This window comes from Mustela putorius, unplaced genomic scaffold (genome assembly GCF_011764305.1).
Source record: "Mustela putorius furo isolate JIRA1106 unplaced genomic scaffold, ASM1176430v1.1 tig00000508_pilon_pilon_pilon, whole genome shotgun sequence".
NCBI classification, from domain to species: domain Eukaryota; kingdom Metazoa; phylum Chordata; class Mammalia; order Carnivora; family Mustelidae; genus Mustela; species Mustela putorius.
In genome coordinates, this window is record NW_025421402.1 from 3,545,950 (window position 1) to 3,685,719 (window position 139,770).

The 139,770-nt window shown below is 51.0% G+C and overlaps 4 protein-coding genes and 1 pseudogene across 6 annotated transcripts; 1 reads left to right on the forward strand and 4 right to left on the reverse strand.

The window, feature by feature from the left end:
* Positions 1–13,801: 13,801 nt before the first annotated feature.
* Positions 13,802–27,440, reverse strand: LOC101674607 (annotated as a pseudogene).
* Positions 27,441–30,697: 3,257 nt separating this feature from the next.
* On the forward strand, positions 30,698–61,808 carry ADORA1 (adenosine A1 receptor). Of its 2 annotated transcripts, none has more exons than XM_004756338.2 (3): positions 30,698–30,933; positions 31,803–32,200; positions 59,897–61,808. In XM_004756338.2, the coding sequence occupies exons 2-3, from the start codon at positions 31,860–31,862 to the stop codon at positions 60,534–60,536; spliced, it is 981 nt and encodes a 326-aa protein (XP_004756395.1). In that variant the 5' UTR covers positions 30,698–30,933; positions 31,803–31,859; the 3' UTR covers positions 60,537–61,808. The 2 variants fall into 2 exon arrangements, with proteins under 2 accessions (XP_004756395.1, XP_004756394.1); XM_004756337.3 differs by lacking the exon at positions 30,698–30,933 and adding an exon at positions 31,136–31,453.
* A 411-nt stretch (positions 61,809–62,219) lies between these two features.
* Positions 62,220–70,665, reverse strand: MYBPH (myosin binding protein H). 2 transcript variants are annotated; one of them, XM_013058158.2, is made up of 11 exons: positions 70,342–70,665; positions 70,099–70,233; positions 69,177–69,344; positions 66,655–66,743; positions 66,111–66,306; positions 65,789–65,928; positions 65,056–65,215; positions 63,642–63,778; positions 63,308–63,500; positions 62,942–62,988; positions 62,220–62,505 (listed from the first exon to the last, which is right to left on the reverse strand). In XM_013058158.2, the coding sequence occupies exons 1-10, from the start codon at positions 70,580–70,582 to the stop codon at positions 62,972–62,974; spliced, it is 1,476 nt and encodes a 491-aa protein (XP_012913612.1). In that variant the 5' UTR covers positions 70,583–70,665; the 3' UTR covers positions 62,220–62,505; positions 62,942–62,971. The 2 variants fall into 2 exon arrangements, with proteins under 2 accessions (XP_012913612.1, XP_044936963.1); XM_045081028.1 differs by lacking the exons at positions 62,220–62,505; positions 62,942–62,988; positions 63,308–63,500; positions 63,642–63,778 and adding an exon at positions 63,785–64,886.
* A 3,239-nt stretch (positions 70,666–73,904) lies between these two features.
* Positions 73,905–81,061, reverse strand: CHI3L1 (chitinase 3 like 1). Its single transcript, XM_004756347.3, has 10 exons — positions 80,927–81,061; positions 80,718–80,747; positions 79,610–79,811; positions 79,028–79,084; positions 78,126–78,276; positions 77,173–77,297; positions 76,138–76,261; positions 75,496–75,678; positions 74,786–74,902; positions 73,905–74,547 (listed from the first exon to the last, which is right to left on the reverse strand). Exons 1-10 carry the CDS (start codon positions 80,949–80,951, stop codon positions 74,407–74,409), a joined length of 1,155 nt encoding a protein of 384 aa, XP_004756404.1. The 5' UTR covers positions 80,952–81,061; the 3' UTR covers positions 73,905–74,406.
* A 27,967-nt stretch (positions 81,062–109,028) lies between these two features.
* On the reverse strand, positions 109,029–121,859 carry CHIT1 (chitinase 1). Its single transcript, XM_004756348.3, has 11 exons — positions 121,725–121,859; positions 120,638–120,667; positions 117,906–118,107; positions 117,276–117,332; positions 115,515–115,680; positions 115,158–115,282; positions 114,331–114,454; positions 111,966–112,151; positions 111,542–111,655; positions 109,987–110,113; positions 109,029–109,459 (listed from the first exon to the last, which is right to left on the reverse strand). The coding sequence occupies exons 1-11, from the start codon at positions 121,747–121,749 to the stop codon at positions 109,215–109,217; spliced, it is 1,401 nt and encodes a 466-aa protein (XP_004756405.1). The 5' UTR covers positions 121,750–121,859; the 3' UTR covers positions 109,029–109,214.
* Positions 121,860–139,770: the final 17,911 nt, after the last annotated feature.

The following is a 139,770-nucleotide window of genomic DNA, read 5'->3' on the forward strand; positions in this document are numbered from 1 at the left end:
GTCCTCAGGAAGGGGCCAACCAGGAGTTGTCCCAAGACCTTCTGTCCACGTCCACCACTGAGGTCATCAACCCTCGGCACAACCTTATTCCTCTCTCTCCATCAGAAGACGGGAGGTGTGAATGGCATGTGGTAAAGAACGGCCTGAGATGACACTGAATCCGGCTTTGCTGCTTGCTAGTTGTGCGACCTTTTATTCATTTAATATCTTGGAAACTGTTTTAATCACAGACGAAATGCTCTTTAGAAAACCTGTTTCTTCCGGCCCATCATATACTCAATAAATGTTTTTTGAATGAATGAATGAGTATTTGTTCCTTTCTTTGGGGGCAAGGCTTGGGGAGTGGTGTAACCAGCTATGCTTCTGGTAAGCTGAATTCTAACATCTGTGGGCTGAACAGGTCATTGAGATGACATTTAGCTCACTCCCAGCCTTTAATCCATGCAAGGCACACACTTAAATGAGCTCCCAAAATGGAACCCTTGGTAATGCATTCCCATGCTTCGGCCATGAGAAAATCCCTTCTAACATCACTTCACCCTCCCCCCTTCGGGGCACATCGTAAGCATGTCTTGTCTTTGACTCTTTTCTGTAGCTGAGATAGGAATATGGTGTTTCACTGGGTTGAGAGTCAGGACATCTGTATTTGATTCCTAGCTCTGCAGCTAACTCCTCCATGGCCTTGAGAAATGGAAGCTGATATTTGCTGTGTCTCTACCTTGTTCTGGCCACAGTGCTAACTGGTCCTAGTACATTACCTCACTCATTCCTCACAAGTATGTGGAGTGAAGACAGAGTCCCCGTTTTACAAGGGGAAACCTGAGACTCAGAGAAATTAAGGAAGCTGAATCAAATCACGCAGCTTATAAATGATGAGTTCCCATCTCTGACTCCAGAGTTTCTTTCCACTGTCCTATGCTGACTTCTCTAGCGACCTCAGTTTCCTGATCTTTCAAACAGGGGATTGGATTCAGTGTTCTGGAAGGTTCCTTCCAGCTTTGGCATTTTTGTCACCCCCTGCTCGAGCCCTCTAGAAGGATCTCAAGAAATCGGTGCTTGGCTTCCTGGCTGGGCTGCCTTGCTCTTCTCTGACCTTCTCTTCTGTTTGTCTATCCCCAGGCCCATCCTCACAATCCTCTTCAGTGAGTTGGTGTGAGACAAGAAGCCAAATGTTTCCCTGGAGTTGGGGCAGATACATCTGCTGCGTTCCCCGAATAGCGGGCTGTGGGAACACTGCGTTCTGCCCTCCGGCCCTGGAGTGTTCTTCCTGAGCCATACTGCCTGTCTGCATTCCCTTCTCTGTGGGGGCTTGGGCCAGCCCAAGGCAGGACCCATTTGCTTTTCTGTGTCTGAAAGCAGATGGCCTCCTGGTGGTAGGGGTGGGGTTGGGTGGGCTTGCTTCCCAGGCCCAGGGACTTCTCCTCTGTAGGCTGTTTTCATTCCTAAAGTGCCAAGCGTTGCACCCTCAGACCACTGATGGAGTTCACTAACTCACACGTGCCATGCCCTTCTTGGCTCCCCCACAGTGGTCACGGAGCCCTGACTTCAGGTCTCTAGCCATGGCTCCCCTCAGCCTATGCCTTGCTTTTCTGCATTTATAGCTGGGGAAGTGGAGGCCCTGGGAAGTGGGTCAGGGGCTCGGACTGGGACAGGAACTCATGCACCTGCCCTCCCCCAACTGGCCTGCATTCCCCACCCCTGTCTTTCAATAGGGCTGCTTTCCCAACATTGTGTCTGGCTTCCCAAGTCCCCAGTTGCCTCTTTCTCATCTTTCTTGGCTGTAACCAGATTTTTGAAAGAGACTGTTTCCTTTGTTGGCTAGTGAGCGCCCACACTTCTTGGCCCAGGGGTGAGGAGCAATGTTTTCTTAAATTCCCCAGCTGCCTTCTCCATCTCGTGTCGCCTGGTGGGCATGGGCTGGTCAGGGAAAGTACCCCGGGCCAGAGCAGGACTGACTCAGGGGGACAATGTGACTTCATTGCTAGGTCATCATCAACAAGTACCTCACCATTTAGGACTTTCCTGTTTACCAGGCACGGTGATAAACGCTTTATACACACGAACTATTTGTCCCTACGATAATTCTCTGAAGTAAGTATTATTACCTCAATTTTCAGACCGGGAGTCATGGTTAAGATATTTGTTAACAGTACTGATAGAAGGTGGAGGCAGGATTAGAACCCAGCCTGGCTGACTCCAGATTTGGTGGACGGTCTCCTCCATGAATGTCTACTACCTCAGACTCCAGCCTTCGGTGATCGTGGTGAGCAACTCTCCTTTACAGTGGGTATACAGTAGGCATTCGGCAAGTGCACGTGTAGACGTTCACTACATACTTACTGATTAGCTGAGCTAAACAATGGAGCCCCCGTCATCAAAGCAAGTCCCTTCTTCAGCACAGACTGAGAGTTTGGGCCATTTTTCCTTCTCTGGGCTGACCTGAATGTCAGAGACTTCACGCTCTGTGACCTGGGGTGGGTTCCTGGCTCTTTGGGTGCCGGTGGGAAAAGTGGGAAAAGTGAAGATGTTGTGCAGAGGGGCAGAGAATTGTAAACAGGTTGAGACAGCAGGTCGGGCGCGTTGACCTTCAAAAGGGCTGCTGCAGAAATGGTGAGCTGCTTCGAGCTGCCTGGGGATTTGCTTATTCTGAGACAGACAGCCTCGCTCCCAGAGTCATGAATTTAGGAATACGCCATCCACCCATTGGCGGGCACACCTGGCACCAGTGCCTGCATCCCTGGGAGTGGGTGTTGGCATGATCGGCGATGCTCATGGTGCCTCGTTCCCTGCCACATGGAGCTGATGGAGACAAGCTTTCTGACTTTTCTTCCTTTTGCTTTGCTCTTGCTGGCTGTCCTCGGGCAGGGTTGGTTCTTGGCCATGGAGGTTGGTAGCCAGAAGCTTGACTTCTCACCTCTGACCACCCTAACCCTCCCCCTCCCCCACACTTGCTAACTCCAGTGAAACCATAGCTGCATAGATGTTCAGAGCTGGGAAGAATCTCAGACCAACTGTCTCATTTTAAAGAGGAAAAACTGAGAAGTAGAGAGGAGGAAGTGACTTGCCTAAGGGGACAGATGGCAGGGTGGGGTAAGCCATATTGGACTTCAGCAGCCTGCCTGCCTTGTCTTCCAGAACCCGGAAACTTTCACTTAGTATACATGTAAAGTCTTCTATGTCGAATCACGTTGTCTCCAGTTGAGTGATCACCTGGGTGTACCTACACACCATGCACGCATGCGTGTACACACACGTGTACACACACATCGTTCAGAGCCCCCCATCGGTACCTCCCCCAGCTCTGGCAGCTCACTGTCCCCTTCCACCCTCACCAAAGCTCCTGGTCCAGATTTCAATCCCTTGTGGTCTTGCCTTTTCAGGTGGCTAAGGGCTGATGTGACTGTGGAAGGTATCCAGACCCTTGACCTTTCTTCTCTCCTGCACAAGCCAGGATGCCAGACAGAGAGCTTCATCGCTTAGAGCTGCGAAGCCTTAGGTCTGTTACTTACCGTCACCGAGCCTCAGCTTTCTCATTTGGAAAATGGGCATAATAACACACTTAGCTTGGTGCCTGGCACCCAGTCGGCTGATAATGCGTTAGTTACCGTTTATTATTGTTAGTGGGACCATCATTATTCTGTGCTTTTCTGGGGGATTTTCCACCTAGCTGGGAGAAGGGGCTGGGGTTCCATAAACTTCTTGATGGTACCCCTTTCTCCCTGTCACACACACACACACACACACACACACACACGACTAGCATTCTAGGAGTCCTTGGGGAGGTTTCAGTCCCTACCCTGGCCCCAACCATTGTCAAACAAGCCGGTGGCATTTCACGGATCTCAGCTCTGCCTGTTGCGAGTTATAAATAACCCCCAGCCATCTGTTCTCTGAAACCCCAATACTGAGCCCAAAAGCAGAAGCTTCCTAGATCCCTGTCTCCATCCTTACCCATCTTCTTCTGTTTCTGGCAGGATTTTTATTTTTTCTGCTTTAGAATTTGAAACTCTTCCCAAGCCTGCGTGTGGACTCTCCATCATTGCAGATGTCGAGGAACTCTCTGGGGAATGGTTCTTTTGGAAGGAAATGCCCATTTAAAGAAATTGCACAGAAGCACTGTGCTCCCTCTCTTAACCCACGGCCCGTCAGGGTCAGCAGCTACACGGTGGATGGAATGTGCACAGAAAACCTGCCAGCCTGTGGGGTACGTGCCCCCACCACCCCACAGCAGAGGGGCTCGGGAGCACTAGCTCTCAGAGTCCTCAGAGCTAAGCAAACCCTTAACCTTGTTGGGGTGATAAGGTGAGAGTCCCCAGGCCCTTTCTTTGTTCTCTTTCCTGCTCCTAAAACACATAGGAGTCCTGTGTGCCTCGGCCCCTCTCAGCCTGCAATGATTAGGTATCATATATATGACCCAAATAGAACAACTGGCTGATCTGGTGGCTATATATTATGGACTGAATGTTCGTACGTCCCCCCAAATTCAGAGGTTGAAGCCCTCACACCCAGTGCAATGGTATTTGGAGATGGAGTCTTTGGGAAATAATTAGGGTTGGATGAGGTCATGAGGGTGGAGCCCTCATAATGGGATTAGTGCCCTTTTAAGAAGACACAGCAGAGAGCTGACAGCAGAGAGCTTGCCCTCTCTCCGTTTGTACCCACTAAGGAAAGGCCGTGGGAGCAGAGCGCGAAGGCGGCTGTTTGCCAGCCAGGAAGGAGGCCCACACCAGACCCTGATCATGGCGGCATGACTTGGATTCCCAGCCTCCACAACAGTGAGACAATAAATTTCTCTTGCATAAGCCCTCCTGTCTGTGGTATTTTATTATGGCAGCCCGAGCTGACTGAGGTACTCCATAAGCACTCCCTCTTCTCAGGAAGAGCATTTCAGCAGGCCTTCCTGTTTAGGAGATGACGTCAGCGACTATGGTCTGCTTCTTAGCTGAACCCTGGGTTGGGGGCAGCCATGTTTCTCCCACCATAAGCCAGTTGCTCAGAAATCCATAAGGAGGGCGCCTGGGTGGCTCAGTGGGTTAGGCTGCTGCCTTCAGCTCAGGTCATGATCTCGGGGTCCTGGGATCGAGTCCCGCATCAGGCTCTCTGCTCAGCGGGAGCCTGCTTCCTCCTCTCTCTCTCTCTGCCTGCCTCTCTGTCTACTCATGATCTCTCTCTGTCAAATAAATAAATAAAATCTTTAAAAAAAAAAAAGAAATCCATAAGGATGTGAGATATGTAAAGTGTTAAATGTATCAAATTTTACCAAATAGAAAGTAATATTTATAAGTTCTGATGTTTAACAATAAAAACTCAACAAACACTCACAGTCCTGCAGTCTATTTGAAGGAACAGGATGTGACAGCATTGCCTCTGAATGGCTCCCTCAACTTATCCGTCCCCTTCCCGCGGAGCTGAAGGAACCCTCATCATTAATTCTGTGCTTATGATTTCCTTGCTTTTCCTCACCGTTTTATCACATTTCTACCCCCAAATGAGATATGACTTGATTTCATATGTTTGTGAATATTTTATTACAGGAATCAAAGGACACATCTTCTCTGGAGACCGGCTTCCTTCATCTGTGGCGCGTTGCATGGCCCTTCACTTTTCCTTTCATTATAGTGCAGGATTCCATTGCGTGAATATACCACAACTTCTCAATTCTATGGCTGATGGAAAGGGATCCCTCCTCCCAGTTTGGGAGTACTGGATAGTATACTGCCACAGGTGTTCTGCGTGGAAGGGCAGCTCTAGGGTACACACAGAGCAGTGACATTATTGCCTCACAGAGTAAAGACATCCTAACTCCGTTAGCTATGTAAAATCTGTTTCCTAAGGTGACTGCACCCATTTACACTTCCACTAACAGTGATACTGTCAAACTTAAAATTTGTTTATTGGGAGGGACTAAAATGGTATCTCTTGGGGCGTCTGGGTGGCTCAGTCAGTTCAGTGTCTGCCTTGGGCTCAGGTCATGATCGTAGAGTCCCGGGATTGGCTCCGCTCAGTGGGCAGTCTGCTTACCCCTTCTCCCGCTGCCCTTCCACTCACCCCCCACCCCGTTTGTACTGTCTCTCTCTCTCTCTCTCAAATAAATAAATAAAATCTTTTAAAAAAAATAAAATGGCATCTCTTGTGGTTAACATTTGCATATCCCTGATGACGAATAAGGTTGAATATTTTTTCAGATATTTACTGGTCATTTATATTTCTTCATCTGTGAAATTCCTGTTCAAGTATTTGCCCATTTTTCTATGAGATTGTTTATCATTTTCTTATTGATTGTAGGAGTTCCTCATATTCTTTTTTTTTTTTTTTTTTTTTTTTTTTTTTAGTCAAGCTCCATGCCCATCACAGAGCCCAACGTGGGGCTTGAATTCACAATCCCCAAGATTGAGACCTGAGTGGAGTACAAGAGTCAGACACTGAACCAAAGGAACCACCTAGGTATCCCTCATATTCTTGATGGTAGTCATTTGTCAGAGAGAAGTATGACAGATAACGTCTCCCACTCCGGTTTCCTTTTCAGTCTTAAGATGTCCTTCTGCTTCTTTTCCTTTAAAGTTAAGCATTTTTGTTCCTGCCTAGGAAATCTGTGCCTAGGAGAAGGTCAAGAAGATACCTTTTTCTGTTTTCTTCCAGAAGTGGTTTTTTTTTTTTTTTTTTTTTACCTTTCACATCTGGGTCTCTATGTCTGAACTGAGTTTTGTATACAGTGTGAGGCTGTTGGTGTCCCCAGTGACAAAAGCTGCTGGTGTCCCCACAGAGCAGGCCACCGGGGACCTTGATGGCACTACCATGTGACTGATACAGATAGTCCCTATGCTGCTTCTTTATTCCTGGCCATCTTCAGACATTCAGGTAAGGCAGTGTCCCTAGCAGTCTTTCTTTGTGGGTATTTTCTGTTTTTGCTCTGTGGTTTGCTGCAGGTTCTTAAATGGACGACTGAGCCCTCCGGGGATCATTTTTGTTAGTGGGTAACTGTCTGTTGTTTTTTGTGGGGGAACAAAGCCTGATGTCCCCTACTCTGCCATCTTGCTGATGTCACTCCAAAGTTGTGTTTGCAGTTGATAAATTCTAAATCTGCAATTATTTCTTTTTAGCACTTTAAAGGTTTACTCCATTGTCTCCTGGCTGTCATTGTTTCTGTTGAGGAGTTTGCTAACTGTATGAGGTCTTTTGCAACAATGTGTCTTTATTTTGCCTATTTTTAAGACTTTCTCTTTGTTTTTGTTTCCTCCAATTTTACTATGATGTATTTTTTTTTTCTTTTTCTTCAGGGGAGGGGTATGGATATTCTTAGTCTATGGATCTATTGTTGTTGTTTTCTTCATTTCTCTTTCTCCCCTCTGTGTGTGTGTGTGTCTGTGTGTGTTTTATTCAAGTATAGTTAACGTACAGTGTTATATTAGTTTCAGGTGGACAATATAGTGATTCGACAATTCTATATATTACACTGTTCTCCTCACGGCAAGTGTGCTCTTAATCCCCTTCACCTATTTCACTCATCCCCCCACCCACTTCCTCTACCATTTTGGAATGTTCTAGGATTTGACATACTTATATTTATTTATTTATTTTTAAGATGCTAAAAAATTTATTTGGCTGGGGGAGGGGAGAGAGACAGAGAGAAAGAGCATAAGCTGGGGGGAGGAGCAGAGGGAGAAGGACAAGCAGACCGCTGAGCAGGGAGCCTGATTTGGGGCTCGATCTCAAGACCTCAAGATTATGACCTGAGCCGAAGGCAGATGCTTAATTGATTGAGCCACCCAGGCACCCCAGATTGCTTATATTTAAAGTATCTCTTCAAATACTGCATCTATCCTATCTTTCTTTTCTTCTGGCGCACCAATTACACATATGTCAGGATTTTAACTATATACTATATGTCTTACACATTTTTCTGCCTTTTTGGGAGAGTGATTTTAATTTTCATCTGATTTTTTTCCCATTGATTCATCTTCCAGTTTACCAATCCTTTCTTTTGCTTTGTTTAATTTGCTATTAGACCCATCAAATGAATTATTTGTTGTTCATTATGTTATTCTATTTTTCAGTCCTAGGATCTCTTCAAGAGAAGAGAATCATTCAAGATTCTATTCCTCTGTTGAAATATACTATCTTTTAATGTATTTCCTTGAATACATTAATCATAGTTATTTTAAAGCCTGTAGCTGATAAATAACAAATCTGAATCGCCTATGGGTCTGGGTTTTCTTCTTGGGGATAAGGGTCTTTTTTTTTTACCTCTTGGCTTTCAATTTCTTGTGTTGCCAATTTTTGATTGATTGCTAGATATTGGTTTTGATAAACTGTACAAGATCTAGATGATGCTAACTTCCTCCAGATAAGGATTTAATTTTCTTCTGGCAGGCATATAGATGATGATCAAATTAACTTGATTCAATTGAGACTTGTCTGTTTCCATGTTACCCTTACTTCGAGGATCTAGTTCTTCCAGTGGCTAAATTGAAAGCCTGGGGCCCTGAACTCTAATTTGTCTCTCCTGAACCATAGCATTGCCAACATTTCTACTTGGTTTCTTGAAGCATTGCCTTACATATGCACAATTTAGGCAAATTATTTGATGGAAAATTGTCTTTAGAATGTTGTGATCAGTTGAGTACATTACCCTTTTCTTTGGATCTTGGCCCTTCATCCAAGATGGCTGCCATGGCTTCATGCCTTTAAGCGTTTTTATCTAGCTTTTAAAGTTCTCAGTGTGAGGGACAATCTGATGCCCGTTATGTTTTTATTTTTTTTAATTTTTATTATTTTTTAAAAAGATTTTATTTATTTGACAGAGCACAAGTAGGCAGAAAGGCAGGCAGAGGGGCGGGGTGGGGCGGGGAGCAGGTTCCCTGGTGAGCAGAGAGCCTGATGCAGGGCTCTGATCCCAGCACCCTGGGATCATGACCTGAGCTGAAGGCAGAGGTTTTAACCCACTGAGCCACCCAGGTGCCCCAGTTATGTTTTTATAAATAAAAGCAAAATTCTTCCCCCACCCAGACTAAAAACTCAATGAGAGCAGGGACCGACCATGTCTCTATTTAATTTACTAAGAAAGAAAACATAATAGATTAAGAGCATGGATTCTATGGCTAAACTGCCTGGGTTCAAATCCCAGCTCTGTTTATCATTCAATAGATTTCTTGTGATAGTTTTTAGTTTCCTTATCTGTAAATGCAATGATTATAATAATAATGTCTTTCTCGTAGGGATGGTTATGAGGAATTAGTAGTTAATAATTGTAAAGCATTAGAAGTGCTTGATATATGTACTGGGTTTTGTGCAACTGTTGTATGAAATAATAATTCCTCTTTTATGTTTTCCAATGAAGTTTTAAATATTTCTTTATAGAAAACTTGCAATCTTCTGTTAGATATATTCCCAGTTACTTTATATTCTGATGTTATTTTGAATGACCATAGTTATAAAATTTGTATTCTCTATCCATTTTTGCTGGGTCATGGAAATAAAATTAAGTGAAATTGATTTTTGTATATTGATTTTTTGGTCAGTAATCTTGCAAAATCCTTCAATTTGTTCTAATTACTTATCTGTGCATTCTTTAGGATTTGTCATACAGATAATCTTAATCATCCGTGGAAAACAACAATTTTGATTATCCCTTATCAATTCTTATAGCTTTCCCCCTCCCTTCCTTTTCTCCTTTCCCACCTTCTGTGTCTTGCTTAGAATTTACAGATCAATGGGTTGATAATGTATATTCTCTTCTTGTTCCTGATATTGTAGGAAATAGTTCCAGGATTTACCATCATGTATAGTGTTCACTGTGAGTTTTTCAAGGCTATCTTTTATCAATTTCCTTCTGTTTCTAGTGTGTTAAGAGTTTTCATCATAAACTCTTAAATCAAATGTTTTTTCAAGTAGCAAGTGAGATGATTTATCTTCTTTAATATGTTAATGTGGTGAATTACATTAATTGGTTTATTTTGAAGAAACTGATAGAACAACTTTTATTCCTAGAATAAAACGTTGGTCAAGATGTAGTATATTTATATATGTTGCTGTATCTGGTTTGCTAATATTTTGTTTAGATTTTGCATGCATATTCATGAGAAAAATGGCTTATAAAATTTTGTTTTCAGGGGCACCTGGATGGCTCAGTGGGTTAAGCCTCTGCCTTCGACTCAGGTCATGATCTCAGGGTCCTGGGATTGAGCCCCACATCGGGCTCTCTGCTCAGCGGGAAGCCTGCTTCTCTCTCTCTCTCTGCCTGCCTCTCTGCCTACTTGTGATCTCTCTCTGTCAAATAAATAAATAAAATCTTTAAAAAAAAAAAAGAAAGAAAATTTTGTTTTCATACTTTTTAAAATCTGGATTTGGTATCAAGGTTATGCTAGGTTTATAAAATAAGTTGGGAATTTTTCCTTTTTTTGTATTTCTAGAAAAGTTTTTTTTTGAAATAGGAATTATTTATTTCTTGAATTTTGGAGAAAACTACTGACTCAATTTCCTTATTGATAAGACTATTCAGATTTTTTCCCTTGGGTTAGTTTTGGTAAGTTATATTTTCCTAGAAATTTTTCCATTTTGCCTCGAGTTCCAAAATCTTGCACATAAAATTTATCTTAATATCATCTATCTTTTAAAAATCCCTGTAGCTTATGTAATTTTGTCCTCCTTTTTATTCTTCATTTTTTTCTGTCTTCTCTTTTTCACATGATCATTTTTGCCAGAATTTTATCAATTTTATTAGGCTTTTGAAAAGCTCACTTTTGACTCTCTCTATTTTCTATTTCATTAGTCCTGGTTCTTATTTTTAATTGTTTTCTTCCTTCTACGTTCTTTGAGTTTAATCTGTTGCCCTTTATTACATTTCTGAAGTTGAATGGTTAACATGTTAATTTTTAATCTTTTTCTTTAAAGGTTTATTTATTTATTTTAGAGAGAGAGAGAATGAGAGAACGGGGGAGAGGCAGATGGGGAGAGAAACTTCAGCAGAGTCTGCACTGAGCATGGAACCTAATGCGGGGCTCCATCTCATGAACCCGAGATCACCACCTGAGCTGAAATCGAGCTGGATGCTTAACTGACTGAGCCACCCTGGTGCCCCGAATTTTTAATCTTTTTATTTTCGAATATAAGCATTTGAGATTATGGTTTACTTCTAAAGTACCAGTTTAATTGCATTTAACAAATTTGACATGTAGTGTTTTTGTTTTTAAGCTTTTGTGAATATTTTAATGTCCATTATAATTTACTCTTTAACCTATGAATTATTACATGTTTTTATAGCTCTTTCATGGATGATATTTTCACTAAGAGTAATAATTCTAGGGTGAGAGGTTTTTTTTAGTATATTAATGATAGAACTCTACTGTCTTCTGGCTTTCACTATAGATGAAAAAAGCAGTCAGTATAATTGTCCTTTACTTGAAGGTTATATATCTTTTCTCTCCAACTGCTTTTACTATCTTTTCATTCTTTTGAATTAAAAAAAATTGAGGCATTCTGAAAATGTCACTGTGATGTGGTCTAGATGTGGATTACCTTTTATTTATACTGCTTGTGACTAGCTGGGCTTCCCAATTTAGTGGACGGTTATCAGTTATCTATTCTTCAGTCCTAAGAAAATGTCAGCTATTTAATTTCAAATACTAAGTCACTCCTTCTTTCTCTCATGCCTTCCAGGATTCCAACTTAATTTTTCTGTCGAACTTTCCATCTCTTGTGAATCTGACCTGCATTCTGGATAATTTCTTCAGATCTGTCTTACAGTACAATAATTCTCACTTCAGCTTTGTCTAATTTGCTGTTAAACCTGCCACTTCATTTTTAAAACTTTTTTTTTAATTGGGAAAATGCAACACAATTCAGAAAAGTGTGAAAAATATAAACACACATCTTAGCCATTAATTCTGATATAAATTCCAAATAATTGCCCTAGAAATAGAACATGACCAAGAGTCCAGAAGCCCCTTGTGTGTCCTTTCATGATTTCTAACTCCTACCTCCACAAGAGGTAACCACCACTCTGACTTCAATGTAATTAATGTCTTTGCTTCTCTTTATAGTTTTAGCAGCTCTGTCCATTTTTGTCTGTTCTCTTTAATAATTTGTATATATTTGGAGTCTTGCTTCTTTAATTCCACATGCTCTTTGAAAGTTAATCCATGTTTGTAGCAATGGTTCATTTACTTTCACTGCTGTGAGGTAGTCTATTATATGACTATATTATGCATTTTCATTCTATTTTGTTGAGTTAGTTCTTCCCCCTTGTTGAGGAGGAACCCCTTTCAACAATGCTGCTATGAACATTGGTATATGTATTTGTATGTATGTACACCACTGTATATGTATGTTGGAGTGCATGTGCAGTTTCCCTAGGCTATATACTAGGAATGAACTTGTTGGGTCACAGATTACGTCTATCTTCAATTTTGCTAGATAATTCAAACCCGGTTGTGCCACTAATTTTTAAATTTCAGTTGTTTTACTTCATTCATTTTGAGATTTTTTTTTTTTTGGTTCTTCTCCAAATCTGCTTGACAATATACTCCCTTGCTTTTTAATCATATGTTAAATTTCTTCGAGTCTGCACCTTTACTTATTGAATGTACTATTTTTTTTTAAAGATTTTATTCATTCATTTGACAGAGAGAGACCACAAGTAGGCAGAGAGGCAGGTAGAGAGAGAGAGAGAGGGAAGCAGGCTCCCTGTTGAGCAGAGAGCCTGATGTGGGGCTCGATCCCAGGATCCTGGGATCATGACCTGAGCCAAAGGCAGAGACTTTAACCCATTGAGCCACCCAGGCACCCCTGAATGTACTATTTTTGATCATTCCAAAATAAAAACTTTGCAGGTTTGATTCTGCTGTCTCAGGGCTTCTTGACCTTGTATTATGAGCTAGGCAAGTCTTTATTGTGGGAAGCTGTCCTGGGCATTGCAGGATGTTTAACAGCATCCCTGGTCTCTACACGCTAGATCGTGTAACTCACATTTCTTCCTTTCCAGTTGTGACAACCAAAAATACCCCCTGCAGGGCAAAATTACCCAGGACTGTGAACCACTATGCTTTCTATTTTTTTTTTTTTTCCTTCTGGGACCTCACTCATGGGGTTTTGTTTCCTTGTGTTTTATGATTTGTTTTTTTACCATAAGCTCATGTTGCTTAGGACTATGGCTGTGGAAATTCTCTAATGCCTGGGTTGAAAGTGTTTTCCTCCCAGACTGTTTCTCATTTCCAACTGCCAAGCACCTGAGGGCACTGGCAGCTCAGGATCCCCCAAAAAGTAAATTCTTAACTATGATTATTTGGGCTACCTAGATAGTGTGAATTTGGGCAGCAACTCTGCTCAATGGCTAGCTGATAGTTGTTAATTCTCACGAGAGATGTTTTTTTGCCTTCTATTCAGTGCAAGTAGGTAGAGCATGGCTTAATTTTTAATTTGCCCTTATAATAAGCTGTGCTTTGAGCTCTAGGTTTATAGGTTTATGCTGGGAGTGCAGCCCCCTCATTAAACTCCTCACCTTGGACAAGCCCTCCAGCGCGCTGTGAGTTTGTGAAAGTTGAAGCTCATTGTAAATGCTGACATCAGTGTGAGATTCTCGCTGGCTTCTGCTTTCATGGCTTGAGGCTTCCAAATTCATCTTTCATTCTCTCCCAGTCAATTCATGCATTTTAAAAAGTGGTGTTTTTATTTGTTGGTTTGGTTTGTTTTGCTTTAAGAAAAAGCCCCAAGTCAATACGGCTTTCAACGCATCTTTAAAATACCACAAATAAGTTTGAAAAGTTGTCTGGCATTTTGCTGTTTCTGTAGCTGGACGACCTAGATCTCATTCATGAGCCTGCTCAGAAATATAGATACCATCCCGAAACGTTCTGATATCCTTGTTTTTAACTGTTGTAGCTTGCTGAACCAAAATAGCTGAGTTTGACACAAGTTCAATGTCATTTCCTTCAAGAATTAACTCAGATTTCTGGGCTTGAGATACTGAACAAGCAACACCTGGCCTCATCCAAACCCTGTGGATCTATTTGTCACCCAAGAAATTTCAGATTTTAACCAGGGAACCATTCTCCCGAGTAACGACGTTGATGGGGAAGTGAGCATACCCAGACCTCAGCTTGTAATGGAAGCCCAGTGTAACGCCCTTGATTGTGTTCCGTACATGACTACAGAGAGTGTGGATGGTAGCCAGTTCTTTTCTAGGTCCCACCATTTGGAGGACGAAGCCTCTTCTTTTCTTTCCAGGGAGACTGCGTTCTACAGTGATGTGATTGAAGACTCTTTGCAGGGCTCCTCTGGGGCCCATCAGAGTAACAGCACATCAGAGTGATGTCAACATGTTCTGGAACGTTGGCAGTCTATGGCTGAGAAAGGTCTTCATTCTCGCAGTCGATGAGGCAGAGTCAAAAGAGGTTTTCAGTGGTTTTATCTGGTATTTTTAGTTGCCTTTAGTGAGACGATCAATCAGTAAACTCCTCTGCTATATTTGGGCTCCTCTGAAGCCCACCACTTTAAAAAAATTAATACCAATAGTGAAGACTGCTGAACAAATGTATGGATTTTTAACAGCCACACAAAAGCAGTACAAAACCGAGTTAACATAGTTGATACCTGAGTGCACTCCTGTGCACCTGTCCTAGATGTGGGTCAGCTTGGAGAATATCAGTGAAGTCCATGCGGACAGGTGTTTAATAAAGGGAGCTGTGGAATGTCCTTCGGTCAGGTATGTGTCAGCATAGACCCTGGGTATACATCGCTAGTGACTGTTCTCAGTGTTAATCTCAGTTGTTTTATGGAAAGAAGGAAATGGACCCAAACATCACCTAAAGTTAGGCCACACAACAGATGCATTATTCAGTGCATTCTTAAATTCTAGGAAGAGTAAGTCCTCTTGATGGGCATAGTTGACTTTCAGCGTAGAAGTTCCCTGGAGATGAAGCCCCATTGGTAGGGCTGACGCTCCATGGTTCGGATCCATCCTCAGGTTTATGAAAAGTGGCCAAGAGCACTTAGGGCAGATTGCCAGGGTCAGAGTCCAGGCACCCCCACTTAAAAGGTTTTGCTTCTCAACTTCTCTGGGTCTCTGTTTTACTACCGGGAAATGAGACTAATACTAGAAACTACCCCACAGATTTGTTGTACAATGTGTATGAATAAGTGCACATAAGACACCAAGAATAGTGCTGGGAATATATAAACACTCAGTAGATGTTAACTTTAAAAATCTAAAACAAAAAAACAAAACAAAACAAAAACCCCCAAAACCAGAAACTTGGAGCAAAACTCATACTTAGCAAAATCCAAGAATTTCTCCTAAAAGGTGATGTCACACCCATCAGAGAGCGTTGCATTTCTTTACCATTGGTGGTTTCACTGCACTCAGAGTAGTCAAGCAATAAGAAAGGAAAACAGATGCCAGTGGCCAGTCACTTAGTTTGTGGGTCCAGCTAAAGTTCCGCGCGAGCATCTCCTCCATCTAATGCATCAGCAGTGTTTTACTTTCAAGATGGGAGTGTTTACAAGTCTTGTCACATCAGTGAGACGTGAGCCGCCTGACGTCTGATGAGTTAGTTGGGTCCTTCAAAGCCTTTTAATTCTCTGTGGCGGGAAAGCAGTTCAATAAATCATTCTGACAACTTTCCATGATGTCATCACTCAATAGCATCAACATAAATGATGTTTCCATACTCCGCTTTATCTTCTTCCAAATTTCCAATGAACCAGCAAAAGCCCACAAAGAAAGAAAATTCAGTTTTGGTGACTTGCTCTGTGGAGTCATGTAATGAATGTGATTTTTGCCAAGTGCACGGTCCATACTCAAAAAAAAAAAATGATGTCATGCCAACTCCTGCCAATGGGACTAAACTGCTGAGACCCTTCTGCCGCCATCTTTGCTTTTGTCTGTGGGAGCCCTGTCCATCTGCAGTGAGCTCTGTTGCATGCTTATAGCCACACTCTTTTTAACAACCTCTTCTTGGGAGGTTGAGGTCTGGTTTCGTCAGAAGTCTCTGGTGGACTGCCTTTTGGAACCAGGGGGCCAAAGTGTTTCCCTGGTCTCATGGAGAGAGCCGGGCCTGATAAGTGTGGGTCTTGCTTTGAGTTTCTGCACTTTTTGCTTGTTTTTTTTTTTTTTTTAAAGTTAGCATTTGTTGGGCACTTACTCTGTGCCAGGAGCTATTCTAGGTACTTTCCATTGGATTCATTCAACTGGGAAGGCAATAGGAAGCCTAAGCCACATTTGGTTCTTCTCAGTAGGGTAGGGGCAAAGCAAGAGAGGTCCCAGTCACAACCATCATCTTCCTGCAGACACACCTTTGCCTGGCACTTCCTGAAGGCCCCACTGTCCACCCAGCATCTGAGGCGGGGATCTAGAAGGACCTCCTTTCCTTCCCACATTCCATATGCTCTTGGCCCCTCATGGTCTCTCCCTCACTGGCTTACCTCTATTACAGCACTGTTCACATTGATCTGGAACCATCTATCTCCCTGTCCATCTTCCCGTCTGAGGACAGAGATTGTCTTCCATCTCTGAATGCTTGATGCCATAGCAGACCCTCAAAATATGTTCACTGCATAAACAAACAATACTCTATCATTTCTACATAAGAATTTCTCAGGTTAACCAATCTGTCCCCATCCCATTAACCATCCCAGTTGAGGGTCCTGCTCTTTCCCATCAGAACTCTTCAAGTAACCTCCCAACTGATGGTCCTTCTCTCCACGTTGGCTTACCACCCACTTTCCTCATCCTCTCAAGAGGCATTAAACACTGCAGTGCTTCTCTTTGCCCTTGAATAATTCAAGGTCTCATCACGTGTCTCTGTTTCTCCTGAGTTATGTTTGGCCATGCCAAATGGGAGTGTGTGTGTGCTCTGTGTGTGTGTGTGTAGGTTTCAGTGCCTTTGCTCATATGCCTTCTACCTAGGATGCTAGCCCCTTTTCTCTGCCTGCTAATCTCCTGCCCATCCTTTGAGACCCAGTTTGTGAGGGCTTCTTGGACTCTAGAGCTTCCAGCTTCACAAGATTAGATCTCTGGTTGAGCATTTGTTGATTGTCACTGCTTATAGATCAATGTCCCCCTTCCTACCTACTAGACTCTGAGCCCCTTAAGATCCTGAGCTTGGGGGGGTACCTGGGTGGCTCAGATGGTTAAATGCCTGCTTGTGGCTTAGGCCATGATCTTCAGGTCCTGGGATTGAGCCCCATGTCAGGCTCCCAGCTCAGCGATGAGTTTGCTTCTCCCTCTCCCTCTGGTGCTCCCCCTGCTTGTGCTCACTCTCTCTCTTTCTCTTTCTCTGTCTCTGTATCTCTCTCTAGTGAATAAATAAAATCTTACAAAAGAAAAAAAAAAGAAAGCGAGAGATCCTGAGCTTGGTATCCCTATCTCCTTGGTAAGCTTTAAAAAGATAATGGAGGGGAGCTCCTGGGTGGCTCAGTGGGTTAAAGCCTCTCCTTAGGCTCAGGTCACGATCCCAGGGTCCTGAAATCGAGCCCCGCATGGGGCTCTCTGCTCTGTGGGGAGCCTGCTTCCTCCTCTCTCTCTCTCTGACTGCCTCTCTGCCTACTTGTGATCTCTGTCTGTCAAATAAATTAAAAAAAAAAAAAAGGGGGCGCCTGGGTGGCTCAGTGGGTAAAAGCCTCTGCCTTCAGCTCAGGTCATGATCCCAGGGTCCTGGGATCGAGCCCAGCATCGGGCTCTCTGCTCAGCGGGGAGCCTGCTCCCTCCTCTCTCTCTCTCTCTGCCTGCTTCTCTGCCTACTTGTGATCTCTGTCAAATAAATAAATAAATAAAATCTTAAAAAAAAAAAAGATAATGGAGGAGGAGCAGGAGGGAGGTGTACATCTGTGTACGGTGAAAACTGCTTTCAGCCCAAAGACCCTGGAGGAAGAGCCCGAGTGGACACCGTGGCTGACATGGCTGTGAAGATGGTCCAACTCCCAGAACATGGACTTTGACTCCAGCTTCCCTGCCTCATCTCTCCGTCTATGCCCTCCTCCCTCCCTCTCTCCTTCTCTTTTATTCATTTTCCTTCCCTTCCTTCTTCCTGTTGCTATTTAGCATTAATCCTATATTGCACAAAACAATATTATGGCAATGGTAATGGGAATAAGTGATAATAATAGCGTACCCACAATTCTGCTACCGAAACAAATCTGATTGTTTTCATTTGTCTAGATTCCTTTCCCATCTTTGTATGCCCACATCATTTTCAGAGTTGTAATCATAATGCAGTTTTAATTTTGTAGTCTACTTTTTAACTTAATATCAGAAGCATTTTCCATGCTCCTACATAGTCTTCATAATTATCATTTTAATGGCTGCATAATATTCCGTAGAATAGATATGCCAAGTTTTACTTAACTATTTCCTTTCTGCTGGACAGCTCCAGGTTTTCCCTGTGGCAGAGTGCGGTCATAGCCAGGATCTTTTACTTCTCTTTCTTGTTCCTCCCTGTTCACTCTTCTTCACTTTCTCTCTCTCCATTCTATCTTGTGTCTCCTTCTATCTCCTTGACCATAGCTGTTTTCTAGAACACTAATTTGTCCCCAAGTTGATATGGAGGTCATCTTAGAGGGACCCAGGATTTTGAAAAAAAAAAAAAAAAAAAAAAAAAGACTACGAATTGGTATTAAATGCTCCTAAGGTTACTTTTGCTATTTTTGTACCCTTAAAACAGTGTAAATGGTTAACCTTCTTGCCCCCAAGGGGTAGGAACACAGGATGGGCAGGACTATGAGAGAAGGCTCAAGCCTATGACAGGGACTCAGTGTTTGTAAGGGAAGGAAAAGAGAGACGACCTGAATGTCTATTGATAGGGAAATAGCTAAGGAAATCATGATGTGTCTGTGCTCAGAATATTATGTATCATTTAAAGGATTAATAGGGGCACCTGGATAGCTCAGTCAGTTAAGTGTTTGCCTTTGGCTCAGGTCATGATCCCAGGGCCCTGGGATTGAGCTCCACATACCCCACCCTTGCTCAGCTGCTTCTCCCTCTGCCTGCCACTCCCCCTGCTTGTGCTGTCATGTGAGTTCTTTTTCTCTCAATAAATAAATAAAATCTTAAAAAATAAGGATATTGTTGTAGATATGTAGGTACCAGCTTAGGTAGATAAGACTTTTTTTTTTTTAAGTGAATTTAGTTGCAGAATATTTGTAGTTACAACTTACATTAAAAAAAAAAAAACAGCAAAACCCAAACCCACATGATAGTACCTTGTATTTTCTATGGCTACATACAGCTAGGCTGTTATCAGCCTAGCTGGTACCAGTGATCACCTCTCTGTTTAGGAGAAAAAGTGTGAATTTGGGGTGACCAATGGAAGGGAATCAGAGCCTGGACTACAGTGGTTTCATTTTTTTTTTTTTAAGATCTTATTTATTTATTCGACAGAGAGAAATCACAAGTAGGCAGAGAGGCAGGCAGAGAGAGAGGAGGAAGCAGACTCCCCGCTGAGCAGAGAGCCCGATGCGGGACTCCCGATCCCAGGACCCTGAGATCATGACCTGAGCCGAAGGCAGCGGCCTAACCCACTGAGCCACCCAGGCGCCCCAGTGGTTTCATTTTTTGTTTTAATCAAGGAAACTGCATTCACGTGTTGCTAGTGTAACAAAACATTAATTAAATGAATTAAATGTTGCCCCTGTTGTATCTTTCTGCTTGCATTGTACACTGACCAGCCCAGATTCAGGCGCTGTCTGTGAAGAAATGAAACGTTCATAAGAGAATGCTGCTAAATATACAAATGTTCTTTTGGGAAGAGGGGGCTTGTTGCTTCTCCCCCGCCACCCCGCCCCTGCTGGTATGTAGGCTGTTTCAGACGGTACTGGGGGAGCCCGGTGGGGAAGCTCTTCCATCCAGGAGATGACGATGCCACTGATTCAGTCCCTGCCTCTCAGCCAGTGCTCCCCACCCCCATCCCGGCAGGTGGAAGCTGAGGGTTTTGAAGTGTAGTCTCTTGTGCTGAATCCTGGATGGAGGACAACAGATGGGGCCACACAGCCTTGCTGCTCAGACCGAGGGGAACAGGTGGAGGCTCTGCTGGCGATTCATGAGTGGTGCAGGCAGGCGGAGTGCCCAGCTCAAGGCCGGTGACAGCTGGGCAGCACGTGGGCTGGAGAGGGAGCTGGGGCCGGGGGTGCGCTGGGGTGGGTGGGTTCAGCCATGGAGAGGAGGCACGAGAGGGCAGAGGGTAAGGGAGGAAAAGAGGGAGAGTTCCTCTTGCCCACCCCCACCCCCCCGCCCACCAGGGAGATTGGGGCAGGACGGAGGTCAGAGGCCCCAGGCTGACCTGAAGGGCTTCGGGAGCAGCAGGATAAGTGGACATGGTGCGGGAGTCGAGGGTTCCTTTTCTGCCCCTTTGCCTTCCTCCCCCATCCCCAGCTGTCCGCTACCTAGCCCTAAACCCGAGGCATGTGGGCCATTCCAGCAGCTGTGCCAGGCCTTTGGCTGGGTCAGGGCCCAGGCAGGGGAGGGAAGCAGCTGCCACCCCTCCCCTTGCAACCAGGGAGAGGAGCGCAATGAGGTGACCAGGTTGGGAAGTCCTGAACACATGAGAGGACAGTCCATGCTTTTACGCCCAAAACTCCCACCTGCCTACTGCACCCCCCACCCCATCTCTCTTTAGTTAAGTGAAGAATAGGAAAGGTAAGGGAAGGGAACTATGAATATAGTGATAATTATCAGTAACATTTACAGAACACTTACTGTATGCACAGGGCTATTGATTTCATAATTTCTCCCTGTATCCTTCCAACAGCCCACTATGAAAGTATAGTAACTTCCATTTTACAGGTGAGAAAACTGAGGCTTCTTGGCTAAGTAACATTCTCGAAGTCAGACACTAAGAAGGGACAGAAGATTTGATGTCATATTTGTTTGGCACAAGAGACCAAACCCATAACCTTTGAGGAGAAGTGATTGAGCAAAACGCTTACGGAGAGCCAGCACTCCTCCCATTTCCAGAAACAGCAAGAACTGGGATGGGCCTAAATTAGCCTTTTTCATTGTCAGAACGAAGAGCAGTTAGATGAGATAGGGTGGAAGGTAAAGGAAGCTAGAAAATCCTTTTCTCGGGGGTTTTTCTGCAATAGGACAATCTCATCCCTTTGGGCTGGTTTAGGACACCTGGCCTGGAAAAAAGGGAACCAAGCACTTTGGGCGGGGCATCATGAGACAGGCGTCTCCCCATTCCCTCTGCGTGGGCAGAATTGCTGGCTTGCCTAGACCCCAGGCCTCTTGGTCTTATTTTAGAGCTTTCTGTCTGAGCAAGACAGAGCCATGGAGCCGGGGGTGGGGGTGGGGGTCGAGTTTTTGGGGTGGGGCTCGGACTGTGTCTCCCTCTGGCCTGGTGCATTCTGCCCGTGGGACATCCCACCTGACGTGACGCCTGGCGCAGCGCACCTGCGAGTTGCCCTAGCCTGAGCCCAGGTACGGCTTCTTGTCCCAGCCTCAGGAATCCCGCACAGAGCCGGGAGAGCGAGAGGAGCGGGAACGGGCGCAGCCCAGGGCAGCTCCTCGCTCCACGCCCAGACTACCGTCCGGCCAGCAGGGGGAGCCCGAGGCCCAGGCAACAGCCGGGAGCGGGGCGGTTTCTTTTGGTCTCGTTGCTATGGGTCAACGGATCCACCCACCACGCTGAGCCTTAGTTTCCTGGTCTGAGAAATGGGAAATACTTCATCAGCAAAGCTGTGGGAGTTAAATGAGTTTTAGACAATAAAGTGTTGCTAGCCTCTCTTCCTATTCTCTTGTACTTTGTTATTCTGGACATTCAGCATTCAGTAAAAGTTTCTTGAGCTCCGCTAGGCGCTAGAAACCCATTTTCAGTCCTGGATGAAGCCTGTCTTAAATTGCGGGTCGCAGACAGTGGTTACAGTGGAAAATCTTGGCAACGGGAGGGCTCCTCTGTGCGTCCCCTGCCCCTGACCAGATAGAGTGGATGGCTCCCATAAAGTGGAGGGCATTCCAGCAAGCTCCTGTTTATTCCTCTGGCCTGGAATTTGGGGCTTTGGGGTGGGCCCCTAGAAGATGCACGGAGCCCAGGCCACAGCCCACCCCTCCGCCCTGACTTTAGGAAAATGCACTTACTGCAAAGAGCTTTTCCACACGACCCAGGGCTCTCTGGTGACAGAGCCTTGGGCTCGGGGCAGAACGGCAAGGCAGACGTGAATGGAATAATCCCTGAGCAGCATTCAGAGATCTGCTTAAAATCAGGGTGAGATGAGCTGAGAGAATGGGCTGAAGCCAGGATCTGTGGCCAAGCCTGAGATTTTTCAAAGGTCTCTTGTCTGTTCTTTTCCCAAGAATGTGGCCCCATTTGGATGCTGCTGTGCGACCACGAGTCAGTGCCTAGTGGTTGGACTCCTGGCTCCCATCCCTGCTGGGCGGAGCTTCCGTCAGCCGATGGATCTCTGTGGAAGCCTGTGTGCGGGCGGGCTTTCCAGCTCTTTCCTTACAAGAAGGCTCAGCTTCTCAGCTTCTTCTGCCCTGCCCTCCCCCACCCCCAGGACACAGTCCCCAAAGCACCTGATGAAGAATTCAGCGTGACAAGGTGACTGTTCACACTGGTTATGCTGCTTTTCAAATTCCAGATATTTTGTTCCCTTGGGGGATGTTTTGCAAAGAACCATGGACCTGAATGGGAGACCTGTTTCAATATCAGCCTTTGGTGGTCTCAGGCCTCCCTTTGAGCCTCTGTGTTTTAACCTGTGAAGGGGGATCATGAGAGCTTCTGCAGCAGGCAGCAGGACGATGCCTTGGATAGATGGGACAAAGGTCCAGGCACGTGGTCTGGCCCCTCTTTCTGTCTGTATCTCCCCAAAACAAGTGAAAACACATGTTCACACAGAAACTCATACAGGAATTTCATAGTGGCATTGTTTATAATAACCTCAACGTGGACACCACCCAGATGTCCACCCGCCGATGAGTGGGTCAACACAGTGTGGTACAGACATGGGCTGGAATATTCCTCAGTCCTCAAAAAGAATGCAGTACTGACACATGTACTACACAGGTGAATGCTGAAGACCTTAGGCCAACTGAAAGGAGCCAGCCACAGAGGACTGCATGTATGGTTCCATTCATATGAAGGCTCCAGAAGAGGAAAACCCACAGAGACTGTGAGCAGATTAGTAACTGCCTGGATCTGTGTAGGAGAGGATAGGGGTTGGGCAACGAATGCTAATGAGTGCAAGGTTTTTTTTTTTTTTTTTTTTTTTTTTTTTTTTTTTTTGAGGGTGACGAAAGTGTTCTCAAACGATGGTGATGGCTGCACAATTCTGTAATTATGCTGAAACATCATTGAGTTGTACACTTTAAATGGGGGAAATTTATGATAGGTAAGTTAGGGATCAATAAAACTGCTTTAAAAAATGCAACTGGGTGTCCTGAATTTAATCTAGAAACTCTTCTTCTGCCCCTCCTTCTCTCTTTTCTCCAATCTTCCTGGCCCTCTTCTCGTTCTCAGAACATACAGAAGGTTAACAGGTATACTTCTCTTTCTTGAGGGGCAGGGGAACAGTTGGATGTGCAGGAAGGACTAGGCAAGCATCAGGGAATCTGGAATCTACCCTGCCTGACCTACAACAGAAGCCACAGGAGCACCCCTGCCTCGATTTCCCCTTCTGCTCAGTGTGAGGACAGGAAGCTGGGGATCCATGCCCTTGTATCCCGGAGATGGTGCCTGGGGAATCCAGGAAGGTGGGGAACATGGTAGGATGGGGTGGGCTGTGCGGGCAGCTCTAATGAGTCTGGTACATGGTAGAGCCCACTCGGGGTCTTCCCGGCAGTGGCAGGGTGTAGGGGGATGGCACAGAGGTACATCTTTGGCTGCAGTCCCGGCCACAGAAACCAAAAAATCCATGGCTGGCGCCCTGTGGGCTGGGGTCAGGTGTGGATCCAGGCCATGGGCTGCCCTGTGAGGAGTTGCTGGTGAATGGAGAAGGCTGAGTCTTTAATTGGTGCACAGCCTGACTAGGCAAACCGCTGGCTGCGGTCTTGTGTGGGGGTGAGGGTGGGGTGGGGAGTGGGGGAGAGATAGGCTGGGGCCGAAGGCCCAGGGGCCTGCCCTCAACACTCAGTGTGGCGGGGAGGGAGGGGCTTGGAGATGGTGGAGATGTACATCCAGGTCTGTGAGCATCCAGAGCTCCGTGCCCAGCCGGTTGTCACCAACCACTTCGGAGACTTGACAAGTGGGGTCTGTTCTGGGTTCCTCTTCGCTCTGATTCATTTCTTCCTTACCCCTGCTTCGCTCCCTCAGGCTGTGCGCATGCTCAGATCTCCCGCCTAAAACCAACCTCTTTGTGACCCCACTCTCCTGCAGCTAACAGTCCATCTTTTATTCTCCTTCCTGCCATTCTCTTTCAAAGCCTTGTCTGCACCCGCGCCCCCGCCCCCTTTCCTACCTGCTCCAGCGCTAACTCTGGAGATAGTGCTTCTCCCCCCGCTCCTCCCCCCTCTTGTCACCAAATCCTATCACTTCCCCCTCAGATCCTTCACGGCTGCTCTCCAGGCCCGAACCACTCAGCACCCTTCCTCCCGAAACACCTGCTACCCTGCTCCTCCCTCTGGCTGTTCTTCCCCGTGCGGTGCCGTGGGCACAGCCAGCTTCTTTCCAATTTTTCTTCCGCAGGCTCCCCCTGAGCGGTCTCCTCTCTCCCAGAGCTCTGACCTCCATCTTGATGGAGACAACCCAGCTGGAGCTCTGACCGTCTCCTGGGTCATGTCCCCAAGCCTGGACGCCCTTGCGCCTGGATGTCCCCCTAAGCACATCCCACGCAACCTGTCCTCCCGCGCCCCGCCCCTGAAAGCTGCCTCTCCTGCTTCATGTCCATCTCGAAGTCTCCAGCACTCCCCAGGAGCCCCAGCTAGAAATCCAAGTCATCGCTCTCCCCGGCTGCTCTGCGTCACTGGCCAAGGAGCCTGGGAGTCCCATGTGACATCTCTCTTGTCCATTTTCTCTGCTCCCACAGCTTCCTCTTAGGTCTGGCTTTTAATCTTTGGCCAAGACAGGTCCTCCTGTCGTACCTCTCCCTCCTGCAATCCACTCCGCTCTGGTCCGCGGAACGGTCTTTCCAAAGCATCTTTCAGATCCTTCCGCCTCCTGCTCAAAAATGCCTGGAGGCTTCCCATCACTAATAGCGCAGGTCCTGATATCTGTCTAGTGATTTACACCCTGAAAAGCACTTTTGAACAAATAAAACAGGTAATGTAATTATCCCTCTTTTTTTTTTTTTTAAGATTTTATTTATTTTTTTGACAGGCAGAGGACACAAGTAGGTGGAGAGGAAGGCAGAGAGAGAGAGGAGGAAGCAGGCTCCCTGCTGAGCAGAGAGCCCAATGCCGGGCTCAATCCCAGGACCCTGGGATCATGACCTGAGCAGAAGGCAGAGGCTCCAACCCACTGAGCCACCCAGGCGCCCCAGTAATTATTCCACTTTTATGGAAAGAAGGACCAAGCCTTAGAAGGACTAGGTGAGTGGTTGGGGTTCACCTAGTGCTCTGGGGGAGGGGGTGTTTGTGACTGGGGCTGAGGCCTTCTGGATTCAACTGGGTGCATGGCCCATGCGAGTCTTCTCAGCCTCCCCCAGGGGGCCACCAGCAGCATGGCCCTCAGCTATCACCCTGCTGCCCAGCCTGAGGTCAGCACCCTAGCCACAGCCCTGGTCTTGCTCAGAAACACCGCCCCCATGCCAAGCACTTCTCCCCAAACTCAGAGCATCCGGCTCCTCCTCCAAGGCCCCCAGGCCGGGCTGGCCCAGTGAGCTCTCTTCCTTCTCTGTGGCATCTGGAACATACCCCCTGGAGCTCTAGCTAATTCTGAGTAGGTTTGACGCTAGTCCTGTCCTCTGGGTGCCACACTCTGAGCTCTTGGACAGCACCTTGGAACAGTGCCATCTTCATCGTAGGTCCCTAATAAATACTAGTTGTGCAAGCCGATGAATGGACGAGGCGGCTGGAGAGTCTCTTCTCCAGGAGCTCCTTCCAGACCAATAGGTTCAGTGATTCTAATCACCCCCCGACCCTCACTCATCCTTCCAGGAGTAAAACACAGCACATCTGGGTCAGTCCCAGCTCTGCCAGGTGGCTTCCGTTGAACCTCACCAGGCTTCAGTTGACAATGGCTTTGCTACCTGCCATTAAATGGGATGCTCTATATGGGACGTAATGCACGTCTTTATAAACAGTTGCTGTGTACCCGGCGCACCTTTATTTTCATGGAAGTATGTACCCATTCGATGTTGGTTCTGCCTAGTGTGCTAGCAGTACCTCCTTCCCCCGGTGAGTGGGGGAGGCTGTGAACACCAACCGGAGTTTGAAGAGCTGGTGCTCAAGGGGTTCCCTGAGTGATCCATGGGGCCGGGGGCTGGGGCAGGGCTCATTTCTGGATGTCTCCCCCTGGCACCAGGCTCTGTCCCATCTCATGGGTGGGTTTGACCAAGTTTATTGCCCCTCTGGGTCTCGGTTTTCTTATCTATACCACAAACCTGTTGGGTTGAACTTCAGATTTTCAAGTTTTTTAAAGCCCCAGAGCCCATTAAATCTTATATTCAAATAAAATCTCACACCAGGAAGCCACCTGTAAGATTAGTCAGAGCACAGATCCTCTAGCTGAAGTATGGGTGGCTTTGCGAGCCTCCAAGACCTGACCCTCCTTCCCAGCCTTGGGGGGAGGGGCTCTGCCAAGCCCTGAAGGGTCCTCAGCTCCTAGTGCTACTTGCCCACCCCAACGCCACTGGTGAGAGGGCTGCCAGTCACTCTTCTGGGCCTGGCATTTTAAGCTCTTTTTCATCCCTGCTGAAATTCAACAAGACGGGGGCAGAAGGAAGGGGGAGAGCATGGGGAGGAAAGAGCCAGGTTGGAAAGACATCCTGATCCTCGCAGGAGGCATGGATATTGCTCAAACCGGTGTTCCCCACCTGATTGGAGCTTTCTGGAAATCATGGGGGAGACTTCAGTTTTCTTATCTCTCTATCCCCAGGGCTCAGCTCACTTTCTGATTATACAAAAGAGGGGTGCAATAAATGTTTGTTGAATAGGGTAAAAGAATGAATGAATGAACAAAGGAACAATGAGGCTGACAAAGACATGAAAGTGACATCCTCCTTCAGGAACAGCTCTGCGCTGTCTGGAGGAACTTGGACTAACTAGCCCCGACCCAACCCATGCATCCCTTGCCCTCACGAGCATACAGGCACGCCGGGGATACTCAGGCCGCACTGAAGCTCCTTCCCCAGCATCTCCCCAACAGGAGCCTCTGACCTGGGAGAGGGGAGAAGAGATGAGGAGGCAGAGAGACCTACATTCCATATCTGAAGAGGGAGGGAACTTGGGGGAAGTCACCACAGGGCCTTGGAAGTGGGCTCCCCAGGGGAAAGGCCAGGGGCTTCCCAGCCATCCAGAAATCCTCCCCCTCCAACCTGCCCACCCTGGTGCCGCCCTCCTCCCCCTTCTCCTTGCGCATACCACCGGGAACAATGTTGAGAAACACCAGAGGGACCAAAATAACCTCCTGCCTGCTGGAAAGGGAAAGCGACACATCTTAAAACCTCATCCAGTCCCCCAGGCTTCTCTGGAGGCCTTGCTACCCTGCCCCGTCCCTGGGAATGGCTTCCCTCCTTGGATAGGCCCTCCCCTGTCTAGTTTGGAGAATTCTAGGAAGGGGGGCATGGGTGTTTGCCCCTCAGGAGTGCTACACTTCAGCCCTCCTTCTCTCTACACCCCTGCGTCAGCACAGAGACTGCACGGGGGAGGGGCCTGGAGAAGCCCAGGATAGGGTGGAAGGAAAGAGGAGGATCAAGAGGTAAAGGGGAGAGGGGAGGAATGTAGGCCCTGGGAGCATTTAGACTCACTGTGATATTATCTTACTCTCAGAGCCGCATGCTAAATAGAAGCTTTTCATTGGGTCCCTTTAGGGGCCCCCAAATCGGGTCCCTGTGGGATTTAGCACAACTAGCCACACCGAGCAATTTCTAGAATTCTGCACTCCCCTACTCCTTCCACGGCCGACACTACCCCACCGCCTGGTGCTGCCTACTTGCCTTGTGGAGAAAATTTCTGTGCTAGCCACTCTCCATAAGTCAGCTCACAAAGCCCTCGCAATTGCGGTGAGGTGGTATTTATATGCCCATTTTATGGATGAGAAAACCAAGACTCAGCTGTTCAAGTCGGGGGAAAGCATGGAGGGTCATGCACGAGTAGACCCCATAGGGAGGGTCGTCCCGTCTGATGGTCCTGGACATACTTTGAAAGCCAGAAGAGTTTTTGGCTCAATGTAAATTCTGGATATCTTGTTCGACGTGTTGCGCCTACACTTTCCGACACGGTCGTTTTCCCACTATAGACCTCCAACGACCCCCTTCCCCTGCCACAAAACTCTCTTCCTCTTAGTCCTGGAATCTGCTCCAGATGGAGTAGCAAGGACTCACAGTGTTTCTAGGTGGAAAGCCACAGCGCCCATGGTCTCCACCTTGGCTACGTTTCCCACCTTGGAATGAACTAACCAGCTTTTGGAGCTGGAGAGGATGAAAGATGTCAGTTGTCTAAGCTGGCCAATGGCTAAACGGAAGCCAAGGGAGGAAACATGATTTGCCTGGACCACGCATCCAGGGAGTGGCCGAGTAAGGCCTAGAAGTCAGCTTTCAGCTCTTGTGACTCTTAATTAAGTGCTCTTTTCACGTCACCAAATGGCTTTGATGTCCAGGAGTGCTGTGTTGGCCATAGACACTCCCACACTCCCTCCTGCCCAGAAGACTCTGAGGAGATGGTGTGTTTTTTCCCAGAACAACTCTCTGGGCCATCGCTGACTGGGCCAGCTCAGTTCTCAAACAGGCCAGTGTAATCCCCCAGGAGGCCTGGCCCCGGAACAGGCAGAGGTTGAGGGAGGAAGGGAGGGAGGGAGAAGAAAGAGGAAAGAAGGGAAGAGGGTTTGGGTTCATTTTACCTAGAACTGAAGAAAAACAAACGATCTACAGGTATTACACAAACATAGCCACTACATATCAACCACCCACAGTAAGAAGAATAGGGGGTGGGCTCAGGTGCCCTCCAGAGCAGAAGATGCTAGAAGGTTGGATAGGGTGATTCAATCCCCTCCCCGCGCCCCCGTTCCCCCTGCCCCCCAGGCTGGACCTGCCTGGGTCTTGGGGGGGGGCAGAGGTTTTCTATCAGCTACATGAGTGAAAATCAGGGGGCTGAGTGAAAATCAAAAGACAGCCTTGATCCCAAAAGAACTTGGGCCAAGACAAGGGTTCAAGGCAGGGGGACAGACACACAGGTTGGCATGTTCACGTGGCATGGGGAGTAAGCAGAATGTCGGGATGTCATTGGGAGTGTTGAGGAAGTCTGCAGAGGAATCGGAGGGAAAGGAAGGGAAAAGAAAGTGGTACTACCCCCTTTCTCCAGCTGGGCTCTGGGTAAGACTGCAATTTGACTGCCCAAGGCACAGATTCCTTGCTCTCCCTGAAGGCAGAAATGGAAGTGATCTTTCCCCAAGCTCAGTTTCTTCCACCTCCCCCAGGAAGACTCAACCTGCCCTTACCTCCTTGAGGCTGCTCAGCTTCCAGCCCCAGCCCATCCCCACTGTGCTTCAGCCAGACCACTCCCCCCTCCACAGAAGCCTTATGCTCACCCTCCTCTGGGCAGAACATTTTTCTGGAGATCCGGAGACCCAACAAGGGGGCGGTGCCCATAGGGGCCGGGGTGTTGGCCGGATGGCACTGATTCTCTTTGCCTGGCAGCCCGACTCTCTTTGCCCTCCCAAGCCCTTTTCCAATGTCCACGAACAAGGATTTCTTAGGTCAGAGTCTCGGCAAGACACAGTGTTCTGGGTGAGGGTCTGCCCCCAGGTGGCCCTCGGTGGGTCCCAATCAGCCACCTAAACTGTAACTGCACCAGGAGGCAGTCAAGGGAGGGATCAGGATGGGGCACAGTGTGGAGAGCACTGTGACAGGAGTCAGGAGTCTCGAGCCTGGTTTCTGACTCTCACCCCCTTGGGATTTTGCTGTGCGATCTGGCAGAAGTCCCCTCCTTCCCCGAGTCTGCTTCTTTATCTATAACATGAAGGGATTGGACTGGATACCTTTTGGCTTAGGTATTGTGTCACGAAGAGGGAGGAGGAGGAGGAAAGAAAAGGGGCACAAGAGGGAGTGACAGTGGCAGAGATCATCTTAGGAAGAGAGGTCACTCCTCTCAGTCCCAGTGCCCTCATTTGTAATAGGTGAACAAGCAGTTCTAAAAGAGGAGAAAGGAATATAATGACTCAGGACAGAGCCTACAAAGTAATGTGCTGTGGAAGGACGTTAGTTTCTGAGAATAGGCAGGGGCTGGCTTCATGGGAGAGCAGGGTTTCAGCAGTGAGGGGTAGGAGCCTGTGTGTGGGGGGGTGGAGGGTAGGGGCTGCTTCTAGCTGACAGCTGGGAGGAGGTCCTGGTGGGGGGCGGGGGAGCCCTGCAGGTGAGAGGCCAGGCCGCTGCCAGGTGCAGGGGTCCCCTGAGGCCAGACCGGGGCTCCGGGCATCTCGCATTGAGAAGCGAGCCAGTGAACACACGGAGGCTTCCCGTCTGTCCACTCCTGAGTCTGGATTCACACACCAGACCCTGCAAAAAGCTCACATTTTCCCAGCTTTTCTCACCCAGAATCACTTCCTTTGTTTAGAGGAGGGGGTGGGGGAGGAGACGGAGGGCGAGGAGGGAGGGGCCCGCGGGTGCTGCCGCCGCCCCCGCCCCCTCCCGGTGTGCGGAGCCGGGTTGTCACTCAGCTCCCGAGCCGGGGGCGACGGAGGCGCCGGCGCCCGAGTGGAGTCCCAGCCAGCGACCATCCCCCTGGACCTGACAGGCTGGCCCTGGATGGTGCAGGCAATCCCCGGAGCGGGCGGCTGCCGAAGGCGTCGAGCGGGGAGGGCGCTCGGACACAGCCCTTCAGGTGGCTAGGAGCTCTGCTAGCCCTGGTGACCTTGGGTAAGTCTGTGCCTCGCCTCCGTGGCTCCGCAATGAGGATGCAGGAGAGGGCCGAGAGGGGCGACCAGAACGCCCTTTGGGGCAGGAGCGGGGGAGAGTCGCTGGCCTGGGAGGGTCCCTGGAGCGGGACCAGATGCTGCTGAGAGGTGGGAGCCAGCCGCGGCTGGGGTGGGTGGCGCCAGGCACGTGTGCGCACCGGCGGGCAAAGGGGCGTCTGCGCCGCGATCTGCGGCTGGGCTCGGTCGGTCCTCCAGCCCCGCGCCTGCCAGCCCCGTCCCAGGTGCGACATAGGGGTGCTACCTCTTTAAAAGCGCCCGGGGCTGAGCCTCCGCCACACCATGTGATTGCTTGAAAGGCCGGGCTGGGAGAGCTGCGGCGGGAGCCCGAGGACGATGAGCCGCCGTTCGCGGTGCCTGGAGCCCAGCCCTGCCCGGCGCGGCCCGGCAGCACTGCGCGCCGCCAGGTGCCCAGAACTTTGGGCACTGCCTCCGGGACCCCCTGGTGGCCAGCGGGCGGGATGGTGAGCTCCTTGCGGCCTCTTCTGCGGGCTGGGTGGGCAGAGCCAGGCACAGGGACCCCCGTGGGGGGTGTGTGCCAGCCGGGAGCTGCCTCACACCTGATAAAAAAGCTAATGGAGGAGTGAGCACTGCTATTTTAAGTTTTTGAATGGAACCTCTGGGGATGATAAAGAGAGGGGACAAAGATTAGGCAGAAAAAGGGCCAGGGAGGGTTCCCTCCAGCCTGGGCAGGCACTCTATGTATATGCCACTTGGGGTAACACTCCAGAGGACAGCGGAGTTTCTTAGCTGGTGGGGCTCCCCCTGCAGCTCCCAGGCAGGCCTCCCCACCCCAGGCTTCTGTGACCACAGGTGCCTGCCTCCTGACCTTTGGTGCCTGGCTGCTGATGTGCCTGGCCTGCGCCTGCCATGCCGCCCTCCATCTCGGCCTTCCAGGCCGCCTACATTGGCATCGAGGTGCTCATCGCCCTGGTCTCTGTGCCTGGGAACGTGCTGGTGATCTGGGCAGTGAAGGTGAACCAGGCTCTGCGGGATGCCACCTTCTGCTTCATCGTCTCGCTGGCGGTGGCTGATGTGGCCGTGGGCGCTCTGGTCATTCCACTCGCCATCCTCATCAACATTGGGCCACGGACCTACTTCCACACCTGCCTCATGGTCGCCTGCCCTGTCCTCATCCTCACCCAGAGCTCCATCCTGGCCCTGTTGGCAATCGCCGTGGACCGCTACCTCCGGGTCAAGATCCCCCTCCGGTGAGTCCAGAGCCGCTGAAGGGACCTGTGGTGCCCCACCCTGGGCCCCAGGCTGGGTGGCTTGAGAGAGGATAAAAGGTAGAGCAGAAGACCCCATGGAAGCCACTGAGTCCCTGGGCCATTGTGCCCCAGCCCTCACTCTGCCTTCCTATCCCCTCTACAGTGCTGAGCCTCAGTGGAAGTGGGGGTGGGGAGGGGGCTGAGTAGTGGGAGGAATTTGAACCTGGGAGTGCCCAGGACCCCAGAGCCGAGGCTGCTGCTGCTTCTCCTGAGCTGCTTCTCCTGTGTGGCCAGGGAAGCCCAGGCTGCCTGTCCAGCCTGGGGTGGGGGATTGGAGGGGGCCACCAAGACAATCACAGTGAGCACTGGGTGGGAATAAACCAAGCTCCCATGTGGGGATGGGGAAGGGTCCAAGCAGATGGCTAGAGTGGGGTGAAGGTGTCAGGATGGTGGCCTCCCAGGGACAAGAGAGCTGCTGCTCCAGCTAGAGACCCCAACAGGCTTCCTGGACACACTCTTTAGCTCTCGTGTTTCTGGCTCTGTGGCAGCCAGCTCCACCTCCTCGGCTGTCCCGTGGAAGCCTAGCGGTCTGATCACCTCTGACCAACTTCCACTCACGGGATCTCGGTTGCAGGCAGGAGTGGGGGGAGATGCTGGTGCCTGGTCTTGAAGCCCCCATTCTGTGGCTAAGCTCTGTGTGACTTTGCCGGTCACTGCTGAAGAGCTGATGCTGGGTCCAGGCAGTGCCAGGGTGGGTGGCCTTAGAGTGGCGGTCCTCAGGCCGGCGTCCCGTCCACGCTGGGGCCTGCCAGGCCGCAATCTCGTCACCAGGCAGTGCCTGGGCTACCAAGTGCCAGTGAATGCCTGGGCTCACGGCCAGTCTCTTGCCAGCCCCACTGGGACACTCTCGGGAGGCCCGCTGGTCACCAACAGATTCCCTTTCTACCGGGTCTGGTCTGGTCACCAACAGATTCCCTTTCTACTGGGGAGCTCCGGCCAGCTCTGGCACCTGCCATCCCCAGAGTAGCTTCCATAGCTGGGAAGCTTGGCAACTTCCCCGGGCAGGCCTAGGCGCCCACATTTCTCCCGGGTGTGTTACATTTGCACACGTTTACCTTTTCAAAGCTTTTCTTCGTGCAACATTTTTTCCCCTAGCCTCCTCACGAGCCTCTAAGGGAGGTGGAGTAGGAGCTGGTAAAGGAGAAACTTTGGAAAGACCCAGGGGGTCTCCTGAAGCCGGGTGGGAGCACAGCCTAGATTCCACTGCCCACCTTCCTTCCTGACTCTCCCTGGCCCCGTGCCGATATGATACGCCAGTCCCCATGCCCTGTGTACCTCCCTCACAGCCTCCCTGTTCCCAGGGGAGGTGGGTGAAAACTGCTGCTCAGGGGACAGGGGGAGGGAGAGAAGGAGGCATTGGAGCCGCGCGTGGGCGTGGCTGTGGAGGTGCCTTCCTGCTGCCATTCGTCCCAGGCCGTGGCTGGGCTGTGCAGAGGAAGCCAGTCTCAGCCCATTAGGGCCGCCTGGGCCTCCCAGCCGGGCCATTCTAGCAAAGTGTTGCCACATTAGGAAACTCACTCAGATATGCAGATGTAGGAGGGCTGCTCGAGAAATCCTGTTTGCTGAGCGGGTGCCAAGGTGAACCCAAGGCCTGATCCTGATGTGACAGAGGTCACAAGCCTGCAGAATGTGCCCGACTCGCCCTGTGGGAGTGGGGGTGGGGGTGGCTGAGGCGGCAGGACCGCAGGCTCCGTCTTCCAGGAGGCAGCTGTGGTTGCTCCTTGCTCCAGCCTCCAGGAGCTGGGAGTCTTGGGGAGTTGCCTTTTGAGGGCCAAGGCAGGGGGGTGCCTAGAGACAAAGAATACGGGCCTGGGCTCAAATCCTTGCTGTGAGTTCCTAGCTGTGTGCCCTTGGGGAAGCCACTTTTTCACCTTGTGAAGCTTCAATTTCCTCATCTACAAAAGGGAACATTAGTAAAAGTACCTTCTTTGGGCACCTGGGTGGCACAGTTGGTGAAGCATCTGCCTTCGGCTCAGGTCATGATCAGAGAGTCCTGGGATCGAGCCCCCGCTGTCCTGCTTGTGCTTGCTCATTAGTAAATAAATAAACTCCTTAAAACTATAAAATGATAAACATCATTTAAAAAATAGTAGTACCTTCTTTCTAAAATGATGGGAAGAAGATAATAAACTCCTACATATGAAACACTTAGCATGATATGATGCACTTCGTATTACCTACAAGCCATAAGCGGTATGTTTATGTGTGTAGCTTTATTAACATTATTAACATCTGGCTCAAAGTGGGTGTGAACAAGCCAGCCTGGGCGCCGCACCCCACGCACACTTGCGCACTCCTGCAGCCACGCACATGCCCTCCTGCCAACATGCGCATGTGCGCACACACACACCACGCACACGCACGCCGCATTTCCAGGGAGGTTTCAAAATACTGCTACGTTATACTTATACATGTCTCTTCCTCCTTGGTGGCTTGCCAGTGTGTTCAAGGCAGTGACCTGAGCAGCCGGTGCATGTTGTCCATTTCTGCAAATTCTCCAGAACGCCTAGCTCAGTGTCTGGCACAAGGCAGACACTCAGTAAATGTCGATTGAGTTGGATGAGTTTTCAGAGCTAACCGGCTTGAGCCTCCATCAGGCCTTCCAGATGTCTGACCTCTAACCTCCTTGCTGGGAACCTCCCCTGCATTCTCCTTCAGGGATCTGACCATAGCTGCCCCGACAGCTCAGGCCGTTCCTTTGGAGCCACGCCCTAGCAGTGCCTGGGAGGTCCTGCTGCTGGACAGGAGTCCCCTCAGGGAGAGAAAGGCAGCTGGGGTCTAGCTCCTAAGGCCAGGATCCTGGAGCCTGGGTTGATGGGCTGGGTCACTCCAGACCATGCCCCATCCCTTCCCTGTCCCCCTACAGGAGAAAGAGGATGAGTTAGAGTCAGCAGTCTGCTGGGCCTGGGAGAATATCTCTCAGCCGAAGGTCCCCCTGCACTGGGCTTGCTGCCCTGACGAGCCAGACGGAGGCAGATGCTGCGGACACTGGGGAGTACTAGTGCCTGAGCGCTGGGGAGGCTTCTGTGGGGTGGCTGGGTGACAGAAGTGAGCCTGGGCCCCTCACCAAGCAAAGTGTGGTTTGGTCAGCCAACCACAAATTTTATTTCATTCCATTTGGCACAACACCAAGAGAGAAAGAAGCTTCACATCACATAGTATGATTGAGTTACCAAAAAAAAAAAGAAAGAAAGAAAGAAAAGAGCGAGCTCAAACTGTTGATTCATCAATAACGTGTGGTCATTTTCATGTGTTTTGTATCTTATTTGCATAGCACCTCTGCATGCCTGGTAATCCAAACCCTGTTCCCCCAGAGCTCCTACTTCTAGGGAATCTCCAGTGTTTATCCACCACCCCTCACCCTGAATTTCTTTGGCGGCCCTGTGACTCCAGGGGGCTGGTTATGGGGTGGGGTGCCAACAGGGGGCTCCCCGACCAAAGCCCTGTCTGTGGGAAGGAGCCCTGAGCCAGGGCTGTCTCTGGCCAGAGAGGCTGGGGTGGCGTGAAAGGGTGGTAGGCTTCTGGGAGTCAGAAAACCTTGAGTTTGAGCCTTGCTCTGTTACTACCTAGCTGTGCATCCTTGGCTGAAATATTCAACCTCTCTGAGCCCCACCCTCACCTCATCCGTTAGGTGATGGGACTAGATCTGAGGCCTCTGAGCATCCTTTCAACTCTAACTCTATGGTTCTTCCTTATCGCCACTCGGGCTGGTGTGGTGCTGAGATCATGCAAGGGGTGTGTTGGGTTGTATTTTCTAGTTCCCAGGGGTTCTGAGTCAGGCACAGTGCTACGTGTTTTTGTTTGTTTGTTTGTTTGTTTTTTACATGGTTCATCGTATTTAGTGTTCTGGCCTCTCACTCGCAGACAGCATTGCTATCCCCATTCTGTAGACATTTCTGTAGATACACTGAAGTCTGAGGGCCAGGGGAGTTCAGTGATTTGCCCAAACATCTTGTCAGGAGCAGAGACAGGATTTGAATCTGGGCTTGTCTAACAGACGTCTCTGAGCGGTGGGCCTGCAGGTATCTTGAATCAGACCCACAAAGCTGTGGGATTTATGGAGGACTTTCCTCAAGGCTGCCAGTGGGGTGATTTTTCTCCTCTGATCTTTGCCAGTGGACTCTGCACTCAGCTCGGCCGTGCTGGGTGCCTCCCTCTCAGATTTCCTCACCTTCCCTCCAGTGGGCAGTGGAGCCCCAGGCCGGCCTACCTCTGTCCATAGCTGGAGGCCTGCCCAACTGGGCCGCTGACCCCGGAGAGCCCAGCAGAAAGTGCTGGAGGCCAGCATGCTGGGGCAGGGGAGAAATCTGGTAGATTAGGACCCGTTTGCTGTTAGGAATCAAGTCAGCCTTTCCCACAGTGGTGAGCCTGGGTCTTTTTTGATAACCAGAGTGTCTCCTGTGCTAGTACTCCAGGAGTTAGCGCTGCTTGGAAGCAGGGGAATGGCCATGATGCCTTCTAGAGAAGCCTTTGGCCAAGGGTCATGGGGTGGAATCTTGGAGGCCGTGCCCTGACACTTGATATTTATTTCTCAGCATGAATGGAATCCATGCTCATGGAGAAAATGTTGAGAAATGTAGGGAAGAAGAAAGATGGTAAAGTCACCAGTAATTCTACCACCTACAGATAACTAGTGTTAACATTTTGGTGTTCCAGAAAATCTTTCCACATGTATCTCCATATATATCTGTATCTCTAAATATATATATATAGAGAGAGAGATAGATAGATAAAAATATAATTTTACATGGTGGAGAGCATGTGTGGCTCTCTATCCCACTTTATTTACTTGCTGTATTGTAAGTATTTCCCTATGTCAATAAGAGCCGTTTTGTAAGAATTTTATGAGGGTAAAATATTGGATTGTCCTTTCATTCATCTTGTAGGTTTCAGCTAACACAGTCCTTCCTCCGGGAGGATGTCTCTGCCCCCCTCTCCCCCTGGACCGGGCCAGTCTCCTCTATTAGGTACTCAGGCTGCCTCTACTTCTCCCCGGTCGCTCATGGTCTAGGTGGTTTTCCCGAGCTTGCTAAACAGCAAGAGGGCCAGGACCCCATCTGTGTATGTATCCCTTGTGCCTGGCCCAGAGTAGGCATGCCAGACACATGTTTTGAATAAATGAAGTTTATGTTTTATTTATTCATTCTTACATTTTTGGCTGTTTGGATTATTACTGATTTTGTATTATTGCAATTAACTCTACAAGGGTGCTCACAATTCCCATCATTTGTGCGGTCAGGGCCAAGTCCAGAGCCCTGGGTGTGCATCAGGAATTTTAAATGGGGTTAAATATTTCCCGTCTTTACTCCACCTCTCCCCACTCCTCCGGCCCACCTCCACGGACACTGCGGATCCCCAGAGTGTGTCTGGTACTCCTCTGCCCATTTGCTCTTCCGGGCTAGGCAGCTGCTGTAGAACAAAGAAGAGGCTGGTGGGTCGTGGTGGGATGGGGGAGGAAGAGGAGGTGGGGGGGAGGGGAGGCCTTGGCACTCAAGCGGCCTTGGAGATACTGGCTTAGGGGTAGGCAGGGATTTTGAGGCAGCTGGCAAAGGCCTTCTGTGAGCCCAGAGAAGAGGAGAAGAGGCACCTTCTCCTGCATTGCTCCTCACCCTGGGGGTTTTACCCCTAGTAGAGGCAGAAGGTCAGAGAGATGGTGACTTCCACAGACCTATTTCATAAACTGACATTGAACCCCTGCTGTGTCCCAGGCACTTTGCAGGCTTTGCACCTGCAGACACAAAGATGAGCGGGCTGGTCCGGGCTCTGCTCCATCTGGAGGCTCTTAGCCACTGTCGACATTGTGGATTCCTGCAGGGCAAGGTGGCCGAGGACAAACTCCCAACCTGCCTGTGGTGGGACTGGGGGTGTCGGGAGAGACTCCCTTGAGAAGATGCCATCTGAGCCGAACCTTAGAGGAGAGGGGCTACGCCGGGCAGCCATCAGAACATTCACACAGAGGAAATACTTAGAGCAAAGGTCCTAGGGAAGGAATGTACCTGAAGGGTTTGGGGACTGGCAAGGAGGTCTGCGCAGCTGGGGTAGAGTGAGACAGCTGGAGAATGGTCCAAGACAGGACTGGAGAGATAATGATCTCCTGGCTTGGAGGCTGCTGGAAGGACACTGGCTTTTATTCCGAGGGAGATGGGAGCCATTGCAGGGTTTAAAGCAAAGAAGCCACATGATTTGACATAGGTTTTAAAGGCTTCTTCTACTGCTGTGTTGAGAAGGCACTGTACGGGAAAGCAGGGGTCTCATTACTGCAGTAATGGCTCGAGGGAAGAGGGAAGTGGCCTGAATCAGAATGGCGCCCAGCAGGTGGTGAAAAGTGGTTCATTCTGGCTGTGCATTTTCAAATTTTACTTTTTATTGAGGTAAAATGTTTATATAGTGAAATGCTTAAGTCTTAAGCGTATAGCTTGATACACTCTTGCATGTAGGTGTATCTATGTAGCCAGCACCCCATCAGTATTTGCAACCTTTTCAGCACTCCGGAAGGTTCCCTTGGGTCCCTCCCATATCCTCGGAAAGGTCACCGCTATTCTGACCTTCATTCCCATGGACTCATTTTGCCTGATCTTGAACTTCTACAAAGGGAATCCAGTAGTATGTTCTCATTTGTGTCTGGCTTCTGAAGCTTAAAATTACATCTGAGATTCATCACTGTTATTGAACAAAACAGTAGGGCTTTTTCTGTTGTTTGTTGGATGGCTTGTGGTTTTTCTTCTCATTGCTAGAATTCCATTGTATGAATGTACGAAGATTTGTTCACATTCTGGATGTATTTTGAAGAGCCAAGGAATTTGCTTATGGACTAGATGTTTGATGGGGGAGAAAGAAGAGTCAAGCATGACCAGACTTTCAGTCCTAAGTCACTGGCAGGATGACATTATCTGAGGTGGGAAGGGCTGCTGGGCGGTACAGGTTTTGTGAGCAATGGGGTTCAGATTCAGACACATTGAGTTTGGGGTGTCTGTCGAATAGCTCTGGAATGTTGAGCGGGAGGTTGGATGCATATGCAAGGATGGAGTTCGGATGAGAGATGCAGGCTAGGGATATAAAGGTGAGAACCATTGCAGGTCGATGGTGTATGCGTCTCCAAGGAACCCTGATGAGATCTTCAGAAGCAAAGTACAGATCGGGAAGAAACGAGGCCCGAGCACTGAGAGGCAGACGTAAGAGGAAAACCTAGAGCCCCGAGTGAGTGCTTGGAAAGTATGTCAAGGAGAAGCGAGGAATTGGCTGCTGCGGATGGCTGCCCATGGGTCCAGGGAGATGAGGCCTGAGAATTACCAGTGGATTTGGCAAGAGCAATGTCATGGAGTGGTGGGAGCAGAAAGCCTGGATCGAGAAGGCTCCAGAGAGAAGAGGAAGGAATGGAAGGCAGTTAATGTAGGTTACTCTTTTGAAGAATTTTGTTATGAAGGGAATAAAGAAGCAGAGCAGAAGCCACTGGGAGAAGTGGAAACTGGGTACTTTGTTTTGTGCTGTTTTCTAAGATTGGAGGGACGTTAGTACATTTGTGTGTTGATGACTAACCATCCAGCGGAGACCGCAAAACTAACATTGGAGCCAAGGAGAGGATTTTGGGGGTTGATGGCTTTGGTTTGGCCGGCAGGGTCGGGACCCACACAGAGGGGCCGCCTTAGAGAGGCTCGGAGGTCATCTATCAGGCAGGAAGTCAGTATGTGGGTGCAGATGCCGGGAGGTGAAGCTCTCTTCTGCGTGTTTCAGCTTTCTCCCGGAAGTGGGAAGCAAGGTCGCCGGCTGGGAGGGAGGATGCGGGAGGAGGGGGGAGGAGGCGGGAGTGAGAGTAGCAAGTGTGGAATAATTTTCTGGACGTGGGGGAGGAGGGACGAGACTCGGGAAGTGGACTATAATCGGGGGCGGCATGAAGGGCCCACCTGAAGTTCAAGGTCATGAATCTGAGGGGAGAGTCCAGCGGCATGGCTGTGTGCTTATCACAGCCGTGTTCAGCCGGGCTGACACAGGCTTGGGAGAAGGTGGAGAGTTCATTCCTGCATCGCACAGAAGGGCCAGATTCTGGCCCAGGCATTAGGTGTCTCATCATGGTCATGGTCAAGGAGTGGGCCCCAGTCCCCGGGGCTTAGGAACTGGTGGAGGGAGCGAGCCAGCACACCGATAAGCGATAAGCGAGTGGTGGCTACAATCATAACTTGAGGAGAATTCAAGGAACATGACCATCGTGCTCTTCTCTGCGGCTGACTCTGGTGTCTCCAAACCCTGAGTCAGTGTCCAAGGAAACCCACAGGTGCCTGAGGACTTAGGTAGAGCCATGTAGGCCCTGTGGTTCATGGTCAAGAGTGTGGATTTTATTCTAAGTGTGCAATGAAGCCACTGAGTGCTTTCAGCAGGGAATGACATAATCTCCATTACATTTTTAAAGGTCACAATTCGTCAACAAAATATTAGCAAATCAAATCCAGTGATAGATAAAAAGGATAATACATCACAACCAAACAGGGTTTATTGCATCCTTGCAAGGGTGGTATAACATTGAAAAAACTCAATCAGTGTATTCAGCACATTAACATGAAAAGGTCACTCTGCCTGCTGTGTGGAGGATGGGTTGGAGGGGGCAAGAGAAGACTGGAAGAGCTCATGGTTATAGGCGGGGTTAGGGGCAAGCAGGGAGCCCAGGAGGCAGTGGAGATGGAAGGAACTGGAAAGAGTTAGGGTGTGGGAGAGTTAGAACCAAATGGTAATGGACAGGGTGTGCAAGCCGGGAGAAGGAGTCAATTGTGGCTGCCACGTTTATGATTGAAGCCATTGGGTAGATGGTGATGCCGATTCTGGAGAGAGGGTATGGAAGGAAGAAACTGGAAGGAGATTCAGAGCCTAGTAGGGACTCAGGTCCTCCGGTCATCTTCTTCCTGTGCTCGGAGTCCAGGATCTGGGCCCTTTCCCCCCAACCCCGACAGCCTTGAGGAAGGGGCCGCTCAAGTATCCAGCCGGCTTCCTGGGGGGCTCCAGCTGCTGCATCTGCTATCTTCCCACCTTGCTTCTTAGGAGGCTGTTGGCTTTCTTAGTCTGGAATGACCGTAACAAGGACGTGGGGTTTTGGGCTCCCTAAATCTTCCAGAAGGAGACAGCAGAATTGGGGATTCTTCTTTCCTGCCAGGCTCTATTCAGAACGAGACGCAATGGCTTTGGGGATAGCTGAGGCCCCCAAGTCTCTGCCCATCCTTGGTGTCCCTCGGTGGCACTGTCCCCGGACTCTCTGCGTCCCTCCAGAACCTCCTTTCCCACCCGCATTGCTGCAACCCACCCGGCCTGGCACTGTGGATTGTGCTGATCCCCTGTGTGGTGGCCGTCCCTCCTCCACCCTAGAACAGGGTCCCCCTGCAGAGCCACGGTGGAGTGCTGAGCAGTGCAGTTTCCACCAAGGCAGCAGAAGGGACAGTCGGTCAGGAAACAGTGAACCAGTGTCAGCTCTGGCCCCGCCCTGATGGGCAGAGCAGGGGGCACCTGGGCTGCTCAGAGAAGCCTTGTCTGTCCTTCCACGAAGAAGCCTTGTGCAGCAGAGACTGCTTTGCGGGGCAGTTGGCACAGTGGGCACAGGCACCCAAGACCAGACCTCACGGCAGGCAGCCTGACCTCAGACGCCACCAGGCTCCAATACTCCCCTCTCTGCGCTGAGGAGGGGCCCAGACTACAGCAAGACAAGAGCTTCTTCTCAGTTCTTTTTTTGCCTGTCCCCACAGAACCAGGAGCTCCGAGGCCCACCCACCCAGCTGGAATGGGAACTCACCAGGCAATGATTCTCTGGCGGGCACAAGAGGGGGTCTGTTTGCAAAAATCTACCCCAGATATCTTAATGATCCCCTTCTCAGGCAGGCGTCTCTCGCCCTGCTTCACGCAGATACATCAGTGGAATGAAGGGTGACAGCAGTGTCCCCAGGCCGATGGTGCCGGCACAGAGGGCTCTGCCACTGTGGAGCGCTTACTTAACCTTTCTGAGCTTCCATTTGCTCTTCTGCCAAAGAGGCTTCTTAATACTTCCTCCCAGTGGCCATCAGGAGGCCTAGAGATGAGCTGGGTTAAGACTGGCGCATAGCAGGCACTCAGGGAGTGGGGGCGTTTCCTATTGTCCGATAATCCTGACTCGATTTCCATCTACAGCTCCGTGTTAGGCGACTGCTGGGGTCCCACCGGGCTCAGGTCCGTGTCAGATGGGTGCCGCTGACAGTGAGGGCAGGGCGTGGTTCTCTCCTTCGGTCTTGCTCATTGTATCCCAGTACCTAACACATGCACCCCTGCCTCCTGGTAGGCGGCTGAGTCAGTGTCTGTCCCGGGAATGCTCGCTGGCACGGAGGGAGGAGGCCTCTGTGGGCCAGATGGAGTGGCCTGCTTGGAAGAAGTCATTCGGATCTTTCATGTTCATCCACAGAGGGCAGAGGCAGGTAGTGGAGCATGAAGTGTTATTTCATGAAAACATTCCCGAGAGATCAGAGGTTTGGGGGGGGGGGCGAGGTGCGGAGGGGTGAAAGGTCTCACCCGAGCTTCCCTGGCATGTTGCAGGGAGAATCCTGGTGTCTGGACCCAGCCTGGCTCCCTCTGGTCTCCATGCTTCTGTTTCTATGAGGGAGGGTGTGAGCAGCCTCTCCTGAGCCTTCCTTGTCCTCCCGAGGGGCCTGGCATCCATCCATCAGATGGAGCTGAAGCAAGGGCTCCCCTGGGGGGTGGCGGCTCCATAACTGCTCTGCGGGGGCGGGGAGCATTCAGAGTGTTTGGGGACTCACAGTGCCCAGCAGACACCACCAAGGGGTAAACACAGCTCCCAACCCCCACATCCTGGGCTCCCAGGGCTGCCTTGATGACAGTGGCCCAGGGGGGCTGGGAAGAGACACAGACACCATTCAGAGCGGCTGTGTCAGGTCCCAGGGGGGAGGGGGGGCGCTTACAGTCTGGGAGTGAGCCAGCCAGGGCTGGGGAGGCTCTTAGCGGGGTGTGTGCGTGCATTCACACGTGCACATCTGGGTGTGTGCTTGTGAGTGAGTGTATGTGTGTGTGTGTATGTAGAGGGTTACAGCTTTTTCTTTTTCTTTTTGTAAATAAAAAAATAATATCCTGGAGGGTCTCTCCCCAAACCCCACCCGCTCTCCCTCTCTGAGGCCCAGACAAGTGTCCCAGCACAGCTGGTCTCTTATAGTGTTTGTGGCTCCCCCAAACCCCAGTCCTCATGCCCCACCCCCCACCATGAATCCTCCTTGACATAAGAACACAGGTTATGGGTTCAAGTCAACAAGTGTTTTCTGACAACACGGATCCCGTCCTCAAGGGCCCAGACCCACAGTCTGCTCAGCTTTTGTGTGGTGAGACATGGTTTACCAGCCGCCACGTAGCAAGAGGCCTGAGCCGGCCTGGCCTGCACCCAGGCACGCAAAGCCAAGGTCCCTCCCCCAGCCAGGATGCTCAGACCCACACCGTCTTGTACCTGGGCTCAAACCCCACTTTCCCTGTCTCGAGGCCAGTCACTTCTTACCCTGTGCATCCTCGGAGGGGAGAAGAAAGATAAAGAGGGCTTAACATGTAAGACCACGACTTAAACACACACACACACACACACACACACACACACACCCCAGAAAGCTATTTTCTTCTCTTCTCTTGTCTACTTCTTCTTTAATGCTCAGCTCAGATGAGACCTCCTCCAGGAAGCCTTCTTTGATCTGCCTTCATGTTCTTACAGTTCCTCAAGGGCTTCAAACACAGCTCTTGTCAAATTGCATGGAGGTAATCTCCCTCACTTGCCCGTGAGCAGTTTATGTGTGTGTGTGTGTGCATATGGGTTGGGAGGGGGGAGCTAAGCCTATTCCTCCCTGTTTCTGTAATGCCCAGTGTGCTTTCTGCCCATTTTTGATATCCGACGACTGGTGCAGTGAATCAGTAAATGAATGGTAATAGTAGCAAGTGATTCTTGAGCACCTAATATGTGCTAGGCCTTGTGCTAAATGCTTTATATGGACTCCCTTTATTTAGAGTGTGTGAGAGAGGCAGGTGCAGAGGGAGAGGGACTGGGCTCTCTTGTTGAAATCTATGCACAATTTTATGAAGAGGTGCTAAGAGTGTTTGCTGTCAGTAGTAAAGTATAGTCCTAATGTCCGCAGTTTCTGAGAAGCTGAGGTTCAGCAAGGTTGGACAATGTGAGTTCAGGCACATAATGGCTAAGTAGAACCAGAATTGCTGAGTTAACATCCGAATGGATGAGTGAAAAGATCTGTATTTGAGCCCGGACTCCAACATTTATTCTGGGTGATTTGGGGCAAATCACGGCCCTCTTTGGGTCTCAGTTTTCCCATCTATAAAATGGGCCTAATTCCAGTCCCAACTGCAAGGAGTTCTCTGGGAGGCAGTGTTCTTGTTCTTAGAATGGGACAGGAGGACGGCTTCACTGTTTGGGGATCCGTTGGTTCTGGGGAGTATGTGGGGGAGGGAGGAGTTACTGTGACCCTCAGCCCCAGCCCAAGTTTGCTCTCTGGCCTGTAGTTCCAAGTGCTGCCCGAGGGGTGGCCTGGCGGCCTGGCATGGAGGTAGCAGAAGGAGCCGATGTGTTCTGCGGGGCTGCAGGTACGTGAGGGGAGCAGAGACCCAAGGGCCAGATGGAGCTGCCACGAGGAAGCAGGGAGGGTCAGGAAGTGGGTGCTGCCACACGCCTGGCAGGGGAGCCAAGTTTGCCTTGGGAGCTGATGTTTAAAGAGAAAGCTCTTCCCTCTCGGGTGTCAGGCCGTGCTGTCTACCGCCTGCTGGAGCTGTCGACAGCTCCCAGCTCCAGCCCGCTCCCCGGGCAGGAGCATGAGGGTGGCAGAATGGAGGCTGCATCCCATCAAGACTCCCTGGGGCCACCGAGGTGGGGAGGTGTGCCTTGAGGTTGGCGGGGAAGGACTTGACAGTGACTTGTGTCTGCAGGCTGGTGCGGGGCTTTCACGCCTCAGTGACGGGGCAGTCCCCCGGGGGGTGGGGGGTTACTGTTCATGCCCGAGAGTTCCCCGGGGGTGGGGGGCGGTTACCTGCACAGGAGAGGGTGTCTGCTCCCGCTGCTGGAATCATGTAGGCAAGGAAGGGCCTTCTCTGCGCCCCACTCTTCCTGTTGGAACGTGGCCCGCGCCAGAGCTCAGTCCACAGGCAAGCCTTGAAGAAAAAAAAATGTTCCAGCAAAACACCTGTGAGGAGAATTCAGGCCAGGGAGCCTTCTCCCAAACCAGAGGAGGCTGGGGGAGATGTGATTTCCCCATCTGGCCAGCACAGAGGGAGTCTGGCGGCTGGGAACCAGGAGGCCAGATCTCGGGGCCTGGTCTGGTACTGGGACAAACAACCTCCCCTCACCCCACGGGACCTGCATCTCCACTGGTAGAGAGCTCACGGGCCCCCTGCTTCCCCACCAGGCTGGCCATACTGGTCTCCCAGTCTGGCCTCTGCTACTTCCGCAATCTGACCTTAGCCAAATGCTGAGCCTCACTCGCTACGAATGAAAATGGAACAGTAACCAGTGCACAAGATTGGCTGTTGTTAGACACGAAAAGGGATGATTAAGCCCAGCATCTCCCTGCAGGATCATGGGGCTCCTTCTTCCCTTTCCTGCTGTTTGGTGGGAGGAAGGGAGATGGATGGATAATGGTGTGTGTGTGTGGTTGTGTGTGTGTGTGTGTGTGTGTGTGTTTCTTCGTCCACGGTGTAGTTGGGGTGGTCAGCTGACATTATCTGCCTGTGGGGCTTAAGGGCGTCCTCTGTGTGCATGCTGAGGTCTGGCGTTGGTGAGCTGGGTCTTGGGGAAGTGGTGGCAGGGCTGGGAGGTGCCCGAAGCCCTACAGGCAGGTAAGGTTGTGTTCCATCCCATTCTGGATCCAGAGCCTTGGGCACCTCCCTTCCTGCTCCAGGCTCCTCCCCTGTACTCCGGCTAGATCCTGGAGGGTTCCCTGGAAGGGGTCTTGGGGTGTGGACTACCTCCTCAGTGTCCGGAGCATCACCCAGAACCTTCTTTGGCAGCATATGTAATTTTCTGCAAGGCTGAGATCAGCATCATTTTACACATGAATAAGGTGCTGGGGAGGTAAAGTCACTTGAAAATGGTTGCCCAGCTCATAAATAGCAAAAGCGGATGTCATTGCTGATACCCCACTTGCCACTGCCACTGTCCTCGGGGATTTCCAGACCGGGGACCCTGACCAGCTTTGGGGATTTCCAGACCAGCCCTGACCGTCCTCAGGGGGCTTCGAGGCTGAGATGGGCACAGAACGCAAGGTTCCACAGATGGTGAGAGAAATCAGCACAGGCTGAGCTACGATGGCCGAGGCTTCTAGGGCAGGGACTGCCAGTGGGCACAGGCCTGGCCTGCTGCCTGGTTTCCTCTCGGCGCCGCCTGTTTCCTCGCAAGCCCCCGGGCCTGCATGTGCTCATTTGCGCGGCTGCTTCAATCACAAGGGCAGGGAAGCTAAATCCGGAGGTGCTGCCAGCACCATGGCAGCAGAAACGATCCCACACAGTCCACGGAGGTGAGAGTGGTGGAGGTGGGCTAGAGAGGCAGCCCGGCGGGCCCTTGGCGGGGCGCAGTGAGGGGCTCGGAAGGACCTTCTCTGCCACCCATAGATAGAGGGCATCCTATAAAGAGCCCTGGGCCAGAGTCAGAGGAGCCTGGCTTCAGGCTCAGCTCAGACCCCAAGTGGCATTGGGCACTCACCAAATCTTGCTGGGCCTTAGTTTTCCAATCTGCAAATTGGCAACAATCTGCTCTTTGTTTACCTGGCAAGCTGATATTTGCAACAAGTTGGATCGCTGGCTGGGAAGCACTTTGCAAGCCGTGCTGGGCTGTGTCGTTACCACCTTGCCAAGATGGGGAGCTTCTCTCCCCTCCTTCTCCTCCAGTGCTGGCTCCTGGCCTTTTCTCTCCCTGCACAGTGGCGGTAGCCATCCATTAAGAGAAACAGGTCACCCAAGTGGATTTGCAAGGGACCTGGCAGGGGTCTTGGTTCCTCTTTCCTGTAGGATCCAAGACAATGCCTTTCCTTTCTGGCCTCCTGAGTCAGCCTCCTCCTCCAAACAAAGGCGAGGAAGGCTACTTTTGCGCCAGATATTGTGCTGCATGCCCCTGGGTCCTGCCCCTCACGCATATTCTAGTCCGAGGAGCTCAGACAATATTTGCTCAGACAATATGGGACACTAAGGAGTGAGAGATGTTAGTCCCTGTCCTCACCTCCCTCACAGTCCTCTGGAACGTCAATGTGTGAAACACAAAACACCACTTTTGGAGGCAGCCAACCTGACCTTGGGCGATCACTCCGTCTCCTGGGATGACTGAGGGAAAGGAAGGAGAGACCGTGCGCAAACCTCGGTGTCAGATGGTGACAAGGGGCACAGTGGGGGCTGGGTTGGAAAGATCTCAGCTCCATTTTATAGATGCGGGAAGGAAATTCTGACCCTGCGCTGCGGGGTGGGTCCATCTGCTAATGCGGCGGGTTTGAACCTGACCGGAGGCCAGACCCTCCACTGCCTGTCAAGTGCCTGCTAGCTCTGTGTTGCCCAGAGCTTCTTGCTCCCTGGCCAACCAGGGTGACTCCATTGGAGACGTGGGGACCAGCGTGGAGGTCCGGGGCGGGAGAGGTGCGGGTGGTCAGGCCTCTGCAAGACTGCAGTGTTGGGGGCCCTGAAGGAGGACCTTCCAGACTGCCCAGATGGTCAGTGTTGGTAGCAGGGAAGCCACTTCAGGGCAGCTCCAGCCCCGCCTCCCTCACCCTCCTGGCTGTGGTGCCAGTCCTGCCTGCTTCTTGGCTGGCTGAGTCCCCAAGGCCCATTACCGCCAGCTCTCTGCATTTTCTTTTTCCAGCTCCCAGCACGGCACTTTGAAGTTTTTTTTCGTGAATGGTAGATGGGAAAAAAAAAAGGCTTTGATTTAATAAGCTTCCTCCTCCCCCACACGCATCATAATGTGAGATTCCCCCATCCAGGGTCGTGGCAGATGTGAGTGATTTAGAGGGTTTTGCAGAAGTGGGAGGGACTGAAAATGAGTTTATCGATCAGCCCTCCGAGCAGCTGCCTCGCCAGACCCCTGCATGGGGACGCTGCCAACGACTCAGCCTGCTCTGTTCTCCCGGTGCAGTGCAGCCGACAGGGGTGCAGGCCAGCTCCCTGCAGAGCAAGAGAACAAGCTGTTCGCCACCTCCGCCCAGGGCTGGCAGTGAGGAGAAGGGCTGGTCTTGTAGCAGGAGGAAGTGTGGTTAGACTCTTGCTAGAACCACCTTATTACATGTTTTAAATGCACCAGGGGTCAGGGATGGAAGAAGGACCTGAGGGTCCTGTAGGTCCTATGGAAGGTGCCCGATCTGTGTGCGCTGGGAGCAAGCTCCTGTACCTGCCTGGAGGGATGGTGTGAAGAGGAGCGGGGAGATTCAGTGGACCTCTGACCCTCCCTCTGACTTTATCTACATTTAAAGTGATAATTGATAGCATCAGATCAGTACCTACCATGCCTGTAACTGTTCTCTATTCATTGGATTTGTTCCTTATTCCTTCCTCCTGCCCTTCTTTTTCTGCCTCCTCTGGTTTTAACTGAGCATCGTATGTGAATCCATTTTCCTTCTGCAATTATTACGGGGCACCTACTGTGTGCGGGGCACTGGGGCCGCTCCTAGGACTACAGCACTGAACCGCACCTGTGTCCTGCTTTCAGGGAACTGGCAGTTTCGTGCATGAGACGAAAGCAAAGAGTTCAATCTGTCGTCCCACGTGGGGAGGAGGAGAGCATCAGCCTCCAGCCGTGACCCAGCAGATCCAACATCCTTCCTCCTGCTACTTGCCATCCTGGGGATGGGAATCTAGGCTCTCCCTTGCAACACACACACACACACACACACACACCCCTGCCACTGGGCGAGACTTCCACTGCATCAGGCCCCCACTGCCAACCCCCTGCTCATTTCTGTGGCTGGGCATAGAGGGGCAGCCAGAGCGGATGCACGGAGGAGGGTGCTCAGGGGAGTGCAGGACCAGGGCTGCTGTACGCTGCTGTCTGGAAGGACTGGAGCCTGGGCTGGGCCTGGCCCTGACTTGGCCTTGTAGGGCTGGGCGAATGTGCATGTGTGCCGTGAGACACGAGGCAAACAAAACAGCAGGAGTCACCTGGGAGCCACCGCTGGGAAGTGCTGGTGTTCTGACTGCTGTTATTGTTAGTGGGTTTGGGCTCCAAACTCCACTGACCTGGGCGTCGGGGGGAAGAAGGGCCAGGACCTGGAGAACATGCAACCTCTTCCAGGACTGAAGAGCTAAGTACCACCTTGGGTTGTGAGGCAGCAGGAGGGACTGAAGTTAGACCCAGGAAGGACTTCCTGACAGATGAGGAGATGCTCTGGAGTGGAGGCCTGATGGTGGGAGTGGACTCTTCGGGAAGATGTCCAAGGTGGAGAATTCCCTCTGTCCTCATACATCCTACCATCTGTCACATCTTTTCTAGAAGAGAGGGTATGATTTTAGGAAGGCCCAAAGGCCCAGGTAACAAGCACAGAGAAAGAACCCATGCCCCTGAGAGCGGTTGCCCTCCTCCCCCTCCCAGGGCGAGAATCCCTGTCTCCTAGGCCAGGGAAGGTCTGGAAGGGGCACTGCCTGTCCCTCCAGGCTGGGCGCCTGTGCAGAAGGCCTGCCTCCTGCGTCCCAGCTGGGCCACTGCAGTCTGTGTGGGGTCTCCCTGCTGCGGTGTGACATTATGGTCCCTGGCCCACATAGGCTTTCAGGCTGAAGCTAAGTATCCCGTGGTATCTGACAGGCCAGGAGATACTCAGAAGGGAGGAAGGAGAAAGGGCAGGGGCTCCCCCTGAGTCAGCCTGCCCTTGTCTCCAGCCTCACACCGGCCACTGCCCCCGAGAAAGCTTTGCTGGGCTCCTCCAGGGAGCATGCCTTCTCCGGGGCCCTGCGTGGGGTTCAGGGCTGGGCTGAGCGAGCTCCCACACCCCCACCCCAGACAGCTCAGGAACACAGACTCAATCTGGACCAAGGCTGGGTTAGGTGGGAGAGCTGGCTGGAAATTAGAAACTAAAGCCGTGTGACCAGTCCTTCAAAAGGAAACAAGTCACTTTTTTTTTTTTTCCCAATCCGCACCCCTGCAAATTGTTTTGTATCTCTTTTGGAGCTGACTGCATTTTCCAGTGGAATCAGGGATGTCGTCGGGGCGGCGAGCTGATAAGGTTGGGCACCAGTTGCTATTATGTACCCAGGGCCCCAGCAAGCTGGCACACCAGCCCCGTGGTCACAGTGAGCCTGCCAAGCACATCTTCTCCAGCCTTGTGCTGGGGACAGAACTGAGGCTGCAGGGGTGGTGACTCGCTCAAGGCCACGAGCAGTCACCTGGTGGACTTGCAGCGAGAAGTCCGATCTGACTCCCCAGCATGCCTCAGGGAAGGGACTCTCTTCTGGGGACTTGTGGGTGCCTCACAGCCACAGCCCCCGGGGCCCCTCCTCCCCAAACTGGGAAAGGAGTTTGGGCCGCAGGGCTCTCCCCTCCTTTCTGTTCGCGCCAAGCTCAGCTCTCCCTATAGGATGATCATTCCAGAAGAGGGGGACACGACCAGCAGAGCTTGGGAGACATCTGGTTTAGTCTCACACCATCTCGATGCGGACACGGATGCCCCAAAAGGGAGGGGTCTCCTCCAGACCTGCTCACTCCCAGTGGGGCCTGGACCAGAACTTGGGTCTCCTGACCCACTCCACCCTGGAGGAGGTGCTCCAGGGGGGGAACTCTCCTGTTTTGGGGGGACCTGGTATTGCTCCCATGCCCGCAGGCACCCCTCAATGGGCAGCAGGGGCCCCTCTGTGCTCGTGGGCCCAGCGAGGTGCTCACATTCCCAGGACCTCCCACACCAGCCCTGCTGATGGGCCAGGGGGACCGGCGGATCCTCGGCCTCCTCTTGGAAGTGACCACTGTCTGCAGAGGCCACAGGGCACTGTGGGAATGACCCAGTCAGCTCCCTCTCCCCAGAAGCAGGCCTTTCTGCCTCACTGGAAAAGGAATTTGGCCCTTTTCCTACCGTGGTCGTCACCGTGAGGCCTCACTGCACCAGCCACTCACAGGTCATTAAACCCGCACACAGACAGGACGGGTTTTTCCGTCCCACCCCCCGGATGAGTCACCCGCGGCAGGTGGGGCCATTGGGCCTTGGTCTCTGCCACCTTGGCCTTACCTGAGAGTTGGAGAAAATCAAGTCTCAGGGCAGGAAATGGCTTGGAATGCTAAAGTCTGGGCCCGTTTCCTGATCAGGTCAGGCACCCTCATCAAGGACCCCCCGTCACTGGGATGTGGGGCTCCACCTGGCCTTGTCAGAGAGCTGCTTCCCAGTGGGGGGGGGGCGGGGTGGAGGAGGAAGGGACATCCTGATTCACTGGGGACAGTGGAAAGAACTGGGGATGGCAGCAGATGTAGTTGGAAGATGTCACTCCCCCAAATCTGCAGACCGGCTCCCTACACACCGCCTCCACCCGGGAGCCTCCTTCGGAGCTCTGAGCACATCCAAAGGCCTCCTTGTAAGGATGAAAGAATGAGCCCAGAGAGCAGAGCACCTGTGGGGGAGAGGGGATGGCCATGCTGGGTTCCCTGTGGCCTGTGAGTCTGGGGGTCCCACTGGCAACCTTGGCCTTGTTTCAGCCGCTCTCTGCTCAGACTGGCTGCTCCCTTTGGGCAGGCGCTGTGTCCCCCTGTTGGACAGAACCTTCCTTGAGGGCAGGAGCTCGGTTTCTTCTGCTCACTGCCAGATCCAAGGAAGAGGCTCTCCCTCCCAGCAGGGAGGGGAGGGGGTTGGTCCCAGAATCACATACGTGTCCTCTACGGTCTTCGCACTAGGCTGTGGAGTTCATCTGTCCCCAGCAAGAGACCAGGAGCAATTTCCAAGGCCCACTTACACTAATCACCTAACCAATTTACCCAGGTCTTTCCAGAAGCCCCGAGTGTCTTCTCCTCTCGGCCCTGGAGGTGTCGGACTGATTGCCCTCCTGGGGATGGGAGACACTGACAGGGGTAGTAGCCAATGCTGCAGGGTCTGAGGTGGGCAAGACTCCAATAAGCAGGACGATCAGGACCTCCTGCCACCCCCCCAACCTCCCCTTCCGGCCCCTGATCCAGACTCCCCTGGGCAACATTACTAGTAAATCTTTGGCCCCTGGAGTGCGCCCAGCACCGCTGATTGTATCTCGTTTCCTGTTCTCCTTGGGGAGGAAGAATTTCTCTGCAGGAAGTAGTTTAATAGTCTGAAAGCCTTACTTCTCTGGTCTGGAAATCCAGGTTTCCCATTGCAAGTGGCCCAGATCCTTAATGAAAAGGGAGGCAGGAGGGAGGGGACCAGAGCTCTGTAGCATTGCTTCTTCTCAGACACGGAGGGCAGAGGGCAAGGGAAGGAGAGACGGAGAATTCAGTTCCTGACCCTCCAAACTGCTGGGGTACAGAAACATGCTCCCCGCATCCGGCTCTCTTCTCCCCACTCCAGCCCTCGGCCTGGGCTCTGGCCACATGCCTGGGGAACAGGGCCAGCGGGGCCTGACGACCCAGCCCTGGCCTCAGCAGTCGACAGGACACTTCGTCACCCGTGTCATCCAACAGAGCCGTGTCTACCCTTTTCCAAACTGACCATGTGGCTCTCTCTCTCTCTCCCTTCTGAGTCCCCGTGGATTTGTTAAGAGTCTGGTCTATTCTCTGCTGTCCCTGGCAGGGAGTCCTTCGTGATGACTACACTTGGCTCTTCCCGCTCTGGCTTCACTCCTGAGCCGCTAGGGTCCAACCTGGAGCTCAGGGGTCCCTAAGGTGTTTACACTGGAGGAATTGGTTATGTGGTTGACGAAGAGTCTCAGAAGCCTGTGGGGATAGTGAGGGAAACCAGAGATTAGCAACAAGGGGAAGTTAGCCCTGGGCTGCAGGACAAAGGGAAGAGCTGGAACCGAGTTGGGCCTGCTGGCTGGGAGGTAAGGCCAAGGAGGAGATGTAACAGCTGCCCGAGGCGCAGAGAGAGGTGGAAATATCCTGGTTTTCCTCTCCTCCTTCCATGCTCCAGTGCCTCCTGTGGCCCTGCTGATACAGCAGCTCTGGAGATGCAGCCTGTGAGGCTCAGCCCGGCTGATCCAGAGCAGGGCAGGGCGAGGAGAGTAGGCCGAGGAGAGCCAGCTTCAGGACCAGTATGCTCCAGCCTTGTTCAAGCAGTGGCAGAGCAGCTGCTCTGAGCACCTTCCTCTGTGTGACTGTTCTCTGTCCACCAGACAGAGTTCTGTAGGGCCTCTCTGTCTTGCCCTTCTCTTTTCTCTGTCAACTGTTTCTTTCTTGCCTAAGTCTCAGGGTCTGCTTATCACCTGATGACATTCAGAGCTTTTCCTGTTCGTAGGAGGCTTTTTGTTCATATTCTCAGGGTCAGCCTGAAAGTCAGTCATCAGCGGTGTCCAGGAAAGAGCTCCTCTTTGAGGCTGTGGCCAGGGAGAGGCCAGCCCTCGGCACTCAGCCAGGGCTGCTGACTGGACGTGATCCTTACTGTGAAAGGGCCCTATGTGTGGGGCACAGGAACCCCCGGGGCCTGGGCATGCTCATGGGTCCCATGAGGACTTAGCTTGAGTTGGAGACACAGCTTCTCTGGACCATAGGCTGAAAGACTCCGGGGAAGCTGGTTCTGGCCAGGGGCACCTCTGTTGGTCCCACAGTGTGCCGGGCAGTGCTGGGCCTGGGCTTCCGTGGGGGTGCTGTGTGGCGCCGGCTCATGCTTCTCATCAGTATCCCTCGTCAGAGCGGCCTATGTCGCAGGACCTGTGTAGGGCTCCAGTGGTTTCCCAGGTCAACAGTGGGCTCCCCACAGCTCCCAGCGCGTGGGGGAGTGACCCAGGGAACTTTTCTTCTCACCCAGGGCACTGTGATGGCTTTCAGGGTGACGGCTGAGCCTTCCTCCTCTGGCCTTCTCTAACTGAGCTGCGACACATTCCTCTTCACTTCTGGTTCCCGAGAGGTGCTCATGGGCTAGGTCCTCAATCAATCGCAAATGATTGAATAAATCATGTTTACTTATCACGGAATTTTATTTCTCATTGAATAGATCTTAAGCGGTTGTGCAAGTAGGTGTAAGGACTCCCCTGCCCCTTGCGACACGTACGTGTTTGTTTTTTCGGCAGAAAGAGAGTTGCACTGTTCTCGGCACTGGGGTTGCAATGGTGAACCAGCAAAATAGAGACCCTGTCCTAAAGGGACCTGGTAGTCCGCTGGAGAGCAACAGATGATCAGTGCAAACCTATATATGGAGAATGAGAGAGAGAGACAGGAAGTGATCGGCTCTCTCAAGACAGTTATACACGGCGAGAGGTACAGAGTGGTGGGGCGGTCTTCGCAGGCCGGTCGGGGAAGCTTCTTTGAGCAGGCGACATCTGAGCTGGGATCTGAATGAGGCGAGAGGAGCAGGAAGGGCGAAGGCCCCCAGGGGAACATAAACGTGGGTCCTGCAGTGTGATGTGGACCTCGTGGTTGAGGGGGTTGGGGCTCAGACTAAGGGGAGGAGCCCCTTGTGGAGACAGGGGTCCGGGAGACTCAGGAAATGGAATCTCTCTCTACTTGGTGGCCAGGAGCAAAACCTGAGCACCATCTTGATTCCCAACGTCAGCCGGACAGCCAGACTGGGCAGCAGATCCTGTTGGGTCCGTTCCCAAGTGCATCTCAAAGCCGTCCACTGCGCCCCAGCCGCTATGCCAACTAGAGCGCACCACCTCCTGTCTCGCCTGGATGGCTAAAGTAGCCTACGCGTGATTGGTTGTCTTCTTTCCCGGCTGCAACACGTTCTCCACAGGGAGGTCTGACTCAGCTTTTATAAACAGAAATTGGAGGATATTACCCCATGGCTTGCAGGGGCTTCCCTGCACTTAGAATGTAGCCCTGAACCTTGACTGTGGCCCTTCCTGCCCTAGGTGGCTGTCCCTGACCACAGCTGGGACTGACCCACCCGACCCTTGTCCTCACCGCCCTCCCCAGCAGCTCTCTCCTCCTTGCCGTCCAGCCTCAGCGCCTTCACCTGCTGGATCTTCTGTGTGGAAGGTTCTGACCACCCCCCCACCCCTCCACAATCTTTGCCTGGGTGGTTCTTGGTGATCATTTAGCGATCAGTTCAGCATATCCTGCCCGGAGAGGCCTCTCCGCTGCCCGCTACTCACACTCTCGGGGGGTCCTATTGATTTCACTCTCTGAAATGATCCTTTATTTGTGGATACCTCTAGTTCTTGTTCTCCTGCCCCTGGAAAGTTACTTTCATGAGAGCCTGTTCTCTTCAGCATTTTTGAACCCTACCTTTACCACTAGGTACCTGGAACCTAAAGGTGTTCAAGAAATATCCGTTTAATGAGTCAAAGGGAGGTACCGTATTTGCTTCGTTTCCCCAACAACTCCCCCGCCCCCGCCACTAAACAGGCAGCTCATCAGCAGAGCAGTCCAGGGTCTGTGAAGAGCTCAGACCTGAGGGAGGAGGGAGGCTTCCAGGCAGGTCTGATGGCATCTTCAGACCTGGTCAGTCCAGGGAGCTCGCCGTGGCTCCCCGCTGCTCTGAGGCCACACCCTCCAAACCCCTCCGCCCCATCCCATTGGACTGCCTGAGCCCGGTCCCGCCTGGGCTTTGGACTTGGACAGATCTGAACCTTAGCAATTCTGTCTCCGAGACCTCTTTGTGGCTAAGGGACCTTGGGCAGGTCTCATAATCTGAGTCTCAGTTACTATAATTAGAAAATGAAAGTAATAATTATAATAATACCTAACTCACGGGGCTACCTTTACTACCTTTAGTCAGTGCCAGGCCCATGGAAAGTATTAGTAAATATTAGCTCTGGTTAGCATTATTGTTGTCATTATTACTGATCAGTTAGCTGTTATTTTTTCTTTCTGTTTAAAGATTTGTTTATTTGAGAGAGGGAGCAGACACATGAGTGCGGGGGAGGGGGAGAGGGAGAGACAGAATCTCAAGCAGATTCCCTGCTGAGCACAGAGCCTGCCCCGGGTCTCGATCTCACAACCCTGAAATCATGACCTGAGTCAAAACCAAGAGTCAGACACTCAACTGACTGAGCCCCCCAGGCACCCCAGTTAGCTGTTATTTTTCAAGGCCCTTCCTGCCATGTTAGCCTTCAGAACCTCCCTGTTCTGTGTGGCAGCCCTGCCAGAGAGCAGGGGTGAGGCAAAGCTGTCCCCTCCCCTGCCCTGTTGAGTGTGGGCTTGGTAGGCCCCCACCGTGCCCACCCCTGAACCACACCCAACTCGGGCAGCATCTGTGACGGGAGAAACATCCCCCCTCAGCCGAGCCAGGAACCGCTTTCCACCTCTTTCCTGAAGCTCTCCCTCTCCCGCCCTCCTGCCGTCCAGGTACTCGGTCTGCATGTTATCACCACGTCAGGACCTTGAGGGCGATAAGCTCACGCTCTGGAGTGAGTACTGTCTTGGCTTTCAGAAATAACACACGGGGTGGGGGGGCACTTCTCAACCCGAAGGAACGTCCCACCCGTGGTGGGTTCCAAGCACTGTGAGGGAGACACCGGAGATGATGGGGCTGGTTCGGTGAGGAGTGGCCTGCCCTGCTTGCCCGTGGACAAGGCCCCCTGGTGTTTCAGCATCCCCATTCTGTTGCTTCCCCACCTGTGTCTGCCAGAGACTGCGCCCTCCTGAGGACAGCCATCTCTCTGGCTCGTTCCCAGCACAGTCCTGGGGGTGGTGAGGCCTCAGACCCCAGCTTGGGAGGGAGAGCCCAAGCATTGGAGACGCATTCAACATGCCCCCCCTTCTGCTCCCCCCTCCCCCCCCGCTGGACTTGCAGCCTCTGCTTCTCTTTCCCACATGTGGGGAGAGGTGAGTTTCTCCCTGGCCCTGGGGCGCAGCCCTTCCTGTGGGAGCCTGCCCCACCTCAGCCGAGGTCCTGGGTCCAGCCCTTTCCCACCATGGAGAAAATAGCAAGAAAAACAGATGAGAACTGATACCCTAAGCTGCAGGTCTGCTGGGACCCGGCCCTGGAGGAGCCCCAGGAAAGCTTTAACCTTGGGGCTCTAGGCTGTCAGGAAGGGCGACAGGAAGAGGGCAGTGGGGGCCTCCCCAGTGAGACGCTGCCTCCTCCCTCCCTCGCACCTGGGTCAGTGTCAAGACCACGTCTTCTCTCAGTGGGTCATTGGCCGCTCAGATGTGGGTCCTGGGCAGCCTCCCCCCACCCCCAGTCCTCAGGCTGCACGGCAGCACGAGGTCACCTTGTCCACCCCCTTCCCCCATCTCTGAGCACACCCGCTTTGAACAGGGTCTTGATGTTCCCATTTTAAAGCTCTTAGGAAAGGGACATTCCCAATCTGCCAGCCATCCCAGATCTAAGTGACTCACGATGAGCCTGGTGCTCGGCAGGAGCTGGTCTTGGAGTCAGGAGACCTGGGTCATTTGGGGCCATTTCCGGGCCTGGGGTTCCTAATCTGTGAGGTGGTAATCCCGTTAGGTGCTGCATCACGGGGTGGTTACGGGGATGACCGGAGGCACGAACGTAAAGGGCTTTGTGAACAATAAACGTGATGTAGATCATACACACGTTGGGCCAGGATGGGGGGCAGGGCAGGGGCCTGGACTCCACCTTCCTCCTGCAGCTGCAGCCTGATTAGCTGCTGAGGCTCACCTGGAGACCCGCCCCCGCCCCCCCCCCCATGACTGCCATGACAGGGTCCCTCAGCCCTGTCTCTGGGCAGACTGATCGCCGCTCCTACGGTCTTGGCCCATAGATTCACAAGAGCTGCTTTCACTCTAGGATGTGTGGAGGGCACTTTGAGACCATCACTACCGAGCCCTGAGCCAGATATTTGCAGAGCTGTTAGGCTATGTTGGCCGAGCATCTAGAGATGCTGGAGGTTTTCCAAGTGTGAGTGTTACTGGGGGTTTGGAGGGGTAGGGGCTCTGGCACAGGAATATCCGTGGGCTGTTCACAGACTTTGTCGCTTATGTTTTCTCATCTGGTCCTTAGTCTCTGAAGCGGGGTCTGCTGTCTCGTTGGGAGTTAATCAAGTAGATTACAGGTTGATTTCCAGCGTGTACACCAGGCCAGCCTTCCTGCCGGGGATCCGAAAGGCGGGAATGGGATTCCGTTCCAAGATAGCAAGGATTACGTGTAAGAAAACGGAAAGACACACACGTGAACTGGGTGCTTTTTAAGTACCTTGGTGCTTTTGGGGGCACAAGGACCCCATGATCACAAGGCAGAGGAAGGGCCCCAGTGAGGTCTTGGGCTTCTCTAGGTTCCTCCTTTCCCCACTGGAATGATGAGATTGGTAAAGAGGTTCCGTGATCCCTTCTAGTTCTTGCTTCCTTGATGGCGATCTGGTTTCTCCTACCACCCCTGCCAAGGCATGCCCCTCCCCATCCCTGTAAAGCCTTCTGGAGCAGTGGGGGCTTTGGAGGGTGGACAGATGTCCAGGGTGAAAGGGGCCATAACATCATCGCTGTGAGAAAGAAAGCCTCTGATCCTGCAGCCCAGGACAGAAGAAACCAGAGTCGGGGGGGGGGAGGCTTTGCCTTCACCCCCATGGGTCTCAGTAGTGGCTTACAGGCTCAGGGGGCGCTCCCTCCAGGAGCCGCACTGGAAAATAACAACTGGGCAAGCGACCGCGCTGAGCCGACTCCTCGGCACAGAGCCGGGCAGGCCCCATCCCCTGGCATTTGCTCCAGGGCAGCGTCTGGGCAGAAGACCATGCTGGCCGCCGGCTGCACTGGCTTAAAGGGAAGTGCAGAGCTCCCAGGACATTGTGTCGTCCGCCTCTTCACCCAAAATGGGAGTGCAGAGAGGCTGGGATCTGTTCTTACTCCAGGCAGAGGGAGCAGTGCCGGCACAGAAGGCACCCGTGTTTCAGGTGCTCTGCTGAGCAAATGGACCTATGTGTGCCTGCGTGCGAGTGCCTGGGTGGCCACAAAAGCTCCGTGAGCATTAGGTATCTTTCTGAGAATAATTCTCCCATTAGCTTGGGGATGCAGAGCTGGTGCAGCAGCATAAGCCCTCAGGAAATGAGCACTGTGCTGTGATTGGAAAGGGGAAGGGGAGGTAAGCTGGGAAGGGGACACTGGTGGGGCAGGGCCGGAAGGAGGGAGCTGTGGAAGGCTTTTTGGCCTAAGTGAAAGAGGGCTTCACCAATGATCTGGCTGTTTTGGGTCAACGTGGCTCAGGAAAGTGCTGCTGCCTTCCATGGGGCCTTGGGCAGATCACATGATACTTTCAACCTCCACTTAGTCATCCGTCAAGGCTTTCCTACCTTGCAAGGACTGTCCCGCAGCAAGGATGAGGGGACCAATAGCCATGTGCCAGGCACATGTGACTGAGTTTTACTCTGGTGATCTTATTGATACTTCTGCAGGAGGTCCTTTATTATTTTATGTTGTGATTTTTATCTTGATTTTTTTGTTCTTCATGATTTTTACGTGAACCAGGTTTCCCATCTGCTGCAGGTGGGATGGCCAGGGTGTCGCAAGCTCTGGCCCAAATCCTAGATCCTGAAGTCTTGGACCTCTAGCCAAAGACCTGCAGCTCCCCACTCCCTGGGCCCTGGCTGGGAAGGGGCCCTCCTCTCAGAGACCCCTGGGGACTGGCGGAGCCTAAGTGGGGGGGACTCACACTCTGCCCTCCCCTCCCCCAGGTACAAGACGGTGGTGACTCCCCGGAGGGCGGCGGTGGCCATCGCTGGCTGCTGGATTCTCTCCTTCGTGGTGGGCCTGACGCCCCTGTTCGGCTGGAACAGGCTGGGGGAGGTGCAGCGGGCCTGGGCGGCCAATGGCAGCGAGGGCGAGCCCGTGATCGAGTGCGAGTTCGAGAAGGTCATCAGCATGGAGTACATGGTCTACTTCAACTTCTTTGTCTGGGTGCTGCCCCCGCTGCTGCTCATGGTCCTCATCTACCTGGAGGTCTTCTACCTGATCCGCAAACAGCTCAACAAGAAGGTGTCGGCCTCCTCCGGGGACCCGCAGAAGTACTACGGGAAGGAGCTGAAGATCGCCAAGTCGCTGGCCCTCATCCTCTTCCTCTTCGCCCTCAGCTGGCTGCCTCTGCACATTCTGAACTGCATCACCCTCTTCTGCCCTTCCTGCCGGAAGCCCAGCGTCCTCATCTACATCGCCATCTTCCTCACTCACGGCAACTCAGCCATGAACCCCATCGTCTACGCCTTCCGCATCCAGAAGTTCCGGGTCACCTTCCTTAAGATTTGGAATGACCACTTCCGCTGCCAGCCCTCACCCCCCATTGACGAGGACCCCCCAGAAGAGGGGCCCCACGACTAGACTCCACCTTCTGTTCTCACCTGGCTGCCCACATTGGGGGCATCAGCCCAGTCCCACCTCCCCACTGGTCCCACTCCTGAGCCTTCCTGGCAGGGCTGTGGGGTGTGGGTGCCCTGCAGCTCAGGTCCTGGAGGAGGTTTGGGAGGGCGGTCCGTGGGGAAGGAACCAGGGAACCTGAGGAGAGGAGGAAAGTGGCTTGAGCCTCCCCAGCCGTGTGACCATCATGCAGAGAGCCCAGAGCTTTGGGCTGGAACGGACCTGGGGAGCCTGAGGCTGCAAAGGGGCCATGTGGGCTGGGAGGGCAAGCTAGGGTTCCCATGGCAGTTGGGGGAGCCTGCTTGTCTCTGGTGGTAGTGGGGCAACCCTGGGAAGCCTGAGGAAAGGAGAGGATCCCCTCCAAGATGGAGGGAGGGAGGGGAACTGGACATCGTGGTCTTGCCTTCTCTTCTTGCTGTGGGAGAAGTTGGCAGAGCCACTGAGAGGCAGGAATCAAGGAGACTCAGTGTCCGCCTCCCAGGACCCTGAGCTCCTAGCCATGCTGGGTGCCTGGGTGCCTGCTCTCCCTGCCCTGGAGAGCCCAGGTTTATACTTGGGAGAGGCAGAAAGAGCAGGTCCAGAAATCATTCCCAACTTTTGCTTTATTCTCCACTAGCCCTGGGACCCTGAACTGGGGTGGGGCTCCAAGCCCCTTAGAGCTCATGTGGAGTTGAAGTGCAGGCCTCATACAGCCACCAGGTGGCAGCACTGAGCCCTTGCTCGGGCCCCGGACGTCCCAAGAAGGGGCCTGGGCGGTAACTACCTGTCCACTGGGCCCTGATGATGGCCTGGACTCTCTTAAGTGACACCCATCTCTGCTGTTTCTGGGCCAGATGGAGAGGAGAGCCCCAGACATGACAACACGAAGGAGCGTTAAGCCTGCCTGCGGAGGGGGTGGACAAGGAAGAAGTGCTGGAGTGACTTGTGCCAGACTAGAACAGGCCAGGGGAGACCACACCGCTGAGGGGGAGGCAGAAAGAGCTTGCTGGCATTTAAATGTCCCCAGCGTCCCTGGCACTGAGCACAGTTTTCAGGGGCTTTGGGGCTCTGTGGCACGGTGTAGGCTTTAGAGCATCTAGGGAAGTGTCCACCCTCGGCCAAGCTGGAGGGCGGGGTTTGTACAGAGGGGAGGGGGCGGGTTCTGCGCGTGATTCCAGGCCCCGCCCGTTCCTGGAGGTGGGATGTTCCCTGGCTCCCAGGGAGGGCCTCCTGACTAATAAAGACTGTGAAACTTGATTGACAGCATGCCCCTGGATACCCACCCCCACCACCATCTGAGGGCAGCAGAAGACCTCAGCGGAGGAGAGCAGTGGTGGCATGCGGGAGAAGCACGGACCAGACCGAAGGGGGGGGGTGCAGGGAGGGGAGATATGGAGGCATTCAGAGCAAAGAAGTTTCTAGAGAAGAGTGTGTCTCTTCCTATAGCTATGCTCTTGGCATAGCAAACCCTGAATGTGAAAGCCAGATGCTAAAAAATCTCTTGTCTGGAAACCTGGAAACCCCACTTACATCCTGAGTCCCCTCCCACTGGCACCTTCCTCCTGGTGTCATTTGTGGACACCTCCTCGTGGTGACGACGCGCTCCACCCCCCTCGTTGTGACACAACCCCTCCCCCATCACAACGATGCTCACTGTCAGAGGCCCCGCACCGGAACACATCACACACTTTTATTTGAACGGTTCTCACCCAGAATGCACCGCTCTGCAGGGGCACTCCAATCTTTGCACCTCCAGGCCCCCTTGTGCCCAGGAAGCCTGGCCTGGGGCCTGCCAGGCCTACTCCTGGCTCCTGGGCTCCAGCCTCTGGGGGAGGGAGACTAGGCAGGTACCAGGGAGCAAAGCCCTCAGCTGTCACCATGGAAACGGGGCTCTGGGGCATCCATGGAGCTTGATTCTGAGTCTTGTGGGCCCGGCCCCCTAGGTCTGCAGCACCTGGCAGAGAACATGCTTCATGAGCCCAGGGTTTGACAGAGCTGGGCTCTTCCTGTCCTACTGAAGCAGTGAGATGGGGCAGAGGGACACAGAGGCCCTCTTTCCTTCCCAGACTTCCCGCCCCAAGGGCCCAATGCCCAGCACTTAGCTCTGCCCCTGCAGCTTTGGGATCCTCCCCTACTTGTCTGGAGCCTCAGAACCAACTGGGAGGGAAAGTGGGACACAGGATGTTGCCCCTCTTTGCTGAAACGGAAACAGGCCCAACGGAATGCCCTGGACTAGAACCCTGTCCTATGTGCACATTGCCAGGAACAGCAGAGTAGTCCGCAGAAGGAACTGCCACCTTCCCCTGTCCCCTTCACCCTCAGCTCTGACTCTGTCCCCTCCACCCCCAGCTCTGACTCTGTCCCCAGAGGCCCCGGGCCCAGCCATTTACCATCCTCCTCGCCCAGCCTCCTGTCGCTCTTCAGTGTGTGGCTGACGCTGGAAAAAATGCCACAGTCAGAGTGGGGGAGGGGCGTACCTGCAGGGGACCCGAGTTGGAGGGAATGGGACGAGAGGAGCTCAAGGCTATACATCTTCACCCCAGGCAGTCGATCAGTTTGGGTGACAGACTCTGCTACCTCCGTTCCCTACATTGGGCCGTCCTCCCACTTGGAAAATCCTTCCACCAGCCGGACCTCTCCATCTTTACTAGCCCTCTGTCTTGCCTTGATTTCCAGCACCCAGCCTCATCTAGCCCAGCAGGGGAAGAGGTGGCCTCTATGAAGGGACGGTCCCTAGGGAAGGACGTTCCCCATACCTTTCCCCTTGACCTCCAGCCGGCAGTCCACAGATGCCTCCCCTAACACGTTGACAGCCTTGCAGGTGTAGACCCCGGAATCAAAGGGGCTGGGCTTCCGGATCTCCAGGGTGCAGACGCCTTGCTCAGAGAGGGCGCGGTATTTGGGGTCACCCTGGATGTTCATCTTGTTTTTCATCCAGATGATCTTGGGCTAGGGGGGCATGGTCAGAGGAGAGCTGAGGAGGTTGTGGGCTGGGATGGGCTTTGAAGTTGCTGCCTGGGAAGATTCCTCATCCCCCCTGCCCCCCCCTGCCCCCACCTGCCCAGGACACAGAGGGGCTTCAGCCCTAACCTTGGGTGATGCTCGGACGCTGCAGAAGAGCTGAGTGCTGTAGCCGGGGGTGGAGGTGTGGTCAGCCAGGGGCTGGGTAAATGAGGGGGCTTCAGAGAAGTCTCGCTCCACAAACCCCTTTGGTTTGGCAACAATATCTGGGTTCAGAGGATAAAAGGGGGCAAATTTGAGATTCCAGGATGAAGTCAGTTCTAGAACTGACTTCATCCATTTTCCTAAAATAATCACTGTAGCTTACATTTAGATGTCTTATTTAATCTACATAGCGTCCCTCTGCAAGAGCGAGTTTGTTATTACTACTTGACAGATGGGAAACTAAGGCCCTTCATGGATGAATGACTTGCCCAATATGACTTTGGCCGTTTGGGGCTTAAAGGGTAGACAATCACGTGATGACCGTGGCTCTTTGGGCAGAGAGCTGGTGGTTTGGAGGACGATCTTCGCATCAGCGAGGTCAGGAGACAAGCCATTTCATTGTTGCTGTGGGATGCGGGAGCTCCATGGCAGGGAAGCTCTCGGGAGGCTCTTGAGAAGCCAGGCGTGGCTAGCATGTGGGAATTTAGAGACAGAAGGCCTCAAAGAGGCAGAGGAATGCCGGCACAGTGCCTGGGTGGGTCAGGGAGAAGACAGAGAGGGCAACGGGCAGGAAGACTGGGTAGATGAGATGCTCTTGGCTGAGGCTGAGGACTTGTAACCAAGAGACACACCCTTCATTTCTGTCTTTGGAGATCTGACTGGTTTTCCTTTTTTAAACAAAAATGTCTTCCTAGCTCTGTGCAGCACAGGCTGGTGTTAAAAATTTGCGTGTGCTTTCCCGAGCCCACACAGACTCCGCGGTGGGGGGAGAGGAGGCCCGGAGATCGCAGGGTGACAGGGAACAAGGGTTTGACATTTCATATTTGACGCAAGCATGTCACAGGGCTGTGTGGACACAGTAAATACCCCTATCTCTCCTGTCCATCTATGTGGTGTTATATGAGGGTCAGAAGGCTTGTGTTTGAGCCAACTCACCGGACTCTACCTCCCCACACATCCTGCCCCCCAGAGTAGTTCCCTCGGGACACCATGCGCGAGCCCCTGTGATCCCTGTGATGTCGGCAGCCACCAGCAACTTTGGAATAGACGCGTAGCCTCCCAGGAGACGCGTCTCCTTCCCATGGGTTTGCTCTGATGTGTTTGTTAAAATCAGTCCACCACATCCACTTCTGTACAGTCCCTCGTGGGAACGGGTGAGCATGTGCATTGCTGCAGAGTCGGGGCGCAGAGGGCAGAGGACACTCTGGTGAGCCGCACCCGCGAGGAGCCCACCAGGAGGGGTGCTGATGCCCCCGGACAGGCCGAGCCCAGCCAGGGGCAGGCAGAGGGGGTGCGTCAGGCAGGCCTGACTTGGTTTTGGTCCCGGGCCCAGACCCACCTGCCTTCTGGATGCGGGCTAGCTCCTTGGTAGTCGCAGCCGAGGTGCTGAGCCCGCACTGGTTCTCGGAGAAGACCCGAAAGGAGTAGGCGTTTCCCACGATGAGGTCAGAGATGGTGCAGGTGGTCGGGTGGTAGCGCTCCAGCACCGTGAACCATTGCTGCGGGGACCCCAGCCCGGTCATCCTCTCCTCAGACCCCTGCCCTTCCCCTCCCAGCTCGCCCTGCAGCCCCTTCCTCAGAGGGGCTCATTCCATGCCTTATCCCAAGGGAGCTGAGCCATCCAGCTTTGGGAGAAGGGGTCCCTGGAGCACTCAGATGACCTCACTGGGGTCCTTGGAGAGTTCTAGATTCTTACTACTCCAAGTGTGGTCTGAGAACGTGCCAAGTCAGAATCACCTGGGAACTCCTGGGAGGTGCGGGATCTCAGCGCCCGCCCCAGACCTACCAAGTTAATCGGCATTTTACCAAGATTCCCAGGTGACTCACTGGCACATTACATTTCCAGAAGCACTGCTCTAGACCTGGAAGGGCCTCCCAGAGCCCCCCTTGCAGTCTTCAGGAGGCAACTGAGGCCCACAGAGGAAAGGGATCTTGCTAAAAAGCCATACGAGGAGTCAGGTTAAAGGTAGTTAGACTAGAACTTGGTCCCTGGACTCTTGGAGGGCTGGGCCTTCCTGGCCACCTTGGCCACTTCCCCCAGCCCCGCCCCACTCTGCTCCAGCAGGCCTCACCCCTGTCTTTTTGTCTGCCTTCTGCACAGTGTAGCCCAGGAGCTCTGTGTTGCCTGTGTCCTGGGGCGGTGTCCACTCAAGGGCAGCGTTGCAGCCCCAGACGTCCAGGAGCCGGATGCTGCTGGGGGGTCCAGGTTTCTCTGCAGGACCAGAGTGCGAAGGCGGGATGAGGGGCAGGTCTGGGCTTGCTGCAAATTCCCCACACCCACGATCTGGTTCCTGTCACGCTCCCAGGCCTGATCCCGTCAGCCACCAGCTCTGGGGTAGGAGGTGGGGTCTCTGGGTCCCGTGCAAGGCAGCCCTGCCTCCCCTGGTCTCATACCAATCACCAGGATATCGATGGTTGCCTTGGCCTCCAGGCCTTCCAGATGCACGGTGAGCTCGTAGCAGCCCGAGTCGGAGCGCTGGGCCGAGCGGATGAAGAGGATGGAGTCCTGGTCCCCGGTGCGCACATTCACCCGCTGGCTGTCCAGGGCGTGGCCATTATGGGTCCAGGAGGCCTGAGGCTTGGGACTCCCCTGGGAGGGAGGAGCTCTCAGGTACAGGAGATGCCAGCATCCCCCTGCCCACTCAAGTCCGGGGACCTCTGGAGCTGGCCCCATCAGCTCTTCCCAGGAGACGCAGGTGCTGCTCACAGCCTCCCTCTCCAGGGGTCCAGCCAGCCCTAGGACCACCTACTCCATCCACAGGCTGGAGAATCACAACTGAGTCATGTGTACAATGGAGGGAGGGTGAAGCTCCCCTGGTGGGTCCACGAGGACTGACCCCCATGAGGATCCTGACATTTCCAGCGTCCCTTTGCCGTGCGTCAAGTAGGGACCCTGATTTCCATCCAGGCTGTTATCCTGAACAGGGGACGCACTTACCTGGAAGGGGATCTGCAGGTTGACTGGCTCTCCCACCTGGCGGATGTAGGTCTGACGAAGGTGGCGGGGGACTCGGATCTTGGGCGCCTCTGCATCAAAGGGAGAGGCCGGGTTTAGGACAACGTGGGGTTGCTGATTGGAGGCTACCATGGAGGGTGTAGGAAGCAAGCGGTGAGGGTTGCTGGCTGGGCAGGGGGGATCCTAGATGTGTTCTGGGGCTGCCTGCTTGTGGGAAAGGCAAAGCTCACTAGTGGAGATCCCGGGGCCCAAATCCCCCGAGGCCCTTGGGGAGTTGAGAGCGGGGAGCTTCCAGGAGGGCAGGGCCCCCATGGTGTGAACTAGTAAGCATCCCGGGCACTCCCTTGGAGCCCTGAGCCTGCCAGGCTGGGATTTACTCTGCAGCCCAGGCATTCCTGGGCTCCAGATGGGTCCTGGCCGGCTCCTTGGCCCCCCCTAGTGGGGAGCAGGTGCTGCACCTGCCGGCCTGCGTTCTGCGTTTTGTTCTGGGGAAAGGTGGCCATGCCTTCTTCCTCCTAATCCAGCCCCCTCCATTCCACAGCAGCCCAGAGCCTCCAGAGAAGCTCCTAGGAGATCCATTTGCCCATTTCTCTGTCAGGGGCCATATGGGAGGATTAGGATCTTTTCCTTTCTTAAATGAGGCTGGAGCCGTTTTACCCCCTTCACCTCTGTCGCCCCTCCCACTACCTTTCAGTCTCGCAGTTGGGAAGTCCTTCCTGAAATCTCACTTCAGTCCCATGCTAGGTCGGGGAGCCACCTTCCTGACTAATCAGATGCAAACACCAAAGCCCCTGGACCTTCCAAGGGAGGCTGCAGCCGCCATCGTGCCCCCCGGGGTGGGGACAGGAGCAGGAGCAGCGGGGGCTGCTCAGCGGCAAACAGGTGGTAGCAGTTGGTCAGTGGCACACAGGCGGGAGGGGAGGAGGCGGTGAGAAGGAACACTGTGTCTCCGAGGATTAGCTGTGCAGGCACTTGGCCCTAGGAGCATAAGGAGTGAAGTGCTCCAGGGGCAGCTGCAGGGGGCCAGGAATGCTTGGCAGCTCCAGGTGGCTAAGAAGGGACAGCTGAGCAGCTGAGGATTCTGGACAAGGTCCCCACCCTGCCCTGCCCATGAGGAGGGCCTGGCTGGTCCCCATTTGTTCACAGCCCCCCCCCCCCCCCGCCCGCCCTTCTCTCCAGGAAATCCCCTTCTCTCCTGCCAGAGGAATTTTAATGGAGTCGTGGGTGCTGAGTCTGGCTGGCTCCCTCCAGGTTGGGCCTTGGAGTAGAGGGCCCTGACCTCTGTACCCTCTCAGAGTCTGATCTCCTGGCATAGTTCCAGCATCTTCCCGGTCAGGAGGGCTTCCTGGCACCTCCAGGCCAGAGCCCACCTGTCCATACAGTGGCTGCTCGCCCAGACTCAAAGGATGGGAGGGTCACAGAGAAGACTCCCCGATGCTTGGTGACACAGGAATGGTCCTGTGTGGGAGGCAGGTTCTGGAATTGCTGCTAATAGGCTCAATGACCTCAAGGGAGTGCTTGGGTCCCTTGGGACCTGCTTGGCTTGGAGGGACAAGCTGTCACAGTCTATGATTCTAATCTCCCTGGCCCCAGGCTTCCCACATCTCTTGGGCGCTAAAGTTGAGAAGTATTTCTTTGAATCCCAATGTGACCTCTCCTGTGGCTCTGAAGCCCACTCTTTTTGGAGGCTTTGTCCCAAACTCTGGGGGCCAGAGGGTGTGGGGGAACAAGAAGGAAGTAGAGAAGGCCTCAGGCCACCTGCTGGCCTGTATCTCTCTTCACCCTGGGCCCTGGGCTGTCCCCAGAGACCTCAGATCAGCCTAAATGACTCACTGCCATTAACAGACTGAAACCCAATCGGCTCCGGGAAGGGAGCAAGGGTAGGCTTGAGGCTAATGCACCCTGCAAATAGAACTCTTAGCAAAGGGACAGCAGCTGGCCTCCAAGGTCCCCGCACACTGTTGCCCTCTGGGGATGGAGACCACTTCGCAGGCCTGCAAGGCTCTCGTCTTTCTCCCACCAGAGACGTGGTGGGATAAGAGGCAAGCAAAGACTTCTCTCTACTCCAAAATCTTTGGGAGGATCTGGAACCCAGTCCATAGGACACGAGCAGAAAAGGGGCAAAAAATGAGCTTCCCCGGTCGCTGGAGGGATTCCGATTAGACAGGAGGAAGAACAGAATGGCTCTTAGCATTGGGACGCTGAGGCAGGTGACCTGGGGAGCTTGAACTTTCATTTCTGGGGTTCTGGGAGCCCCTTTCAAAATGTTTGGGGGCTGGGCCGCTCGGGGAAATGGCCTGTTTGGCCTCCAGAGGCTTGCTACTGAGGAACTTGGAACTTTCTTAAGGCAAGATGGGTGATAGCATGTGGCTTGTGCACGTGAGGGTGAGATGGGGGACGATGACTGTCCTGTGTCCTCTGCGCCTTAGCCTCACGTTTCCCTACCTATCACCCAAGGTGCCTGGGAAGGGCTGGGGAGCAGGAGATGAAAGGATGGGCTTTACCGATGAGCTTCTGGATGTGGACAGGCTGTTCTAGCACAGCTGGCAGGCCAGTCCCCGCAGAGCTCACCGCAGCCACACGCAGGAAGAACTTGTCCCCCAGAGCCAGGTTCCGCACGGTCAGCTGGGTCACCATCAGGGGCCGGGCGTTCACGGGCACCCACTCTGAGGCTGGAGAAATGGACAGCAGGCAAGGCCCCGGCTTCATGATCACCGGCATCCGTCTCAGTGGGGCTTTTCTCCTCCCTGGTGATCTGGGGCAGCTGACCTCCCTCCCTGGGCCTTACTTCCCCCTTGCTCTCTTTCCCTGACTTCTTGTCAAACGGTAGCAAAGATACCCGGTGTGAGAACCCTGGAACGGTGCTCAGAGAAGGTATCGCTAGAGTCTGGAGAGGGTGGGACACATGTGCCAAGTCACACAGTAAGGTAAGAGCAAAGGCGTAAGCCAGGCTGAACTTGGCCACCATGAAGGTGAACAGGACAGGGGCAACAGGAACTGGGCCACTGCCCTGTTTCCCTGTTTCTCTTCACGGTCTTTTCCTCTTAAGTCTTCCCACTCCCAGCTTCTCTGTTCCCCCCTCCCGCTTGCGCCCCAAGCAGGCTCCCCCAGGATTCAGCACCTCTCATCAGGGCAGCACCCCAGCGGCCCGGACCCTTCGCTCCCTGTTACTCATTCAGAGGATCCCTGGAGCTGGGGGATGGGGGTGGGGATCTCCCAGAGGGGTGTCATTTGGACACCCCCCTGCCTCAGAGAACCATAGGGTGAGCAAGAAGCGGTGGGTGAGCGGGTTGAGGGGACCACTTGCACTTTCTCCTTTGGTATGTCCCCCCAAGACTGGCCCAGCTGCAGGGGCTGGGGCTTGTCTCCACGACACCCGCAAGCCCACCTCCCCTGGGGGTACACAGTGCTTAGCCCAGAGCTCACCTCCCTCTCGGCAGAGCTCCAGCACGTAGCCCTGGAGCCCCAGCCTCCCTAGGCTCTCCGGTGGCTCCCAGCTCACGGTCACCGAGCTGTCGCTCACATCCTCCAAGGCGAACAGCAGCGGGGCGCTGGGCACGTCTGAGGGAGAAGTAGGGGGAGATGAGGAGGTCTGTGGTGGGGACCTCTCCCCCGCCGCACTCCCTGCCATGCCTGCTTCCCTCCTCCAACTGGCCCGCCTCTTGTCACCTTCACTTGGAGGTGTGGGTTTAGTGGCTTGGGGGGCCGTGGGGGCCGTGGGGGCCGTCGGGGCTGCAGGCGCCGGGGCCTGAGAAGCAGGCTCCGGTGGCGGCGTGGGAGCCCGTTCTTCCCCGGCAGACTCCAACGCTGCCACTTCTCCAGCGGGCTCTGTGGTGGGCGCCTGGGCCGACTCAGAGGCAGACTCCTCTGGACCACAGTCGGAGGCCTCCGAGGTGGCTTTCTCAGTCATTGCGGGGCTGGCTGGCTGTGGTCAGGCTGGAGTGTGCCGGGGTCAGTGGGAGAGGAGCTGGGCCTCCAGGGTGCCAGGACACCGAGGTCCAGGCTTATATAGCCAGGGCAGCCCCACCCCCAGCCAAAGGATGATTCCCAGCTGTGGGGTCAGGTCAGGCAGGGGGACTGGGGGGCAGGGAGATGCCTCGGCCAGGAATAGCTCTGGGGGAGGAACGCAGGGTCCCTTGAGGAGCGCAGTAGCTCGTCCATCACTCCGACTGGATCTCAGCAGCCAGGGTGTTGGAGCCCGGAGGGAAGGACAGCCCAGATGGGTGAGAAGGGGCATTGCCGAGAGCCGGTGCCAGGGGTTAGGGCAACAGGGACAAGAGCTTCCATCTGGAGAAGGAACCCAGGTCATGCTTCTTGTGTTTGGTCTCTGTGGAGCCTCTTGTCCCCGGGGCTTCTCCTCCTGGGTGCTGGGACCCAGACAGCCTGAAACAGTTTTCCCCAGGGAGCACTCCCAGCTTTGTTTCTGGGATCCCACACTCCCCTCGGCCTCCCATGCCCTGGACACTCTCCCATGTGCTGTATGGGGTTGAGGGTTCTAGACCAGGAGGGGATTGCGATATCCAAGGTGGGTTGGAGGAAGATTCTTCCAGCAGTGGGACCCCAGGAAGGGGACCTAAGACCCCCGGTTACTGCTTTTGCTGGAGAGGCTGGAGAGGACCAAGTCTCCCCAGTCCCTGTGACAACCTCCTAGCCCTTGGCAGTGAGATAAAGGCATGAGGCAGAGCTGGAAGGGACCCCAGAGGAAGACAGCACTCTGAAACTTCTAGGCTCTTCGAAGCGGGGGGCGGGGGGTGTACAGCAAACGTCTACTCATGGATTCATTCACCCAGTAAAACGTTCTGACTGGTAATCATTTAACAAGCCGGAAAATAGCACGTTTCAGGGAGGAGGGGAGGCCATGGGAACCGTCATTGCGGGTGGGAGCAGCAGTCGAACGCACCCCTTTGGAGAAAGGGTGATGGGATCTGGTAAAAATGGGAAATGGGCATGTCTGCGACCCAGCAGTGACAGCCCTGCAAAGTGTCACCCGTGCCCAGGAGCCACGCATGCGAATGCGCACAGCCGTGTTATTCGTAATAGCCCAAACCTGGGGAAAGCAGCTGGCCCTCCGCAGCTCCCCGTGACCACGTGCCCACCACCTATAATCCAAACTACGGGACAGGACGAGCCAACTGCAACCCCAGGCGACCTAACGTATCTAACAGTTTCATGGTGCACAGGAGGAGGAAGGCTCAAGCACCGTGGGACCTGGTCCATCTTAAATTCAAACTCAGGCAACCCCAGGCTTTCTTCTTCCAGGGGTTTCTGTAGGTGGTAAGATGCTGAAGGGAGGCAGGGGAGGTCAGGAGTGGCTGCCTCCAGGCGGAGGACGGGGTGTCTGTGCTGGGGGGGTTTGGGGGGGCACTACTAAGGTTTCACTTCTTTTCCTGGGGTGGTGGTTTACACAGGTTTTCACCAGTTAGTAATTCTTTTTCTTTTCTTTCTTTCTTTCTTTCTTTTTTAAGATTTTATTTGTTTATTTGACAGAGAGAGATATCACAAGTAGGCAGAGAGGCAGGCAGAGACAGAGGGGGAAGCAGGCTCCCCGCTGAGCAGAGACCCCCCATGCGGGGCTCGATCCTAGGACCCTGTGATCATGACCTGAGTCAAAGGCAGAGGCTTTAACTTACCGAGCCACCCAGGCACCCCGCACCAGTTAGTAATTCTTTAAATGAAACATATCCATTCTGTGCCCTCTTTAGCATGTATCATACATCTTGGCATTTAAAAGTAAATACACATGTCATTTATTCACGGCCCTTGGCCACACGCAGCCTCTCCCCCTTCCCTAGAGGGCTGGCCACACAGGAGCGTGGCTGCCTTTCACGGCCGGCTCTCCTCGCTGTGGAGTGGCAGTGGAGGGCCTGGGTCAGGCCCTGCCTGGGTGCCCGTGCCCTCTGCCAGGTGACTCAGTGTCCTGCCAGGCAGGAGGCGGGCCCTGGAGACCCGATCCCCATCCCTGGCCTCTGACTCCGCAGCTATAAGTGAATGTGACTAACTCTGCCGGACCCTGAGTCAGCCCTACAGAGCTTGTCCCAGGCTGGGGGAAGGGCGGCTCTAGGGAGGGGGAGGGGTGTTGGCTGTCCTGGAGGGCTTGTAGCCCCGGGGGTTTTGAAGACCCTGGTGTGGTGGGATGGGCAAAGAGCAGAGATTGGGGAATTCCTGGCCCCACTGGTCCGTGATGAAATGCCAGGTACCACCCTGAGTCTCTGGCCAAGTTCTTGCTTTCTTTGCCTTTAGCAGGGCTGTGACCTTGGGATCAGCTGCATCTGTTCAGCTCCAGCTGGTTCAGATTTCAGGGTGGCCAATAGGTACTTCCTTCCCTACCCCTCAAACTAGTGTCACAGACCACTAGGCCAAATCACGGATGGTTGGAACATGAGGGAATCCGCACATAAATTCTCTTTGATTTTGGAGTGTGCCTCTGGACTCTGGACACAATGCATGCCTGGGGCCCTGGGAACTCTCTAGCAACCGGATGAGAGCATCTCTACATCATAAAGGCTGGAAGACTTGTAGGTTTTCTGAGCCCATCCGGTCTCATCTGTATTCCTGGCCCTCTTGCCTGCCATCTCATGTCCCCAGGCCGCCTGAGCACAGCAGCCTCATCCCTGCTTGGGTTAAGGAGTATGTCCCTTGGGAAACAGAGGGTAGAGCGCTAGGACATCTGACTTATTTCAGCCCAGCAATGGAAGGGGCTCCTTCAGGTCATGAATCACCTACCGGTCTCTGGGAGTCTCAGAGGAACCTGGACGGCCATGTCTCAACCCCCCTGCGGAGGCTCTGGGCCTGGGCTGGAGGGAGGGTGCAGGAGAACACTGGGTCTCCTTCTAGCCCTGAATGGCCAGGGTCGGGGCTCTTTCCCTGGGCCCTAGGTTGGCTCCCTACCCCTCCCAGGAGCTCAGAGGAGATGAAGGGTTGGAATGTGGCTTCCTTCCTCCTACCTGCTGGCCTTCAGGAAATAGAAAAGTTTTCTTTCAATGAGGAACTACGTCAAGAGGTCCGGACTACCGTAATATCTAGAAGGCCATGGTCCATGGCAGATGGATCTGAGGAGGCTGGCCTCTTTGGGGGGACTCTCTGGGGCCCAGCAGAAGCCAGGGTAGCGTCACCTTCTGCACCTTCTACAAGCTCCAAACCCCCAGGCCCGAGAGAAGAATCCAGAAGAGATGAGGGAGGGGAGCCCAGGGGGTCCCATGGGGCCACAAAGAGCTGAAGCAAAAGCGCCAACATGTGGGGAGCCCTGGGTTCTGGAGCTTTATTGAGCAGCAGCTGCAGAATTAACAAAGGGAAGCGGGAGGGGTCACGGGCTCCCGTTGCTGGGTGCAGGTTTCAAGTGGGGCTTTGCAGAGGATGTAATTAGTGTGGTGGCTGCTTCGTGAGAGATGTTTGGCTGCTCATGCTGGTCAAAGTGCCCTTTGGCAAGGAGGCCTGGGGGTAAGAGAGTCTAAGAAATCTCCTTGTGTGGGGCTGGGGTCATGGAGCATTTTCATAAGTCAGCAGGCATGTGCTGACCCCGTGTCTTACAGTGTGCTGGCCCCCGGGCCTTAGCTGCCCACGGCCCCGCCTCTACATGCTGGTCTCCTGGAGCGGAGCTCAGTCGGCTCCTCTGTGGCCGTCCGCGTGGGGTCCAAAGGAGGGAGACTGAGGCTCAGTCAGGCACTCTGCAGGGCGGGCTGTGAGGCTCTGCGCCAGCAGGAATGCCCCCTAACCCCACGGTGTGCAAGACAGAGGTTAAGCGGCAATAAGCGCGTCCTTGATGGCGCTGGTGAGAGGGAAACGCACGCCTGTGCTGCAGAAGGCACCCCGGAAATCATCCAAGTCCAGAGCCCACACCATGGCGCCAGCCAGCTGCCTGCTTCTCAGGTACTGCACCTGCAGGGAAGACCCAGAGGGGGCAGAGCTGGCTTCCTGGGGCCAGAGTGTGCATGGGGCGAACGTGCGGCCTGGGCCCCTGCCTACGGGAGGGAACAGCAGGCACCCGAGACCTGAACCCACCCCTCCCCCATGACCCAGCACGGGGTGCCCTCGGGTGCAGGGGACCTGACTCTGGCTGCTTGGAGCAGGCCCTCCCTCTCCCTCTTCATCCTGGGACGTGGCCTTGAGAACCTACCTTCTTTTGGACGCTCTCTTTGTCATCGTACCCCACCCACTGGTTGCCCTTGGTGGCATATGGGACCTGCTGGTCAGTGAGTCTGTGGACGGTGGCTTGGTGGAGGAAGTCACAGATCTGAGCAGAGAACAGGGCAGGGTGGCGTGGAGAGCTGGGTGAGATGGTGCAGGTCACCAGGGAGAGGTCGGTCCCCAACCTCTTTCAGCCCCTTGCTTCACACTCCCCCACCCCCTCAGGGCATCCCCCCAGCCCCCAGACCTCAATCCTCAGGCTAATGTATATAAACCAGATGCAAATGTCCCAGGGTTCTCGGGGTGCCCTAGCCAGAGGACATGAAGGGGACTCTGGTCTGCCTCTGGCATCTTAAACAGGGATGTGGGAAATGAGGGGCCGACACAAGGACTGGCCCGAAGCAAAACACAGCTGCAGAGGCAAGGGTCCAGAAAGAACCTGCCTTGGGCTATTGCTCTTTTCTGGGCTGGCAGGAAAATCTCAGCTAGGGCTGGAGGGGTGTCTGGGAGCTTGGTGGTGCAGAACAGGTGTGCCAGCAGGAGGCTTAGTAGCAAGAGTCCTGACTTTCCCCCTCCCTCTTCCTCAGGGTGCTAGGTTCCCCAGAACATATGTTTTTATTCCCAAAGAAACAAAAGGAGGTGGGCTGGATGGCTCCCCCTCAGGGCCTCTGGGTGTGTGGGGCTCTCCCTAGCTCATACCTCATAGTAGGCCAGGGTCCCTTCTTCCTTGGTGAAGAGGCCTGGCAATCCGGGCCCTGAGATTGGGGCCCCCACACCGAAATTGGAGGAGGCCAGGGTGAAGCTCCTTCCAAAGGCTGGGATGCCCATCACCAGCTTGTCCGCTGGGGCCCCCTGACTCAACATGTAGCCCACGGCATAGTCCTGGGAGGGGAGGGGAGAGTTGTCAGCGGGGCTGCGGGTGCAGGGCGGGCAAGACCCGGCAGTTCTCACCGCTGCCTGGACAGGTGGAGCTCCAGGGGTGCCTGCCATCTAGGACTTGCTTCCTTCTGGGAGCTGATAATTGCAGTCGAAAATGTATTTTGTAGCTGCATTCTCAAAAAAACGGTCTTAGGTACAGGAAGCAATTATTACTATTGGTAGCCAATCAGGTGGTTGGCTTAGGTTACACACCAAGTGCAAGGCTGGTCTAGAGCAGGCTCCTGCCTCTTCCCTTCTGCCGCCATGGAGCACTCACAGATTTTGGGCCTCAGTTTCCTCATCTGCAGAGTGGGCCCCGTAAGCCCTCCCTTGAGGGGCAAAGGGTTGATGTGTGAACACTGGCAGGTGGTGGGTCTCTGTGGCCCCCTCCTGGCCAGCCACCCTCTCCTTCCAGACACTCACAGCGTTGTTGAATCTGTCGGAGCTCGCATCCATCTGGCCTCGGAACAGGGGGCTGTGATGACCTGTGGTCTGACGCCAGGCTCCGTGAAAGTCATAGGTCAGGAGGCTGATGAAGTCCAGGTGTCTGGAGAAGAGAGGTCAGAGGGGGAGGCAGGGAATTAGAACGGCTCTTGGCCTCACATCCATCACCCCAGCACGAGGGGAGAAGGGCAGGCAGGCGACCCCGAGGCAGGCCCCGTAGAGCCCTGCGGTCCACTGTCCAGGCTGCCTGGCCTCTTCTGCCGTGCCATGTTCTGCTGGATTTCCTAAAATCTGTGTCTTCGAGTCCACTGAGACATCAGCCCCGTGAGGCTGTGAACTGCTCTTCTCCAAGTGCGGGAGAGGGCTGGAAGAGGAGGAGCTGTGGACAGGGGAGGGTCGCCTGCATGTGTGAAGGCACCTGGAGGCATCTAGCAATGCAAAGTGTTAATGCTGCTTCGCTGTGTCTCTAGTGACTAGCGCTCTGCTGGGTGGTGGGGTGGGGATGGGGGATGGGGGCATGCCTGGAGCAGAGGAAATGCCCCGAGGTGGCTGGCTGCTTTGTATATCATTTCCACAAATGAATTCATAGAAACTCTCTCAACGCGTTAACACAATATCCCATATGAAAACGGAAGCACGGGGCGCCTGGGTGGCTCAGTGGGCTTCGGCCTTCAGCTTTGGCTCAGGTCTCGATCCCAGCGTCCTGGGATGGAGCCCCACATCGGACTCTCTGCTCGGTGGGGAGCCTGTTTCCCTTCTTCTCTCTCTGTCTGCCTCTCTGTCTACTTGTGATCTCTCTCTCTGTCAAATAAATAAAATCTTAAAAAAATAAAAAGAAAGAAAACGGAAGGACAGGGATTATGGTGCCTCATTTGACAAACGGGGAGACTGAGGCAGGGAGTGCAGCAGGAACTTGCTCAAGGCCACACATCCAGTTTTTGGAAGAAAGGGGCTCGAAGCCCAGGCTTGTGACTCCACATGGAGTGCTGGGGCAGGGTGGGGCAGGAGACTCACTGGGATATCTGGGTGATGTCGTAGCCACTGTCGATGGTCACCTTCCCAGCGGACACAGCGGCACTGAGCAGTAGCTGCTGCTTTGTTTCCTCCTGGGCTTCCCTCGCGAACTCAGCCTTCATTTCCTGGTTGGGGGAGAGGCAGGTGAGGGACAGGGGCCCCGGCTACGTGCGAGGGAGCCCTGGGACAGAGGCCGAGGTCTCGGAGCATGTGATTGACCTTCCCTATCTGTGGGAACCCCCACCCTGTCTGGGTTTTAGGGGGAAATGCTAGAGCGGCCAATGGGTGGTCCCACTTTGGCCTCGCCCACCCTTCTCCTAAAAAGCTGTTTGGATCCGTCATGTCCCCACACCCCACGCACATCCATCAGGATTCACTTGCTCCCTGTCCTGGGAGGGACCATGAGGACTGACGGTGGTCCTCACTGGCCCACAGATCATCTTGGAAAAGATTTGTTTTTCAGTCTGTGTTTTGTTCATGCCAGTACAGGAGACCACAAAATTCAAGTGGTCTTTAAATTTATATCCAGTTGTTTTTAAGATTAAAATGCTGTTGGTGCTGTGGACAATTCGTTTAGACAGTCCCTCTGCGCCTGTGGTCATAGAGACACTCAGACTGCCCTCATCCGAGGGGGCCACGTGTCCCCAAGGCTGTGCGTGCTGGTGAGTGACATCTGTTTGGAATCAAACAGTGGGAAATGCTGCTCCCCCGTTAGGTGGGCACTCTGCTGAGTGACCTTCTGCCTCCAAGGACCCCACTGCACCTCCCACCGCAGTCACAAGACAGGCCAGTTTGTCTTTCCCCCGTGGGTCCCCAGACTCTGCAGCCTGGAGGCCTCAGCGTCCCCCCACCTGCCCTCAGGGGACCAGCTGCCCAAGACAGCTCCTGCCCACACAGCCCCTTGGAGCCAGTCCACCTCGCTCCCGCCCCCGCTTCCCCTACACGGCCAGCACCTTGACCAGCCTGGTGAAGGAGCGCTTGTCTCTCCGCCCAGGGTGGAGCCAGGCCAAGTCCAGCCCGTCGAAGCCGTGGGTTCGCAGAAACGGTGGCACCGACTTGATGAAAGTCCTGCGACTCCGGGACTTGGATGCTATTTTGGAAAATCTAGGGCCCGAATCACCCCAGTGGAGTGCTCAGCGTGGACAGGCTGGTGGTCTCGGGCATCTCAAGGGGTTTCTGAGGCCTGTGAAGTGGGGGCCTGAACCCCGAGTTCCAGAAGGGCGTGGCTGGGACAGGACCCACCACCAGGCATCTCAGCAGAGCTCTGGAGCTGCCAGTCCCGGGTTCCAGGCCCTGTGCTCACGCCCACTAGCCAAGCGGCCTTGGAAGGGTCATAACCCGCATCTCAGTTTCCTTGTTTGTAAAGTGGGGATCATTAGGGTGTCTCACGGTGCTGTGGTGGGGTTCCCCTGTGATCGTGGCTGGATGGGGTGTCTGATGCCCAGTGATCACCCAGTAAGTGGGAGCAAGTAGGGCCATGACTTGCCCCCTTTTTGGGGCCTGCTCCAACCCTACCCACTCCAGGGCACACCCCCAGGCTCTCCACACTCCCCGGTTTTCCATTCCTTCCCTCTCTCTCCTTCAGACCTAAGGGAAGTATCCCCCAGAAGTTCTGTGTTCTCAGGTCTGAGAGGCAGTAAGTGGAGCATCTGTAGTATGTCAGAAGACCCACCGGCAATGTACTGTGTGCCCCCCTCTCTGGGCTCCAGTTTCTTCGCTGCACATGGGGTGCCCCCTGACAACCATTTGGGCCCCCATGCCGAACCTCTCTGCAGCCCCTGTGGCCCTCTCCAGTGGGTAGGGGAGACCTATGCCTCCTCCCACATTCCATCACCCTCTGGGGATTGGGTCCTACCTTTGAGAACCAAAGTTCCATCCTCCAACAGATAAGAGGGTCTTCAGGCTGGGGTTCCTGAGGGGCACAGGGAGGCAGGAGGGCCAGGTGGAGTGAAGCTGTTGTAACATGGGCTGGCGCCATGGGTGGGAGGCTGTTGCAGGCTTCTAGCATTGGGTGGCAGGTCTTTCCAACCCTGAGATTCAGGGTTGTAGGAGGCATGGACTATGGTGGGGGGGTGCGGGTAACTCTGAGGTGTGCTGCCCGTTTTTATTTCCCCTGAGCGGGGAAGCCAGGTAATGGCAAAATAGGGTCATGAGTATTTTCCATGTTCCCTCAAGAGGCACCCCCGGGGGGAGAGAGGGCTCCCTTTCCCCAGGGGAGCTCAGCTGGCCTTGCTCTACAGCCTGCCTCTGTCATCACTGGGTATGGCCCAGCACGTGCCCTCGTCACCTGCTCCCCCCAAAGCCCAGGCCCTCCAATTCCCCAGCCAGGGTCCCAGGGATCATCACGCAGCCTCCTGAGCCCAGGCACCCTGCCCTGGCACCAGCCAGCCGGTCTAGCCCTCTCTCCCCCTCCGGTCCTGGCAGCCTGGAGCCCAACCTTAACTTGAGCATGTTCAGCGTGTCATAGAGGGTGACATCATTCCACTCCCAGGTGTCGATCTCGTTGTTGCTTATGTTGGCGAAGCTGTAGATGACGTGGGTGCACAGGAAGGGGTCGATGGCATCTGGGAAGCAGCTCCCCAAACCGTCCCTGTACTGCGACCAGCTGCTGTAGTAGCAGACCAGTTTGTACGCAGAACCTGGAGGAGAAGTCTGGGGTGATGCCCGAGCCAGGATGGAGCCAGGGGCCTCTGGCAGAGCTCCGCACTGAGCCCTGACGGGGTACTGGGGGCCGGATGTGAGCCAAGTTAGCATTCTCAACACAAGGGGCTGTCTCGGTTCCCTCTGCTTCTGATGAAATTAAGGCCTATTCTGAAAATGCTTTGAACGACTAAATGCAGTGGGTGAATATGCCGCAGACTAAGGACAGGGCACCGTGTGTGGTGAGCATGGGGGCTGGTGAATAAAGGGAAAAGGGGACTCGGTGCAAGTAAAGAAGGCTTCCTGGAGGCAGTGGCTTGGCAGGAGAGGAGAGACCCAGCCCCAAACAGCCAGTGTCAGAAGACCCTGGCCATCAGAGTGGAGCCTCGTGGAACCTGCAGGGGTCGTCGATCTGGGAGGCTCTGCTTCTTCTCTGCCTTCCTGCGGGAGTGTCCCTAACTTGTAACCCACCCGGGGAGGGGCATGGTCCCTAGTCCCCCTCAGCCTGTCCCCCAAGCTGGGGCATGATCACAGCGGACCAGGAAGTTCTTCCTCTCCTCATTCCAAGTCCACCTGCTGCAGAGCGAGCCTTTTCTGCCCTCTCAGTTACGGAGGGAGGACAGTGGGCATTGATACCCCCCGCTGCCCCTGGGCCCATCTGTGGTGCCCACCAGGCCACAAGTCCAGGCCTTAAGTGGACCAGAGCCTTGGAATGGTTTTTCTTTCGAAAAATTTCAAAAACACAGGAAAATAGAGGATAGTATCATAATCATCCGTATGCATATGGCCTCGGTTTAACCAATGTTACTATTTCTGAGTCATTTGATGCACAGGAGAAACTGGAAAGTTCTTCCCCCTGCCAGGATCTCCTCCGCATCAACCTCCCCACAAAGAGGGGTACTTACAGCTCTGGAGCAGCACCAGGACCACGAAGCCTGAAGAGAAACCCGGAGTCAGAACCCCCTGCGAGGACCTCCTGCCCTCCCTTCTGCTGCCCCATCCCCCACCCGGGCCATCAAGGGGTTAACAGCCTCTGTGCTGCAGGTCCCCTGGCCTGTTTGGGCCTCTCAGGCTGAAAACCCACAGCCACGCTGGCCTTGACCGGCCCCCAGACCTGTCTGAGCCGCCCTTAACACCATCCTGGCAGCGGCAGAGCGGCCCTGGTGTGGTCGGGTCCTGGGGTGCCCAGCTCCTGCGTCCAGCCGCCGAGACAGGGGTCTCTTCCCAGGGCCTCATGCTTCCTTTTTATACCTGTCCCCTTCCACTCCCACGGGCCCCCAGACATCCCATTTACGGGAACTGAGCTGTGTCAAGGAAGGAACTACGGGGCTGGGACGTGGCCGGGGAGGAGGAGCACTGCGGGCCACCCGAAAATTGAGAAACCCTGGAGAGTTTTGAAAACTTGGGGCAGGTCTCTGGGGGGCATCTGCCACCCACGGGGCTGACAATCTGGTGGCTCCTGGGTGAGTGACCCAGCCTCCTTCGCAGCCACCTTCCTCATTGCCTTCTGCACCTCCCCAACCCCGGCCTCCCCTCACTTTTCTGCCTGCAGTTCCCAGACTTTTCTGGCTGCCTCTCGGCCGGCATCACCAGCCCTCCACGCAGGCCCTCGGCCAGGTGGAAAGCCCGCACAGCTGAGTTCTGTAACCCGTAGCGCCCTAAACAGGCTGTTATTTACTTTCTCCCCAGGCCTGCCACATCCTGCCTGATTCACTCCCCCCTCAGACTTTCTTTCTCCAACCCTGGTTCCCACAGCCTGGTTGCTGTGCTGATAATTTAAGGGAAACCAGGGGAGGAATGGAAAATTAATCCCCCCCCACCACCACCCCCGGCTGCTCTGAGGCCTGAAGCTGTTTTGCTTCCTTTTTGAAATGGCGGTTCCAGGGAGAGGGAGGTATTCTCCCGCAAGCCTAGGGCTGCTGTGAAGGACCAAGGAGTTAATCCCTGCAGCTCCAGATTTCCCCCAGGAGCAAATAATCCCAGAAGGTTGAGAACCTCCGTAATGTCTGTCTGTGATGCTTCTGACACCCAGACCTCACGATGTCACCCCCCCCACCCCCAAGTCCTTGAATGACTCCTTATCATTGTCAGGGTAAGAACGGAACTTCTTAAGGAGGCTGTGCAGACTTTGCCCTTTGTCTGGGGATACTTCCTTTGGCTAAGGATCCAGGACAACTCCATTCTCCGCAGGCTGCAAATTAATGAATAGGCAGTGAGTGAACATTTCCAAACTCCAAGAGCCAGAGTGGGTCAGAGGGTTTCTTCACAAAGTTCTTTTATTTGTACCCTAACGTTAGGTAATAATCCGACTCTGGCCACCGCGGTTTCCCAGGCCTCTCTCTGTGAGTGAGGTCTCTCCCCTCCTGCTGCTCCTCTCCCTTCCTCTCTCTGTAAAACTGGAACGACTCCTCTTTACTGGTCAAGGGGTGGATAAGAAATGCTTTGTCCAGAGTCACTTTCTGCGTACCAAAGGGCCACTGCCTCTCCCTTCTGAGGCGACTGCCTCCTTTTGGACCCTTCAGGGTAGACAGCAATACCAGTCGGCGATAACTTTTCCTCATTCATTGCACGCTGAGAAGGGGACTTCCTCTAATTGTTAAAAGAGGTATTTACAAAGTCACATGCAATAAAAATGTGTTCAGGGGCGCCTGGGTGGCTCAGTGGGTTAAGCCTCTCTCTGCCTTCAGCTCAGGTCATGATCTCAGGGTCCTGGGGTCGAGCCCCACATTGGGAATCTCTGCTCAGCAGGGAGCCTGCTTCCCCCTCTCTCTCTGCCTGCCTCTCTGCCTACTTGTGATCTCTCTCTCTCTCTCTCTGTCAAATAAATAAATAAAATCTTTTAAAAAAATGTTTTCATTACGGGGTGAAGTATGAATTCCAATTTTCAATCTTCCTTTGTTAAAAATTATCGGTAAAATTAAAAAAAAAAAAAGCGGAGGAAACCAGCCACTTTCTTATATGTTCTCATTTATGACCTATCTTCACTTGTTAGCCTCGTCAAAATCAGGGATAAAATTGTTTTTGTCAGAGAGCCCATACTTACGAGCCCATAGGCTCAGACTGGCGCAAGTCTTTTGTCAAAACAGTTTATTAATTCCACATGTTCTATAGGAAAGTGGCATTGTCACAAAAAATGGCCAAGATATCCCTGTGCCAGCCTCAGCAGTACTGGCTAAGGGTCCCATGGCTCAGCTTCTTCCACCCTCACCTCATGTCCCCCTCTTCCCTGCACTCGACCCATGCCTGCCTTCTTTTATATCCTTATATATGCTCTACCCTTGCCCACCACAGGGCCTTTGCACTTGCCTATCAACAACCGAAGGTCCTGAAGTTTTAAGCTGTTTGCAAACTAATGAGGCAGCCAGTTTCCTGGATTCTGGCAGAAGACACAAGAATCCTAGGTCAGTTACAAAAGGACTTATTTGCACAACAAGAAGCATGAATTTCATGTTTGTGCCATTTTCTGTGATGAGAAAGCAGCTACTTTGAATTACAATTTGGACATTTTCTAGTATGATAATGCTGCTCACACTCAGAGTCTGGACATTCAGATAAGGACCCGAGCTCAGATTCCTGCCACAAGTTCCTGCTTTGCTTTTCCTGACATACCTTTTAAAAGAACCATTTACAGTTGAGCCCATGAATAGTTAGTGACCTCCACCCCAACCACCTTGTAAGTAATAGGTGCTGGCTCTCTATCTCCTGCCTCCAGAGGACCACCCTTCTTCCTGCTGATGACCATTTATCCTTGTTTCTGGGATTTTTAAGTAAAAAAATCTTGTGTCTTGACATTCCTCATGTGACGGTATAGAAACCATGCCTCTAGTCAAAATAACCCCAGGGTTTTCACTTTCCCAGAATGGGAGCTCTGATGCTGGAGGTGCCACTGACCGACCTCCTGGGGATGGTTTGTGCCTCTTTCTTAAGCAGGTCATAATCTGCATTTACTTCACTTAACACACAGCTACGGGCCCCCAACACACTTCCCTTGGCCCCACATTCCGGGGGTGGGCAGGGGTGACGTCGGAGCAGCCCAGGTGGGTGCTGTGTATGCAATGTCTTGCCCCACAGCAGAGGAACTCTTGAGTTTAAGAAACCCAAAGCTTGTACAACGCGCAGCGAGCCTGCCTCTCCTTGGACCTGCAGGGAGATGTTATCTTTACTATATTGGACAATGAAGCTGCCTTTTGCTCCTGGGGAAGACACTGTTTCTGTCCTCCAGGGCTGTTTGCTATACAAACGTCCTCAAAAAGGTAGCCCAGAACAAAGACAGCCTGGTCCTCTGCTCCTAGGATGTGCAGAAATACAAGAGACCCAAGGGCAGTCGTCTCCCAGCTCTGACCTATGGTCATTTCACTCCTATTCATCCTTCAGACTGCAAGCAAGGACTCGGCCAATTCTTTTGAAGTTTATTTTTAAGTTCAAGTATAATTAACATACAGTGTTATATGAATTTCAGACATATAATATATGATTTCACAAATTTATGCATTAGTGCTCATCCCAGTAAGTGTACCCTTAATCACCTTCACCGATTCCACCCATCCCCCTGCCCATCTCTACTCTGGTAACCACCAGTTTGTTCTCTGTATTTAAGAGTCTGTTTTTTTAATTTGCCCTTTGTTTGTTTGTTTTGTTTCTTAAATTCTACATATTAGTGAAATCATATGGTATTTGTCCTTCTTTGATTTATTTCACTTTACATTATACCTTCTAGATCCATCCACATCATTGCAAATGGTAAGATTTTCTTTTTTATGGCTGAGTAATATTCCATTGCATATATATATGTGTGTGTGTGTGTATACACACACACACACACACACACACATGCAATGGAGAAAAAAATATATATCTCATATCTTCTTTATCCACTCATCTATGGATGGACACTTGGGTTGCTTCCATATCTTAGCTATTGTAAATAATGCTGCAATAAACATAGGGGTACATGTATCTTTTTTAATTAATGGTTTCATTTTCTTTGGGTAAATGCCCAGTAGTAGATTTACTACATCATATAATAATTCTATTTTTAATTTTTTGAGGAACCTCCATTCTGTTTTCCAGAGTGGCTGCATCCATTTGCATTCCCACCAACAGTGCAAGAGGGGTCCCCTTTCTCCGCATCCTAGCCAACACCTGTTGTTTCTTGTGTTATTGATTTTGGCCATTCTGACAGTTGTGAGGTGGTATCTCATGGTGGTTTTGATTTGCATTTCCAGGATGATGAGTGACGATGAACATCTTTTCATGCGTCTGTTGGCCATCTGTATGTTTTCTCTGGAGAAATGTCTATTTATGACTTCTGCCCATGTTTAGTTGGATTACTTGTTTTTTTTTTTTGTGCTGGGTTGTATCAGTTCTTTCTATATTTTGAATATTAACTGGGATTGGGTTAATTTTATTCACTATTGTGTCCATTTTTAGTTATTGACACGGAGTAGATGCTTAGTAAAATACTCACTGAATGACTAGATAAATGAATGAATGAGTGATCTCAAGAATGGTCCATATCTCCAAACTCCTCTATTCTGAGTTTGGAACCTGACATTCATCTCATTCAATAGTTCTTGTCACTCTGAATAAGCCCCCATGTTACCCTGGTCATCCATGTACTCATCCGACCAATGCTTACCGAGCCCTTACAGGTACCTTGCACTGTAGGGGAGGACAGAGACAGAGAGATGAGTGAGAATAGAGTCAGTCCCCATTCTCTTGAAGTATATGGTCTGTCAGAGAAGATGGACATTAAACAAAGAATCACCTAGTAAGTTATTTATTAGAATTGTGAGAAGTTTACCAAGAGGGAGTTGGGAGACTTTGTAAGTGGTGTGGGTCATCGGGGAAAGCTTCCATGGGAAGCGATGTGTAAACAGAGGTGAGAGAGAAGGGAAGGTTTCTGGTCTGGCTAAAGAGCATGGGAGGCAGAAGAGACAGAAAAAGCCTGGGGTGGGAAGAGGCCGCCATGTTGCAGGAACTGAAAGACCTCAAGAGTGGTTGAGGCGGGGAGGGGAATGAGGGCGGCATGGATGGGGCTGGACCAGGAGCAGGAGTGTGGACAGAACCACGTCTCCCAGGACAAGTTCTTGACCCCCTGGGGTGGCCTTTTGGGCATAACTGTTTTGAGGATCCCTTCTTTTCTCATGAGGTGTCAAAGCAAACAGATGCGGTATTAACTTCCCACAAGATATTTGAAGGGGAAGTCCTCATTTTACAGGCGACTCTTCTCCTCCAGATGTGGACTTCTGCCAGGCAGGAGTTCAAGTTCATTTGCAAATCCGCAGCTCCGGCTCAGTGTTGTCGTTGGCTCTTGTCCATGCCATCAACGACTCAGAGACAGAAGCACTCAGTCAGACAAGAGAACAATTACTTGGGAAAAGGGAAAAGGATTCAGACTTTAGGAAGAAAGACTGGATCGTCAAATACAAAACACAAGCGTTTAGAGGGAAAATCGAGACGACCAAGGCTACCATATTCACAGTGGAAACCAGCCGCTTTCTTATATGTTCTCATTTATGACCTATCTTCACTTGTCAGGGATAAAATGGTTTTTGTCAGAAAGCCCATACTTAGGACAACCAGTCAAGGCTTGTCGTAAGCCCTGAACCAGTCAGGAAACCTGTTGTTTGGGTTTTTATCCTGATGCACTATGTCTGCCCCACCTCTCGCCTCCCCCCATCCCGTGTGGTGTACAATCAGGAATCAGGGTCAGGTTTTGCTTCTACCAGTTTTCTTTCCTTGTGTGCAAATTCTTGCCATTGAGAAAACTTTAGGATGATTAACACTCTTCCAACTCAACGTCATTAAATTAATGTTTTGTTTCGGTTGATGAAAGTTTATTTCCATATGCATATTAAGAGGGATTGATTAATACACACATACTTTGTTTTTGTTTTTTAAAGATTTTATTTATTTATTTGAGAGAGAGAGAGAGAGCACAAGCAGGGGGAACTGCAGGCAGAGGGAGAGGGAGAAGCGGGCTCCCCGAGAAGCAGGGAGCCCGGCTCTGAGCTCAGTCCCAGGACCCCGGGATCATAACCTGAGCCGAAATCAAGAGCCAGTTGCTCAATTGACTGATCCACTCAGGTGCCCTTTACCATCTTTATTAGCATGATTTTCTCTAAGATTCCCATATTTGTTAATAGTTCTGGCTTGCCAGGAAGTGAAATTTCTCACTTCCAGTAATGCTGGAATTTTTTGTCATAAGGCTTGCTCCTGAGAAGTTTCTTCATCATAGATATCATTCCCATATGTGAATTTTAGTCTACGTTCTTTAATAATGGGTTCATCCTACCTAATTAAGCGTTATTTTTGGCATAGTCAATATCTAATTATATCCTGGTGAGAAAAAGGACAGATTCTTACTGAACCTATGTAAATGACCTCCATGATTGTAAGTATCAATTCCCTCTAGAGACATAAACTATAGCGATTTGGTTATAGTTTCCCCCTCAAACTTATAAAATAGGAAATTTGGTCACAAAAAAAGAAAAGAAATCAGTAAACTCACTTTCCATATTATCTGACATTGGTTTGTAGGTGAGAACTATCAATACACATCATTAATCTGCAGAACTATTTTTCTCATTGTCCTGATGACATGTTGGCTTATAATCTATATTAATATCTCTCGTGGAATTTTTTTTCTTTTGAAATTTGAAAGTTCAATTGGGATAAAATGACACTGAGGGTGCTTTAATAGGCTGTAAGCATAAAAATAAACACTGGGTTTGAAGATATAAAAGTTTTTTTTTCAAGATTTTATTTATTTATTTGACAGAGAGAGATCACAAGTAGGCAGAAAGGTGGGGGGCAGGGAAGCAGGCTCCCCGCTGAGCAGAGAGCCCGATGTAGGGCTCAATCCCAGGACCCTGAGATCATGACCTGAGCTGAAGGCAGAGGCTTAACCCACTGAGCCACCCAGGCGCCCAAAGATATGAAAGTTTTAACATGGAAAATATTTTCTTTTCCTCCTTGTATCATTATTTTATTTATCTTTTTAAAAATTTTATCATGTTATGTTAGTCACCATATGGTATATCATTAGTTTTTGATATAGTATTCCATGATACTTGTAGAATATTTCATTAATTTTTTAGATTGATTACATGTTGAAATGTTAATATTGTAGAAATACTGGGTTAAATAAAATATATTATGACAATCTTTTTTTTTCATTTTTTCAAATATTTTATTTATCTATTTGATAGAGAGAGACACAGCAAGAGAGGAAACAAGTAGGAGGAGTGGGAGAGGGAGAAGCAGGCTTTGCCCCGAGCAGGAAACCCATTGTGGGGTTTGATTCCAGAACCCCAGGATCATAACCTGAACCGAAGACTGACATTTAACAATGGAGTCACTGAGGCGCCCCTATTATAATATTTTTTAAAAGTGCTTCATTCTAGTTTGTGTAGGTATAATCTGTTGAGGGTAAGAAATTGATGGAACAGAAAGGTTTTTTTTTTTCTTTATGTCCGTTAGTGTAAATATGAATCATAACAAGATCAGTTCATTTAGTTCTAGGAAGTTGATTTTTATTGTGCTGCTCTTGGGTTAGGTGGTCTTCTTCTACAGAGCTGTTTGGTTTTCCACTGTTCCCACACACAACCACTCAGCTCTGCTGTGGAAGCGGGAAAGCAGCCACAGATATCGGTGACACAATGAGTATCACTGTATTCCAGTAAAACTTTATTTACAAAAAGATACAGCTAGTTGCGTTCGTCCGGAGGGCCACAGGTGGCTGACCCATGTTTAAATTTAGACCAAAACCACTCCACAGATTCTGATTTCATCCCTTAATTCAGTCTACCAGGGCCACGGTAGAGAGGGCAGCTTGCACAGGGAAGCTTGTACCCATGGGGGTTTGTCCTGCGGTATCAAAAGTCAACAGTTCAATTCTTTATTGATGCCCTTTTGTAATTTCTTCCAGAGGACTCAATTCCTGCTCTTGAGTTTGTAGCAGGAGCCTTTACTAGATGCACAGAAAAAGGAAATATCATCTGTAATTGTAAGATTAATTAATTATCTATAATAATGAGATGAAATGGTTCTGGCTAATCAGCAAGAACAGAGGAGCTTGGAGTCTTTTATGAAGGGATAATATGCAATCAGTTTGCGAGACTGAGGGCATTAGTGAATCTCAAGGGCCTTTATTGTACGCCATAAAGTAAGAATGTTACCAATTGACAAGGACAATTAAGCGTCAGGACAAAATTTAAAGTAAATGACTGTGTTGACAATTAATGTGTCGCTCACTGTCCATGAACATCGGAATGTTTCTTTTCAAAGTGAAATGTGAGTGTGACTGTTTCCAACAGAATCATTGAAATGTTGAAATCAATCCATTTTACTACTCAACCTTAATAAAGCTGAATGTTTCTTTCTGATCAATAGGAATAAACAAGACGGCTCTGACAACTGTATCAGGCTAATCAGCCCTCTGGAGAATGGCAAATAGAACTTCCTATTTTTCATATCTCCCATTTCATAGAGTGAAACTAAATCCTTGTGTTGACTTTGGCCATCTTTGGTGTAAAAGATGTCTTCACAGTTTCTGCATATGGGGCCTGAATTAGGGCAGGGTCAAATTTGAAAAAGTTGTCTGAGGATACAACACATGAATTTATTTAAGTATTTAAAGGCAGAAACCAATCATAAAACAATACTTTTAAAAAACACACAACAATAGGTAGTAATAATTTAGGAACATGAACACGTTCAAAAAGAAGGAATTTTTGTTAAAATGTAGAAATATAACAAAAGAACAGAGAATTAACAGAGTATGTTTATAAAAAGGGATTTGCATCGTTTGGGATAGATTACATTGGTATAAAAACAGGCAGCAAATCTCAATTCTACATTTGCTCCTTGCATATATCATTAGTGTAATAATTTACAGTAAAAATATTTAATACTAATGAGTAATGTAATTAACATCAAGCCAACTGATTAAAAAAATTATCACATGATTTCTCCTTTTGAAGTCATTATTAATAGCTATTCTTACACAAGAAAATGAATTTTGCTTCCCCTCAGACCATCTAAGCTGGTGACACAACCTCAAATTTTTCTCTTAGTGCCTTCTTTTATGTTTTGGCGCAAGGATGCTTTCAGTTTATGATAACATTATTCTTTTCTTCCCTCTTGATAAACAAAACATACTCGTTATCTTGCATACACATCTTATTGTAACAGACATTTTTTACCCTTCTTTAAAATATCTATATGTACATTAACATAAACCAAAGGCATTTATTCAAGCTTTGCACCTGTTACTGCAGGCTATGCGATGCTGTATTAAGTAACCACAGGGGTATTTTAAAATTATTTTGTTCAAGTATCCAAAGACTGTTTATTATGAACTCAAATTAATATTAGTTTAAGGTCTTAAAGTTAACTAAGGCTCTGGAAATTATAATTTAACATACTGTGTGTTCCTTTAAAATGATACAAAATTATCTCTTTCTAAAAATGCTACCTTTTATTATTAATGTAGCTGGATTTTTTTATTTTGCAATTTTATAATCTTAAATAAATTAATTGTAGTTTATGTGACCAGAAAAAACAGTAGAAGAAATTTAGGCAATTCAAAATAACTGCACTTTCTACAAGAAAGCAAACCCGTGAGTGTACAGGCAAGAATATTGTCTTCACATTGGCTTTACGATGGTGGTAGAATCAGAGAGAAGGCCGAGAGCTGTTTATGAACCAAAATTATTAACTGGTTTAATTTTCCCAAAAAAATAACCTTGATTAGAGTATTATACAAATTTTTCTTCTTATACAATTACAGATTAGATTTTAAAACTCTTGGGTTGGTTTTTGTTCTTTTTTTTTTTTTTTTTTTAGATTTTATTTATTTGACAGAAAGAGACACAGCGAGAGAGGGAACACAAGCTGGGGAAGCGGGAGAGGGAGAAGCAACCTCTGCTGAGCAGGGAGCCCAATGCGGGGCTCGATTCCAGTCCCCTGGGATCATGACCTGAGCCGAAGGCAGACACTCAACGACTGAGCCCCAGGTGCCCCTAAACTGTTAGATTGTTTTAACTGTAATACTTTTGCTTATTTTATAACCTAGTAACCAAGGCCATTACTTAAACTCATTAATTAAACCCATTAATTAAACCCCCCAAACTGTGGGGGGTTTTCCCCCTTTTCTCCCTACATTAAAGTTTCAGCAAGAAAATAATTCTCAAAAAGTCAATAGATTTAAAGCATGAAAGTCGAAAAATATTTTAGAAATCTTTGGATTCTTCACAGTTACGTGAGTGGTTGATATGGTAATATTTCTTTCAGAAAAAAAGATGTTTGGCATAGGACCTTACTCCACTAGATTTTAAAAGATTTTATGCCGTAATCTGATTTATTATCTCCTGCCAGAAGTGGCTAAGCTATCAACTGGTTCGCTCAGAATTTTTTCATATGTATAAAATAGATAATTTTATCAACTCTTGTACAAGTTGGATGAAGGAAGAGAATCTGAGGTAGAAAAAGGCACTACTGGGTGCCCGGGTGGCTCAGTGGGTTAAGCCGCTGCCTTCGGCTCAGGTCATGATCTCAGGGTCCTGGGGTCGAGTCCCGCATCAGGTTCTCTGCTCAGCAGGGAGCCTGCTTCCTCCTCTCTCTCTCTGCCTGCCTCTCTGCCTACTTGTGATCTCTCTCTGTCAAATAAATAATAAATAAAATCTTAAAAAAAAAAAGAAACAGGCACCACTCTTATCTTTTAAGAAAGCTGATCAATTAAGTTCTCTCATTAAGCACCATTAGGTCTTTGGGACAGATTCAGTGTTGAAAATCCGAGTAATTTGGGAGTTTCCTTCTGAATTAGTAGACCCCTCTCTCCCTCGTAATACCTCGTAATCTCCTTTTTAAGCTTATATATAAATTTCAGAAGAAACACTGATTTTGAAGCATTAATTATTTAGAGAAAGAGAGCTCTTTTGTTTCCTTTCATCTCGGGTATAGGATTTTCACCTGTGTCACTATCCCCAGCTCCTGGAACCGTAATGAGTACACTGCACAAGCCACAACTCTGGGATGAGGAAAAGCTTCTGAGCTTAGAGTGAACAGAATGTCCACTGGCACCAAGACAAAACACGTGAACACAGAGAATTCGATCAATAGTTCAAGGAACACACACAGAAACCCTTTTCAACCCTGTATTTTCAAATACCAGAAAATAGCAGAATCCTCAAATCACATCCTCCGCCCTCCCACACCAAAAAAAGGTTCCCTGGGGGAATCCAATTCCAGAGATCCCACCTGCTGCCCTGGGACAGACATCACCCGGTGTTGGAGCCACGTTCCACTCCCACCGTCACCTGTGTGAGCACAACTGGTCGTGCTCCTTCGGAACCAGAAATTAACTTGGCCGAGAATCAGATTGGGCTCCATCACTTCACAGAAGACTCCCCGAGGAGCCAGGAGAGGGTGAGCTGAGTTCTCCAGGGCTCCAGGTCTGGACAAGGTGCACGTGACCTTGACACCTGTAGTGCGACCTCTAGGAATAGCTGCCAAAGCAGGACAGAGAAGAATGTTTTTAGAAAAGGGAAGAAAACGGTCTCTTGTGGAAAGTATGAGCGAGTCGGTCTTCCGACCCAACTGACCAAATATAAAGGACAAGTATTTAAAGGGAAATGTGAAAAATGACCAAGATTACCATGTTTAAACATTCCATTCGTGGTGGAAAAGAGCAGCTTTCTCACATGACCATCATATTCATAACAGACCCTCGGATTCAGCACAGCCAAACTTAGGGATCAAACATTGTTTTTGTTAGGAGTCCACATTTCTGGGACATGTTCAAGGCTTGTCATTTAGGGGAACCAGAGCCAGTGAGGTCAGCCCTGTTGATTTATTTTTTTCCCCCTCTTTTTCCTGACTGTGGTCTATGAAGTGCTCAGGCATATTGGGAGCAGGACACAGGGGCCACCTGGATGGCTCTGTCCATGGAGCATATGACTCTTGGTCTTGGAGTTGTGAGTTCAAGCCCCACGTTGGGTGTAGAGATGACTCAAAAAAGTAAAATCTTGGGGCACCTGGGTGGCTCAGTGGGTTAAGCCACTGCGTTCGGCTCAGGTCATGATCTCAGGGTCCTGGGATGGAGCCCCGCGTCGGGTTCTCTGCTTGGCAGGGAGCCTGCTTCCCTTCCTCTCTCTCTGCCTGCCTCTCTGCCTACTTGTGATCTCTCTCTGTCAAATAAATAAATAAAATCTTAAAAAAAAATAAAATCCTAAAAAAAACCCCCACAAACAAAGAAGAAACCGGGTACAGGTTCACCTCTTGCTCTTGCAATGCTCAGACATACTTGGTGAATTAATGAAAGTTGACAGTTACTCATAGAATTATGAAAATGGGCCTCTCTAGGGAAACCACATGAAGATCATGGACAAGTCAAAGTTCAGATCCCTGAGCAGACGTGTCATCGGTTTCTCAGTAAGCAGACAGGACAGGAAGTGACCCAGGCACCATTGTTGCCTGGTTGGGTGGGATGGCCGTGGCCGGGGCGGGCACCTCCATAGGGGAACCAGAGCCCCTCCATGGTAGTCACTAGGCAGAGAAAGCTGGGTGAGGAAGCACTCAAAAACTTGGGACCAGGAATTGTCACTCACCTGAGGACCCCTACATCAGTGACCTGCGTGTTGATTTCCTATAGGACCCCTGCCCTATAGAGGTCCTAGAGGGATGACCATTCTACCTCCTCCAGGCAGTTCCCTGCAGACGGTCTTGCCTGGCTCGCTCCCTCTCTCACCTCCACGGACCCCTCAGATCAGTGAGCTCTCCCTCCCCAACCCTCTGCTGTGAACTCCCCACTTCAGTCTTTCTCCTTCTGCTTCCAGACTCACCTCCTCCTGGAACCGTCCCCTGTTTCACCAAGCTCACCTCTAACGGCTCTTTCCTCTGCCTCCGGCTCTACCACCATGGAGTCGTGGGGATTTGGGAACTCCTCTGTGGTGGTGTGTTTGGCTCCCGTGTGTTCTAGCTCTCTTTCTAAACCGGGAACTCTCTTTTCCATCTGCCACATGGGGATCTCCCCAAAGCCAGGGACTCTTTTTCCCCTTTTCTTCTCAGATCTGGTATCTCCTCGGGGAAGGGGTTGTGTCTCCCGCTGAATTTCTCCACTGCCATATTGGTGCAGGAATCTGACTCTCAACGGATCTCTTCAGCGCCAGGACCACGGTCTCCAGGAAATGTCTTTGGATAATGATGATGGTGATTTCAAGCCACCGTTCTGAATGATGTCTTGAATACAGATGGTGTTTTTAGTATTCCCTCATTGGGTTTCCCTTCCTGTCCAGGCGATGATCGTATACTCCCATCCCCCCAAACATTCTCCCCCTTCTCCTCTCCATTCAGATATCCAGAAGTAAGTAGGAGTTAATGAAACACACACACGTACCCTCTCACTTCCACAAGTTCTAAATCCCATCTCGAGTGTATGGCCCTGACCTCTCTAAATAGCCCTTGTCCTCATAAGCCACAGTCTCCTCTCTGGGATTGTTTATCATGCCGGAGAAAGGAAATGCTGGTAATATACAAAACCAGGGCCCAGTGACCCCAACCCTATGCTACGCTGTGGTAGACTCAGAGAGGAACCTCTCACCCCCATTCAGCTCTGCCTCCTGCTGACCTTGGAAACATTATTCTCCCCCTTTGAGCCTTGGTTTCTTCCCAGGGTGGTGGTCAGGATTATGTGAGACATTGACTGTCAGGCTCTGGTGCATCTGCAGATGTGGGGCAGGGGCTCATTTCCTTCCTTCTCTACTCCCCTGCTCCCTACCTCACCTTCTGGCTCTTCCATCTTCTGCCATTGAGATGCTCCTGGGGGGCCTCCGCTAATCCCTGACGTTGAGGAGTGCTTGGGGTGAGATGTACGGATCTCTGACGCCATAGGCAGGAGATGATTCCGAGACTAGTGAGAACTTCCTTTAAGGGCTTTCAACACAAAAAGAAGCCATGAGAGGTTTCTACCAGAGCCTCTGTCTTAGGGATCTTCAGCCTGGGGTCCTTTGGCTTGAGATGACATAAGAAGGTCCCTTCGGGAGCCTGGGAAATGCACGAGGTTTAAAGGGAACAGCTTATATGGTGAGAAGATTATGGTTGACAGCATAATGGCTCCCCGGAGGCACCCTTGTCCTACTGGTACCCCCACACCTGGGGATGCTTCCCCTTACATGGCCGAAGGGGCTTCAAGGTTGTGTTGAAATTAAGAAGAACTGAGAAAAGAGCCATTATTTCGGATACCCTTGGTGGGCCCAGGGACTCACAAGAGTCCTTCAGACACAGAAGATAGATATGGTGATGGAGGGGAAGCAGGAGGCTTCTGGAAGGTGAAAAAAGACAGAAAACGGATTCTGCCCTGGAGCCAGAAGGAACGAGGCCATTAGACAGCTTGACTTTAGCCTCATGAACTTGTTTCAGAGTTCTGATGGTCAGGTAACAAATATATGCTGTTTTCAGCCAAGAAGTTTGGTGGTATTTGTTACAGCAGCCACGGGAGAACAACCCAGAAATGGTGAGCTCCATCTAAAAAGGCAGCCGAGAGTGAGAGCCTTGTTTCCAGGTCTCTCGGGTGCCTGCCTCAGGGTTCGGCTCCGTTTACTTCTAGCAGACCTGTGTGCATGCGGGCACAGTGAGGACATGCCCGAAAGTGCCCCTTCTCCTGCTAAGTGGGGTCCTCTGGGAGCTGAAGCCTGCGTGGTCTGGAACGAGTGCCCCTGATGTGTTGAATGGAAGGGCCAGCGCCCTTAATAAAAGCAAAGTCCAGGCGGGACTGCCTGGGTTGCCACCAGAAGAAGAATTCTCTTGTGGGGAGGGGCAGCAGACAGCACCATCCCTCCTCTGTCTCTCTCCAGATTCTCCAAGATGCACCTTTCCCCTTGGAAGGTTGTCACCGAGAGGGCCTTGGGGACACTGGTCGTCCATTCCCATGATGGCCCAGGAGGAGTTGGCACCCTGTCCGTCTGCAAAGCTGAATCTGAGCCAGGGCATTCAAATAAGCCTTTAGGGGAAGCTCCAGGGTCTCCAAGGGAAGCTCCCACTGAGATGGGTGCTGGATAAACAGAGGCCCATCCTCTCCCCTGGTTCCACGTGGAGAAGCCATCTTTCAGCCCCTGTCGGGAATGGGGCACTGCAGCTCTCAGCCCGGCCTTGGAAGAACCGGTCCCAAGAGATGGGAAGCCCTCTCCCTTCTGCCTGAGGCCAGTCTTCTGAGCTCTGGTTTCCAATGAAGACTTGTCCTTTCCCTGAGACTGAACCCTGGAACATTCCTCATCAGGAGGATTGAGCTCCCCATCTACAGATTTGACCTGGCTCCCCATGGAGACCCCAGGAGAACTGGGAGAAAGGACTTGTCCCTCAACACCCTCTCAGTTACCCACCTATGCTGTTTGGTGGAAGCACTGAATTGTTCACTGGAGCCCAGGCATCTTTTGGCTGAAAATGTCATGCTATCCGTCCATCCTGAGAGGGGAGGTGGGGGATTTCTATGAGCGCCAAAGGCTCGATGCCTTTTGTGCCAGTCAGCTCCCAGCCAAAGCCTGGGAGGAAGGTACTGTTCTTCCTATTTTACAGATGAGCAAACTGAGTCTTGGGGAGGCTAATTTGCCCAACGCAATACAGACTTTAGCATGGGGAAGCAAGGCTTGAAACTGGAATCGATGGCCTTTTCACTCTTGCGTGTGGGTGTGGTTTAAGAAACGCTGTCGGGGTGCGGAGGAGAGCAAGTGGAGAGGGACAGAGCCACTGTATCGTAAGAAAACTCATGATATATAGTCAGACAATAGAACAGAACAGTTGAAACGGGGACTGTCCTAGATAACCGGTAAGATCTTGCCAAGAAAGGAAGTCAGGAGCTAACTATAGAGCACGACCATGACTGTGGGAGCTCAGCTGGTCTCCGGACTCGGTCTTCTCCCTGCTGGTGAATTTCCATTCTCCCACTGCTCCCCTGCAGGACTAGTTTTAAACCCTGAAACTGAAAGAGACAGCCAGGAAGCTAGCCGCCAAGGAGTCTTTGTCCGGTTCTGCAGCTAATTTGGAAAGAGAAAGAAACCCTACAATATGGTATTTGTGTGGGCAGTTTTGAGAAATTGTAAAAATAAAGGGAGCCTGCGCTGCATCCGCTGCATCCTGAGTAGCAGAGGAAGAGGGAAACAGGACCTCTCAGGAGGTGGCCTGGGATCAAGGCCACACCTACCCTCTCAGGAACAGTTACTGAGCCCCTGTGAGGTGTCAATCCAGGGCTAAGCTGGGCGGGGGTGGGGTGGGATTTAGTTCGGATGGTCAGGGAGGCCTCTCCGGAGGAGGTGTCCTGAAGCTAGAATCTGGGGGATGAGAGGGGAATTAGCCATGTCAAGAAGCGGGAGAGAGAGGACTAGGTAGAGAACACAATATGCACGTCCCATGGGTGAGAAAGAGGTTTGGATATTAAAAATTAAAAAAAAAAAAAAAAAAGAAGAAGCCTCTAGCCAGCGTGGCTAGAGGGAAAGAGGCCGGAGGCATGGGGACAAGGCAAAGGGTCTGCGTCAGGGGGTCCTCGTAAACCATGAAGGGGTTTGGCGCTTGGTGTGGTCAGATGCCATTGAAAGTTTAAACGGGGCGTACACCATAGGATGGATGTTTTGAAAAGCCACTCTTGCTTTCTGCAGAGACCAGATTTGGAGGGTTCCTGGGGTGGAAGAGGTGAGAGCACGACTAGCTCTTAGGGACCCTCTCAAGTCCGCTGGCCCCAGCGGCTGGGGCTAGCTGGTGGGGAGGGAGATGGAGAGAAGCGGGCAGATGCTAGACATTTACTGGAGGGAAAATGAAACGGACTGAGGGGTTGAATGCAAAAGCTGAGCGGGGAGGGAGAAGGGGGAGGCAGGAATCACCTTGGGGTTCCAGCTCAGCCACGTGGAGAGGTTGATGGCAATTTTCTAAAGAGAGGCACGTTGGAGGTGCGGAAAGCTTTTATAATAAGGGCTTCTATTTTGGGCAGAGTAAAGATGGGCTGTTTACACCTCATCCGAGTGGAGAGAGCAAGTGGGCCAGTGGATGTGTGCATCTTGGAGGGGAGGTTCCGGGCTAGAGATACAATGTAGGGGTGGGGTGGGGGGAGTCATTAGCATAACCATGCTATTTAAAGTCTTGGAAGTGAATGAGATCATCTAAGGAGGGAAGGGCAGAAGGCCCGGGGCCTCCTTGAGGCCGTGGGCTAGACCTGGAAGGTGCAGGTTCAACTACCCCATTCACGCAGTTATCAAGCCCCCAGGTGGCGGTAGGACAAGGCGCTTGCCCTCCAGGGGCTCACAGTCTAGGCAGGTGCAGCTCTGTGAGCCGATATTTATATACAGTGTGGTACAGTATGTATAGAGATGGGCCCAGGAGAAGGTACGGGACGTGTCTGTAGTCTCAGGTCCCAGAAACAGGTGTGGCCGCGTCTATGGAAGGTGCCATGAACCTCAGGAAGATGGAGAAAGGATACGGGGCAGGGAACTCTGCTGGATGCAGCCTCCTTCCTTGAGACGCCCTGAATCCACAAGAACCCAGCTTTGCTTGCCCACCCCAGCCTCCTTCGACCAGAGCCCCCACTGTCCATGAGCCCTGCTCATTCCTCACTTCCACCCCACCTCCAGGTGTCTAGGTTTTCTCCCCCTTCCCAACAGGCCAGCACCCTTAGGAAGAGAACTGTTTTCTGCAACAGGATTCACTTCACAGCAGAACAGCGCTCCAGGAAGGCTGGCTTGTCGTCTTGAAAACGGTTGCTTCATTTCCTGCTGTTGAGAAATCATGCCTGTTGACTAGTTTGTATTTCACACTGCTTGAAGAAAAGAGAAATCTGTCTCACTGAGCTTTTCAGGGAGAAACGAGGTCAGCCCCCTCGTGACTGCAGGCAAGAGCCCTCCACCCACCAACCTCCCGCTCCTGTCAGCGGCTGAGCGCAGGGGACCAGGCTGTTCTTGTTCACTTTGCTGCCCGGGTCACGGTGCCCTCGTGGCTCACTCTCCCGTGCCTATGTTGAGCCTAGGAACCCACACAGTCTGGCTCTAACTTCTCCCTCCATCCTGATCTGCTGCTTCTTTCCTGTGCCCCCTGCCTGGTCCAGTCTGGACAAGCCCCGGGGTTCCTGGCTCTCAGCACTCGCCTGGGTTAATGCTCTGCCTCTGACACTGAGGAGGGTCTGGATCGGCACTGAGGCTCGGCCTCAGGGTGGCACCTCTGTTTGTTGAAGCCTCGCGGCTCACTCATCCAGAGGGCTTTCTCTTCCTTCAAACATGGTTAGTGTGTTCCCAGTTCATTGCCTATGGCTCCTTTCATCTTGAATCATAATGCCTCATAGGTATGCTTTATCACCCCTTCTGGACTCTAAACTCCAGAAGATCAAGTGTGTGTCTGGGGTCGAATCTCATTTATCTCCATCCACAGCCTCGGCAAAGAGTTTGGATATGCTTGTGGAGTGGATAAGGTCAGGTGCCAATGTGGGAAATGCAGCCTAGGGCTTGATGTCTTTGGCTCCCTGGGAAATTCTCTTCTGCTAAGAGAGTCTATGAAGGGATAGAGAGTAGTTTGTCCATCCATCCGTCCATCCATCCATCCATCAGACAAATCTTTATTAAGCATCTATGCTAGAAATGGTGCTAGATCCTGGAAATAGAGTCATAAGGCTGAATCAGTTCTCGCTCGCGTGGAGATTCCGTCCTAGCCTAGGGAGATAGATAATCAACAAAGAAAACACCATGTTGGGTTAAAGCCTCTGCCTTCGGCTCGGGTCATGATCCCAGGGTCCTGGGATCGAGCCCCATGTCGGGCTCTCTGCTCAGCGGGGAGCCTGCTTCCCTTCCTCTCTCTCTGTCTACTTGTAATCTCTGTCTGTCAAATAAATAAATAAAATCTTAAAAAAAAAAAAAAGAAACACCATGTTGTGGTAAGTGTCATGATAAAATAAGTCAGAGTGCTATGCTTGTGTGACCGCAAAGGGGTTGGAAGGTGTCTCTGAAGAAGGGATGCTAAGGAGACACTTGCAGAGGGGCAGAGGTGGCCGTGGGGGGAGGGCTGGGCGTGAGCAGTCCCAGAAGGGGAAGAGATAGGACAAAGCTTTGAGGTCAGGGAAGGCGGGGACCGAGATGGGATGATTTTAATGGGTATGAGGTACAGAAGGCAGGCAAGAATGACCGGATCCTGGAGGACAGGAGGCGATGAATATAGATGATCCACAGTTCAATAGGGCGATGGTGGTGAGATGATCGATAGGAGGGGACGGAGTGCACAGAGCACGAGCTTTGGACCAAGGTCTGGATTCGGTCCTGACTCTATTACTCATGCGTGAACTTGGGCAGCTTTTCTGAGTCTTAGCTTCTTTCTTTATAAAATGGCTAATTTGCAGAGTTCTTGTGAAATTAGACGATGCAATGGAAAGAAGCCCCCACCATGTCGACTAGGAACGGTAACCTGGAATCCAAGCTAGAACGTGAGCGCCCAGCACTGACCGGGTCAGGGAGGACCGGGAGCCCAGGGCTGAGAGGGGATGGGTTAGCAGTCATCCCGAGGAGGCTCTATGGCCCTGTCCGAAGTTCGTCTCACGCTTCCTCCCCGCACCTGACCTCTCTCCTTCCATCTTTCTTACCTCTTCCAGCTTTACCTCTTACCTCTTTACCTTACCATCTTTCTTACCTCTTACCTTCTGTATGTTTCTTTTTTTTCTTACCATAATTTCTGACACTCCGTTTCCTTCATGCTATTTCAAATCACATCAGGTCAACTGTCTTAAATTTAGAATAAAGATATATTTTGGGACACCTGGGTGGCTCAGTGGGTCGGGCCCCTGCCTTTGGCTCGGGTCATCTTCTCGGAGTCCTGGGATCGAGCCCCACATCGGGCTCTTTGCTCGGTGGGGAGCCTGCTTCCCCCCACCCCCACCCACTCTCTGCCTGCCTCTTTGCCTGCTTGTGATCTCTCTCTCTGTCAAATAAATAAATGAAAAATCTTTAACAAAATAGAATAAAGACATATTTTAAAATATTGACTGTTGAGTATGGTTTTGCCTTCCTTTAAAAATCAGGGGTTTAATGCTTCATAGATCTCTGTAAATACAAACCTAGCAGCAGCATCCACACCTAAAGTAAGTAATTTTATATGATTGTATGGCCCCTGGATGATTGTTTTTTTTCCACTGAGATCACTGTCTCTTAATAGAAAATGGCTCCTACCGCTGGATTAAAGGATTAGAAAGAGATTGTCTCAAGGCATTTGGGGACTGGTGCACCAGGAGAAGATCTCCGCTGGCTGGGGAACGGAGAGCTGGATACCCTCCACAGGCCGTAACCTCTGAGTCACCCCACGGATGCTCTGGGACACAGCCTGGACATCATGCTCAGCCTCTGGTTGGCTTGGGGTCTGTGGGTGTCCCTGCCGATATGGCAAAGGACAGGTAGGAGGGTATGGGTGGACGGGCTGGGGTCTACTGGTGGAGATGGAGGCCTGGAGTGATGGGTGAAGACAGGCTATGGCGTGAAGGGTGATGTGAGATGCCCTGTTCCCATTGTTGCTGTTACCTATAAACAAAGGCCAAGAAAGGATAAGTTTCGTGGGTGTGAGTATGCGTGTGGGTCAGGTGGGAAGAGGGAGCGTGGAGAAAGCCCCCTCCATTCTGTTCAAGGCTTATATTGAAAGGGGCTTGTGGGTGGGAGAGCAGGGGGGCCAATACTTAAGCCAAACGGGGGCTCTGGCCCTCGCTTGCTTTCCTATTTTCTGGGAAGGGACATCCAGTGGCTGGTGGTGGCTGGCTGTGGCCGGTAGGTCATCTAGTCCAACCGCACACTGTTCAGTAGGACCCTGAGGACCCAAGATGAGAAGTGACTTGCCCAAGGCGCACAAGAAGGCAAAGGTAAAGGCGTAGTGTACTTTTCCTTCCTACCAGGTCGCCTTTGAGTCTGGGTGGTGGCAGTAGGAATACGGTAGGGTGACAATCTTTCTGTACTCTGACTTCGGGATCCCAGATGTCTAGCTTCAAGTCCTGGCTCATGGTCCAGGGGCTGAGCCCCTCATACTCAACGTCTGCCTTCCAGTGGGGTGGGGCTGAGTGGAGCCCTGGATCGTGGACTGGAAGGTGGCCCAAAACTTATCCACGGACACAAATAAGCTACATGTGGCAAACTGAGAGCTAACTTTAAAAATGAATGAGGTGGAGATTTTCATCCCCACAGAGGCCGAAATCAAGTCGGCCTGAACTATTACTATGGCTCAAGGATCTCAGAGTAGATGCCTGGAAGGAGCTTAGGCAAAACAAGACCGCCAGGCAGTGGGTCTGGGCTGGTCTGGAGGGGTCTGGCCTCTTGATGCCCTAGCTGTTCCGCTTCAGAAGAAGGTCAAAGGCAAGTGGTAGTGATGGCAGAAGTTACGGGCACTGGGTCCTCCTGCCATTTTCCTTTGATGCCTCTCCTTCTCAGGTGGCCCCTTCAGTGTCCCTTCTTGGAATGAAGGGACCAGGGAGTGTGGAGACAGGGAGGGTGTCCTCCTCTAAGCCTGGACTTCTGGCTGCCTGGCCTCATCAGTTTATTACTGGCCTGGGCGACAGCTGGGAATGGCCAGGGCACACTGAGGAGGGAGTGGGTGGTACTGAGGCCGTCCTAAGCTCCCAAGATCTCACATGCCATGTGGTGGGGGTTGATGGGGGCGGGGGGAATGGAAGGAATGCCTGTCCCGTCTCTCCTCTCCACTCCCAGGCTAAACGGAGTGACAAGGCCCAAAAGGAATTTAACAGTGGAGCTTTGGAAGCCATCTTTCTCTCCTTGAGACTTTTTTTTTTTTTTTTTTTTTGCCCAAATGACTGAATTAACGAAGAGGAATCTGGCTATTTTCTCTTTGCACCAAACTCTGAACGTGGGCAAATGGGCTTCACTGCAATGACAGAGAGTTGAGTGCATGTAAGGAGTGTCCGTGCAGTAGTTCCACAGGGGAGCAGGTGCTGGCCTCTGAGCAGGTGTGTGACCTGGCAAGGGGGGTGCCCGGGGGTCCTTCAGCTGCTCCCCATTCCTGATCAAATACCCTCTGACACCATCTCAGAGGAAGCTCCCTCTACAATGATTGGCCATCCTTTTTCATTCTGTGTCTCTGCGGGCACAGTTTCCCCCGTCCGGGTCCTCTCAGCTTCCCCCAGCACTCAGCGGCAGCAGGCCCTGGAGAGCAGGGAGACACAGGGATCCCCCAGGTGCGGGCTTACAGTGCAGGGAGAATGGCATTCCTAGGCTTTTACCTTGTCTGTGTGTGGGGGGTGACAGGGGGTGGTCAGCAAAGAGGAAGGAAGCCAAGAGGAAGGAGGAAGATGATTTATCGAACCTAGATCCCCCTGGGTGAAATCTGTAGACTCCCTCAATGACCTCTTGATGAACAACCTTTCCAGCGGACTCATGACTGTCCATGGACCTTCTACAGTGGAGGTCCACTCCTGAGACCTCTGGGAAAATAGCAGGTTTACAGCCTGACCCAACCCCCTCCAGGGCCACTTGGGAGAGACAGATGGAAGGGAGGGAGGACTGGCAACCTCTCTGAGTTTCTTTCAGATAAGGGCTCTTCTCTGGGGAACATGGATACTGAGTTCTGAGTAAAACAGAAGCAGCCTTAACGCCACCAACTACCATCCTTAGGTCTCTAAGATCCTTAGTAAGTTCAACTCTCTACCTACTCAAGGGAAAATTGGAAATGCGGTCGTTCTGTGACCACTAAAAGACAGTGACTCAGCAGTTACAAGTCATCTTCGAGAAAGCATGGAACCAAGATGGCTTTCCTGGTGACAGCTACCAAACATTTAAGGAACAGGTAAGTCCTATGACACAACTCTTCCAGCGAGTGGAAAGAGAGAACCTCCCCAACTCATTTTTATGAGGCTAGTAAAACACAGATACCCTATTATTAGCCTGGACAGCAGCAGCGATGGCCACTGCATCCTAGAGTGTAAGAAAGAAAACACGCAGGCCTGTCTTACTCATTATTACATAAATTTACGCATTAATATATAAACACAAAAGTGTGAAACACGGATCAGCCAGATCCAGCAAAGTACAGAAAAGATAACCCATCGTGATCAAGTAGGATTAATCTAGGAATGCAAGATGAATTTAACAGGAGAAAACTCATGAATATAATTTACTTTATTAATAGAATAAAAGCAAAACTTTATTATAAATAAAAGCCACTTGACAAAATTCACATTCCTTCTTATGGAAACTTTCAGGAAACCAAGAATAGAAGCAAACCTCCTTAGTCTTATAAAAAACATCTGTGAAAAACCTACAATAAATAACATAGTTAACACTGAAATGTTGCAAACGTCTCCTTACAGGCGGGGAACAAGATAAAATACCCATTCTCACTGTTTTTATTCTCCACAGTATTGGAGATCTTAACTGCCACAGTCAACTAGAAAAATAAATAAAGGCATAATTTTTGGAATGGAAGAAGCAAACTTATTTGTGTAGATGGTATGGTTGTCTATTGTCTATAATGATCGTCTACAGGATGACCATGACAAATAAATTAAAAATATAGGGTAAGTATAATAAAAGTCGTATGAGATCTTTAAGATGAAAATCATAAACTTTTTTATTAAGATATATTTTATAAGTGTAAATAAATGAAAGGATAGATATTTTTAGATTAGGAGACTCAATATCATAAAGATGTCAATTCTCCCCAAATTGACCTGTAGAGTCAATGAGACTCCAATCAAAACCTAAACAGAATTTTTAATTGAAGTAAGGGCGAGGAATAGCCAAAATGTTCCCAAAACAGAGAGCATACTACATGGAAGGATTTGCCCTACTGGATTTCAAGACTGATCATAAAGCTTTAGTAATTAAGTCGGTCAGTTACTGGGGCAGGGATAGAAACATAGACCACGGAAGAGAAAGATACCCATGCATATTTAGAAATCTGTTTGCTAGTATGAAAAAGATGGATTATTCAGTCAATAATGCTGGGAATTTTCATATGGAAAAAAAATGAGAATAGGATCTCACCTCACAGCACATTCAACTGTCACTTTCAGAAGGATAAAAAACCTAATGATAAAGAACTATAAAACTTTTAGATGGCAATTTAGGAAAACATCTTTTTGATCTTAGACTAGAAAAGATTTCTTTCTTTTTCTAAGTTCTTTGATTTTTCACCGGGTGTGGGGCTTGAGTTCACAACCTTGAGATCATGAATCACAGGCTCTTCTTTTTTTTTTTTTTTCAAGATTTTATTTATTTATTTGACAGAGATCACAAGGCAGAGAGGCAGGCAGAGAGAGGCAGGGGGAAGCAGGCTCCCCACTGAGCAGAGAGCCCGATGCAGGGCTTGATTCCAGGACCCTCAGAACATAAACTGAGCCGAAAGCAGAGGCTAAACCCACTGAGCCACCCAGGTACCCCGAGAATCACACGCTCTTCTGACTGAGCCAGCCAGACACCCCTAGAAAAAGATTTCTTAAACAAGATGCTGGAAGAACAAACCATAAAGGATAAATTTGGTGAATTTAACTACATTAAACAATAAGAATGAAAAGCCAAACCTCAAACCGGGAAAAGGTACAGTCAAACCTGTAACTATCAAGGGTCTGGGTTTGGCATATGTAAAGAACCCCTACATTTCAACAAGAAAGAGACAAACCACACAACAGGAACATGGGCAAATGACACAATAGATTGTTCACAAAAGAACAAACACAGATAGCTTGCCAACATAAAAAGATACTAAGTTAATAAATAATTAAGGCAATGGGAGTTTAAACCAAAGTGAGATGCCATTTTACACCTCTCAGATTGGCATAGAGAGAGGGTAGGAATGGTGAGGATGGGTGCACTAGGAACTCTGCAGTGGTAGGGAAGGGCTGTACATCCACTTTGGGAAAATATCTGCCCATACCTAGTAAAGTTGACTTGACATGTGCCCCAAATTCTATGCATATGTACCAATGGACATGTTCAGAGGTACTCATAGCAGTGTTGTCCACATGAACCCAAAAGTGGAAACACCACCAATGCCTACTGACTGCAGAATGTGTAAGTCATGGTTTAGGCACATGGTGGAATACTATACAGCAGTGAAAAGGAGCGGGTTCCAGCTAAGTGAAGAGAAGTGAGCCACAGTAAGCCCACACTGTATGTTTCTACACATGTAAGAACAAAGACAGTCTAGACCAAACAATATCTTGTTTAGGAATATATACACAGTCAGTAAATAAGAAAATGAAGGACTGAACAACCAAAATCTAGCTAGAAGAGTGTAGAATTAGGGAGGGGCGCATGAGGAGCTTGGAAAGTACTGGTAATATTGTGTTTCCTCACCTGGGTGATGGACTTATGGGACATATGGAACATACATGTTTTAAACACTCTTTTGTCTATGTGGCAGATTTCATAATTAAAGCAAAATAAACACAATAGAGTTTCAGCTCTTACTGCTTAGGTAGGGTGTAGCACATCTGAAAGTGGGTGCGGGTGGGGGCGCAGAGCTTTGGGTCCACCAGGAGAGCTGGGTCCGGGTTGGGAGGAGGGATGGGGGTTAAGTATTTGCCTGGAGTTCCAGCACGTGTATTAGTCATGGTGGTGAATGTTATGGATATGCTCAGAGAGAAGGCCAGAGGGACCTGTCCTTTACAGGGCTCAGTGGTCATCCCTGTTAGGAGAGTGGCCAGATATTATTCATGAGTGATGTCACCCAAACATGCATGATACAAAAATTTCCTTTCAAACGATATTGCTCAAAGCTCACTCCACCAATATTCCAAGCAGCATTCACACCTGACTCAAAAGCCGGCTCTGCACAGGGGTGCGTCACCTGGTCTATGAGTAAGTGTGGGGGGCTGGTGGGGCAGGCTGATGGACAAGGATAAAGTTTAGTTTAAAAGGTAGTATTTGGGGCGCCCGGGTGGCTCAGTGGGTTAAAGCCTCTGACTTTGGCTCAGGTCATGATTCCAGGGTCCTGGGATCGAGTCCCGCATTGGGCTCTCTGCTCAGCGGGGAGCCTGCTTCCCTTCCTCTCTCTCTACCTGCCTTTCTCCCTACTTGTGATCTCTTTCTCTCTGTCAAATAAATAAATAAAATCTTTTAAAAAAATAAAATAAAAGGTAGTATTTGCTGAGGCACCTGGGTGGACCATTCGGCTAAGCAACCGACTCTTGATTTTGGCTCAGGTCATGATCTCAGAATCCTGAGATCGAGCCCCACCATGGGGCTCCCTGCTCAGTGAAGTGTCTGCTTGAGATTTTCTCTCTCTCTCTCCTTCCCACCACCCCCCTCCCAGTCCATTCTCTTCTCTAAAATAAATAAATAAATATTTAAAAATTTTTTGTTTTAAATAGTATTCGCTTTGGGGGTGGGGCTCAACCTCATGGGGGGTAATGGCAGACATCTGGGGGATTCTTGTGAGAAGCTGGCATGGCTGAGGTAAATGCTGGTGTCTGGGGATATCTGACGCCCACCCTAGGGTAGAATGAAAGGAAGTGAGACCAGGAGACATAGCTGAAGCCCGATAAAGGGTTTGGACTCTGTGCTGACGATGGAGACCCGGCTCTCCAGCCAGTGGAGGCTGCTGGCAGTTACTAAGCACAGAGAGGGTTGGAATTCGATCCAAAATTTAGAAAGATCGATCTGGTGGGTGTGTGGTGGTTGGCCAGGATAGGGGAGGGACTGGAAGCAGGGAGACCAGGAAGAAGGCCGGTGACAGGTGGCACTGGCCTGAGCTAACACAGGGACCATGGATTTGGAGAAGACCAGAGAGAGGCTGTGGTTAATACTGTCCCAGGGTTAAAGCTAGTACCAAGGCAATACTGTGTATTTAGGGGGTCTTGGGCTTTGGATATCCATGCAAGAGCTCATTTTGCCAAAAGGAGACTCTCTGATAGATTATATTTTTTAAAGATGTATTTATTTATTAAAGAGAGGGGAAGGGGCAAAGGGAGAAGGAGACGGGCAGGCTCCCCACTGAGTGTGGAGCCCAATGTGGGGGCTCGATCTCACAACCCTGAGGTCATGACCTGAGCCGAAATCAGGACTCTGTATACTTAACCAACTTAACCACCCAGGTGCCCTTCTCCGCAAAATTCTTGACTTATCCAGCCTCCAGGAGGTAAAGAAAGGACAGAGAAGGGAGGAGGAACGGAAGGCATGAGTGTGCGTCACGAAGAGGAGGGGTTAACCCCACCTGCCGGATGAGTCCACGGGCTTCTGTTTCTCTGCCTGAAGTCCCACAGCTAGTAGGTGGCGGAGCCGGAAGTCAGATCCGCGCTCCCCAAAAGGAAACAGCCACCCTGGACCCCATTCGGAGCAGTGAGGAGGCTCCTGCCAGGCACCGATGTGCCGTATTTCCTTTGAGTGAGGAAGGGACTGTGTGTAAGAGCAGACTGGTGCCCTGGGCTGAAGAAGAACGGATTTGCAAAGGCCTGAGGACGGGCAGGGTGGAGAAGCGGGGAAGGCATTTTTCTAGGGACCCGGGACTGGCCGTACTCACCTGAAGGGTCAGGTCCCGTCCTCCCGCCCACCCATCTCCAGCTGCTGCCCTGAGTCCCACCCTAACACCCAGTGTGGGTAAGTGCAAGGCCGGAAGGACCATTCGGTGATGCGCACTGAATGACCAGGCTTCAACCCAAAGCTGCAAGGGGCATCCGGATGGCTCAGTTATCCGGAGGCTGTGCGTGGCGCTCTGCCGGCCCATCCTGGCCCCTGGAGGCCTCCGTTCTGCATTCAGACGCGGTGGGGGGGGGGGGTGGCAGTCAGTCTTCGGTTTCAATTCCTGTGAAACGAGGATATCATTGTCCCTGCCTTTTCTGGCCCATCAGAGCCATAGGAGACATAAGGCAAGGGAGGGGCTTAAAAGAGGAGTCATCTCAAAGAGAGCGCTCAGTAGCTACCTGGGGCCTGGAATCCCATTTTCCTGCTAATCGGTGCCGCGGAGTCCCGAGGGCCAAGCAAAGCTCTTCTCTGCCGCCATCTAGTGTGAATCTTGGGGATGACACCTGAGCGGAGGCAGGCAGAAAGAGCTCTCTGGTGGTCACCCGGGTTCTGAGAGCTGCTGGCTGGGATGTGGTGAGAGGTGATGCGGGGCCTCTCACACCCCAAATGGACAGCCTTCTCACCTGGTTCACACCTCTGCGTGCCTTACGCTACCCTCTCCTCGTGGCTTCCCCACCTCCCCTGTTTTAATCAACAGGGTGCTTAGAGAGGCACTGTAAGTCACAGCACTCACTCGGGACAGTGGAGTGCAAACCAGATTTATTTTGCAAGTAAAAGAGGCAGCCCAGGAGAGCCAGGACAAAAGGAAGCAAGGCTGAGAGGTCTGGGGGATTGCAGGCCCCCCACCCCCGGAGAGCTGTTAAGGCAGGCCATGGAGTGACCCTGGGCCCTGGCCTGGTTGGTGGCTGCGGCTCTAGGGGTCTCAGGTGCTCATCTCCACGTGCAGCATTTGCAGGAGTTGCTGAACACCAGGCTCTGCGGGCAGCTCTGCTGGAATAGTCTCCCCCCTGCACAGGTGTAGAAGCTGCTCCGGTCCTGAGGGTTAGGGTAGAGCCCGTCGGCTTTGCGTTGGCAGAAGGTGTCCTGTTTGAGGCCGGGGCCATGCTCAGGTTCAGAAGGCCGGCCTGGTATGGGGACTTCAGGTTCTATGGTGCCTGAAGGCATAGAGGGAAGACCTGGGGAGAGAGGGAAGATTCAGCCAGGTCTCCCCCAAGGGATCCCAACCCACAGGCAGAGAGCGGCCAGGTACCCCAGGTGGAGAACAGCCTGACAGCAGCCATGCCCTTCGGCACTGCTCAGCGGGACACGTGGGGGCAGGCCGTGGGCAAGAGGCCGTCAATAGCCATCTTCTATCTGCACAGACCAGCAAGGACCACCGGGGGTCTCGCACTGCAGGCTGAGGGCAAACTATTTTCCCTTTAAAAGGAGAGGCGTGAGCTGCGGTTCCTGGGCTGAGGGCCCCCAGAGGGAAGCCCCGGTTACCAACACTCCCAAAGGGCATTGCCACAGTCAGAAAGGGGAAGAAGAGCCTGGAAAGAGAATGATTTCAACAGTTTCCTTAGCCCCCAGAGCGCATGAAATTTGGGAAATTGCAGTACTGGGCAAAGTTGTTTCCTCAGAAGGAGCCAGGACCTGCAGCTCACAGAGCGGGTGTTGGTACCCTAGCCACAGATTCTGCCTCTGCCCCCGGCTCTTTACTCACTCAGCTCCAGCTGCAGTGCCTTGATGAGGGGGTAGTGGCCCTGGTTACAGAAGAAGCCAGCAAAGTCGTCCATGTCCAGTGCCCAGACCATGGCCCCGCCCAGGCCCTTCTGCTTCAGATAGCTGGCCTGTGTGGGGAGCAAGGTACAGGTGGCGGAGTCTGGGGCAGCCTGGGCAGGCCGCCCCACAGTCCCTCCTCTGGCTTCCTCACTGAGACAGGGCTCTTGTTTCCAGCACCCCCAGGCCAGGAGCAGTCCAGGCTTCCGGACACAGGCCCAGGCTGGAAGCCCAGGAGACTGAGACCTGACCCCCCACTGGGCACAAGTCATTCTGGAATCCTCTCATCTCAGCAGGAGTATGGCCTGGGGTGGGGGTGAGGGTGGAGGAATGAGAAGTGGGTGTGTGTGAACTTCCCTAGGTTGGAAGCTTTAACATCTCCGTCTTTCCTGGGCTGAGCTGCTATGTTTGGGGGCACTGCCTGCTGGTTGTGATGAATCCAGTTACCATAGGGACGACAAAGCTTCCCCAGAAATCTGATCAATTTCCCTATCTTCAGGTCTTTGTCCTCCCTTGAGGGCCTTCTCTCCCCGACTAGATCCCCAACTCGTCCCTGGGAAAGGGTTGTGTGTTCTCTTAAGGGGCTTCCCTATCCCTCTAAGCCTGCCAGGGGTCGGGGGAGGCCCTGGCGTGAGGCGGGGGCTGGAAGGTAGGGCAGGTCTGAGGCCCATGCACCTTCTCTGCTTTCAGACTTTCTCAAAGACCCTTCCATCATGACCCCTTCTCCTGTCTCCTCCAGCTGGGATCACACTCCCTGCTCAATTCTTCCAGAGCCTTTGATCTACTCCTCTAGGAAGACCTGCCATTCCCTGCATCGGAAGGGAAGTGACTTGTCCAGAAGGCACCCTGTGGTGCCTCTATAGGAGGTCACGATCTCATGGGAGAGAGAGTCATGGAAACACATAAATGCAGGGGTGGGGTAACTGGGTGATAGACCTTGGTGGGGGGATGTGATGTAAAGAGCACTGGGCATTATATAAGACTAATGAATCACAGATCTGTACCTCTGAAACCAACATTTTATGTTACTCGATTGAATTTAAATTTAAAAATGTCAAAAAAAAAAGAAAGAAATACATAAATGCACTCTTTTTCAGCCACTGATATTGAGCAAGAGTTGGTTGGGGTGGGTCATATAAGTAAACGAAAAACTCTATACTCTGAACATGCACTAAATACTGTCAATGAGCTTAATAAAAGGATACACCTCACTGTATGTATTTCTTCTCTCCCTGTGTCTGTAGAATTTGTATTTTGTTGAATACAAATGCAAGTATGTCATAAAATACAAATTCTTTCATGGTAGAGCGACTTTTTGTGATTGCGTCTTAATCAATAGGTGGTAAAAATGTAAAATGCTATCACGAGAAGGTTTGTGACATGTTGAGATATTTTACAGGAGACTTCTCTTTGAAGAGGTTCTGAATGCTACCGTTCAGTGCTATTGACAGCCTTGGGCCCACCCAGGTCCACCCCCTCCCAACAGGGCTGGGTCTCACCTTGGTTTTGAAGCTCTCCACGTCATCGAAACCCACCCACTGGTTGCCCTGCAATGCATAGGGCACCTTCTGGTCCTCGATTCTGTGCTGAGTGGCCCCCTTCCAGGAGCAGACCTGTAGGAGCAGAGGGCAGAGCTGGGGAGCCTGGGGAGGAGGGACCTGTGCCTCCTTGGCCAAGAGGAGACCAGAGAGTGGAAAACTCCTGTCTAAGGGAACCTGCAGGACCTAGGAGGTTCCAGATTGAATGACCTAGAACCCTGGATTCAATGAGGCACTGGGGTTTAACGATGATACAAAATGACAGATAGGGATGGAATTCGCCAGGCCAGAATTCACTTTGCCTGGCATCCTCATTCAGAAACTATGGGAGAAGCAGCAGCCCCCCACCCCACCCCATATGAGGGGTGGCTGTGGATTGTCCTACCTCATAGTAAGCCAGTAGCCCTCCCTCTCTGGTGAAGGGGCCAGGGGTTCCAGGCCCCCTGGTTGGGGCCCCCACTCCAGTGTCTGATGGGGAGGCCAGGGTGAAGGAGCGTCCGTAGGTGGGCATGCCAAGGATCAGTTTGTTGGCAGGGGTCCCCTTCTGCAGCCACAGCTGCACGGCGGAGTCCTGATGAGGGATGAGGAGGAGCAGGGTTAACTCGCTTTGCCTCTGGCCTGGTTCTGGCCGTCCAAAGCCAGGAGCTTCAGAGGAACACCACAGGCCTTAGTAGTGTTCCAAGCCTGTCCTGTCTTCTTTAGGTCCTGTCTTAGATCTTTGACCCCAAAGAGAGAGAAGCCGCATGGCACTCTGGCCGACGAGCATGAGCTTTGTAGTCTGACAACCATTTACAGAGCCAATATTTATGGATAACCGCCCCCCGCACCCCCCCGCCCTGGGAACCGGGCTAGATGCTCGGGATGCGTCAAAGCGCAAAGCGGCCGAGATCCCTGCCTGGGTCAGCCGCGTCACCACTTCACTTTGCTGAGCCTCAGGCTTCCTGTCCATAACATGAAAACAATTAAAATGGCAAGAATTGCAAGATATTGCACAGCTAGAAGGTCCAGCAAAACGCAGCCAGGGGAAGCTGTGATCACGCTTGAGCTCATAGTCATTTGAAGTTCCACCCAGTATGGGAGCCGGGAACCTCGTCTCCTTTATCTCTATGTCCCTCGTGCCTAGAACAGTGCTCAACACTTGGGTGCTCCAACAGGAAGAACCAATGAGTTCACGGCGTCCTCATGTGTCCCCGCCAGGACTTTTTCCCTCACGCATGACTTGACGTGACACCCCCTGCCTGTGACATGCAGAGGTGCTCAGTCTAAGGATTTGGGATAAATGAATAGGGAAGACCCCGCCCCCAGGTCAGGATTACAGGCTCGCTTCCCCCAGGAAGCTGCACCGTTCAAATCCAAGTCCTCCTGTCACTCCGTCCCCTCCTAGCACTTAAGGAAGGGACACTTCTCACTAAATGCATCTGTATTTCTTTCTTTCTGCTGGTCTACATGATTTATCTCTGATCAGACTGGAGCTTTTCGAAGGCAGAGGGTGGGCCCCCCTGCTGAGCTCTATGGCACTTGGTGCACGTTTGGAAAAGTCACTCTGTGGCCAGAAGCAGTCGTGGACACACAGTACAGAGAGCAGAAGGCCTCCTCCTAAGAGGAGAAGGGCCTCCCTTCCCCTACGTGGATTGAAGGCGCACGGCCTGGACAGCCTAGTGCTGGTGGGACTTCCGGGCCCTCGACTCTCAGCTGAACATCTCTGGGTATTTCCCTGCTGGGCTGGGCTGGCTTCCCCCCGGGACCTGCACAGTTTTCCAGATGGGGGTGCAGGGGCTGGGCTCAGTGTGAACTCAAATACCCAAAGATGTGTCCCTTATTTGTGAAAGAGCCCCAGAAGTCGAAGATGTTCTATCCTAGCTGATACACTAGAATGTGGGCTCCCCCAAATTAAAAAGCATTTTTATTTAGGGTGTTTTTGTTTGTCTATTTTGAATAGAAACAATTCGGTTATTCTTAACTTTTTAAAAAATGTAGAGTGGGCTTATAAACAACCCTCTGGGCTGCTCCACCAGGGTGAGCCGGGCAGGAAGCCTCCACCCACCCCAGCCTGCAACCAAACCTGCCCTTTCCAGGGTCTGGGGTGGGGGAGGAGGAGGCCCAACCCCGAGGGATATCCGCTGACGTGTTATTAGTTTGGGAAAGCTTCTGTCTCTGAAAGCACCTTCCACAAGGTCAATCAGAGTGACCAGGAGGGAAAGTTAACCCATGGTCTTAAAGGAAATGTGGTGGGGGATGTGAAGAAAGCGAGAAGTCATTTTTGTAGGACACTGAAGGTGAAAGACAGCCTCTCAACGAGTCACTGCTTTGTTTGATGTCGTTAAATTGGTTTGCTGTGTCTACTATCAGCCAGGATGCTAAATAGGAGAACAGGAGTAAGGTTTCCCCTCAGCATTTGCACAGGAAGAGAAAAGAAACAAGCAAAGGAAGAGAAAGTCCCAGCAACTCTGCGCTATTGGTTATCCTGCTTTTGTTTCCATTAGGGCCTCAGACTGGGGGCGCCTGGGGGGCTCAGTCAGTTAAAGCTCTGTCTTTGGCTCAGGTCAGGATCCCAGGGTCCTGGGATCAGGCTCCCAGCTCAGCGGGGAGTCTGCTTCTCCCTCTCCCTCTGTCCCTCAGCACCACCCGGCCCAGGCTCCTGCTGTCTCTCAAATAAATAAATAAATAAATAAATAAAATCTTAAAAAAAAAAAAGCCACCTGACAGGGCCTGGGAATGAGGAGTCCTGCCTCCCCACTGCAACCACTCACCACGTTCAATTCGGCTGCTGCCCCGCTCTCCCCCCGCCTCTTGTAGAGGGGGCTGTTGTGTCCGGTGGTCTTCTCAAAAGAGCCATGGAAGTCATAAGCCATGAGGCTAAGAAAGTCCAGGTTCCTGCAGGAGGTGTGGGGAGAAGGGTGAGGAGCTAGCGAGCAACCCCTCCTTGCTCCTTCTTGCACTCCCTGTGGGGCCAAGGACGGGCCCTCATGGTAAGACGCAGGGGTACAGGGTCATCCCCAGTCTGTAAGAGGTGATTAGACAGCACTGCCTTGTTCCCCCCAAGCTCCCAGTATTGAGGTCATTGTCATTCACACCGTGGGGTTAGCAACTCCCATCTCTGGCATCCCTCCTCCAGCAAGCTCAGGACACCTCCTGCTTTCACCATTCTGGAGGGAAATCTAGCTCAGTGTTGCTCAAATTTTTGTGTGCCCGCAAATCACCTGGGAACCTCATCCGAACACAGGCCCTACTTTAGGAGGCCCGTGGTAGGGTCAGATTCCGCGTCTCTAACAGGCACGCGGGTGCACACGCAGCACGTCAGTGTGCAGGAATCGAGCTGACTCGTCCTCTGGCCTTCACACTTGCCCTCCCAGGGTACTTGATGTTAAGACTGAGTTTCCAAGGAAAAGGGCAAGGATTCCGAAAGAGAGCATCGGGACCCTGGAGCAGCAGACAGGGGGAGCAGATCCTTCCTGGGTCCGCTGCTGGAGGGGCCCGTCTTTCCCAGAACGACACCTCGCAGGTGAGCACCTGCTCTCCTCCTGGGGCAGCTCAGCTTCGGAGCACGCAGGTTCCATATAATATGCCTGAGACTCACTGAGCAATTTTGTCCACCTCGTATCCGGCATCTATGTTCGTTCTCCCGGCTGGGACGGCTGCGCTCAGAAGAAGGCGTTCCTTCCCCGAAGTCTGGGCTTCCTGTTGGAAGGCTTTGGCCAGGTCCTGCAGGGGCAGCTCAGGGTGAGCCCAGAGGCAGGGACCAGCTAGGTCCCTGGGGGCCCCAAGCAGATGTTCCCCTTTGGGAGTCTGAAAACCGACCGCAGGGTTGATCTGTGCTATGCTAACACACAAGACAGTGGGCCCTGGGGACAGAGCAGCACTCATGTGTCCCCTGAGGCCGTTGATTTGGGCCCCCCTGGCCAGCAGGCTGACCCCCTCCCCCGCCCAGCCACACCTGCACCAGGGCTGTGAAGCGCTGCTTGTCTGAAGGAGGGCTCCCCCGGCTTCCTGGGTACTCCCAGTCAAGGTCAAGGCCATCAAAACCATGATTGCGCAGAAACTTAATGGCTGAGTTGACAAAGATCTGACGGTTGCTGGCTGTCGCCACCATATCTGTGAACCTGTGGGGTTATGAAGGGCTTTGTGGGCCTGCCTTGCTGACAAGGGGGGGCCTCTCTCTCCCTCAGACGCAAGTGAAAAACTCCTCTGGATATTGGTGGTCCGCCATTGGGCCGGGGGTGGGGAGCATGGCATGCTGGGAGGGCTGCGTCAGAGGCCTGTTGCAATGTTGGCCCTGGAGCTATCAGCCTGGCCTTGGAAAAGAGACGGTCTGAAGTGTGTCCTGTCCCCAGGGCACACTGACTTGTCTGGAGCTTTGCCTCCCTAATTCCCTCCACCAGCCTGCTGCCATGTCCTTGCTCAGGGAACTGTCCTACCCTGAACCGGAGCTAGCTGTCAGCCCAGCGGGGAGGTTTAGAAAAGAAGAAAGATCAGTTTCTAAAATGAACGGGGAGAGTACAGCAAGGTGAGTGAAGATCTGGGCAACCCGAGAGCCGGCTGCTCTGTCCCTGGTCGGTTCACATGGTCATTTTCTTCAAACTCGCATATGTAAAAGGCTTGTGCTATTATCAGATCAGAGCTCCGTGAAATCCCGAGCCGCCCGAGGAACCCCCTCCCCCTCATCCTCTTGACTGCCAGGATCCCTCTAAGAAGTGTCTCAAGGTTATAGACTAATCTTATTTTAGTTGGTTTTCTATTGATTTATTAATTTAATTAATTTAACTAATTAGTTCTGAAGTGGGATCCACGTGCCAGGATCCCCAGGCTAAGAACCCCTTATTCCAGTAAAAAATCTGCATATATACAGTATTTGGGGAAGGTGGGCCATAGGTTTCATTGGGTTTTCAAAAGGGCCCATGATCCAGAAAGTTTTAGAAATGGGATGTCTGGGTGGCTCAGTTGGTTAAGTGTCTGCCTTCAGTTCATGATCCTGGGGTCCTGGGATCAAGCCCCAAATCGGGCTCTTTGCTGAGTGGGAAGCCTGCTTCTTCCTCTGTCTGCCACTCCCCTTGCTTGTGCTTTCATTCTCTCTCTCTCTCTCTAACAAATAAATAAATAAATAAAATCTTTAAAAAAAACACACACACAAAGTTTTAGAAAGAATAGTTTAGAACTTTGGGAACCTTGTATTCTGGACTTTCTAGGAAATGTCTAGGTTCAAATACCTCATTCTGTTATCTCTATAATTCCTCAAAAATGTCCTAGAAATGCCAGTATTTTTGGCAGCCAAGCTCGCTCTCACAAACGGCCTTTGACACCCAGAAGTGGAACAAAAATTCTCAGATAAGGTATCCTGTTTTAGAGCTCAGAAAATATAGACACTCTTGTGTTCCCTGGGATTAGTTAGGACTCTCCCTTGACCCATTTCTAGGAGGAAGAGACTGAGAACTGGAACGGGGTCAGAATCTGTCCTGTGCTGCTGGCGAGGCTGGGTGTGTAACAAACATTCTGGAGCTCAGCCTCCTCCACGGCCCTCCCAGGGAGGTACCAAGAGCCCAAGAGGAAGGTCAGCCCCCAGACTCCAGGCTCCCCTCCCGACCCCCTTGCTCTGATTACACTTCAGCCTGGTCTGATTCCCTGACCAGGGCTCTCTCTTGCCAGTGAGTCAGGTCCCCACCCAGTGGCTCTGCCCTACAGGTGCCCACGGCCAACTCACTTCTGGGTGCCGAAGTTCCAGCCCCCGATGGCAAGCAGTGTCTTCAGCTTGGGATTCCTAGGAAAGATAACACATGCTGGTATTTACAGATTTTAACACCCAGCCAGGTTTTGGGGCTCACCTCACTGATGGAGAAAGCAAGGGGTGGTAGGTGCTCTGATGGGCACTGATGGGGTGGGGGCTGTGTAAGTCCCTATGCACAGCTCTAGATTGCGAAAGAAAAGGCATGTTCCTGCCTTCAAGGGCTCCCATCTCGCTGGGGAGATAGACACACAAAGAACTCAGAAATGAGAGATCAGGTGGATCCACAGAAAGGCTTTGTCAAAGTGGGGATGGTGCTTGAGCTAGAGGATGGATAGACTTTAGGAAGAAGAAGGGCCTGCATTCCCAGCAGAAGGAAGCAGTTTCCCAACCCAGAGCCCACGTAGACTTAAACCGAAAGGGGCCTTAAGGAGTCCCTGTCTATGCCTACCTCTTCCACATAAGCACGGGAAAGCCCAGAGAGGTGATGTGACTTGCCCAAAGCCACACAGCAAGTCTATAGCCTCACTGCAGTGCTGGGGAAGATTTCTGGCTCTGAGAGGAGGTACCTGGCTTCTCTACTTCCCATCCCCCTCCAGAGCAGCTCACATCTTCTTCAGGCCGTTGAACTCCTGGTATAACACCTCGTCATTCCACTCTAGAGAACTGAGCTGGTGACTGTTCATGCCGGCAAAGGCGTAGATGAGGTGGGTGCACAGGTTTGGGTCCACATCCTTGGGTAAGAAGCGAGCGGCCCCCTGTCTGTACTGGGCCCAGTTGGTGAAGTAGCAAACCAGCTTTGCGGCAGAGCCTGGCCATTGGGGACAAAGAAAAGAAATGGCGGTCATAAAGGTCCGCTGAGGACCGGCACCTTCCGCCCAGGGCAGAACTACATAATGTCAGAGACTCTGGACCGGCTGAAGGCAGGGAGGCAGAACTTTCAAAATGCAGCATGGAATACTTCAGAAGTTTCATTCAAACGCAAACACATGAAGTAGCAGGAAAGAGGGCCCAGTTATATGCTTGCATTCATGTTTTAGTCTTGCTTTTAGAAAAGTTTTATTTCTTGCAGAGGATCTAGGTTTATTAATATTGCTGATACGGTTCTAATGAAGAGCTTATTTAATCTAGGAAAAGGTGGGGCATGCGTGGGTGGCTCAGTTATTAAGCAGCTGCCTTCGGCTCAGATCATGATCCCAGGGTCCTGGGATCAAGTCCCGCATCAGGCTCCCTGCTCAGAGGGAAGCCTGCTTCTTCTTCCTCTCCCACTCCCCCTGCTGTGTTCCCTCTCTCACTGTGTCTCTATCAAATAAATAAATAAAAGCTTAAAAAAATTAATCTAGGAAAAGGCAGCTTATTTCTGGAATCCCCAGAAAGTTTGGGAACTTTGGGGGAAGGATGCCTGTTTCTAGGGGGTTGGTCTAGCAGTCACGGCCCCCACAGAGGCCAGCGTTATGCTAGGTTGACCAGATAACCAGACAGGGAGAAGGCTGATTTTTTATTCCTGCATCTGTCAGAAATGCATTTTGGGGCGACTCCCTCTTCAGCTCTGGCCCAGGGCCCCCACTGGAAAATGACTGTGTGGTCTCTGAGGTCTCTTCCAGAACTTGTGGTCTATGAGGGTATGGTTTGCACAAGCCAACATTTTATGCCACGAACGGCGGAATCATGGGTTTGTACTGGAGCACATCTATGGCCAGTGTCTAGACCCTAGGACTTCCTTTAGCCCCGACAGGGTCTCTCTGCAGTCCCCTTTGGCTTCTAAGCGGCTAGTGAAAGGTCAGGCGAGAGAGAAGAGGTGCAAAGTGTCTACAGGAGGCTGTGTGGAAACCCAGAGCATGAGGGGCTGTCTGGGACTCCCCTGGGCAGATGGGTAGCTCCCAAAGGAGAATTTGGAGTCCTTGGGGGGTCACCAGCTCTAGCCAGAGGCCATGCAGGAGTAGAACTTGCCAGTGGGGACTGGAAGTGTAGTCTGGACTGATGTAGGGGGAGGACTGGTGAACTCCTCAAAGCAAAGGGTTAACCCGGGGAACAATACATCCTAGGACTATCTAGGAAGAAGCATGGAGGTTCTTCTTACATCATATCTTGTTATATCTAATATCGCGCATGGATTTTTGTACTATAGCGGCAATAAAATGCGGTGGTCAAAAGCAGGGTCTCTGGAATTCTAATGCCTGGGCTGAAATCCCAGCTCTGCCACCTTTGAGCCAGGTTACTCAGCTTCCTGCTCCAAACCATGAGAATGATCATGGTTTCTCTCTCAAAGGACTGTTGTATGAAGAAAGAGTAAATATATTATATTAAATACTCAGAACAGTGCTAGCGGACAGCAAGCTCTATTCTAAGTGCTTTACATGTGTTCCCCCTTCATTCACACAAGACTCTGTTAATATATACACCAGACCATAAGCCCAGAGTAACTTGGGCTGAAGCTTTTAGGGAAATCTTCAACCTTTCTTCCCCACGTTTGTTTTTTCTGTGGCTCCTGGCTGTTGCCTCCTGTGAGACGAGGAGGGCAGCCGTTTGTCTAACGTCACAGCCCAGCCTCAAGATGAGGGTCTGAGAAGCCAGCATTCCTGGAGCCGCTGACGCACAAGGAGTGGGGTGGGAAGGGAACCCCAGAATCCTAGTTGCTGAGCATCCTCCGGAGATCTCGCACCTGTCCGAGATGGGAAGAGGTCCCCTCAGGCTCTCCCGAGCCCTATATGCCATCAGTCCAACAGAAACAGGAGTGGGTGTGTTGTCCAGGCGGAGCTAAGGTGCTGGGGCATGGAGCTGGGTGAGCCTTGGGCTCCTTACCTCCAGTAGCTCACCGCTGGTCAGGGAGACATCTACACTGATCATTAGCAACCCTGATGTACACATAGGGAAATGTGTTCAGCTCTGTGAGAGCACAGAGGCTGCAGCAAGGGACCTCAGGGAAGACCCGAGAGAGCTTGACAGTGAAGCTGGCCCCAGGGTCACGCAGTTCAGCTAGTGGGTAAGGCAGTAAGAACCTGTTTCTGGCACAAGGACACCTGTAGGGGTCTGACCTTTGGAGGAGAGGCCCCATGGAAATCTGGCAAGCGCTCTCAATGTGGGGTGGGGGTCGGGGTGCGGAGTGAGTGCGGAGGGGAGCAGAGGAAGGGGCTGCGGGAACCCAGGGCTAGTCTCAAGAAGGTGTCGCTTACCCTCCCCCTCCAAAAAAAAGGGGGCGTCCAACTCTTGATCTCAGCTCAGGTCTTGATCTCAGGGTTGTGAGTTCAAGCCCCGTGTTGGGCTCCACGCTGGGTGTGGAGCCTACTTCAAGCAAACAACAATCAAAGAAACAACAAAACTGCAAAGAAGACTCCACTCACCCCATTGGATTGTCAGCAGAACCATCAAACCTAAGGCGGCACAAGAGAGAAGGCGGAGGTTAACTGTTCATTCGTATTTTTCCTGGACCCTGTCTGCTTCTTGAAGCCTGGGAGGTAGGGGTGGTCAGAGAGGGGTAGGCAAAGGAAGGTTTTCTCTGAATCACACTTCTGTCCAAAAGGGACCCAGGAGGGTACTGGGTCCATCCCTTCGCCCCGGCCAGATGGCAGGGGCCCCTCCCTGGCCTGGACTAGCCCCAGAGCTGAGGGAAGTTTCTGCGAGGGAAGATGGTTCGTCCCTAGAGCCCTCAGTGGAGAGTGGAGTGTATTTAGGAAGATTCTAGGAAAACCCCTGACTCGTGAGGTTTCAGAGAGAATGTTTCTCTTTTGGAGCAAGCAGAAAACCTGTCCTGGGGCTGTTACGAGCCAGTGTGGAAGAGCTAGGCCAGAGACACCGTCTCTCCATGCGGCCTCTGTGCCTCTGCTCACCTCCACGAGTTTCCTACTTTGTGCTGCTTTCCTGACGCACCTCACAAGAGCTTGGTTGAATTACCAGCATCCTTGGAGACCTCGGGCCCAGCAGGACTCCTTTAGAAAGATTTATTTCACCTTTCTGGTGACCTTGGATGTTTCTGTTATCCTAATAGAACCTATGGGAACACTTGCAAGGACACCCAGGTCATGGCTCCCGGGCTGTCCTCTTTCTTACGGAACAACCAGCACAGGGTTGAATCCTTGTGGGAAGAATCCATTGCCAGTGGGCATCCCTTGAAAAAGGCCAAACACAGAAGCCTAAGAACATGGAAAGAGAAAACCACCCACTGCCGTGGTGTTCACCGACTCTGGGCTTGCAGGACAGGAGGAGGAAAAGTCCATTTGAGCCCATTGAGAAAAGCCTTTTCTTGCAGCACAAAGACTCTTGGATTGAAAGAGCCCAGGGGGACCCCACAGGAATGGAATGACCCTCTGAAGTTCTCCCGAATGTTCCTGCTTCCTTGCAGACAGCACCAAAAAGCCACCTAATAGCTACATTCTCACCTCCTCACAGCTGCCCATGCCCAGCCCACTCTCCCAGACAGTGCCCACTCACCTGCCCAGGCCATGGACCGTGCCATGGTGCTGGCTCGGCATCAGACTCCAGCCAGTGTCACTGGCTTGCTAGATCTTCTCTCCTTTTATCGGGCTGCACTGTTCCACTGAAGCCTGGAGTGTTGAAATCGGGGGTGGCGGGAGAGGGGAGCTGGGGTGTGGCGTGAAGGGCTAGGGTGTCACATATCGTGGATTGGGCAAACCTAACACAATGGCCTTTAGCAATTCTTAGTTCTCTGGAACAATCACAGAGTGTAAACTGGGCCCTTGGCATGATCCAACTGCGTGGGTCAAGAGAGGGAAGCAGGAAGTGATTCTAAGCATCCTGCTGGATCAGCCTGGTTCTGATTTCCTTGGTGGGGTGTTGATGAAGACCGCGAGTGACCTATTGCTTAATGGGCTTGGTGGGGGGACGCGAAGAGGAATGATTCACAAGTCAGGGAAGCTGGACGCCCGACCAGCCTGGTGGTTCCTTCTCCACTGTTCCCTCTGGAATTCACTTGCCCTCCCTGTAAGATGGTGGGGTTGCAAATATAATGTGTATTTCATGAAAATCTTATTTTGTGACCCTCCAAGCCTAGTAATACATTTTATCTCCACTGATTGAGAAAAATATCTAATGACAAACAGCAACTATGAGCTTGTAGGAGTTTTAAATGTCTTGGTTTTCTTTGTCTTTTTTTTTTCTTTTTTTTAAAGTAAGCTCTATGCCCAACCTGAGCTGACACACCACCCCAAAATCAAGAGTCACACGCTCCACTGGCTGAGCCAGCCAGGTGTCCCTTAAATGCCTTGTTTCCTATAAATTATATATATATTAATTTCTTACGGCTGCTGTAACATATTCCCACAAACTGGGGAGGCTTAAAACAACAGAAAGTCATTCTAGGTGGTAGAGGCCAGAAGTCTGAAAGCGAGGTGCTGGCAGGGCCGTCCGTCCTCTGAAGTTTCTAAAGAAGAATCTTTCCTTGCACTTTCCAGCTTCTGACAGCTTCTGGTGTTCCGTGGCTGGTGGTAGCATCACTTTGCCTTCTGCCTCATGGCCTTTCCCCTGTGTCTTCTGTGTCTCTTCTGTCACCTCTTAGTAAGATACTTGCCATTGGATCTGGGGCTCACCCTAACCCAGGATGATCTCATCTTGAGATTCTTACCTTAAATTATACCTGCAAAGACCCTTATGCCAAATAAGGTCACATTCCGAGGTTCTTTCTTTTTTTGGGGGGGGGGTATGGGGAGGAGGACCGTTCAACCCACTATAGGATCTACTTATTCTGTGCTACTTATTCTGGCTGCAGACAATGTCTGGTGTGTGCATGAACTTTAGGGTCCCAGGTGAAACGTGGCCGATTTTAGGTGATCCGATCCTTGGCCCTTGACCTTAACTTGAATGCCCTGGCCGGCTGGGTGGGAATGTCCGGTGGGAGCCGGATCTGGGGTCAAGTTGCTTCGATTTTAATCCCCACTCTGCCATTTCCTATCTGCACAGCTTCGAGCCATTTCCTTACCTTCTCTGAGCTCCAGTTTCTTCATCTATAAACTGAAATCCGCAGAGGATCGCTGGGGGAAGGCACTGCATGCCAGCAGCTCTTCTTACTCCCAATTCTGCCCAGTCTCTGGGTGTGTCAGAGCTCAGGGTCCCGGTAACCTCTGTGAGGTCCCTGAGAGGGTGGGACCGCAGTACCCGGATGGGTAGGCCCTGCCGCAGCCACTGCCTCTTTTTTGGTCATTTCTGTTTCCTTTGCTTGGGGACCCTGCAAAGGAGTTCAGGGCCCCCTGAGATCAGCAGAGGCCCTCAGCTCCTGCATGTGAGCGGGAAGGGGCGGGTGAACGTGGGAGTGAAGACTGAATCTCCAGAGGTGCCGGTGGCCTTTTTCACTTGCCTGCCACATTCACAAATGAAACTGACCTGTCAGCTTGGAGCTTTTCTGACTCAGCTTTCTGACCCCAAGAGGACCCTGCACTGCAGGGGCCCGGGGCTCTGAGTTGCTCCAAATACCCACCTGCTGTGACTCAGGCAGGGTCCCCACTCTCCCAGTAGCCCACCATTAACATCGCTACCCTGGTTAACACAGCTGATCCTCCTTCTCCTTCTTAATATTGTTTTCTTTGAATTTTTGTCCCAGACCCTTTCTTCAAAGGAAAAGAAGTAGAAACCTAACATAGGAAACAAGCTCCTCCAAGTTCCTCTGGTAAAAATCTGGTGAGGGTCCGGGGCTCTGACCCTTGTCCTCTTAACACTAAGATCAGCTCCTCTCCACATCAGCTCCCAGGGCACCCCCTGCGGGGGAAGGGCTTGTCTTTGGTTGGGGACACTGACAAGTGCAACTGTGGGCCCTGTTTTCTAAAACCCAACAATACACATCATGAACTTTGAAATGCTAAAAGCACTTCCATTAAAATAAGTAATAAAGAAAGCTTGAAGGCTACCACCCCTGTTGCTCAGCACTGTTTTAAAAATTGTGCCTATTCTAGAGGCACCTAGATGGCCCAGTCAGTGGAGTGTCTAACTCTTGATTTCAGCTCAGGTCCTGATGTCAGGGTTGTGGGATCAAGCCCCGTGTTGGGCTCCACAATCGGTGGGGAGTCTGCTTTGGATTCTCTCTCTCCCTTTCTCTCTGCCATTCCTCATGCTCCTGCTCTCTCTCTCTCAAAGAAATAAAAATAAATAAATGTTTGGCTATTATACTAGTAAAAGGGGAAATTATATATAGTGTATGAATGATATAATTGCCAATAATTATAGATATGTTTGGATATCTGCAAAATCCTTCGATTTTTTAGACTGGAAAAAAAATAGACCAGGAATAAAACAGAATTTGCTAGATTTAAGGTGAATATACAAAAATTTATAGCTTTTCTCTATATTAGAGAAACCATTTGTCCCCATAGAAATGGGGCAAATGTCTAATCTACAGAAGTGTCAAAAGCTATAAAATACTTAGGACCAAATTTAATAATAAATTTGATACTAAAATCTATAAAACAGAGTACCTGGGTGGCTCAGTGGGTAAAGTGTCTGCCTTCGGCTCAGGTCATGATCTCAGGGTCCTGGGATGGAGCCCCACATCGGGCTCTCTGCTCAGTGGGGAGCCTACTTCCCTCTCTCTCTCTCTCTGCCTGCCTCTCTGCCTACTTGTGATCTCTGTCTGTCAAATAAACAAATAAAATTTAAAAAAAAATAAAATCTATAAAACTTATTGCAGGACGCAAACAAGATTCAAACATCTGCCTGCACAGGGAAATAATACCATTTTTTAAAAAAATAAATTCTCCTTAGGAGACCCAGCTGTCTCAGTCAGTTAAAGCACTTGCCTTTGGTTCAGGTCATGATCCCAGGGTCCTGGGATTGAGTTCTGTGTAGGGCAACCTGGTCAGTGGGGAGTCTGCTTTTCCCTCTGCCCCTACCCTTCCTTCCCACTCACATACTCTCTTTCTCTCTCAAATAAATAAATAAAATCTTTTAAAAAAATGTCAATTCTCCTCAAGTTAAAAAAAAAAAGATAGTAATGATGAGGGACATACTATATATAACTTACTATAAATCTGTTGGGATCGAGGCATGGAATTGGCTCCAGAGCAAACAAACAGAGGTAGATCTGAGCACATATGAAAACATATGTCCAACAAAGGCAATCTTTCCATTGGGCAGGAAAAACAGGTTTCCTAGATGTCAATGACTTAATTGTCTTACCAAATTGGAAAGAATCAAGGTTGGGCCCTGCATATCATATATAGCAGTGAAGACAAGGGTAGGACAGAGGGGAGCCCTGGACATGAGGGGGTGGCAGAACCCAGCTAGATAGGGCAAGGGGAGGCCAGGGGGCGGGGTGCTAGGGCGGAGCTCTGAGAACTAGTGGGGTGGAAGGCAAAGAGAGAAAGGCAAGATGGTTCTGGCCAGCACATGGGATATTCAGCGATGGGTCTTCTCAGACAAAGCTACCCATCACACTGCAGCGACAGTGACAGAGCATGCCCTCAGCTGAGAAGCAGTGATCGAGGACAGCAGGCTGGGGTGATCTCTGGTAAGGGGCTCTGGGTGGGAAGGAACTGGACATGCAAGCTGGCGAGGAAGGAGCTGTGTTGCAATGATGTCTCAGGCCGCATAGGGCATGCTCAAGGCTGACCTGATAGACCTGACCTAGACTGCAAAATATCAAGGAGTAGAAAGCTGCAGCCTGGAGATCAAAGCCTGGCAAGCAGAAGGCAGGCCCATGTCTGGTGGACCTGGGGAAGGATCTTCCCCAGGGACTGATCCAGAATACCCACCCGTGAGTTTCTAACTCAAGGAAGCAGGTCTCGGCCTCTAGGGCAGGGGCCCATGTCTAAGCTGAAAGATCCATGTTACTTTCAGCAGGCTTTCATCAACAGCAGGCCAGGCCTCTGCTCCTTGACCTTGCCCTTCCTGGGGCAGCCTTCCTGGCCCCGCACATCTTATAGGGATCATCTGAGTCAAGGCTTGTCTCCTCCCCAGTCATGCTGTGTTCGCACCAGCTCCTGCCACCTGCGAGCCATCCCTCCCATCTGGAGCAGGAAAGCATCCGCTTGGAGACCCACAGACCTGGGTGGGCATCCTTGGATCTCCCAAGAGACGACATCAGGCGGCTTTATACCCTACCTTCATCCCCAACGGCTTCTCTCACCCTCTCCTATGCTCCAAAAACACAAATTCAAGTACGACCCATGTGCCTCATAAACAATAAAACTTCAAGATAAACCCCCAGCCTGCCCCACCCGAGAGCAGACTCCGAGGCTGAAATCCCTCCTCTGGTTCACACGCATCCTGGTTGTCCCAGCCGAGGTGAGTTACAATCTCTCCAAGCCTCTGTTTCCTCATCTGCAGAATGGACATCACACTCCCTGTCTTCCTTGTGAAGGGACTTGATAGAGAATTCATGGAGGGACTTGTAAGTGACCGAGCACCACCCAGATCTTATCATGAGACCATGAGCGCAAGGGCCAGCAGTGCGCTGTTCTGCCCTTGCTGGCAGCTGGCATCCCAGCCGGGCGGGCCCGGGTTTCTCCCCTCCCACGGCTCCGTGCCTCCCTGTGCTGAGCGTGTGATGAGCCTTCACTTAAGTCCGTTAACTGCTTCTTCCCACATTCCAGCCAGTTCTTCCAGTCACCCAGGAAGTCTCCCCGACCTCCCCCTTTTCCCCACCCTCACAGGACCGGGTGCCACGAGGAGTCCTCCCCCCTGTTCCACCTCCTCCGCCACCCCCAGCCCCCGTCCGCCTCATAACTGTCCTTCTTCCTTCCTTCTCTTGCCCCCGCCCTCCATTCTCCACACGGCAGCTGGGGCGAGCTGTGAGAAACTTCCGTCCAGGCCCGTCACTCTTCTGCTAAGACCTCTCTGTGGTTTCCACCGAACTCAGAATAAAATACAACCTCCTTAACTTTGTCTCTTGAAAATTCCAAGTCTGTTCTTTCATTAAGGCCTTTGCACCTGCCATTGCTTCTACCTGGAAAGTTCTTCTCTGTGATCTTCACACGGCTGGCTCCTGGCCCCCCACTCAGACTTCTCCTGAACATCCATGTAAAGCAGTGCTTGCCTGATTTGTTTTCTCCCAAGTTCTTCCCCAAGCTGATTGATCCATCCATCATCTATGTGTCCACAGGTAGGCAGGTAGGTCCGTTTCCTACCGCTAGAGGGCGGGCTCTGTGAGGGGAGGGACTTAATCCTGTTTATTCCTTTCATTCTGGTGCCTAAAACATGCCCTAGCACAGAGCAGATGATTTATCCTTGTCTATTGGAAAAAAAGAAAGAGGGGTGCCTGGATGGCTTGGTCGGTTAAGCCTCCGACTCTCGATTTCTGTTCAGGTCATGATCTAGGGGTCATGTGATGGACCCCGGTGTCGTCGGGCTCCACACTGAGTGTAGAGCTGGCTGAAGATTCTCTCAAAGAAAGAAAGAAAGAAAGAAAGAAAGAAAGAAAGAGGAAAGAAGAGAAAAGAAAGAGGAAGGGAGGAGGGAAAAGGAAGAGAGAGAGAAGGAAAGAACTTGAGAGAGAGAGAGAGAGAGAGTATGGCTTCCAAGGGATCGGCCCCACCTTTCATCCTCATTCTGGTCACCACACCCCCTGTGTCTCCTTCCTGAGCACAAACATGACCAGCGCTCTCCCACCTCAGGGACTTGGCACATTCTGTTCCCTCTGCCTGGAATGTGCTTTCTTCCCTCTTCTTGTCCTCCAGGTGCTGTCTCAACTGTCACCTGTTCCAGAGGCCTCCCCTGTCCACTGGGTCCCTGATACCCTCTCCTGAAGGAGCACGCACTTTCTCTTCCAAGCCCTTATCCTAATTTGCAATTATATACTTATTTTGTAAGTTTGTGTATTTAATGTGTGTGTGTCTCTCACTAGACCAGAGGCTCCAAGAGAAGGGACCAAGTCCTTTTGTCCACTACTATGTGCCAACTGCCCCAGAGGCTGGCACATAGAACAGGAGGCCTCAGTAAATATGTGTTGAGTGAACTATTTACTGAATGTTACTTCTCAGTATCCTTCAATGCTCTATCAATGTCAAGTGCTCAGTAAGTAGCTGCTTGATGGGAGAAATGCAACCATCTCCCTAAATAAACAAATGGTCTAAATATACAAATCAAAACCTCTTACTGTATTAGCAGAAGACTTTCTCCTCTGAGTCTAGGTGAGGAAGGAGAGAGAATTTGCAGCCTCACCCAAAGCTGGATAAAAGAAGATTCAGGGTGGCGTGGAGACTTCTGAGCTCTTCCCTTTCCTCCCTGGGCACCTTGGATGAACCTGAGTCCCGGACAAGGGTGCAGTTCATGGTTGCTGGCTGACGTGGCCTTCAGTCATGCTGAAACTCACGTCTGGGAGTCAGGACACCCTTTGGAAACAAAGGAAACACTGGGTCCTCTCTGGTCATGCGGATAGTGGCCTTGCCCATTCAATGTCAGCTTGGTTTTGGATCCTAGTGGACCACATCCCGGGGGAAGCTGCTTCTCTTATCAATAACAGGTTTGGGGGAGGCAGTTGGCATGCAGTGGGTACCTGAACAGGGAGAGAAGGATTGGGTCCAGCTAGAGTGGGTCAACACGGGAAATACAGCCTATTCACCACCCCCCCAAGGCTCTCCCCATCCTGTCTGCTTCAAATGCTAGATGGAGACACTGACTCCTTTCCTGCTCGTTCATTTTCTCTTTCTTTCTCTCTCTCTCCCGCTCCTCTTCCCTCCCTTGTATATTTCTACACATAATTATTGATATACAATAATGTCCACTGCATTCCTTGCAACATTCAAAAATGTAACATAAACTGAAAACCGGCTTAGGTGTTGGCTTCTTGGAGCTTGGAATTCTGTGTCCCATTATGAAGAAATAAAGGGGGTAACTGGCTGGCTCAGATGGTGGATGAGACTCTTAATCTCGGGGCTGTGAGTTCGGGCCCCATGTTGGGAGTAGAGATTACTAAAAAATAAAATATTGAAAGAAAGATAAGAAAAGAAAGAAAGAGAGAGAGGGAGGGAGGGAAAGAGGGAAGGAGTGAAGATGGAAGGCAGAAAGGAAGAAAGATTTTCTCAATCGTTAAAGAAAACAAGCAAGGTGTACCCATAACATGGCAGGTTGAGCAAAGGTATTTATCTCCACTCTTTTGAAAACACCCCAAATAGCAGTTAAATGAATGAAATGGTATAAAGAAACGAAAACAAGGCCAATGGGAGGGGGGACCAAAATTAGTGAGACATGTCAACAAATGTTTGAGCATTTGCTCTAACCTTCACATTGGATATTGAACATGGAGTGAACAAGTGGAATGGACTTAACCATCCTGAAGAAGCCAAGACGCCCCACTGTAGGTGGGGAGCCCATGGGAAGCAGGATACTCATGCCAAGTCGCCCTGGAGAGCCACAGGAGTTGGCAGGATGTTGTGAAGTGGGCTGAGGTTGACAACAAGTGTGAGTAAACTGTCAGACCCCCCAGATCCTCTTCTTGTAGCCTTGCCTGTCCACATGGGTTCTGCCCAGCTTCTGGGGAGCCAGCCATAAAATATGCATGGACCACAGTGACTGTAGACTTGGCAACAGCTTGCCCAACACAGAGTGGAGTGCAGATGGCGGTGTGGGTGCCAGACTGAAGGCAGAGACTGATGACTCGGGGAACTACATGGAAGTCTGCATGTGGGATGCTCAGGCCCCAGTCCTTCCTTCCACAAGAGCTCCAATCAGGGCACTGGAAAGTTCCTCTCAAGGAAATCTGGCCAGATTGAAAGAAAAGTTACTGAAGCTCAGACCTCCAAAACTCCAATGACATCTGGGGGGCCCCTAGCTGCGATAGCTGTGTCTCTGTCCCATCACCCCAAGGTGGGGCCCCGAGATAAGAAACCACCCAAGCTCCCAAGCTTCCAATAGTGGTGACTCACTATTGCAATGGAAGAAAAGCTAGGCTCACCAGACTCTTGCCCCAAGTGAAAGATAGAGTAAAACAAACAGAAAAAGAGGAACTTAAAGAAACCAGAGTGGGTGGCAGGAAGGGCATGTAATTTTCTAACCTCAATTATGTTCCGCCTATTAACAATGAGCATACATTACTTTTAGTATTAAAAATTTTTTTTTAATTAACTTGTTTCCTGTACACCTTCTAGATAGCAAGAATGAGCCAGGCACTGGAAACCCTGAGATGAATTCACAGCCCCTGTCTCTGTGGAGCTCACAGGCTGCAGGGTTAAGCACTGTTTTTTGCTGAGGTCATTTCTCAAACGCAAATCCCCCTGGGAGGGGCAACCTTCTGAGTAATTCACACTTCTGCCTCTTGTAGGGAGCATCTTTGGTCCCAACCCCAGGCTCTGAAGCTTTTCTCATCTTCCCCCAAACTTGAAGTTGAGACTCCTTATCATTTAAGGATTTGAACATGTGGCGCAATGGTGGTGGCCTTTAGCTTGGGACCCTGGGCCAGAACTTGTTAGTTCTTCTGAGATGGGTTCTACCCAGCCTCCAAGGAGCCAGGCAGGAAGGACTGGCCAAAAAGGACCGAGATGTGGGAGCATCTCAGCCTTAGAAGGGTTCCTCAGCTCCCACTCAAGGGCTGTGCTCAGTCATCTATTCTGGGGGTTTCCACCCACTCCCTCCCCGCTGACTAAGTGACTCTGAGTATCAGCTTCCTTTCCCATGAGCTCCCCCAAGATCATCACGGGGTGCTTTAATCCCATGTCCTGACTTGGGCTGGGCAGAACCTGGCAGGATGCCCTTATATCCATGTTTATAATTCTCACTCTCAGTTCTGGGCATTTGAGTTTTTCCCTTAAAAACAAACAAACAAACAAACAAAAAACTAGCATGTCAAAGCTTTGTGTATTTCATTCATCTTTTAAAGGACACAATCTCATATGTTTGTTAGTTGATTCTACAAGTTTAATCAACTGGTAGGAACACTTAAAGAGCAACTGTAATGAATTGTCGGAGGCTGAGCTTGGGCTAGCTGGAGAATGAAAAGCTGCCGGGGGCCCAGTCTACATAGTGGTGTTGCACTTTCTAGAGCTTACCTCCAGAAGCCCCACCTGCTTCTCACATTAAAATTTAAGAAAAAGGGGCGCCTCAGTGGCTCAGTTGGTTAAGCGTCTGCCTTCAGTTCAGGTCATGATCCCAGGCTCCTGGGATCCAGCCCCATATCGGGCTCCCTGCTCAGTCGGCTTCACTCTCTCCCTCTGCCTGTCACTACCCCCCTGCTTATGCACTCTTTCTTTCTCTCTCTATCAAATAAATCAATAAAATCTTTTTAAAAATTTAGAAAAAAAAAATCTCTTCACATTCCCTTCAGGTGGAGGGGGAAAGCAGCTATTTGGAAATATGCCTTGAGCATTGTCCATAACAAAAGTTTGTCCTCTAAGGAAGGTTACTCTGCTAGAGTCTTATCTGAGGTCTGGAGAATCAGTTAGCCCACTCCAGCCCCCTCTAGCCTTGTCTTAAGAGGAGAAAACACAAAGGCTGAGAAATTCTTCTGAAGAGCTGAGCCCAGAGGCTCAGGTCCACTAAAAAACTAAGATTTAATCCTAAGATTATAGAATGCTTCATCTCCCTATTTACCCTCACATCAAGAAAGCTCCAGGGTAATGACAGTGAATTTCAACTGAGAGACACACAGGACACAGACTTTATGTAAAAAGCAGTTCTAAGGGAAACCCAAAGACAACAGGAGTGGCAGAAAAAACAACAAGGAAACTAAAGGAAACTGAAGCCACTGGTACAACCACATCAAACATGAAACTCAGGCCAGCTCCTTGCTTGATATTATGTTAAAAACCTCATTATTTCAGTTTCTATTACTTCGTACATTATCTCTAGCTTTCCACAAAAAAAAAATTATAAGACATTACAAAAAAGCAAGAAAAAACAGAGTTTGAAAAGAACCAAATTCAGAAGGGACACGGATTTTGGAATGATCAGCTATGGAAGTTCAAATTCATACAATGAATATGTTAAAAAACAACATGCAGGAATGGGTATGTAACATAAGCAAGAAGTGGAAACTCAAAGAAGCAAAGGAAATGCTAGGAATAAAAAACACCGTAACAGAAATGGAGAATGTTTTTGATGGGCTCTTTAGTAGATTAGACAGTTAGGAAAAGAATCAGTGAACTTGAAGATATGTCAATAGAAATTACCCAGACTCACAAACTAAGAAAAAAAGAATTCTAAGAAATGGAATAAAACAAGAATGGAATAGAACACCCATGTTCCACCCAAGAAATGTGGAACAATTACAAAAGATTTAACATACATGGAATTAAAAAACAAGGCCCACCTGTGTTATTTATAAGAAATCCACTTTAAATATAAAGACACAGATTACAAGCAAAAGGATGGAGAAAGATATCCTATGCTGATACTAATCAAAAGAAACCTGAAGTAGATGTTAATTTCAGAAAGCCAACTTCAGAATACGAAAAATGATCAGAGATAAAGAGGGATATTATTGAACTATAAAAGTATCAGTTCTCCAAGAATACATAGCAATAGTTAATGTGTGTACACCTAACAACAGGGCATCAAAATACTTGAGGCAACAACTGAAAACTTCAAGGAGAAACTGACAAATTCACTGTTACAGTTGAAGACTTCAACATCCCATCAGGTACTAATCCCATTCATGAGGGCTCCGTCCTCCTTACCAAAGACTTCATTAATTAACCCCCCAAAGGCTCCATCATACTGGAGGTGAGGATTCAACCCATGAACTGGGGACAGAAGTGACACAAACATTTAGTCCATAACATCAGGATAAATACATAGATGCGGAATGACAGGATTGTTGAGTAGATATGTGTTTAACTTTATAAGAAAACTCCAAACAGCTTTTCAAAGTAGTTGTACCATTTCACACATCCAAGAGCAATGTGTGAGAGTTCCAATTATGCCAAATATTTGCCAACATGTGTTGTTGGCTGTTTAAAAAATTTTAAATATTCTGGTGGGTGTGTAGTGACAGCTCACTGTGGTTTTTATTTTTTCCTGCTGACTAATGATGTTGAACACTTTCTCATGTGTTTACTGTCCATTTGCATGTCTTCCTCGGTGAAGTGTCTGCTTGAGTCTGTCATCCACATTTTTATTGAGTTGTTTGGTTTTGTTAGTGAGTTATGGAGGTTTTTAATATATTCTGGATAGCATGTTCAGATGTATGTATTGTGACTGTTTTATACCAATTCGTGGTTTTCTCTATTTCTTTTCTTAATTGAGTCTTTTGATGAACAGTGGTCTTTAATTTTTAGTAAGTCATATTTAATTCTGAGACTTCATAAAAGAAGAATTCCTTCTCTGGTTAATGGTTTTTTAATATCCCATGTAGGACATCATTTGACATATGTATTGTTAAATGTGAGTGAGTTTGTGAGTATGTATGTGAGTTTATTTTAGAACTCTGTTCTGTTCTCCCCAGTAACTTTTTCTGACCTGTCTTCAAACCCATACACTTGCACAACTATGGACGTTTCCCACGTTAGATGAAAAATTAAACTTTGCGACTTCCCAGTGTTTTTCAAAGTCCTAAGTTCGTAAATGGTGCAAACTTTATTATATACGATTGTAGGATTATCTTTATCTCATTTTTCTGGAGTTTTGCATCATGTGAATCACAGTTACTTATGTATACTGTTATGTATAACATAACAGTAATGTATGTTATATGTATTTAGTAACATACATTGTTATGTAATGTTATTTAGTTCTACTGATTTAATCCTTGCCTGTTCTCTTATAACTTCATTTTTTGAGTTCTCCATTTATTTCTCAGCCGGCAAGCATATTTCCAAAAGTAAGAGCCGTCCCACCCTCTCCCCCCCTCCGCACCCCCATGGAACCCACTAACATCCGTATCAGTTATCAACGTATTGCCTTTCAGCTCCAAATCCACCCTTCATAGACGCCTGGAGGCCCTCTCCCTTGGCAGCTCGTGCACATTAAGCTTCGTCAGTAGAGGGCGCTAGAGACACAGGGCGAGTGGAAAGAGGAAACTTGGGTTCGTGGTTCCGTTGCACCTGCTTCCCTACTTGCTGGCGGGACTGTGGACCCTGGGGAAGTTCACTCCCTGCAAGTTTCGGCATCACTCCTGCTGGCCTCCTCATGGCTACGTCAGTGGGTGCCAATTCCATGGCACTCTCTATGGTGCACCCAAAGAAGAGCAAGGGTGACTCAGCCAGTTTCCTGGGAAGTGCAGCACGCAGTGCTTTCCCGGAGCAGCTTTCCAAGGAGTTCTCAGTGAACCCGAGGTGGCTTCGCCATGAGCTCATTAGCATCTCCCAAAAGCCACTTCCTGGGGAGTTATATGGCCACCCGCCCTAGAGGCTTCAGGCCGGCAATCCTAGCCTGCCATTCTCTGCACTCCAGACTTGGCTCTCTGAGTGTGGACCAACTTTGTCCGGAAACAACCCAGACAATTTCTCTGCCATCAGGGAGCTGCAGCCACGCCTTCTCCAACAAGGGCGGAACCCCAGCCTTGGGTGCTCCCTCCTGGTCTAAGTGTGTTTCTTCTTCGTACACTCTCCATCTTCTATTCCCACTGGGTAGTTAATTCCCTGAAAACGGTTACTATTTCTTCTATGAAACCTTCGCTGTTCAAATTACTGCACGATTCCTCTCTTCTAGAGCAGAGGCTAGAGACAGCTGTGGGTCACTTTTTTCCTTCCCTACACGGAACAGGAAAGAACCAATGGAATCTTACAATGCTATTAACATTTCTGAATATTGAGCTGGTTTCTGGAATCTACACAGAGCAGGAATCCTGCGGAATTATGGCCTGTTGGGAAGGTGCTCTGTAGGGCGAGATCACTGTGGACACCATAACAAGGCAGCCAAGCCGGTTGGAGAAGATGCTGTCAGGGTCCGTCTTGACTTCTGCCCCTGCATCAGTGGGCCCATTGTTCTCTTATAACCCGTTGGCTGGAATTACAGTCCTGTTTCCCTTGTTGAGGTCCTTCACACCACTCCCTTAGCCACCCTTGCTGCCATTGCTCTGCCCAGGCCCCATCATCTAGCCTAGGCTGATGGCTTCCCCTGGGGACGTTGTCTCTCAACCACTCCCTTTGCTCCAGAGTGCCCAACTTAAACTTCACCTCCCAGGAAGCTTCCCCACCAGCCCGACTCAATATTTCTCCCTGTTCTGTCCTCTCTTATTATCTGTACTGGTTCTAAGGCATTTTCCTAAGTCTGCTCTGCTATATAACTGATCATCCCTACCGACCTCCACAGCTTTGAAACTTGGTTCAGATTAGCCGAGGAAACGCACTTATTTGTGTTGAAATGGCGCCCTCTGTTGGTGAATGTATGCAATGATTGAAATTTTTTTCATTGGCTACGTAAGGACCAAAGCAGAGAGAACCAGTGACAGCCAAGAAAATTCAGTTGCCCCTCTCTGCTCATCCTATTCCCTTAGCAGGTGAAATTAAATCCATTGGCCAACCCACCATATTTCCACCCTTTACTATCACATTAGGATGTTTCTAATACTCAGGTCTCCCAGATAACAATCTCTAACATTAAACACTCGCTACATACCAGGCATGGGACTAACTTCTTTCTCTCTATTATATCATTTTATCTTCACAGAAATTTTATGAGGTAGACACTTGGGTCAAGTTCCCTAAAAGCATATTTCAGCACGTGTGATCTACTGGAGAAAGAGAAGAAAGCAGGATAGGGCAGGATGGAGCTAAGCTAGTTTGGGGTCTCCACTGAGGACAAGAATCAGCTTGATTCTCTGGGGAGTCCTGGAGCATGGATTGCACCAGAGATAATCCTATCTCAAGGGAAAGGGGGCTCACCTGTGTCAGGCAGTCGTTGGCTGCAGGCTCCCAAGAAAGGCAGATTCCTTTCAGCCAAGGGAATTCTCTGAAAAGGGAATAGCTGTGAACTGTTAGCATGAGTCCTCACACAGTTCGGGGAGGGGGTGTGTGGTTGGGTACAAGGTGTCAACAACTATACAAATGAGGAATAATCATGATCTTTCACATTTGTAAATGCTTTATGAAGTATGGAGTATTTTCATATTTAGCATTTCATTCAGTGTTGCAGTAACCTTGAGAGATAGTGATTGTAATTCCCATCATAGGAACCAGGAAGTGACAAGGTAAGAGACTTCCTCTAGGTCACCCAGCTAGTTAAATGTCTTCTCTGTTTGCAAGGAGCATCTTCTCAGACTTAGAGCCAGCCGTTGTGAGTCCCACTTCAGACTCTCCTTGGCAACATGGAGGTCTGGTGGCTTACAGTAGGATCTCAAAGCCCTTTTAACTCAGACTAAGTTCTAACACCCCTATTGAGATTGGGTAAGAGAAAATATACCTTCTCACCAAAAGCGGGTCATGCCTTGCCTACGTGAAATTGTGCTGGGCTTCAAAGCTCCTGCAAAATCCCCCAACAGAAAGAGAATGCCCCTTTGGCATTGCTCACCTGTGTAAGCACAGTTTACTTAGAGGTGTCCCAAGTGACCAGATTCTGTCTGATGAGTCTGGGATCAGAGAGAGGGGGCTGCGTGAATGCATTTGTCACAAGAGGTGGCTGTGTGTCAAGTCCAAGGGAAGAAGAATGGAGTTTCCTGGATCTTAAGGGAAATGTTCCCTCCACCATCCTCTCAGGGTCCTGGGTTTTAGCTCCAAGGTGCCTCTGGATTCATTCAAGGTCCCTGAGCTATCCTCGAATAAATGTGTGTGAAGAGTTACAGACAAGGTTCCCCCTCCTTCAATCCCCACACCATTGTAGTTCCAAGTAATGCTTCACAGTAAGAGCTTATGGAAGTACAGTGGGAGTACATACAGGGGCCCCAGAAACACCACATTGTAGTGAGAAATCTTAGGTTTAAGATCTCCTCGAGGGGCGCCTGGGTGGCTCCCTTGGTTCAAGAGCTGACTCTTGATTTGGGCTCAGGCCATGATCTTGGGGTTCATGGGATCGAGCCCTGCACTGGGCTCTGAGCTGAGCATGGAGCCTGCTTGAGATTTTCTCTCTCCCTCTCTCCCTCTCCCCTCAGCCCTTCTCTCTCTCCCTCTAATTAAAACAAAAACAAAACAAAACAAAAAAACCTCATTGACTCAGGTTCAAATTCCCCACTCCATCACTTACCAAGTACCTCAGTTAGGATGAGGTACACATGAAGGTAACAGAAAACAGAAAATCCTGTCTTTAATAGGTAGATGTTTATTCATCTCCCACATAAAAGCCTAGAGGTACGAGTCAGGGGCTGATACCATGTCCTGGTCTTCAAGCTCACTGTCTTGCTGTTCCTAGTGGGTGGCCCTCATCTTCATGGCTCTAGGTGGCACCCACCTACTAAACAGCAAAATATTAGAAGGAACAAAGAGAAAAGGGCAGAAAACATAAACACAAGCTATACCTTAAGGAAGTTTCCTGGAAACTGCCACAGGACACTCCATTTACTTTTCATTGGTCAGAACTCAGTCACGTGACCGTACCTAGCCACACAGGAGGCTGGGAAATGTAGTCTTCTATCTAGGCAGCTCTGCTTTGGCAACTGAGATGAAGTAGCAGACAATTATTGGGGAACTACTAATAGCTTCTACCACAGTAGGTGTGTGACCTTGGGCAAGTCTCATGACCTCCCGGGGCATGGAGATTATGCTATTTTACCATATACATGTTGTCGGATTGCCCAGAGCCTGGAAAAACATACCATGCACACACTACCTTTTGGGTTCCTTTTTGATTCCAGGATTCTGGAATGTGCATTGATAGCTCTCCTCTTCTCAAAGGTGACCAGAACCACTACAGCCATTTTCTGAGTGCTATCCCCAACCAAATTCCCAGAGTCAGCCTGAACCTTCCCAGGTCTTCTGCCTTGGGCCTCAGAATACTAGAGTAAGCCAGAGCGACTTGCTTTATCCCTATGCCTCCCACCCTGGAGTCTGCAAAAAGAGACTCTCCCCACCCATCTTTATCAGCTAGCAACTTTGCACAAGAGAGCACCTACCCCAGTCTCTCCTTGGGGTCTCCGATTCTCGTCCTTGTGCTGGTGGCTGAGGCCCAGGAAAGATCTCAGATATGGGCCGAGATGGCTCCGCTGAAGAGATCTGTCCCACTGTGCCTGAAGAGGGAACTCACACACCTCAGACTCTTCTACCATAGACTCCAGAAGGCTGAGAGAGGGACTGTTAACCACCACCCCTACCCCTGAGTTTAGAGAGTAACCCAACAAGTGACCACAAGTAACAGCATTTCTTTGGGTCTGCTCTTTCCTCTTGAAAATGCACTCAGAATTTACATTTTGCTGATTTACTCCAAGACACATTTCCCTAATTTTTCCTGGTAAAATGAACACTCCAGCAAGATATTCCATGTTTATCCTCTAGCTTCCCCTCTCCTTGACCCGGCGTACATACTCCGTGGAGTCACTGCATTATTCCTTTCCATTCCTACACCACCTCATGCTGGACACGCCATGGTTTGTTGGCCTTTGAACAATATGGGTTTCAATTTCATGGGTCCACTTACATACAGATATCTTTTGATAAATATAGTCTGGTACCGTAAATGTATTTTCCCTTCCTTACCCCTTTTGTGATAACATTTTCTTTTCTCTAGCTTGCTTTGTTGTAAAAATATAGTATAGAATATATAAAGCAAATAGAATCATTGCTAATCGACTATTTAGGTTATCAGTAAGACTTCTGGGCAATAGTAGTGGGCTCTTAGTAGTTAAGTTTTGGGGAGTCAAACATTATACTTTAATTTTCGACCACGCAGGGGGTTGACACCCCTGGCCCGCAAGTTGTTCAAGGGTCCTCTATATTATCCTCACTGACAGATTTGTAAACTGACATTATCCTGACAGGTAATGCCGATTGCCCAAGGTAACAGAGAGTAACAGTTTGAACGGGGCTCCGATCCCAGTCTGTCTGGTTCTAAACCCTTGTCCTGTTGTTAGCATGCTGCAGGAAGTAGGAGTTACCCGTGACCCAGTGATGGAATCTGTTACCAAGGGATCTTGGCCACACAGGGGAATTGGTAAGGAGAAAGGGCCACAGAAGAAGCCTCTCCCAGGTGAGGAGACAGCTTTGGGGACTGTGGGTCACTGACCCCTGTAGTTACCACCAAATCAGCCCAGCAAGATGCCCAGAGGCTGGAGAGGCGCTATGACAAATAGCACAGGACTAGCTTGGGTCTTACCTACACACTCCCCATATTGCCCTGGCCTCAAGGGCAGAGAGCCAGGACCTGGTCGGGGTGGAAGCCTCTTTGATCCCTAACCAGCAACTCTGAAAAGAAAAAGCTCTTACGTGATCTGCAGTCAGTTATTAGGATTTATTTCAGCCTGGAGTCCAGGGGTGTCCAGGAGAAGTGACACCAAGGTGGCCTGGGCCCAAGAAAAGCAGGACATGAACCCTATCTCAACCTGTATGTCCTCAAAGAGGGGCCCTTTGCTAGAAGGACAAGTGAGTGCCCAGTGCCCCTTATCATCCTGGAGATGCTAAGCAGAGGCAAAGATGATACGGGAAACTCCTGACATGGTAGGAATGATCTAGGCCTGAGATGCCCACCTGACCTCAGCCTCAGGAGTCCCCCCAGTTCACCTCCATGTGTAAATTCAGTG

Excerpts from the sequence above, each read along its gene's own strand:
- ADORA1 (XM_004756338.2), top strand. The coding sequence starts at position 31,860 with ATGCCGCCCTCCATCTCGGCCTTCCAGGCCGCCTACATTGGCATCGAG. Across the intron at positions 32,201-59,896 it reads CGGGTCAAGATCCCCCTCCG|GTACAAGACGGTGGTGACTC; the intron begins GTGAGTCCAGAG and ends CCCCTCCCCCAG.
- MYBPH (XM_013058158.2), bottom strand. The coding sequence starts at position 70,582 with ATGACTGAGAAAGCCACCTCGGAGGCCTCCGACTGTGGTCCAGAGGAG. Across the intron at positions 66,744-69,176 it reads CCACATCCAGAAGCTCATCG|AGGCGCCCAAGATCCGAGTC; the intron begins GTAAAGCCCATC and ends CCTTTGATGCAG. Across the intron at positions 65,216-65,788 it reads AGGCAGACAAAAAGACAGGG|CAATGGTTCACGGTGCTGGA; the intron begins GTGAGGCCTGCT and ends GGGTCCCCGCAG.
- CHI3L1 (XM_004756347.3), bottom strand. The coding sequence starts at position 80,951 with ATGGTGTTAAGGGCGGCTCAGACAG. Across the intron at positions 80,748-80,926 it reads GTTAAGGGCGGCTCAGACAG|GCTTCGTGGTCCTGGTGCTG; the intron begins GTCTGGGGGCCG and ends GTTTCTCTTCAG. Across the intron at positions 76,262-77,172 it reads GACATCACCCAGATATCCCA|ACACCTGGACTTCATCAGCC; the intron begins GTGAGTCTCCTG and ends TCTCTTCTCCAG.
- CHIT1 (XM_004756348.3), bottom strand. The coding sequence starts at position 121,749 with ATGGCACGGTCCATGGCCTGGGCAG. Across the intron at positions 120,668-121,724 it reads ACGGTCCATGGCCTGGGCAG|GTTTGATGGTTCTGCTGACA; the intron begins GTGAGTGGGCAC and ends GTGCCGCCTTAG. Across the intron at positions 112,152-114,330 it reads CAGCAGCCGAATTGAACGTG|GACTCCGCCGTGCAGCTGTG; the intron begins GTGAGTGGTTGC and ends ATCCCTCATCAG.